We start from the raw sequence: 105103 nt of genomic DNA on the forward strand, positions 1-105103 counted from the left end.
AAATAAGTCCAATTCCTTATTGACAGAATTACTTCTAGCTATTATTTTGAAATAAATTTTGGTATCTATTTCATACTCAATAGTTTCTAATATTTTCCACATATTATCAATAGCTGCATATCCAAGATAATAAAGAGATACTTAATCTACTCGTGGTTCTTACCATCTGCCTAAAGTTGGTTGCCAAGTGTTATATTTGCAAACATGATGCTTTGTGTATGGGTTAAAATATAAAGTCCTTTCCACAAAGGCATATGTTGCAAAAGTGATATCTCAAGGCCATCGAAGTGACATTATATTTTCAGTCAAGCATTAAGAAGTTCATCATCTGAGTGTCCAATAGCATCTGGGTTTGAAAGTGGATCCAAGTCTGCAAATAGATTGAACCAGGCTGACATGTCTTGGTTACCATTTTTGGGAGCTGTAAAAAGAAAAATAACACATTGAGTCTCAGCTTTCTGAAATCACATTACTGTACCACTTTCATGATTCTGAAGTAGATATTTCTTTTGAATCAAAAACTAAAACAACTGACAAGAATAAATGATCAAAGTATAATGCTAATTACTAGGTGCTGGGGGGAGGGTTAAATGGAGGAGGAGGAGTTTAATGAGTATACAGTTTCAGATTTGCAAGATGAAAAAGTTGTGGTCTGTTTCACAACAATGTATATATACTTGAGTATAGCTAAGATGGGAAATTTTGTATTAGGTGTTTTCTACAATAAAAAACAAATGTGGAGGGAGTGTGGGGATTAGAAAGTCTGCACCAGGCAAACAGCAGCAATGGATGCTAATCCAGATGGAAATTCTGATAAAGAGTAGGATGCGTGCATGGTTGCAAAGTGTCTCCCCACACACTACTTGTTAATTGCAAAAGAGAATAAAATAGTAATTATGTAGGAGAAAAGTGGACAACACCCTGAATGGTCAAAGTTAACATCAACAATGAGGGAGCATGAGCATAAGCTTTCAGATGTGAATTCCTGAGAAAGGGTATCACCTATTCTAGACAATAATGAATAACCCTAATTTAATGATGAGGAAACCTCAGCTCAAACTGAAATAAGGTGCATGCTACTGAAAACAAAAAACAGTAGGCCAGAGGGGCTGTATTCTATTCAATATGCCCATGTCCAAAAATCAAAAGTTGTGGAAATGTTTCAGATTAAAGGAAGCTAAAAAGACATGAAAGCTGAGTACAACACATGACCTGTATCAGAGGGGGAAAGTGCTTTAAAGGACATTACTGGGTCAACTCACAAAACTGGGATACAAATACATGATAGATTTATACAAAAGTTTTATTTTATTTTATTTATTTATACAAGCACTGGGTACTGTCAGAAGCACGGGACGGTGAGAGAATTCACCAGAGCCAGAGCAGGGAGCAGAGCAGGCAGAAGGACTGAAGTACACTGCTGAGGGGAGCAGCGGGCGGCAGGAGAGGTCTGCGCGCCATGTGGGACCCTCCTCTGGTGGCCGGGGAGCAGCCGGGGATCGAACCGGAGCTGCAGAGGCTGCGGGCAGCTTCGCAACCCAGCGCTCAACCGCTGCGCCACCGGGGAGGCCCGATTTATACAAAAGTATTATGTTAAAACAGTAGATCTCCCTTATTAGTGGGGGATAAATTCTAAGACCTCCCCCCAGTGAATGCCTGAAATTGCAGATAGTATATATAGTGTTTGGTACTATGTTTTTTCTTATACATGTGTACTTATGGTAAAGTTTAATTTATAAACTGGACATAGTAAGACTAGCAGCAATAATAAAATACAGTTAATAATATACTATATGAAAGTTACATGAATGTGGTGTCTCAAAATGTCTTATTGCATATATTATATTCAGACTCTGGTTGACCTCGGGTAACTGATACCCTAGAATGTGGAGCTGTGGATAAGGGGAGACTATTGTATTAAATTTCCTTATATTTACAATAATACTATAGTTAGGCAAGAGAATATACCTGTTTTTAGGAAACAAACTAAAGCAGGGGTAAACGGTTATAATGTATGTAACTTATTCTCAATGTGTTTCAGAATAACATAACACAGAGGTCTACCTGAAGTACATGAGGTAAAATAACAAACAGGTGAGCCTGGCTAAAGAGTATACAGGTGTTTATGCTATTTCCATTTATGCAAGATTTTTGTATAAATCTATCATGTATGTTTGAAATTCTGTCTAATTAAGTTTTAAAAACCCTCATTAGTGGCTAAGATTAATATGTATCTAAAATTCTATAAGACAGTGTGTTTATTTTCTATGTATTCCCTACATGGTAATTACAACATGGACTAGCTGTGCAGCTAATATAGTAAATATTCAATATATATTAGCAATTGCTATATGCCGGGCCCTCTGAGATCAATGCATTCTTTGTGCATCAAAGAGCATCTTCTATCCATAATGGCAGTATCCATTATCAGCAAATCTTAACACAAAATATAAAAAATTACATTATAGAATTTAGTTTACTACAAGTTCACAATTTCTATTCAATTCATTTTATGGTTAGAGATAACCAGGTATAGCTTCCATTTTATCTAATTAATAACAATATTTTTCTGGACAATATGTAGTAAAGACTATACAGTGATCCTTTTCTAAATGTATCTGAAATCAACTGTTAACATAAAGGTAAAATAAATAACTTACATCTTGTTAATTTCTTTGGACTTTGTGAAGGCACTAGCTGGTTGTCAGTGTGTGAAAGAGGAAGTTCTAATCCCCTTTGGGAGGCCCAGCCTAGGAAGAGAGAAGTAATGAATTATCTACCGTCAATCAAGTATGAAGTAGCATCAGAAAAACAAGAAAAGGTAAAAATACCTAATAATTCGTCCTGTATTTGTACGAGGCTAAGATTCTACTGTATAAGAAGTATAAAATATTTAAAATTTATTACATATTTTGTTTAAATTATCTCACTTTAGTCCCACAGTTCCTTATTTTTCAAGGTGCTTTTGAAATGACGTAATTTTTTTTTCTTTTTAAACAGCTGCAAATGGATAAGGTATTTGAGGAGAAGTCCTGACAAGTTAGGAAGAAAAAAAATAAACCTGGCAATTAGAATCTTGAAACATAGGGGGAAGGGTCCCAACAAATGATCTAGGGTAAAGGATGATGGGTGCTTTGATGGTGCGGGTAGTGTGGTAACATACAGATAAAGAGGTGTGAATCTGTTCCCCTAAATGCACAGTGTTATAAATCAATGTGACCTCAACAAAGGGAGGAAAAAAATCTTGATACCCATAAATATGTTTATATACTTAAACTCAGTAATCCCATTCCTAGAAATTTATCTTAAATAATTCAAAAGGAAAAGGTGCATGCATGATTATGTTTACTGCATGATTGTTTACTGTACATTTATAAAATGAAAAACTAGAAACAGGAAGGATTAAGTAGATTGTAGTGCATTAATATGACAAAATATTGTTGTCATTAAAAAGTAACATGAATACTCTGATAATACAGGAAAATGTTTGCTGGAACATAAAATTTTTTTATGCTATAATTAAATTGCAGCACTAGGCAGGAATTTAAATTATCCTGCCTAATACCTACCTTTTTATAGAAGAGATCATTTGAGGCCCAGGTCATTACATGGTATTCTTAGAACACAGATCTTTTAACTCAAAGGGCAGCTCTCTTTTCTAGACTTATAGGGAAGGCCAGATTGTGAATTTAATGCTTAGACTCCATTACTGAACATCATAAGTCAAATGAGAGACACAAGCAAAGATGTCTCAGAGATCTGAAAATACTCAATATAGATGTGGAAAATGGTTAAGAATTTAAAGTAAGAGATAAGAGTAGAAATGAAGGTGCAGGCAGATTTTATTCTGGAGCATACAGTGTTCGTTTTTTAAAATTGTAAAGCAGGGCACTGATATTAGAATCTGCTCTTGGAAACAGAACACTAGAGGAAGTGTGGAAGTAAACTGGGGACTGGGAGGCCCATTAGGAAGACTTTTGCAGCAGCCCAGAAAAATAAATGGGTCTGGTAATGGAGACAGAGAAGAGTGGGGAATTTGAGAACTGTCTCAAACAGAGTTCATAGGACTTAGTAGCCAATATAGAAAGGGGGTTGAACATAGGATGGCAGAGCCAGCAGGTGAGTGGATGCAATCCTTGACATATAAACAAAGCAGGTGAGCCTTTCCTCAGGAAAACACTCTGCCTTTCCCCTCACTCCCACCACCACTTTCACCACAGCCCTCCACTCCTGCTATCTTGCTCAGAAGGCTGGTATGGAAACAGCTTCCAGAGCTGTTGTATTGGCTGTACTTCACCCTGAATCCACAGAAGGCGAAAACACCAAATTTTGCTAGGTAGAAGAAAGAGTATCACCTGCCCTAGGTCGGGGTAACTGAGCAGGTCAAGAGTTTTAAACAGGACACCAATTTTCTTTTCTTTTTTTTTTTTTTTTTTGAAGATTTATTTATTTATTTATATAAGCACTGGGTACAGTTCGAAGCGTGGGAGGGTGAGAGAATTCACCAGAGTCAGAGCGGAGAGCAGAGCAGGCAGACTGACGAAGTACACTGCTGAGGGGAGCAGCGGGCCGCAGAAGAGGTCTGCACACCATGTGGGACCCTCGCCGGTGGCTGGGGATCAAACCGGCATTGCAGAGGCTGCAGGCAGCCTCGCAACCCAGCTCTCAACTGCTGCGCCACCGGGGGGGGGGGGGGGCACACCAATTTTTGATATTTTCCCAGTTGACTGGTGTAACCAGATTTTATCTAGTAGTACTAAAGATAATCTCCTTGATTTTAGCATCAACACACATACAATTTTGCTTCGCAGAGATAAAATAAGGCACAGGTATTCAGTTGTTTCATAGACACTTACTGTTGAAAGCTCCAGCAGCATGAAGGCCAAGGTCAAAGAGTTGTGAAGGAAGAAATCCAGAAGAATGAGGTTCAGATCCCATAGAAGGTTCCTGGGAAGTGAAAGAGGCCTTGGGGCTTCCAAAGGCAGTTTGGCATTCTTGAGTAAATTCATTAGTATTTGAAGATCCAGGACTTAGGAGGTTGTTCAAAAATGAGAATTCTTTCTCAAAATCTTCTTCCAATGAATCTACAGGTAGATGTTTTGCAACTGTCAAGTGAAAATAAAAACAATGGCTGTTTTCTTTTTGAGGAAATGAGAAAGGACAGAGAACAAATCAAGTTTGTTTCATTGTTCTCATAGTTAACAATATTTAATGAACAAAGTATGTGTAAATTATTTCAAATTTAGGCAGGCTATAGATCAAAATGACCATATTTCATAATGAATATATAACCATTATGAATATATGTATGAAATAATTAAGCAATCACACATGTAAGACAGAAACTACAAAAGATGCAAGAAGAAATAGAAACAGTTAATATACCAGTTTCATTAAAAAGCTGTCCCAGAGGACAAAAGTAAAGAAACAAAAATTCCAAACAGAATAATCAATAAGTTATTTTGAATATATATAAGCCCAATAATAGAAAATATAACTTTTCCCAAGCATTGAAAATTCACAAAAATTGATTATACTAAGGCACACAAAATAATCAGTTTTCTGACTTATAAATAAGTCAGAAGGAGAAAGACAAATACCAGATGGTTTCACTTCTATATGAAATATAGAGAAACAAAACAAAGGGTCAGACAGAACCAAACTATAACAAATCCTTTATACCTGACTGCAAAACTGAAGTAACCAGAAGGGGGATGTGGAGGAGGAAAGGGCCCAATGGAGAATGGTGAAGGATTATTAGGGCTTTGGTGATGGACATGGTGTGGAAATAGACATTTGTAAAGGTTTGAACCTATAGCCCATAAAACATATGTAATGCTGTAAACCAACTTTATCTCAGTAAACATAAATGGAGGGGATAAAATGCTCTGCTTATAATATAAAATGAAATAATTTTAAAAATGAGCAAAAAAGGTTCTTCCACTTGTAAATTTTTTTTTTAAGATTTATTTATTTATTTATTTATACAAGCACTGGGTACAGTCAGCGGCGTGGGAGGGTGAGAGAATTCACCAGAGCCAGAGCAGGGAGCAGAGCAGGCAGAAGGACCGAAGTACACTGCTGAGGGGAGCAGCTGGCGGCAGGAGAGGTCTGCGCACCATGTGGGACCCTCCTCTGGTGGCCCGGGAATGAACCGGCGCTGCAGAGGCTGCGGGCAGCTTCGCAACCCAGCGCTCAACCACTGCGCCACTGGGGAGGCCCCCACTTGTAAATTTTTAAATCTTCTATTAAACAAGAATGGAACAAACAAGAATGGTTGAAAGAATGGAAATCCTGAAAAATAGTGATAGAAGCATTTCATGATAATCCATAAGTAACAGGAAAAATTAAATACTTTTTTTCAATAAAAATCAAACAGGGGCCACCTTCATGATAAATGAGGGTTTCCATGGACCCAGATGCCAGTTTTTAAATAACTCATGAAAATTATTTTTAAAACAACAATTTAAAGTCTCCAGAAATGTCTGATAGACACACAGCAAAAGAAGAAACATTTACACAAGAAATTCCATTAAAATTCAGAGAGACTAGTGAGAGACTGGCATTTGAACTGAAAAACTACGCCCACTCTCCTCCCAGTTCAGCAAGATGTATAAGGGAGGAAAATCATTTTTCCTCTACCCTTTTAGATCTTAGCTGAGAGGCCCCCTCCATATTAAAAGGCAGATTAAGAGAAGAAATATTTAAATGCTATGTATGGGGACCTTGAGATATGGGATATAAAGAAGTGATCAAAACATTCACTTTTTTTTTTTTTAAGATTTATTTATTTATGCACACAAGACCTGGGGTGTAGGCCAGAGGTGTGGGGCAGTAGGGGACAGGGGGTGGTGAAAGGATTCACCAAAGACAGAGTGGGGAACAGAACAGGTGGACTGGCTGAAATACACTGCTGAGGGGAGCAGGAGGCAAGACAGGAGAGGTCAGCTGCGGCATGTGGGTCACCTCCCTGGCCTGCTGGGGAGTCCAACTCATGCTGCAGTGGCTGATAGCTTGCTAGTTCTGTCTTGAATCCTGCACAACCACGGAGACCCAAAACATTGTTTTTTAAACCATTTTAACTAGGAAACAAATGTGTGAAGAATTGACAAGACAAAGAATTTTAGGTTTAGGGTAATAAATAAGTAGCAGAGTTTGTTTAAACAGTTGCAATCCTCAGTTCCCATTCTGATAAGGAAGTCTCTCTACCTCCTGGTAGAGGGATGGTACCTTTCACAGCAAGGGATTTATCTCCTGCTTTCAAGGATGAAGGTTAGAGTGTTCTTGTATGGCTGTTTCTTAAGTAACTTTAATTCAAAATAACCAATATGCAAAGTGGAATACTATGGGGCAGCTTGCCCTGAACCCTTTCAATGAAAATTCCACTTCAGCTTGGGTAGCCAAAAACACAGATCTCTTCCTGGAATCCCCAGCATTCAGGCAAGAGCTATCTTCCCAAGAGTAGTAGTATGTCAGTATTTCATATTCTGCCCTTAGCTACTGCTGCTAAGGCTAAGTCCTGGGGAGCACAGCCAAGAGGTGAAGGCTCCTTCTCTAATCAAGACCCAGTCAAGAAAGCAGAGACTGACTTGGCTGGGACATGCTGACAATACAGGGTTCTGATCACTCAACTCTACTCATAAGGTGGTAGCTTCATGCAGGAATAAGTAAACCAAAACCTAAGCTACTGTCTTTTCTTTACTTAACACCCAGTTGCTAGAGCAAGGGTATTACAGAGAAATGTATCATTGTCCCCAACCCCAGGTCAAGCCCTAATTCAAGGATTTTGCCTGCAAAGAAAAACAGATTCTCACACAATGTTGTCTAAAGGAACTGACAACATTTGGAAGTGTGTGTAGAAGTTCAACCATTTTGGAGAGAATGTTCTCAAAAACAATGGAGATTGTGGTGATAGGCCAATTGATTCATTGGACTTATAGGATAAGCTGTACACCAGCTAGTTTGCCTAAAAGAACCAGGGAAGAGCCAGCCTAGAGTAAGAACAAATCTCAAAGGTTGGCCTTGCAAACTGTATTTTCAAAGGAGTCCAAATTCGAATGGCTTTTGTTTGTGGAACAATTTATGGTTCAGGGCATTCTTGAAAACAATAGAACAATCAGCCACAAATGAGTGGAGTTTAACGACTGAGTATCGTTAGGGAAAGAAACTGTCAAAGAGAACCCATCCAAAACCACATAATCCTAGGGTGACCATGGGCATACTCATATATCATAATGAGTTCTTCTGTTAGGGATGGAGTGAAAGGAGAAACAGACTCCACTGAAATAATCTAGCTTATTACTAAGCAAATAAGCAAATATAAATAAGTCCCAGAGGTGTGAACTAGTACCCAAAGTCGCTAAAATGTATTATCTAAAATGTCTAGTTTCCAACAAAAAACAAAGCATGCAAAAAAACAACAACAACAACAACAACAAAAAAACAAAACCCAGGGAATTGTGACCCAAGACTGGCGAGAAGGCAGGCAACAGAAACTGCCTGGAGAGTGTTGCTGTTAGCAGACATAGCCTTCATAGTAGCCCTTATAAAATACTCAGAGAACTAAAGGAACGTATGATTACAGAAGCAAAGGAAATGAGGTCATGGATGTGTTAGATGAGGGGATCCTTTCACAAAGTACAATTGACCCTTGAACAATGTGGGAGTTAGTGGCACCTCCAACCACCAGCAGTCAAAAATCCATGTATAACTTTTGATTCTCCCTGAACTTAAATTATAACAGCCTGTTGTTGACCAGGACCTTACCAATAACATAAACAATCAACTAACACCTATTTTGTATTAATAATTCATTAAGTGGGAGAGGATTATCATAAAGGTCTTCATTCTCATAGTCTTCACGTTGAATAGGCTGAGGAGCAGGATGAAGAGAAGGGATTGGTCTTGTCTCAGGGGTAGCAGAGATGGAAGAGTGGAGGAGGTAAGAGAGGAGGCAGATACTGCCATGAGAGGAGCCATGCAACTTTACAGAAATACAGTGTAATTTCTAAGTTTTTTGCTTTTTTCTTTCTCTAAAATGTTTCTATATGGTACTAATCCTTCTTCTGACATTTGCTTTCATTTTAGCATCCACATATCATAGGAAGATCCATGTCGAAAAGGAGTCAAAAGCAGTCTTGAATAATTGGCACCCTCCTGCCAAATCGTTTTGTCAATTTGTTTTCCAGCCTTGTGTCTACATCTTCCTCCTCACCTGGCACTGGTATGGAAGTACCCATCTCCATTAAGTTGTCTTCTTTTAATTCTTCTGGTGTGGTGTCTAGTAACTCTTGAATTTCTCCAGTCTCTATAAAACCCCTCACCACCCCCCCCCTTTTTTTTTCTGTTTCTTCAATCTCTTATGTGATTCTGACTGGCTCTGTTGCAAACCCTGTGAAGTTATACACAATATCTGGACACAGTTTACTCCAGGGGGAATTTGTTTCAGGCTTGATAGTTTTCATGGCTTTTTCTATAACTGTGATGGCATCTTCAATGGTGTGATCCTTCCAGTCTTCCTTGATGTTCTCTCTACTAGGGTTCCTTTCCATAGAGCACTGTGAATCTTAAAGGTCCTTATGAGCCCCTGATCAAGAGGTTGCATTAGAGATGTGTTTGGGGGCAATTACATCATCTTGGTGCCTTCATTGTTGAAATCCATGGGGTTCTGCATGTTCAGGAGCACGTCCAATTTAAAGAACTTTAAAAGGCAATCTTTTACTGGCAAGGTACCTCCTAATTTCAGGGACAAAGCATTTAGTGGAACCAAACCAGAAAAAGCGTTCTTGTTGTCTAAACCTTCTTGTTGTACAACCAAAAATCTGGCACTGGTGTTTATATTTTCCCTTCAAGGTTCAAGAATTAGCAGATTTATAGATAAGGACAACCCTGGATCACAGACCTGACTTCATTGGCGCAAAAAAGTGTGAGTTAGCTCATCCCTTTCTGCCTTAAATCTTGATGTTTGCTTCTCTTCCTTGCTCTACTAAATGTCCTTTGTGGCATTTTCATCAGCATTAAAAAACCTGTTGAGACAAATATGCTTTCTCTTCAATGACTTTCTGCTCTGCCTCTGAGAACTCATTTGCTTCCTCCTTGTTCACAGAAGCTGCTTCTCATTATCTTGAATTTTTAAGTCAAACCTCTTTCTAAAATTATTTAATCATTCTTTGCTGGCATGAAATTCTCTAGCTTTAGATCCTTCACTTTCCTCTTGTTTAAATTGTCATGTAAAGATTTTGATTTTTCTCAAATCACATTAGTCTATGCTTTTCTTATAGCAATCCTGCACTCACATAAAAGTTTCATTTTCTTATTTTCCCTGGTTCCAAGATTTTTTTCTTTCTTTTTTTAATGCTATTCATTTCATGGAAGTAACAAAAGTTTACAATACTGTATATAATTTGGGGGTATAAGTTTATACCTCTTCAGATATATATTACAATACCATTTCCACCACCAAAGCACCCATAATCCTCAACCATATTTCATTGCCCCACCAACCCATTCCCCTCTCCCACCCTTCCTCTCTGGTAACTTCAGTTATACAGTTAGATTTATGGGTTTGTTTTGGTTTAGTTTTTCTGTTCCTTTGTTTTGTGTCTCTATTTTCCATATATGAGTGAAATCACCTGGTATTTGTCCTTCTCCTTCTGACTTATTTTGTTTAGAATAACCCTTTCCCTTCCATCCATGTTGTCACAAATAGTATGAGTTTATATTTTTTTAACAGCTGAATACTATTCCACTGTGTATATATACCATATCTTCCTAATCTACTCATCTGTCTTTGGGCACTTAGGTTGTTTCCATAGCTTAGCTATTGTAAACAGTGCTGCAGTGAACATAGGCAAGCATATATCCCTTCACATTAGTGTTTCACATAAAAGCTGAATTTTCAATACAAATAAAAAGATATTGTGCAAAAAGTACAAGGTTTCCACACCTGCTGACTTAGCTGCAGCAATGGCTTCATTTCTTCTCTTTCTTTCTTTTTTCTCACAATGTTCCATATTCTGGATTCATTTATCTTGAAATGGCAGGCAACCACAGCTGCAGACCTCAAATCTGTGATGCATTTCCAGTAATTCAACTGTTTTCTTGTTATGACTTTTCTGTTTCTTGGGGGGCACTTCATTTGGGTCCTATGGTGTTACTGAAGGTTTATAGTATTGATGAAAAAACACATGAGAATCACAGAGATCACTTTTTACTGCAAAACACAATTTACTGGAGATGAACTGCTCATGCAGAGATGATTAATGTCAGACAGCATTTCAAGCAGATACTCAACACTTGAGCTTACCCCAATAACAATAGGGGGTGGCTAATGAAATTATCGCAGTAATATAGTATGCACAACAGTCAGTGTGCAATTATGATTTCATACTGCATTTTTACATTTGTTTACACTTCTCTTTACTGCAAATGATGCTGTCAAGTGTTAATGCTTTCATAAATTTTAATCTTTTATAACAGATTTCTAAGTATTTTGTGTAGTAAATGATAAAATTTTGTACATAATCTATGCATTTGTGACATAATTTTTCTTAATTTTTTGCAAAACTCCAGAAACAAATTTCTAGGATTACTTATTTAAAAAAATTGAATGTAAGTGGATTCATGCAGTTCAAACTTGTGTTGTTCAAGGGTCAACTGTATGTATATAGAATCACCTTGAGGTACACTTTAAATGTCTTATGATTTGTTAACTATACCTCTATAAAGCTGGAAAGATTTTAAAGCCACCTTAAAAATAATCAAAGGGAATGGGCCTCCCTAATGGTGCAGGGGTTAAAGACAAGGTGCCATCAAGCTATTACCACTGCAACATGAGTTCAATCCCCAGCCAGGGAGCTGACCCACATGGCGCAGCAGACCTCTCCTGTCTCCCCCGCTGCTCCCCTCAGCAGTGTATTTCAGTTATCCGCTGTTCTGCTCCCTACTCTCTCTGGTGAATCCTCTCATCCCCCACACCTCTGACCAACACCCCAGTTCTTGTATACATAAATAAATCTTTAAAAAAAATCAAAGGGAGGTTTAACAATGATAACTCATATACAGACTATCAATAGTTAGAAATTATATATATCAATATGTAAAAGACCAAAAGGAAAACCTGAAAAGTACAATAACTGAAATAAAATATTTCCTAGAGGAGCAAATCTAAACTAATGTAAGAAAGAATAAGCTAACTTAATGATAGATTGACAGAGATTATGCAACCCAAAGAACAGAAAGGAAAAATAATGAAGAAAAAATAGAGTCTTAAGAGAAATGATCAAAAGTACTACCATGTACATGATAAGAATCTCAAAAGGAGAGAAGGGGGGCCTCTCTGGTGACGCAAGGGGTTAAGCACAGCACTATGAAGCTATCCACAGCTTCTGCAGCACGAGTTTGATCCCCAGCAGGTCAGGGAGCTACCTACGTGGCGCAGCAGACCTCTCCTGTCTCTCCCACTGCTTCCCTCAGCAGTGTATTTCAGTCTGCCTGTTCTGCTCCCCACTCTGGTGAATCCTCTCACCCCTGCACCTCTGTCCTGTACCCCAGTTCTTGTATGCATAAATAAATCTTTTTAAAAAATTTTTTAAAAAGGGCCTCCCTTGGTGGCGCAGTGGTTGAGTGCTGGGCTGCTAAACTGCCCACAGCCTCTACAGTGCCGGTTCAATCCCCGGCCGCTGGGCGAGGGCCCCACATGGCGTGCAGACCTCTCCTGCCGCCCGCTGCTCCCCTCAGCAGTGTACTTCTTCGTCAGTCTGCCTGTTCTGCTCCCCACTCTGGCTCTGGTGAATTCTTTCACCCTCCCGCACTTCTGACTGTACCCAGTGCTTGAATAAATAAATAAATAAATCTTTTAAAAAAAATTTAAAAAAAAGGAGAGAAGGGTTATAGAATATGAAGAAATAATAGACAACCCAACTTTGATGAAAACCATCAAGCTACTCATCCAAACAAGACTAATAAAACCCAAGTAGAATCAATATAAAGAGATCTGTATCTCTTTGAAAGCTGAAGATAAAGAGAAAATCCTCATATTTGTGAATTGGAAGGATATATATTACTCAATGGCCATTCACGCCAAATAGTTGCATAAATTCAACATATACCTACCAAAATCCCAATAGCCTTTTTTGGGGGTAGAAATTGCCAAGTTGCTTATAAAATTTATATGAAAATACAAAGGGATTTAGAATTGCCAAAACAATTTTGAAATAAGAAGACACATGTGGTACTTAACACTACCTAATTTAAAATTCACTATAGTCACAGTAATCATGATAGTATGGTACTGGCCATGGATAGGTATACAAATCAGTGGGACACATTTATAATACAGAAATACACCCTAACATTTTTTATTCCCTTGATGTCAACAAAAAGGCCAAAAACATTCAATGGAGAGTATTTTCAACAAATGGAACTGGAAAAAGTGGATATGCACATATAAAAAATCACAGGCAGTTAACTCCAAATGATCACAGTCCTAAATAGAAGACTAGAAGAAAATACAGGAGAAAAATCTTTGTCACTTTGTGTTAGGCAGAGTTCTTAAATATGTCACCAAAAGAATAATCCTTAGAAGAAAAAAGAAGTAATAAATTGGACTTCAAAAATTTTTTTAAGAGGCAAATTTAAGAAATCTAGGATAAAATATTTACAATTCATGTATTGACAGAGAATTTGCATCAAGAATATATAAGGAAATCCTGCAGCTTAATAAGATAAATAACTCATTTTAAAAATAGGCAATAGATATGAAAAGATTTGTCAACAGAGAAGACATATGAATGGCCAATAAGCTCATGAAGAGATGCTCAGCATCATAGGTCACTGGAGAAATGCAAACTAAGAGCACAAGCCAAAAGCACTACAATGTATATGATTAAAAAGACAGACACCACCTCTCTAACATCTCTCCATGTTAGTGAACATGGAGAGAAACTAGTACCCTCATACTCTGCTAGTAGAAATGAAATGGTACAACCATTTAAAAATCAGTTTTTCCTTAACAAGTTAAACTCAAATTTATCATTATAGCCTAGCAATTCCATTCATTAGCAATCTAAGCAGAAAAAATGAAAACATGTGTTTATAAAAGGAGTACTTGAATGTTCATAGCAGCAGTATTATTATATCCCAAAAGTGTAAACCAAATGTCCATCAACTGGCAGAGAAACATAATATGGTATAGCCAAACAAATTAATACTATTCATCAATAAAGTAATGAACTAGTGAGCAAAATGTGGCATATACATATAATGAAATATTCAGCCTTAAAAAAGAGGGACATTCTGTAATATGCCTTATGTATGAACCTTGAGGACAATATGTTTAGTGAAATAAGTCAGTCACAAAAAAAGACAAATACTGTATGATTTCACTTACATGAGAGAGAAAGTAGAATAGTGGGCATCAGGGGCTAGGGAAAGGGTAGGTAATAGGGATTTATTGTTTAATGGATACAGAATTTTAGTTTTACACAATGAAGAGTTACAGAGATGAATGATGGTGTTAGTTGCACATTTTAACTATTTTTAATAGACCTGTACACTTAAACGGTTAATGACATATTTTATATGTATTTCATCACAATAATAAAATATGAGGGGAAAAAAGTAAGGAACTATTGCTAAATATAGCACATGGGTGAATCTAAAAAACATTATTTTTAATGGAAGACAGCAAAAACCAGACATAAAGAACTGCCGTTTGTTTGACTTCACTTATATGAAATGTTCAGGAAAGGAAATTTGTAGACAGAAAGCTGATTAGTGATTTAGGGCTGGGAGTGGGAACAAGGATTAATTACAAATAAGAATTGGATAATTTGGGGAGTAACGGAAATTTTCTAATACTCAATTGTGGTGATGGTTGCACAACTCCTAAATTTGCTAAAAATCACGGAAACGTATAATGGCAATAAAGCTGTTAAAAGACTGCATAACGCTATGCAATTACTTATTTTGAGTATAATTTGAGAGGAATAGTGAATGATTGAGAAAAATATAATTTACTAAAATAGATCCCAGTAAAGATAGTAAGTTTAGATGAATTTCCATAGAGAAGAAAACACAAAGCACCAGGCCTAGAAGCTTTTACAGGAAAATTAATAGCAATGCAAAAGTAGTAAATAAATTATCAGCAAGTAGACTAGTGTAAAATGACAAAGCTGGACTTAAATTGGTGTAATAGCAGAAAACCAGTTAGTATAGCTAATCATATTAACATTGTTAAGAAGAAAAATCAAATAATTGCTGGTGTAGATGCTGGAAGTTATTGGCAAAATTCAACAACCATTACTAATTAAAATACTTGAGAAAACAGAATGTGTGAATACTTCCTAAACATTGTAAAATATATACCTCAGTCTAAAAGCCAACATCTTAATTAATTCAGAAACATAACAAGTATTTTCATTAAGATCAGGAAATGACCACTACTATCTAACATTGTTCTGGAGGGTTTAACCAATGCAATTAAGTAAGAGGAATCAATTACAGTCACAGGAATTTGTAAAGAAAAAAAACACAGGACTATTATTTGCAAATGACATGATGATACACTTGGATAACTTGAGAAAACCAATGATAAAACTAGTCTGAACTATAAAAGAATTCAGCAAGGTAGCAGTATATAAAATTAACATGCAAAAATCAATAGCATACATATATACCAGTTAAAAGATATAATAGAAAAGAATATTTATAGAAAGATAAAATACTTAGAAATAAACCCAAGGAAATATATATTAAATAAAAAGGAAGGAATTTTAGAAAATAAATTATCTCTATAGACAGTGAAAGTGAAATTATAATTTCATACCATTTTCAGAGTTAGAGAACTGAGGTGCTTCAGTATCCCTTATTTGAAAATGCTTTTCCTTATGATCTTTGATTGCTGCAACAAAAGCACATAAAAGTTCAAACTTACCTTGAAGTTGAAAAAGAATCTGGCATGCTTATCTACTTTAATATTTTATAATTAGGCCAAAGTAGTCAATTGACCAAATGAGATTATAATATATATAGGAAAGAGAGATGTAATAATTTAAAGAACCATATATAAAAATTGCATTTGTGTGTGTGTATATATATAACTATGTAACTATAGTTATATATAACACATATATACATATATATACATACACACACACATATATATATATAAAAAACACAAATAACCTTGTATTCAGGTCTTCTTTGTCCCCTTTTAACTTAAAAGTTTTCACATTCCTAAGCTTATTTCCTTTCTTGGTAGACCTGTTCTCATTCTTAGTTTCTGAAAGGTCATTCTAATTTTGTTCTGCCTAATCTCCCTGTCTCTTGTACAACCGATATTCTTTTATGTTAAATGAATAAATGAGTGAATGATTGGGTATGGTTTACTTTTAATTCAAAAGCTGCCCTATTCGGGCCTCCCCTGGTGGCACAGCGGTTGAGCACTGGGCTGCGAGGCTGCCAGTAGTCTCTGCAGCACTGGTTTGTTCCCGGCTGCCGGCGAGGGTCCCACAAAAAAAAAAAAAAAAAGCTGCCCTATTCTTCTGAGAGTGGTGCATCTTCACAATTTTCACTCTAGAATGAAAGCAGTCTTGTTTTCATATGACTAGAAAAATCAAATAAATGTGCTAAAAGAAAGCACATGAGTGTTAAAATGCTTCTAACATTAAAAAAAAAGAAATACAAACTGAAACAGCCATAAACAAAAATTGCTTTTTAAAGGGCCTCCCTGGTGGCCTAAGGGGTTAAGTCTCAGAGCTATCACCTCTATGGCCTGAGTTCTATCCCTGGCCAGTTCTATCCCTGCACCATAACTTAAAATATGGTGCAGCACCAAGATTGAAATCATATCAACCATCTTTTCTGACCATGAAGGCATCAAACTAGAAATAAACCATAAAAAGAAGGCAAGGAACTTTCCTACCTCAGGGAGATTAAAAACCACACTACTGGAAGACCACTGGACTAATGAGGAGATCAAAGAAGAAATTAAAAAATTCTTTGAATTGAATGACAAGGAGGACACCAATATCCTAAATGTATGGGATGCAGCAAAAGTAGTAATAAGAGGAAAATATATAGCAATAGAAGCTCACATCAAGAAACAAGAAAGAACTCAAAGAAACAACCTAATCTCGAAGCTCAAAGATCTAGAAAAAGAACAACAAAAAAACCCCAAAACCAGTAGAAGAAAAGAAATAATAAGAACCAAAGCAGAAATAAATGAAATTGAAACTAAAAAAACAATCCAAAAGATCAATGAAACTAAGAGCTGGTTCTTTGAAAAAATAAATAAAATAGACAAACCCCTAGCCAGGCTCACAAAGGAAAAAAGGGAGAAAGCACAAATAAACAGGATCACAAATGAAAGAGGAGAAATCACAACAGATACAGCAGAAATCAAAAGAATAATCAGTAACTACTATGAACAGTTATATGGAAACAAGTTCAACAATCTAGAGGAGATGGACAAATTCCTACAACTCTACAATCACCCAAAGCTAGATAAAGAAGAAATAGAACACCTAAACAGACCAATTACAATTAGCGAAATTGAAATGGTAATCAAAAACCTCCCCAAAAACAAAAGCCCAGGACCTGATGGATTTCCAAATGAATTCTACCAAACATTCAGAGATGAATTAGTGCCTATCCTTCACAAACTCTTCCAAAAAATTGAGAAGGAAGGGACAATACCAAACACGTTCTATGAAGCCAACATTACACTAATACCAAAACCGAACAAGGACAACACAAAAAAGGAAAACTACAGGCCAATCTCCCTAATGAACACTGATGCAAAAATCCTCAATAAAATTTTAGCTATCAGAATCCAACAATGTATCCATAAGATAATTCACCACGACCAAGTAGGATTCATTTCAGGGACACAAGGATGGTTCAACATCCGAAAATCAATCAACGTTATCTAACACATCAACAAAAAGAAATATAAAAACCATATGATAATATCAATAGATGCTGAGAAAGCTTTCGACAAAGTGCAACACGCATTCATGATAAAAGCCCTTGAAATTCTTGGGATACAAGGAACATACCTCAACATCATAAAGGCCATCTATGACAAGCCAACAGCCAGTATCATTCTCAATGGTGAAAAGCTGAAAGCAATTCCATTAAGATCTGGAACAAGACAAGGATGTCCACTCTCACCACTGCTCTTCAATATAATACTGGAAGTCCTAGCCAGAGCAATAAGACAAGAGAAAGACATCCAAGGAATCCAAATAGGAAAAGAAGAAGTCAAACTATCACTATTTGCAGATGATATGATAATATACATAGAGAACCCCAAAAACTCCACAGAAAAACTAATTCAACTCATCAATCAGTTCAGTAAAGTGGCAGGATACAAAATCAGCACGCAAAAGTCACTAGCCTTCCTATACACAAACAATAAATCTGAAGAAGAAATAAAAAAAAACATCCCTTTTATTATTGAAACAAAAAAAATCAAATATTTGGGAATAAATCTAACAAAAGAGGTAAAGGACCTATACAAAGAAAACTATAAAACACTGTTAAAAGAAATAGAAGAAGACGCAAAGAAATGGAAAGACATCCCCTGCTCATGGATTGGAAGAATAAACATTATTAAAATGGCCATCCTACCAAAAGCAATATACAGATTCAATGCTATTCCAATCAAAATTTCAATGTCATTCTTCAAAGAAATAGAACAATTATTGATGAAATTCATATGGAATCACAAAAAACCCCGAATAGCCAAAGCTCTCCTGAAAAAAAGAGAAGGGAATGGAGGCATCACACTCCCAGACTTCAAACTCTACTACAAAGCCATAATCATCAAAACTGCATGGTATTGGAACAAGTACAGACATACAGACCAATGGAATCGAATAGAAAATCCAGAAATAAACCCACAGATTTATGGTCAACTAATCTTTGACAAAGGAGCAAAGAATATGCATTGGAGCAAAGAAAGTTTGTTCAATAAATGGTGCTGGGAAAACTGGGTCGCTACATGCAAAAGAATGAAGCTTGACCACTACCTCACACCATACACAAAAATCAACTCAAAATGGATTAAAGAACTAGACATAAGACCTGAAACCATAAAATATATAGAAGGAAATATAGGCGAAACACTACGTGATTTGCACATCAAAGACATCTTTACAGACACATCACCCAAAGCAGTGATAGTGAAGGCAAAGATAAACAGCTGGGACTACATCAAATTAAAGAGCTTCTGCACAGCAAAAGAGACAATAACAAAAACAAAGAGAAACCCCATCAACTGGGAGAACATTTTTGCACACAACACTAATGATAAAGGACTGATCACAAAAATCTGCAAAGAGCTGATGAGACTCAGCAACAACAAAGAAAATAACCCAGTCAAAAAATGGGCAGAAGAGCTAAAAAGAAACTTCTCTGAAGAGGACATGCAAATGGCCAACAGGCATATGAAAAAATGTTCAACATCACTTGTAATCAGGGAAATGCAAATCAAAACTACCATGAGATACCATCTTACACCAGTGAGAATGGCACGTATTAAAAAAACTAGCAACAACAAATGCTGGCGAGGGTGTGGAGAAAAAGGAACTCTTCTGCACTGCTGGTGGGAGTGCAAACTGGTCCAACCACTATGGAGAGCTGTGTGGAGATTTCTGGACCTACTAAACATAGAGCTTCCATATGATCCAGCAATTCCACTCCTAGGTCTTTACCCAAAGGACACAGAAACATCCATTCCAAAGAACACCTGCACCCCTATGTTTATAGCAGCACTATTTACAATAGCTAAGCTTTGGAAACAGCCCAAATGCCCAAAAATAGATGACTGGATCAAGAAGATGTGGTCCATATATACCATGGAATATTACTCAGCATTCAAAAAAGATAAACACATGCAATTTGCAGCAACATGGATGGCGCTGGAAGGGATCATGCTCAGCGAAATAAGCCAAAAAGAAAAAGAAAAATACCGGATGGTCTCACTCATAGCAGGAATCTAGAAAACTTAAATAAGGGACCAGGAAAATGAATAACTATAAGAAAGTGAAAATCAAAATCAACAAAAAACTATGAACCAGAGACACTTTTTGGGGGGTGAAGGGCGGGAGGGGAGGGATTGGGGTCAGAATGGGGGGGCTGCAATTGTATGGGGAATATAAAAATAAAATTTATTATTTTAAAAAAAAATATGGTGCAGCAGACCTCTCCTATCTCGCTTGCTGCTTTCTTCAGCAGTGTATTTCAGTAAATCCACCTGTTCTGTTCATCGCTGTGTCTATGGTGAATCCTCTCACACCTCCGGCCTGTACCCTAGTTCTTGTATGCATAAATAAATATTTTAAAAAATTATTTTCAATAAAATCAAAATAGAATGGCTGAATGGATTAAAAAAAAAAACAAGATCCAATGATAATGTTGTCTACAAGAGACTCATTTTAGTTTTAAGGATCGGCATATGCTAAAAGTAAAGGGATAGAAAAATATTCCAACAAATGGTAACCAACAGAGAAAAGAAATGCTAGACTTAGTGGATATTCACATGCAAAAAAAAAATGACACAGGACCCCTATCTAGCACCACCCATAAAAATTAACTTGAAACGAATTAAATAAATGTAATTTCTGAAACCACAAGCTCCAAGAAAAAAGAAATAGGGAAAAGACTTCTTGACACTGGTCTGGGCAATGATTTCTTTTGATATGACTTCAAAAGTACAATCAACAAGGAAAAATAAGTGGGACTATATGAAACTAAAAATCTGCACCGGAAAAACAAACAAGTAACAAAAATGAAAGGGCAACTGACAGAATGAATAAAATATTTGTAAGCTATATATCAGATAAAGGGTTCATACCCCCAAAATAGAAGGAACTCAACACTCAATAGTATAAAAACAATCTGATTTTAAAATGGGCAAAAAACCTGCATAGATATTTTTCAAAGGAGACATACAGATGACCAACAGGCTTATGGTAAGGTGTTCAACATCATGAATCATCATGGAAATGCAAATCAAAACTACAGTGATATCATCTCGTGATTAAAATGAATGGCTAATATCAAAAAGACAAGAAATAACAAGTGTCAATAAGGATGTGGAGGAAAGAGAAATTTTGTATACTGCTGGTGGGAATATAAATTGGTTCTGCCAGTATGGAAAATATTATGGAGTATCTCAAAAATTTAAAAATAGAATTAGTAGTGGAATTGCTGGATCATATGGAAGCTCCCAAAGGACACAGAAACATTAATTCAGAAGGGTACCTGCACCCCTATGTTTATTGCCGCACTATTTACAATAGGTAAGCTTTGGAAACAGCCCAAATGCCCAAAAATAGATGACTGGATCAAGAAGATGTGGTACATATACACAATGGAATATTACTCAGCAATTGATAACTGATTCAATTTGCAGCAACATAGATGGAACTAGAAGGGATCATGCTCAGTGAAATATGCCAGAAAGAAAAAGAAAAATCCCGGATGGTCTAAACCTAAATAAGGGACCAGGAAAAAGACTAATTATACTAAAGTAAAAATCAAAATCAACAAGCCTTTATAAACCAGGGACACACTATGGGGGCAGAGATGGGAATAGGATCAAAACAAAGGTGGTGGGAATTGTATGGGGACTATAACCAAGATGAAAATGCATATATTGTGCAAAAATGAAAAATGATGTAAGAAATATAAAAAAATTTAAAAAATAAAGTTACCCTGGGGGGAAAAAATAGAATTAGCATATGATCCAGCATCCCACTTCTGGGTAAATAGCCAAAGGAAATGAAATCACTATCTTTAAAAGATATTTGCATGGTGGCACAGGAGTTAAAGACAGCACTATCAAGCTATTGTCAGCCAGTGCAGCACAAGTTCAATCCCCGGCTGGCCAGGGAGCAACCCACATGGTGCAGCAGACCTCTTCTACTCGCCCGCTGCTCCTCTCAGCAGTGTATTTCAGTAGATCTGCCTGTTCTGCTCCCTACTGCCTCTGGTGAATCCTCTCACTTCCTGCACCTCTGGCTTGCACCCCAGTTCTTGTATGCATAATAAATTTTTTTAAATGTATTTGTATGCATTCATTGCATTATTATTTACAATATGCGAGATATGAAAACAATACAAGTGTCTATTACAGATGAATGGAGAAAATGTGATATATCATCTACAGAAATGTAGAATATATAGAAAATATTTCTAGAAAACAAAGCATTCAGTCATAAAAAAGGAAATCCTACCACTTGAGCTAATGTGGATGGGTGAACTTAGGAGGGCATTATGCTGAATGAAATAATCTAGAGAAAGACAAATTTTGTAAGATCTCACTTATATGTGAAATCTCAAAAAACTGAAGTCATAGAAATGGTGAGCATATATAGGCTTTCATTAGTTGCCAGGGTCTGGGGGCAAGGGAGCTGTGTGCGTAGGGGAAATGAAGAGAGAAGATCTGTAAAACACATCCATCTTATAACTGGAAGTTATAATGGAAATCTACTCTCTTGAATGGTAAGTATAGTTAATGATAATGTATTATATGCTTGACACTAGCTAATAGAGTATTAGTAGAGATACAGAGTATCTTTTTATTTTATTTTATTTTATTTTATTTTGTTTGTTTGTTTATACATGCACTGGGTACAGTCAGAATCGAGGGAGGGTGAGAGAATTCACCAGAGCCAGAGCGGGAAGCAGAGCAGGCAGAAGGACCGAAGTACACTGCTGAGGGGAGCAGCGGGCGGCAGGAGAGGTCTGCATGCCATGTGGGACCCTCCTCCGGTGGCCGGGGATCGAATCGGCACTGCAGAGGCTGTGGGCAGCTTCGCAACCCAGCGCTCAACCGCTGCGCCGCCGGGGAGGCCCGAGATACAGAGTATCTTTAATATTCTTACCCCCAAAATAAATATGATAACTATGAGAGGTGATGAATTAGCAAACCTTATTGTATGTGATAGCTTTTTTACAATATATGCAATTATCAAATCATAACATTGTATACCTTAAATTTGCACAGTATTATATATCAATTATAACTCACTAAAGATAGAAAAAATCGAAACTTAAATGCCTATGTAGAAGAAACTTAAAAAGTGACTAACCATGTTTTTTTAAATTGAATGTATATTAACACATCAGTTTTAAAAGCCTGTGATAGGGCCTCCCCTGGTGGCGCAGTGGTTGAGCGCTGGGCTGCGAGGCTGCCTGCAGCCTCTGCAGCACCGGTTTGTTCCCCGGCCGCTGGCGAGGGTCCCACAAAAAAAAAAAAAAAAGCCTGTGATAAACTGCCTGACATTTAAAAATGTGATTGTTTCAAAGTAATAATTTTATCTTCTTACCTGGTTCACTTCCCAAGCTTATTTCATCACCTGATAAAACTAACCTAAAGTAAAAACCAAAAATACAGAGATTTTGGTTAAAATATATTTGGACTCATTCTACAATGTTTAGTATGGTTTCAATTTTTTTTCATAACAAAGAGACAACATTTCAACAATATTTCAAATTCTGTGTAGAACTGTAGAGGTAAATCTTCTACAGTTCTACACAGAATTTGAAATATCCTTTTGCTCCTTATTCTCTCAATGAACATTTACTCATACTGATGAAGTACCAGGCACTTTGTTCAGCACTATGGGCACTATGCTAAGTATTTTATCAGACACGACATCTGTTTCCAGATCCATCAAGTATGAAGTGTAGTTTTCATGCATTGCAGGATTTTTCTCAAAAATATTTGTGGGCTTAATAGAAGGAATGAAGAATACCAGGAAAAAAGGGTACTACTCTATTTGAAAAACAAGGTATGTTTGCAAAAGACAAATATTTCTATCATCCACCTGATGCAATCATCAAAAATGAGACAGATACCTTATAATTCTAATATTGGAGTTTGTTTTTAGTAAGTCTTTACAGATACTTATAAAGCAATGCAATATTTGCAAATACCACAAAAATAAACCCCTGGAGCAAATATGTATTTGCGACTTGGGATGAAATCTTCAATGACAATATACATAGATAGTTTTTTAAGTGATCTGGATGGAAAAGAAAATGAATGCTCTGGAATTTGTTAGTTAACTCAAAAAGTAGCTCTAATAACATTGCAGATATATGAGAAGTTTGTCAATCTAACTTTCAAGAAATGTAATGGAAAATATTTAATGTAACATGATTTAAAATGTCAATGTATAATTAAGTTAGTAAGTTTAATTTATACCTATACATGTGAAATATAATCTAAAATATTTACATATTCAAGTTAGCAAAAAAAAAAAAATTGGTCTGAATTGTTCCATGGAGAAAATAGGGAAATGCTTGTATTTCGGATTACCTTCCAGTTAATAGTATATAGTTTATCACTATTTGGGCCATATTTCCAGGTTTATTATTATACCAAGTACAATTTGTATCAATATATCCAGGATAAACTGGTTAAAATGAGAATTAAGTGGCCGCTCTCAAAGGAAAATAAGGGTAAGAGGTTATACAAAGGAAATGGGCAGCAAGTAGGATGTGCCTTTCAAAAGCCCCTTTCAGATAACCAGCCACAGTCTCACTTGTGTTGTTCAGAGGTAGATGCCTAATAGCTTCTGACTCACTGCTGTGGGCACTTGTCACTTTCTTCTAGCTGCTTCCACTGGTGGTCACTTGTTAGAGGTACAGGGCTGAGTCTCCCAAACTATAATTTGAAATTATCACCCCCAAATGGTCTGTACTACTGTCATCTCATTTGCCTGATATGATAAAAATGAGGGAATAAGACTTCAAAACAAATGTCAACCAGAGAGGAAACAACTCTTCACGCGTATCATACAGTGGCATTCAAGTCTTTCATGACTTTTGTCTGCTTACTTATTGAGGTTTTCAGTAAGAAAACCGTTTTCTTCCTTGTTGTTTTCAGTAAGCTTGCTTGGAGAGTCTTCTTGTTGCTAAGGATAAGAAATTTAACATTAAGTAGATGGAAAGAATCTGTTTCTTTGTACAAACAAAATGAGAATTAAAATTCTAAACAACAATATTAAATAAGAGTAGTTCTGAGGTAGGGAATGAGAGATACGGGAAATGTATGCTGACGTAATTTAAACTGAACTCATGTCTTTGTTTACCTTGGCTGCCTGTGGCAAGTACACACACTAAAGAGGCATAGCCCCTAGGTTTACAATTTGAGATATCTCAGAAGACATACACTGTGTTACTAGCCTGAACTACAATGCTGTCAATACAGCTAAGAATTTCACATCAATTCTGAGCAGAAATTAGACATTAAATTTACCTAAATATGCATTATGCTCTCAAGTAATATAGAAGCAGTAATATAGAAAAAGTAAAAATCAAAACAAAACACATACAACAAAAGAACCAAAACCAAAAAACCCTCATATAAGGGTATTTATTGGTCTGGAAGAACATATCTTGAAAACCCATATCAACTCCAGAAATATACAGTAGAAATGTGTGAACCCATCAAAGATTCCACATCTAGCTTGAACGAACTCACCAATGAATTCAAGGTCTACTGATGATAAGTTCAAAGGTACTGAAAACCTAGCCTACAAGAACTGAAGAAATGACTATCATGGTGCAACTCTACTAGATAAGCCATAAGCAAAGAAAGTTAAGGGCAATACATGGAAATGTTAAAAGTATTCTAACCATAACCCAAGATTACCTTTCACAGTAGCTGTTACAGAAAGAACTGATCTAAAGCAGTACATCACACATGTACATGACCAAAACTGGCATACTTTTTATATCATGATTAGCCTCAATGAAATTGTAAAGGAAAAATGAAAATTTTAACTTCTAATTTTATTGTGCTAATATGGCCACTTTTGAAAACAGATGATTACTTTTCATCATTTCTTTCTCTAAAGTTTTTCCTTGCCATAACCTTTCTTATCTTTTATGTGTTTTAATTTCCTTTTCACTTTCTCCCTGTCACCTTGTCCCCACTAATATCATGAACAGCCTAACATATTCCCAAGTATCTGTTTCATGTTGCATGTAGCATTTGGAATCAGGGAAGTACAGAAAAATGACTGGCTGAAGGAGTGCTGATCCTTGGCTGAAGAAGTGTAAAAAAAATGTTCTATAAGTTAAGCTTAGCAAAAAATAGTTTCAGTGTTATCCAAATCAAGTAAAACATATCTAACAAAAGAACACAGAAATATACCTTGAGAGCTATAAAGCCATAAGGATGAAAGCCAATACTGGTCCCATCGATTTGGGACATTATTTGAGCTGTTTTCTCCCAGAATCCAAGGAGTATTCTCTGCAGAAAAAGAAAAGTTGACACCACAGTTCTGCTTCTTCTTCATGATTTTTTTTAGTGCTGTTTTCCTCACTAGTGTAGTAGGTGAATAATCCCAGAATAAGAAGCAGGAACTAAATTCAATTTTCAAGTTTGGGGAACCAGAAAGCATTGTAAATAGTAATTGTATGTAAGAACTGGCATCTGTTGTCTAGATGTATATATGTGACTGTGTCAGCACTGGAATGTACACTGGAGCCAAGAGTGACTGTAGCTACCAGAATTAAACTGGTAAACTGAAAAACTTTCTAAGGAATCGGAAAGAGAAATGTTAAAAGCACAAATATATCTAGTTTGTATTAGGGGTAAATATTTATTTTGGTGAGCATATATAGGCTTTCATTAATTAGTGAAAAAGAATACCACCAAATTTGGTCTTTCATTTAGTTGTGCCAAAAAAAAATTTGTTTTCAAGGCAAGTCATCTAAGATTTTCCTTGTTGTTTCAATGTTTTTATTCAAAGTGAGAGGGATGACTGAGTAAAGAGAATAAAGGAGAATCGAACAAACTGTTACTGTGTTTCAGGCATTATGCTACATGAATTGTCATGTCCTTCTATTTTCAAGTGCATATTTTTTAACACCTGAAATTAGGTGGATTCCCTAAAAGCAGCAGTGGATGTTCATTCCCTTTAGTTTATTTTTCTTTCCTATGTAAATACAGCTTATTCTTCTATTTTGCCATTGACAAATACATGTTAAAATTAGTAACTGGTACTTATTAATATCTAATTTATTCACTGTATACTATTTATGTGTGATTTGGGTTAATATAAACACAAGTGGCTTTTCTGAAGTTACAATCAGTGTGGCATGATAACTTGCCAGAACAAAAAGAGTATATGAACTAGAATTAGAAAACAGGTCTTTAAGCACTACAATGCCATTTACTTGAATTCACATAGGTTTCACTGTCTTCATTTGTAAAATAACAGAAACCTTTTAATTCCTTTGCACCACAGCATCATTGCTTCAAATGAAATTTTATGTAGAATTTCAAAGTGGAATGACTCTAGGGGAACTGGGACTACTGGGCTTTGCAACCTGCCTCCTCAACAGTCCCCTCAACCTGAGATGGTGCCTGTCTCTTTTCTAGATACCAATGAGAATAATGTGAAGCTAGGGGAGTAGGCAATCCTTAAGGTCTTTTTCAGTCTAGAATTCTATGATTCTATTTGAACCTCAAGTCAATTTTAGCAAAGCCAAAGGCATCTGATCAATTATACAGTTTTTTTTTTTTTGACACTCTTTAGACAGACAACTTTTAAAAAGGAATCTCACCACTCATCTTTACTGCAAGGACATGCTGACCATGGAGGTGGGTACCTGGTAGGTAGTGAGTGTATGAGATAACATATTGCAGCGACTAGCTCCAAGTAAATCCACTTTCTGACAAACATCCATCTTTAACTTGTCAAAAGAAGCTTTGCTATTTCTCACTTGGATCTGTACCTGCAACCACACAAATGTTGACCATTATTACTGGTAATACAGATGTAAATATACTATACAGATTCATGGTACATATTTTCAGATACATGAAATTGTAATAAAGAAGCCTAATTCCCTTTCCTTGTATTATTGGTTCATGTTTAAAGGCAAAGATTTTGGTTATTTTTAGTAATTGTGGGAGATTCTAGCAGGTATTTTTATGCTCATAACATATGAAATGAGAGATGGAAAATGTATAGTTAAGAAGAAAAAACCTCACTGATTCCAAATACAAAGAATTACTCATAACTAGTGATGGATAGTATTTAGCTAAGAATAGAAGAATAAATAGAAAGGTATTGTGAAACAATAATTCTAAATCATGGAAATTTATAAGTTTAAATACAGGCCTATTATATTTCTTATACAAAAGGTGAATCATAATTCTCGAAGTTCAGTAAGTACTGAACTTTTAAATATTCACATTCATTTATCCAACTAATGTTTATAAGATACCTATTATGTGCCAAGCACTGTTCTAGGCACTGGGATATTGTGAATAAAACAATGTTCTTCCCATCATTCCTGAGCAGGGAGGTGCAGGGAAAAAGGAAGTATATAAATACAGTATAAAAGATAATCTCAAATTGCAAAGATTAACGTAAGTGAACAAAAATGGATAACTACTTTTGATAGGATATCTGGGGAAGCCCTTGGTGAGTTCATGCATGATGTGTGAACTGGGAAATAAAGATGATGAATGGGCTATGCTAAGACCCTGAGGAAAGTATTCCAGATTCAGAGAAAAGCAGACAGAAGTCCTAGGCATGGGAGATGAGTGAAGAGCTTCTCATGTTTGCAGAACAGGAAACCACAGGATAGAGCATATTCCTTTCAAATCATCCTTCCAAATCATAGGCTGGGGCATAAAAAGTTCAAGATAAGGGTACCAAGGGACCAGGACACTGCAGGGCTAATTATGTCCAGACATGAGGTTTGCATCATATTTTTTTTTTCAAAAAATATTGAGGTGAAAGTCACATAACATACACATAACCATTTTAAAAATGTATACTTCAGTAGCATTCATCTTATTCAATGTTGTGTGACTACTGCCTCGGGTTGTAATTGTCAAAGATTGTAAAGGGGACAGAATAACAGGTTGCTTTGACTGAGGTCATGTGCCAACCTATTTCTCAGATTTGCTGGGAGTAATAAATCAGGCAAACCACTTAAACAGTCAATACAATAAAGGGTTGATCAATATTAAAACATAATTTTTATTATAGGTACTCGACATATCAAATGGAGTGAATGACTTGTTATTATGGTAAATTCAGGAGATAGAATTTGTAATATGGTGTTGATTTAGCAAAAAAAATTACCTATACGTAGATAATTGCTTTAAAAGTTGTGGACACACTATGTAGTTCAGAGAATGAAAAATTTGATGTTACTTTTCCTTCTAATTAATAGTCTTTTTACATGAATTTTTACTTAAATTACTTATTTTTCCTCTATAATCCCAAAAATTCAGGTAAGCAACATTTAAAGGGTGGTTAGATCTATTACGAGGGAGATTAAAAAAAATAATAGAAAAGGTTGATGGGGGCTTAGGAATGTTACTCAGGGTGAAAAAGGAAGTATGACAACCTTTAGTAGTACAACCAAAGATCTCCAAACAATCAAGAATTTATAATATAATCTGACATTTTATGATTTTAAATGATCCTGTATAAGTTCAATGGATTTATTATCAAGACAAGAAAAAGAATGTATTTTCATACTTTTCTGAACTTTTCCATTTGTTTTAAGGTCTCTGGGTCCAGTTCTTGGGATACATCTTTCATCCACAGCAGAGCGCCTCTGTATTCTGTGCGTGCCTGCTCCATTCGATTAATTGTCATCAAGGTATCAGATACTGCCCTTTGACTGAATGTTGCTACTTCTTGCTTTAGACGAGACAGAGGAGTACATAGAGCCAATCTAATGGCAGAGAAGTAACAATCAGAGTGATGGTCATCCCATGAGCAAAACAAAACAAATGTTTAAAACAAGCATAAAGCGTTATCTCTTATTGGGATGAACCTATAAATAGGAAATTATTAAAATGCCTAAGGAACTTTATAAAGCAGATAAAGATCATACATCCAGGTTTGAATTATTAAAAAAGGTATCTTTCCCTTTTCTTATTTTAGGAATTATATAATTTTATTTATATACTTTACACAACATTTTAAATGTTAATCTATATATAAATAACCTGCCAAGGAAATCTACCATATATAAAGATTTCTATGGATAAAAGAGACCCTGTATTTATTTGTAAAGCATAAATAAAAGACATTAAATCAGCTATATACTGTAATATATTTCTCTTTAAACCCGTTACTGGAATAGTAACTTCATAGATAAGCAAATTTAGGTACATCGTCAAAATGTCCTATTGACTATAGATCTGAGGATAGTGCAAAACCATGGTAAACCTTTGCTTGGCTGAAGAACAGAGTGCCTTGCCAGTGGCATCCATCATTTTGCCAGCTTGTGTTGCATCCCGTTCAGCTTGAAACTTCAAAAAGAGCCCAAGCTCATTTTCTTCTTCTGATATAACTAGAGAAAAAATTTCAGTAGAGTTAATTGCTTCATTTTATCATTGTCTTAAACACAAACACAACTAAAATTCTTACAGCAATAACTATACATAAGAATTATTTGGGGGAAGAATAAGAGAAACTTATTTTAAAGGTGCAAATTCCTGGACTCCATTTCCAGAGACTCTGATTATATAGGTCTGAGGAATCTGCCCTTTTTTTATTTTTATAAGCTCTCCAGATGATTTTGATATAGTAAATCTATAAACCTCACTTTGGGATAGAGTGATTGTTAATAAAAAAAATTTACAAAACTACAAAATGAAACAAAACTACAAATGAATGCATTTTCAAATGTGCAGAAATGCATTTTAGGATCATTGCTTCTTACGAAGAATTTGTTTCCTTGACTCTCATCCTGGGTTCAGTTCCTAAGTTCTGTATTCCAGACCCACAGATGTCTGTAAGGTCAGGGAAGGTCTCACTAAAAAGGAGACATTTGACTGAAATACCTAAAGGAAGTTAGGGAGTCCACTATGCAAACAGGGGAACTAGGAAGGAGATCCATATGACTAAAGAGCAGAGAGTTTTAAAAGGTGAGGTCGGAGAGTTAACCAGGATCAGAAGGGTGGCCATGTTCATTAGGCTACTGTAGCTAAAGCAGGAGAAGAGATACAAAGATTGAGTTCCGACATGAAAAGATCAAGAAAAGAGGGAAATCCAGTAAAGACAGCCTGCTGAGAAGAAATGACCAGACTGTAAAATACATATAACTAAATAAATTATTTAAAAAAAAAAATAGAAATGACCAGGAGTGAATCCAGGAAACTGATGCCTGGAAGCCAAGTGACGAGTTTATCAAGGGGGACAGGATAAACGACTGTATTTTTTTTAAACAGGTGATAAACAAGACAAGTACTGAGAGGAGGTCATTGGATTTAGCTTTTTGTGACTATGACAAGCAATTTGGTGGTGGAATCAGGATGAAAACTTCACTGGAGTGAGTACAAGTGAAGTAGAAGGAAAGGAATAGAGACAGATTGCCCATGCAGACAATTATGTCAAATTTGTTATTGAAATGAGCAGTGACTGGGATGGTAACTGCAAGGAAAGTGGGCATCAAGAGAGTTTTTAAGTGATGGGAGCAAATCTACTTACAATTCTGGGCAGGAAAAGTCAACTCAGCAAAATTAATCTGTGTCAGAGTATTTGTGTATTAAGATTGACACTGGGGGCTTTGAGAACAGATCACTATAAATATTCATAATTGTCATAAGAAACTATTCACAAAATAGTTGAATAAACTGCTATTTGCATATTATCTTTCATTGAAATGCAAATGAATATTTATTTTAAATGGTAATTATCAAATAGATTTCCATGATTTCATACCATTGAGTCTTAGCTGATACTTCTCAACTATCTTCAGAAGTTCAGTGCATGTCTCTTGAATGGAGTGAAAAACCTTTGAAATATAAATATTATTAGGACAATTTAAAGAACCCATAAACAAATATAAAATATCTTTTACAAGTATTTCAAAATCAGAATACTTGCTTTATAAATATGTCTATTTTCCTGAACTTTGATGTACTTCAGTTTGGTTTAGATTTCCCTCCTGAGAGTTGGAAAAAATGGTAACTTCATGGGAGATAATAAAAACTTCTAACTCTGGAGTTTATCACACTCAATTCCAAAACATCTAAAGAGCAAAAGGGTAAATCCAATATAAACTGCATTAAAAATTGCCAACCACAGGGCCTCCCCTGGTGGCGCAGTGGTTGTGCGCTGGGCTGTGAGGCTGCCTGCAGCCTCTGCAGCACCAGTTCGTTCCAAGGCCACCGGCGAGTGTCCCCGCCCCCCCCTCAAAAAAAATTGCCAACCACAGATGAAAATGTTTTTCTTCAGAATGGCCTAAGCAAACAGATCAGTAAACATATTATAATTATAAAACATCAAAAAGAAATTACTTTTAAATTTACTAATTTAAATTTCTTTTAAATTATTTGTGTTCAGAATTTCCATTAAATATTGATTCACTATTACTTTTTGTAATAGTTAATAGAAAAATAAAACATCCAGGGGACTCCCAATTCAAAGTAGCACATGAAAGCTTGAGAGTTGGGCTCATTCTACATGTGTGGTAACTCTTCACATGTATTTATAAATTTGTTTTCCCTAAAAAGAAATGGGCATAGACTTTAGGGTGCAGCCTCCTTCTCACAAAGTCCTAAGCTAAATTGCTATGAGACTTTAAATTCAAAAAGACCATGGCACTGTGGTATATTAGGCTATAATACTTTGATAATCAAATTCATCAATTTTCCATAAAAGTTTACGTATGTTTGAATTAGATTTGGTATTTAGATTTGGCAATTTAAAAAGTGGTTTTAAATCTATATGGAGGAAGACTAGAAGAGAACACGAAAATGATAGTTCTATGAGGAAGTGATTAAAGATAGATTTTTTCAATTTTTGTGAGGTTTAATTTCACAAATGAAAATAAATTAAAAAACAAAATTGTAATGTATTTTTTTAAAAAGATCTATCCATTTATGCACACAAGAGCTGGGGTACAGGCCAGAGATGTGATGTGGTGGGTGAGAGGACAGGATTCACCAGAGACAGAGTGGGGAACAAAACAGGCAGACTGACTGAAGTACACTACTGAGGGGAGCAGCAGGGGAGTCAGGAGAGGTCTGCTGTGCCATGTGGGTATCTCCCTGGCCGGCCGGGGATTGAACTTTTGCTGCAGAGCTGCGGATTGCTTCATAGTGCAGTGCTTAACCCCTTGAGCTACCAGGGAGGCCCGTAATGTATTTAAAGTGTACAATATGATGGTTTGATATATGTATAATGAAAATATTCCTTATCTTTAATAAGCCTTATAAATGTGGGGAAAATTTCTTGGTTGATTCCAAATATTTGTCTAATGTTCATGATGTTAAATATGAAATATATAACTCACAGATTACCTAATGATGTAAAATACAAAAATATCTGCACTGTGGGAACATATGTGGTAATGGTGAAGAGTTTCATTAGTGTTAAAGACATATTACTTATAATAAAGTCTCTTCATTTTTCCACATTTATTAATCCTAATTAAATCCCAAGAGGAATACTTATCAAAACAAAAGTAAAGTTTGTTAATTTATTATTTCTATATTTGTTATGGCATTGACAAAATTTTACTTTTTGTAGAACAAAATACTTAGTACATTAAGACCTATTTAATTAAACTTATATTTTTAAAATATCCCAACACATGATATATATAAGCATAACAGAATCACTGCTTGGAAATATTTGTAAAAGTTAAATTAGGGCCTCCCTCGTGGTGCAAGGGGTTAAGCACCGCAGTATGAAGCAATCCACAGCCTCTGCAATATGTGTTCAATCCCCAGCCAGCCAGGGAGATACCCACATGGCGCAGCAGACCTCTCCTGTCTCGCCCACTGCTCCCCTCAGCAGTGTATTTCAGTCAGTCTGCCTGTTCTGTTCCCTACTCTCTCGTGAGTTACTCTGGTGAGTCCTCTCACCCGCCCCCACACACACCTCTGGCCTGTACCCCAGCTCTTGTATGAATAAATAAATCTTTTAAAAAAAAGTTATCTTACATTAGTGTATGTATGTAGAATTAATATATTTGCATTCAAAGATTCAGACTTTTTCATTAATTTACATGAGACATTCCTTCACTTAGCTTAATTACTTAACAATACAAAGCACATATATTTGAGTTGTTTCATGATATTATTTTATTTAAAATAAAAAAGAGCCAGTAAACACATTACAAAAATACTTCAACAACCCTACCCCTTAATAATGGAAACAAACTCTAACTTACAAAACCTTACTTGATTTCAATTAATTTATTTCAGTAAGCTATAAGACTTCACTTAAAACAGTACAAAATATTATGACATAATATATAATGAATATGTGGTGCCAATTAAGAATATAAATAACCGAATAATGTTTAGTTTATAAACTCTAGTACTTATGCTAGAGGAATGATTTATTCATGACTTACCGAATTTATGAATACCAATTCTGCATTTGTGAGATTGGTGACTGACTACCCAGAAAATCTGATTGACAGGGGGGTACATTTAAATATTCTATTATAAAATTTGCATATATTCCCATAAATTCTTCAGTGTTAAAGCTTGCCCTAGTCCTCCTATTAATCCCAGATAATAATTGGTTATATGCAATAAACAGGATCCTCAAATTTACCTCAAGTTTAGCATCCAGTTCAGCATCAGATGCTACAACATGCTCATCCTCCTTTTTTCCTGTTGCTTTAATAAAGACCTGTTTTGTTTTCCAGTATTTCTTCTGCATTCTGCTGACTACTGACTGGTTATCTTCTGATCTGGGTTGCCCAAAGGAATCCATGGATTGACTCTGAGGAATAGGTTAAAATTAAATTTCTTACAAGATATTTTCAATAATATATTGCCAATATTTTGTCAATAGTCAAAAAACTGAATATTAATGTTAATGATAATCATGCTAATGTTTAGCTTTTATGGTCAAAATTTATGTTATAACCTGCATAAGAAACAGAACAGAAGATTAATGATACTTTTATTAATTTCACTTAGGTGATCAAGGTGATAAAACTGTTGTGATTTTGCAATTATGGCTGCAAATAATTATATTTTATGTCATCAATCTCTATTTGTAGACATTTGTTAGTTTCTAATTTTTGCTTCTGTAATAATACTACAAAATGAACAAATTTTTACACACATCTTGTGTGTAAATATATTTACTAAGTCAGAACAATAAACATTTAAAAATCACAAAGAAATACTTTAATATTCAACATACAAAAATGAAGGTCTTAGATATAGAGGGGAATAAATTACACAAGAAATAAATATGAGAACTATAACATGTAAACTTAAAAATTGATGTCTAAGTAGTTGTTTTTAACATGGCTATATATGGAAATGCAAACATGAAAAGTGTTCCTTAAGGGGATATAAAAAAAAGGGAGAAAGAATAATGAAAGTTAAAAAAAAAAAACCAATTATTCAAATAAATTGTGGGAGGTAGGAACAAAGGAAGGTACTAAAGTACGTGACTCATCATTTCTAGGGAAATCAGTAGATACTAATGTATTCTTAATGTTGGAAAGGAAATAGAAGTTTGCTTTCATTTTATTTTGAAGTAATTACTAATTAAATAAAAATAGGATGTTTAATTTCTAAATTACTAGGAGCAGATGGCAGCAAAGTGAAGCTGGGCTCAACTCCTCTATATACTCACAGCTAGATTGCAACAGAACAAAGTCAGTCACTCCTGAAGGAAAAACAGATGCAGAATGCTAATCAGGAGTAACTTCAAGAGGAGGCAGACTCCAGGGGCAGTGAAATGGCCAAGCCAGTAGCCTGCCTGCGTGGATGAGGTGAGCCACATGGCCCAGCAGGTTTGGCAAGCAGCAGAGTGGAACTGGCAAAGCCCTTACATGATAACCCTCAGTAAACCTCAGCGACCTCTGGAATGAGCCTTAGAAGCAAGATCTATCACAGTAGGCCTCCATAGACATTGGCACAAACCTTGGCAAGCTCCAGGTCAGGTCTTGGAAGCAGCCCCAATGGTAAGGGCCTTCAGCAGAACTGAGTGAGCCCTGGGACAGGACCTGGAAACTTGGTCCAAACCTCAGTGAGCCTCAGAGTTTCCTGGAAGCAGACCCACTGGTAGTATGGCTCTCGCAGAACCTAGCAAGCCCTACAAGGATGCTGGAAGCAGCCTTTAGCATGGGAGATTCTTGCAGACCTCAGTGAACCCCAGGACAGGACCAGCAAGCAGGCCTGCCACAAGAGGACACCACAGATCCCCACAAGTTCCAGGAGAGTCTTGGAAGCAACCCATACTAGGTAGGTCAAGGTAAGCAGTCGAGCAGGCCCTGCCAAGGGAAGCAGATGTGGCAGCCCACAGCAGAGGAAACTGCGGGGCCTGGTCCCTATAGCTGCACTCTTGGAGCAGTGAGCCATGGGGACATTATTCAGACAGACACTGTCTGTTAGGAGTGGAACTGACTGTCACTTGGTCATTAGAGACCAGTACAGACTTCAACAGAGCTGACACTAAAGAGATTCATGCCACATTGAACAAAACTATTAACAGACCAAAAACTAGACACTGACCACAACACAATTGTGGCAGAACCTCAACACCACACATCAATGGACAAATGAACCATACAGAAAAGCAACAAGGAAACAATAGCCTTAAATGAAGAAGTGACCAGATGGGCTTAGTAGACACTTATCAAGGTACCCCCCAAAAGCTAAGTAATCATTCTTCCCAAGTGTACATGGGATTTTCCAAGACAGTCCACATGTTGGGTCACAAAACAAGTGTCAATAAACTCATCAAGACTGAAGTCCTATCCAATATCTTCTCTGACCACAAGGGCACTAAATTAGAAATCAACCACACACACACACACACAGCAGGAAAAAACTCTAATATGTGGAAATTGAACAACACATTACTGAGTGACTACTGTATTAATGAGGAAATCAAAGAAGAAATGAAAAAATACCTGGATAGGGGAATCCCTAGCAGTTCAAGGGGTTAAGTCTCAGCACTCTGAAGCTATAGGCAGCTCCTGAAGCATGAGTTTGTTCCCTGGCCAGGGAGCTACCCACATGGTGCAGCAGACCTCTCCTGTTCTGCCTGCCGCTCCCCACAGCAGTGTATTTCAGCAGATCTGCCTGCTCTGTTCCCCATTCTGTCTCTGGTGAAAACTCTCACCCCCTCCCCCAATACACACATACCTCTGGCCTACACCCCCATTCTTATATGCATAAATAAATCTTTAAAAAAAAAAAAGAAAAAAATCCCTGTATACAAATTAAAATGAAGACACTACCTACCAGAACCTATGACAGCAAAAGCAGTAATTTTTTTTTTTTTTGCTTTGAAAATTTTGGGTTTTTTTTTAACCCCGAATAGCCAAAGCTCTCCTGAAAAAAAAAGAAGGGAATGGCGGCATCACACTCCCAGACTTCAAACTATACTACAAAGCCATAATCATCAAAACTGCATGGTATTGGAACAAGAACAGACACACAGACCAATGGAATCGAATAGAAAATCCAAAAATAAACCCACAGATTTACGGTCAACTAATCTTTGACAAGGAGCAAAGACTATGCATTGGAGCAAAGAAAGTTTGTTCAATAAATGGTGCTGGGAAAACTGGATCGCTACATGCAAAAGAATGAAGCTTGACTACTACCTAACACCATGCACAAAAACCAACTCAAAATGGATTAAAGAACTAGACACAAGACCTGAAACCATAAAATACACAGAAGGAAATATAGGCGAAACACTACATGATATGCACATCATAGACTTCTTTACAGACACATCACCCAAAGCAGTGATAGTGAAGGCAAAGATAAACAGCTGGGACTACATCAAATTAAAGAGCTTCTGCACAGCAAAAGAGACAATAACAAAAACAAAGAGAAACCCCACCAACTGGGAGAACATTTTTGCACACAACACTAATGATAAAGGACTGATCACAAAAATCTACAAAGAGCTGATGAGACTCAACAAAAACAAAGAAAATAATCCAGCCAAAAAATGGGCAGAAGAGCTAAAAAGAAACTTCTCTGAAGAGGAAATGCAAATGGCCAACAGGCATATGAAAAAATGTTCAACATCACTTGTAATCAGGGAAATGCAAATCAAAACTACAATGAAATACCATCTTACACCAGTGAGAATGGCACATATTAAAAAAACTAGCAACAACAAATGTTGGCGAGGTTGTGGAGAAAAAGGAACTCTCCTGCACTGTTGGTGGGAGTGCAAACTGGTCCAACCACTATGGAGAGCTGTGTGGAGATTTCTGGACCTACTAAACATAGAGCTTCCAAATGATCCAGCAATTCCACTCCTAGGAATTTACCCAAAGGACACAGAAACATCAATTCCAAAGAACACCTGCACCCCTATGTTTATAGCAGCACTGTTTACAATAGCTAAGCTTTGGAAACAGCCCAAATGCCCAAAAATAGATGACTGGATCAAGAAGATGTGGTACATATACACCATGGAATATTACTCAGCATTCAAAAAAGATAAACACATGCAATTTGCAGCAACATGGATGGAGCTGGAAGGGATCATGCTCAGTGAAATAAGCCAGAAAGAAAAAGAAAAATACCGGGTGGTCTCACTCATAGCAGGAATCTAGAAAACTTAAATAAGGGACCAGGAAAAAGAATAACTATAAGAAAGAAAATATCCAAATCAACAAAAAACTATGAACCAGAGACACTCTATGGAGGGTGGGGGGTGGGGAAAGGAGAGGTTGGGGTCAAAATAAGGGGGTTGTAATTGTATGGGGAATATAAAAATAAAATTTAAATAAAAAAATTTTGGGTTTTTTTTTAATGTATTTTTTTTAATAGATTTATTTATACAAGCACTGGGGTACAGGCCAGAGGCACGGAGGGTGAGAGGATTCACCAGAGACAGAGCAGGGAACAGAACAGGCAGATAGACTGAAATACACTGCTGAGGGGAGCAGCGGGCGCAACAGGAGAGGTCTGCTGCGCCATGTGGGACTCTTCCTGGCCGGCTGGGAATGGAACCAGCGCTGCAAAGGCTGCAGACAGCTTCACAGCGCTGCGCTTAACCCGCTGTGCCACTGGGGAGGCCCCCAAAAGCATATATTTTTCTTAAAGTCCATCAGAGCACTGAAGATGCAAAACAAAAAGCTAAGGAACTAAAATCTGGAACTGAAGAGACTCAAAGCTGTTTTTATCCCTGGCAGAACATTAAGAGGAGGAGGAAACTGTTCATCAAAACAGTGGAGGTCATAAGACAGGGAACTTATCTTTAAGTCCTGGGGGAAAGTCAGCAGACAATTCTATATCCAACAAATATGCCCTTTAAAAATAAAAGCTAAATAGAATCTCAAACTGATAAAAACTGAATATTTCAAAAAGACTTGCACTACAAAAATTTCTAAACATTGTTTAGAGTAAAGGGAAATGATAGAAATTCTAAGAATTAAGAGATATCAAAAGGATAAATATATTGTTAAGTACAGAGGAGTTTTTTAAAATTACATATACACATACATCTTCAAATTTGACTAGATTACTGATTCTTTTAATTAAAATAATAGAGCATATATAGAAGTAAAATGTGACACTACAAAAGGTAAAAGATAACTAGAAATGCAAATTGTAAGATTCTTACATTGCTTATGAAAAATATATTTGAAAATAGGTTATGATAAGTTCAAGACGCATATTGCAATCTCTAGCAGTCAGTAAAAAAAAAAAACACACACACACAAAAAGGCAAAAATTAAAAAATCAAGAGAGTAGAAAAATTAGAATAGGTGGAAAAAAAACACAAACAACAAAACCTCACTTCACCCAAAAAAGGTCAGGAAAGAAGAACAAAGAGTAAAAGTGGGAAAACAGAAAAACAAACAAAAAACCCCCACACCATTGTGACTAAAATTACAATGTGAAAGAAAATTACAGACATATAATTACAAAAACATAACATTAAAATAACAAAAATATAAATTAACTGCAAAACTATAACATTAAAAGGCAGAAATTACAATCCAAATATGTGTCATTTTTAAAGAACACACTTTAAACATAAATACACAGATGGGCTATAAGGGAAAGTATAAAAAGGATACACAAGGCAAACATTAAGCACATATTAATATTTAAAAATAGTCTTTAAAGAAAAGAGTATTTTTTGGAGATTAGTACCTATTGTCAGACAAAATAGGATTCCACATTAAAAAATATTTTTGGGGCCTCCCCGGTGGCGCAGCGGTTGAGCGCTGGGTTGCGAAGCTGCCCGCGGCCTCTGCGGTGCCGGTTCGATCCCCGGCTGCTCCCCGGCCACCGGAGGAGGGTCCCACATGGCGCGCAGACCTCTCCTGCCGCCCGCTGCTCCCCTCAGCAGTGTACCTCGGTCCTTCTGCTCTGCTCCCCGCTCTGGCTCTGGTGAATTCTCTCACCCTCCCGCGCTTCTGACTGTACCCAGTGCATGTATAAACCAACCAACCAACTAAATAAATAAGACATGCCTCTAGAAAATTAAAAAAAAAAAATATATTTTTGACAAGATGGCTGTTTCCAATAAGAAGTCACTTTATCAGAGAGACATTGAAATCTTAAAAATGTATGTGACTATCAACATAGCCAACAATTACAAGAAAAGATGAACAGAAAATTGATCCACGATCAATGATTTAATGCTTCCCCAGAGTGACAGTATTCTCTCTGTACTTTCAGTACAGCATAGGGAGACATAAAAAATGTGAAAATGTAAAAAGTCTGAACAACATTCTTAACCAACTTGACCTAATTGATATTTATATCCATTCCACCCACAATCAGCAGAATACACATTTTTGTCCCAGGGTAATTTGTACACACACCAAGAAAGACCATATGCTAAGGATGATAAATTGATTAAAAACTTGGAGAAATTTTACAACAGTTTAAGTGATAATGAAAACAACCAAATTTATGGGTGCAACTAGAGAAAATTTTATAGCTTTAAATGCCTAAATGAAAGGAAAAGAGGTATAAAAATCAATTATTTTCCACCTTAACAAGTCAGGAAAAGCAACAAACTTAATCCAAAGTAGCAAAAAAAAAATAACAAAAATAAGAGTACAAATCTGAAACAGAAAACAGGTACATAATAAAGAATCTCAATAGTCAAAAGCTGGTTCATTTGAAAAAATTGGTAAAATGGAAAAGCATCCAGCAAGGCTGATGAAGAAAGAAAGAAAAATATGAATGAGTAATATTAGGTAGACAGTAGAGAGTTTGTAGGGTAAAAAAAACTTTAGCTTTGTTGGAAATTTATTTATTTAAAAAATACTTGAAAGAAGGGCCTCCCTGATGGCGCAAGGGGTTAAGCACCACACTATGAAGAAATCCACAGCCTCTGCAGCACAAGTTCGATCCCAGGCCGGCCAGGGAGCAACCCACATGGCGAGGCAGACCTCTACTATCTCGCCCACTGCTCCCCTGAGCAGTGACCTAGGTCAGTCTGCCTGTTCTGTTCCCCACTCTGTCTCTGGTGAATCCTCTCACCCTCCCCACCCCGCATCTCTGGCCTGTACTCCACTTCTTGTATGCATAAATAAATAAATCTTAAAAAAATTTCTTGAAAGAAATATGATATAATGTTGGCTCATGACACTGTTTGTATGACAGTAGTTTGTCTTTTATTTTTTAAATCTAAACTATTCATGCAAATAGTTTTAAAAGCTTATAGTGTTATTAGCAAATAAATCAACAATGCCAAAATAATAATGTGTTATTAACAATAATGAGTTATAAAGAAAGTGACAATGTTTTGATAGTAAATATTGGGTCCAAGCAGAAGTTTGACTTCAGAAAGAAAAACTTTAAGGATGACTGAAAAACAGACAACATGGATAAATGGACTAAGGATATTATTATATAACAAAAGCCAGTTCACATGAGGAAATCTTTCCCTTACAGAGACAGTTAAGTCTTACACACACCTCATATAATTCCTGTTAAATATAAAACTAAAATTTTAAAGGAGGCACAGTGGGTACTGGAAAAGGTAAGCAATGAAAGTAAAGAAAAAAATTTTAAGTATAAATGAATCACAGTGAAATCTCAACGTTGGCATTATCTAAAAATAATCTGCTATTTAATATTTTGATTATTTGCTCCTAGTTCAGTCACTGGTATAAAATTTATTTTGTTTTTAATATTTATAATAAAAATGTTTTTCCACCAGCCTCACATTTTCAGATTTTGCACTCAGGAGTGGCTGACCTCTGAGCTCCCATTTAACTCTAAAATTATGATGATTTGTCTGGCAGGTATAGTTACTGGAAATTAGAACAAGTCTTGCAACAATGTTTCAGTGATTCGTTATAAAATTATTTTGCACTATTAAATAAATACAAAAACTTCAAAGAATACTGGTTATGTTAGGCACAGGTAATGAATACAAAACGATTTTAAAAAACGTCGGTCATATAAAATACATACGTACCATTAGATGTTTATTTGGCCAATAAATGTACAATTAACTCCAATTCATGATGAGGCACCTGCGGCTACTTCATAAATATTGATGTGAAGATGATTAAAGAAATATCGCCTTACAGGACGCTGCCTGAGTCGGAACCAAATAAATCAATACAAAACAGAGAAAACCCAAAACCAAGCAGATACGTTATCTTCCCAATTTGGCTATTGCACGGAGCTCTATAATTTAAAACAGCTTTTAAGCTCTGTGCATCCAGATCATCTATTACATGAAAAATAATCCCACCCCCTCTGCTGGCAAACCCAGGGCATGGCGGGTGAGCGATGAGGAGGGTGTTTTTCCCCCTCTTCATCTCTCCGCGCATCAGGTATCCCACCCATGACATCATCTGGGCACCTGACCAAGGGAGCGAGTTTCCCGGAGCAGCATCCGTGCTGTGGGGCCGGCTCCACAGCCTCAGGCCGCAGCAGCATTGTGGTCTCTGGTGGGGGGGGTGGGGGGTGCTCGTGCACTCCGCTATTCGCCTGAACCCCCACATTTATTTCCTAACAAGCGCACGCCCATTACAAAATAATGACACAAAAACAAGCACAACCTAAGAAGAAGGTCAGCAGGGAAGCACCTTAAGTCTGCGAGCACCTGCCTCTAATGGGAGCGGTCCCGACCCTCGAGAGAAATCACCCAAACAAGCCTCAGGCCGCAGCGCACACCGGCGCCCCGGGAGAGCGTGGGCGGAAGCTCCGTCAGGCCCAGGGGGACCCCGCCGCGCCCGCCCCCCTCCCCGCCCGTCCTCTGCCCCGAGTGAGCGAGAGGGAGTCGGGCCAGGACCTCCGCCGCGAGGGACGCCGCCGGGGCCGGGGTCCCCGAGAAAGCCGGCGAGGCCCCGAGAGACCGCGTGCGCGCTGGGCGGGCGCCTCACCGCCGGCGTCGTCATGGGAACCGAGGGTTTGGCGGCGGAGCCCCCGGGCCGCCGGGGAGGGCGCGGCGCGATCGCCGCCGGGAGGGGAGAGGAGGGGAGGGGAGGGGGCCGGCGGGAGGCCGCGGACGCTCACCGCGACGCCGCGCCGCGATGTGCCGCTCCGCCGCGCCTCGGGCCGCGCTCGCCCGCGGAGGTCCTCTCGGCACCCGTTCCCGCCGCCACAGCCGCCCGCGAGCCCCGCGACGCCGCCGGGCGGCTCCCGCAGCCCGCGCCCCTCCGCACCCGCGCGTGGAGGTGTCGGGCTCGGGCTGCGGGAGGCGCGAGATTCAAACCCGGCGGCCGGGCGCGCGCACCTCGGCCCTGGCGCCTCAGCGCGGAGACCCCGGCGCCGCGCCTGGTTCTGAAGGCGCCCCCGAGCCCTCGCCGTGCCTCCTTCCCGCTGCCTCTCAGGTAAGTGAGCCGACGGTCACCAAGCGGTGGGAACATCAGAATGGGGGCCGAGTGGGACACCTCTGAGGCGCCCCTGACTGAGCCGGGTCTTCCCTCAGTCACCCGGGCGTCTCCGCGCCGGGGCCGGCGCGCGGGCGGTGTGCACGCGCCATGCTGAGCGCTGGTTTTAATGGTTTGAAGTGGGTTAAGTTAGTACCTGTTGGCGACTGACCTCGGATGGATGTACACATAATAATAATGTGTTGTCATAAATGTCTTCACGAATAAAAGGTAAAATGTGAACCTAAAAACCTCAAAAAAAATAGGAAATTAGGCAAAAGTAAAACTACCTTACTGGTGGAAGATAATTTAAAGTGCTGTTCTTTTAAAGATTGATTTATTTATGCATTAAGAGCTGGGGTACAGGCCAGTGGTGCGGGGTGGGGGTCGGGGTGAGAGGATTCACCAGAGACAGAGTGGGGAGCAGAACAGGTGGATCTACTGAAATACACTGCTGAGGGGAGCAGTGGGCGAGATGGGAGAGGTCTGCTGGGCCATGTGGGGAAGATTATTTAAATTTAAAGTGCTGTTCTTTTAAAGGGTGACTCAAAAAATCACCAGCTTTCCTTAAACTGTAGAAAATATAAATTACAACTGTGACTAGCAAGGAAAAAGCTCACATGAGGTGAGGACTAAAGTATGTAAGATTAGGAAAGACAAAGATGAGGGGAGTTTCTGGACTGTTTAAAGTACTCACCTTAAAAACCTGAAAAAAAAGTTTTAGAATAGGAAAATATTTTGGGTAGTTACCTGAAGAATACAAAAACACAAATTCAAAGAGGTATCTGCCCCCCATGGTCATTACAGCATTAGTTAAAACAACAAAGAGTATATAGAAAAAAGGTATATATAAAAAATGGAATACTACTTAGCTTTTTTTTTTTTAAAGATTTATTTATTTATGATTACAAGAACTGGGGTACAGGCCAGAGATGTGGGAGGTGAGAGGATTTGCCAGAGACAGAGTGGGGAAACAGAACAGGCAGATAGACCCAAGTACACTGCTGAGGGGAGCAGGCGTGGGTAGCTCCCAGGCCAGGGATCAAACTCCCGCTGCAGAGGCTGCGGACAGCTTCACAGCACTGGGCTCAACCCCTTGCAGCACCAGGGAGGCCCTACTTAGCTATCTTTTAAAAAGATGAAATATTGCTATATGAAACAACATGAATGAACCTAGAGAATATTTTGCTTTGTGAAATAAGTCAGAGAGAGGTGTATTTACTCATGTGGAAGATAGAAGCCAAGCAAATGAATGAACGAAATCAAACAAAAATGAACTCTGAGCCTATAAGGCCAAATTTGTGGTTACCAGAAGGGAAGGGGTTAGGGAGGTGTGTAACTTGGGTGTTGAGTGGGTCAATTTCATATTGAACGATGGAAATAGACTTTTAGTGGCAAACTTAATATGGTATATACAGATTTGTTGACTCCTAGTGAAATTTACATGTTATGATGCAATATTACTTCATTAAAAAAATTTAAAAAGAATGGAAAAAAGGTTGGACTATTTATACTACAAGGTCAATCTGAAATTGAAAATGTCTCTAGACCATGAGTTCTCAACATGAGATACATGGGTTTCAAGGAGTAGGTGAATACCTGAAAAAATATGCAAAAAATTTTAAGAGTTCACAGCTTTCCTCAGTTCTCAAAGTCCAGATCCTTAGCAGTGTAAGAATTGGTTCTTGACAAACATGGATGATTGCTCTATGTCCTAGAATATTTTCTGACTCACTCATACTAAGCTTGGTGTTCCTGTACAGGTGGCATACCTCTACACTTAGCAGTTGTAATATATTGTAATAATTTGCCTGGCTGTTTTTGGTTAGATGTTGGACTCTCTAATATGAAAACAATGCATTTCTATAAACTTATATTTTTTGTGCTAGTCTCATACATAGTAGGTTCTGAACGATTGTTTATTCAATCAATAAATAAGCAGAAACAAAGATAGGTACAGCATAAAATATCTAAAGAAGAACACTTTCCTCCTTAAGGAATAAGTAATATGGTAAGCAAAATGACTTTCAAATGTTGCCATGCACCATAGTAATTTTCTTTGGATATTTTTGAAAATGCTTGTTCCAATAGGATGAAGTATAACTTAAGAGGATATTAAGCTTCTTCAAATCAATATGAAGCAGAAAAAGGGCCTCTAAGGAATATACCAGAAAGTCAGAGTAGTGACTGTACACCATGCCTGTTAGTTTTATTCAGTTAATTGGAGAAAATTCCAGGAAAATATGACGTATTTCTAGGCCACTATAAAGTGAAGCACTTACACATCACTTTGCCTTTGCCACTCAGTAAAATTGTGCAAGTGGTCGCACAGTATAGGGATGGTTTCAGCAAACACAGTAGAGCTACTGACACTCCTATCAGGTCTTCTTAACTCATGGTATTCAATAAATATTTGTGGGATGAATTACTAATCTTCCTTTAGCTGTTGGATTAATGAAGAAACATTTAAATGGTAAGTACTAGTCTCTTAAATAAATGAGGTACCCGCAGTAGTTAAAAATTAGTGTCTCATAAATCTGAAGAAGAAGAAATCAAAAAGACCATCCCTTTTGTTATTGAAACAAAAAAAATCAAATATTTGGGAATAAATCTAACAAAAGAGGTAAAGGACCTATACAAAGAAAACTATAAAACACTGTTAAAAGAAATAGAAGAAGACACAAAGAAATGGAGAGACATCCCCTGATCATGGATTGGAAGAATAAACATTATTAAAATGGCCATCCTTCCAAAAGCAATATACAGATTCAATGCTATTCCAATCAAAATTTCAATGTCATTCTTCAAAGAAATAGAACAATTATTGATGAAATTCATATGGAATCACAAAAAACCCCGAATAGCCAAAGCTCTCCTGAAAAAAAAAGAAGGGAATGGAGGCATCAGACTCCCAGACTTCAAACTATACTACAAAGCCATAATCATCAAAACTGCATGGTATTGGAACAAGAACAGACATACAGACCAATGGAATCGAATAGAAAATCCAGAAATAAACCCACAGATTTATGGTCAACTAATCTTTGACAAAGGAGCAAAGAATATGCATTGGAGCAAAGAAAGTTTGTTCAATAAATGGTGCTGGGAAAACTGGGTCGCTACATGCAAAAGAATGAAGCTTGACCACCACCTCACACCATACACAAAAATCAACTCAAAATGGATTAAAGAACTAGACATAAGACCTGAAACCATAAAATATATAGAAGGAAATATAGGCGAAACACTACATGATTTGCACATCAAAGACATCTTTACAGACACATCACCCAAAGCAGTGATAGTGAAGGCAAAGATAAACAGCTGGGACTACATCAAATTAAAGAGCTTTTACACAGCAAAAGAGACAATAACAAAAACAAAGAGAAACCCCACCAACTGGGAGAACATTTTTGCACCCAACACTAATGATAAAGGACTGATCACAAAAATCTGCAAAGAGCTGATGAGACTCAGCAACAACAAAGAAAATAATCCAGTCAAAAAATGGGCAGAAGAGCTTAAAAGAAACTTCTCTGAAGAGGAAATGCAAATGGCCAACAGGCATATGAAAAAATGTTCAACATCACTTGTCATCAGGGAAATGCAAATCAAAACTACCATGAGATACCATCTTACACCAGTGAGAATGGCACATATTAAAAAAACTAGCAACAACAAATGTTGGCGAGGGTGTGGGGAAAAAGGAACTCTTCTGCACTGTTGGTGGGAGTGCAAACTGGTCCAACCACTGTGGAAAGCTGTATGGAGATTTCTGGACCTACTAAACATAGAGCTTCCATATGATCCAGCAATTCCACTCCTAGGTATTTACCCAAAGGACACAGAAACATCAATTCCAAAGAACACCTGCACCCCTATGTTTATAGTAGCACTGTTTATAATAGCTAAGCTTTGGAAACAACCCAAATGCCCAAAAATAGATGACTGGATCAAGAAGATGTGGTACATATATACCATGGAATATTACTCAGCATTCAAAAAAGATAAACACATGCAATTTGCAGCAACATGGATGGCGCTGGAAGGGATCATGCTCAGCGAAATAAGCCAAAAAGAAAAAGAAAAATACCGGATGGTCTCACTCATAGCAGGAATCTAGAAAACTTAAATAAGGGACCAGGAAAATGAATAACTATAAGAAAGTGAAAATCAAAATCAACAAAAAACTATGAACCAGAGACACTTTTAGGGGGGCGGGGGTGGGAGGGGAGGGATTGGGGTCAGAATGGGGGGGCTGCAATTGTATGGGGAATATAACAATAAAATTTATAAAAAAAAAAAAAGAGTTAACAACGTAAAAAAAAAAAACTCTATCAATTAGGGATTATTAGGGGCAGGTTAATTAACCTTATGTGTCATACATTTTTGAATCTGGAAAAAACAATGATATTGGAATAATGTCTTTATTACAAGGCAATTGTAAAGGTTAAATAAGATCATTAAATATTAAGAATTCAAAAAAAAAATAAAAATTAGTGTCTCATAAAAAAACCTGTTTTAGAAAATGGAATAGTATTATATAAATTTAAAATAACTATTATATGGATTTAATTTTACTTACAAGTCCACACATTTATAGATGTATTGTTTTTCTAATAATAGATTTATCCTGGTGTAAAGTGTTTTCTTCTTGCAGGTTTCTATAAATTAAGTAAAAACGAAAATCATTGGATAACTTGGAATGTGGAATCTGGGATCCCAATGAGGAGTACTAATTCCCTTAGAAAGCTATGATCTTTACTTTTATGTTTGTAGAATCAATCAAACGTGGTTAATCTCCCAAATAAAAACTCAGTTGATATTAGAAAACAAACAGGGATCTATTGAACCTGATGTCATGGGAATAATTCTTCATGGTATTCTTCATGGTATTCCACTTTATAATCTGATCAAAGAAGTCAGAAGCAAAACGTCAGTGGCAATCAGGGAGGATATAGATAGCTAGCTATCTTCTCAGATGCCCGCATGGTAATTACTTACATATGCTCTCCCATACTGCATTTTCGTTTATTCAGGTAGGGCTAGAATTAGAATGTGTTATTAAGATGATTTTTAAAATGTGAAATGTTACATAAATGTATATGAAAAAGAAATTCCTCCTGTTGAAACAACCATAGAATTTAATTGGGTAAGTCTCAGGCATATGCAAGAAATATATTACATTTCTATACACAATGAACTGGCTGAAAGAAATGATGAAAACAATACTACTTACGCTTACAGCAAAAAGAATAAAATACCTCAGAATAAATTTAACCAAAGACCTGTATACTGAAAACTGTCAAATACCATTGAAAGGAAGAGAAGATACAAAGAAAGGGAAATATTCTGTGCTTGTGGATCAAAAGAATCAATATGGTCAAAATGGCATTTTATTTAAAGCAGCATGCAGATCCAACATAACCCCTGTATCAATCTTCATAGAAGTAGGCCAAAAAATTATAAAATTTGCATGGAACCACAACATACCTCTAATATCTAAAGCAGTCCTGAGGAACAAAAGAACAAAAATGGAGGTATCATGCTCCCTAATGTTAATCAAAACAGTAAGTGTGATATTGGAAACAAGAGCATGTAATGGATAAGGGAAAGTCTTTTCAATAAATAGTGCTGGGAAAACTGGAAACTGTCCTACACCAAACACTTGAATATAAGACCTGGAACCAGGGTCTCCCCGGTGGCGCAGCAGTTGAGCGCTGGGTTGCGAAGCTGGCTGCAGCCTCTGCAGCACTGGTTCTATCCCCGGCTGCTCCCCGGCCACCAGAGGAGGGTCCGACATGGCGCGTAGACCTCTCCTGCTGCCCGCTGTTCCCCTCAGCAGTGTACTTTGGTCCTTCTGCCTGCTCTGCTCCCCTCTCTGGCTCTGGTGAATTCTCTCACCCTCCCACGCTTCTGACTGTACCCAGTGCTTGTATAAATAAATAAATAAATCTTTAAAAAAAAAAAAAAGGACCTGGAACCATAAAATACATAGAAGAAAACATAAGTAATAATCTAGTGTTATCTATGGATTTGTATCCAATGGCAAGAGAAACAAAAGAAATACAAATGGGACTACATTAAACTAAAAATCTTCATTCAACACTGAAAGAAATCATTAAAACAAAGAGGCAGCCTACTGAACTGGAAAAGGTATTTGCAAACCATCTATCAGGCATAGGGTTAATATCCAAACATATAACTTGTAAAGCTCAACAACAAAAAAAGTACAACCGGATTTAAAAATGAGCAGAGGATCTAAATAGGCCTTCCACCAAAAAAAGATGTATAGATGGCCAACAGATCCATGAAATAATGCTCTGCATCATTTATCATTAGGGAAATACAAATCAAGACCACAATGAGATTTTACCTCACACCACTTATAGTGACTATTATTAAAAAATGCAAAAAATAGTTAGTGTTGTTGAGGATGTAGAGAAAAAAGAGCCCTCGTATACTGTTGGAGGTAATATAAATTGCTGCAGTCACTATGGAAAGTAATATTGAGGTACCTCCAACAAAAATACAAGTACTATATGATGTAGCAATCCCACACTTCTGGGTATTTACCTGAAGAATATGAAGACACTAATTCAAAAAGATACATGCAGGACTATGTTCATTGTAGCACTATTTACAAAAGTGAAATCCAAGTGCCTGACAATGGATGAATGCATAAATATGTATATATACACAATGGAATACTACTCAGCTATTAAAAAAAGAATGAGATCTTGCCTTTTGTGACAACATGGAGGACCTTGAAGGGATTATGCTAACTAAAATATATCAGGAGAGAGAAATATCATAAAATTTCACTGCAGGCTTGTTATGTATATTTTGTATATTTTGTATCAATTTTAACTTTTATTTGTTCTTTTCCCCAATAATCCTGGGAACCATTCTGATACATTATGCATTGCTGCCAATAGCTCCAAAATTGCCCTTCTAAATTAAAGGGATATAACAGAGTACCAGTTACCGCTTTAAAAAACTATTTTTTCCCCTACATTCTACAACACAGAATAAAAATCTTAAGTAACTCAAATTAGTCAAATAACTTTAGGTACTCAATCATCTCAGCAAAGTTTCTTTTCATATAAAAAAATCACATTTAGATAAAACCTGAAAGTTTTATTTAAAACAAAAATTAAACTTCTCAGTATATTTAGAAATATTGTTTTCTACTTCACATTATTTTTATTTCTGATGCTTCTGTGCTGCTCCCTCTGCCAGAAATAACTGGCATCTCTACCTTCACAACCAATTATCTGTCTAAATCTGGCTCAAATGTCACTCTACATTCATCTCTCTTTGTACTCAGGACACAGTTATACTGAACTGTAAATGATTATCTCCCAGGTAAATAGGTGATCTTTTTGAAGGTGGTGCACATGTCTTGTACTCTACTTCATCCCAGGAGACTCTGGAATATGACAGTTCAGCCTTTTCCCTTGAAATGATTTATTGGGCAGCTGGATACTTTGAGCTAAAAATTAAAATTAGAAATGTTGTTGTTAAACAGGACATTATTTAAAACTTCGAGTATCAATAGGTTTATGAGCTGCATTACTCTGGCAAGACAGCATAAATAATTCTGTATTGGTCCTGGAGACATTCTGTTTTCTAACTTCTCCCAGTGCTAGAAAAAGTAGTCCACTCGTTTCCAATCTTAGGTAAGTCCATGTAAAGTCCCTGTGTCTGGTTTAACTAAGAGAATGATGGATCATCAAGAGACTTCTACTTTCGGGGAAAAAGGTGAGAGGGTGGGAGATAGATTAATTTGTTATAAGAGGACTGGGTCTTCTACTGGCCTACATATACTAATTATTCAGGGAATAATATCTAACATTTAGTTACAGAAGGAAAAGCTTAGTAGAAAACAAGCCTCCAAGAGATTTGGTCCCTAATGTCACACCATCATTAGCCAGGAAAGTATCCTGCATTAGAACCAGGGCTGAAAATAGGCAAGGAACCAGTATTTGATGCTACTTCCTTTTCTGCCCATGACATCTAATAAACAGGCATTTTAGACTTTAACAATCTAGTGTATGGACACTACATTTGAGAGTGAGTTAAGAAAGATATTTTAAGTAAATCTGCCTGTAAGACTTATTCAAGGACCATCCAAAACAGGAATATTCATTTTTGTTTTCTGAAAGTTCTAAACACTACTGAAAAGACTTTGTGTGAGTTTTCTGGCTACCTTTATTCACATTTGGGCATTAAAATGAAGTCTTTTTGGGGCCTCCCTGGTGGTGCAGGGGTTAAAGACGCAGCGCTATCAAGCTATCACCAGCCACTGTGGCATGACTTTGAACCCTGGCCAGCCAGGGAGCTGACCTAAGCGGTGCAGCAGACCTCTCCTGTCTTGCCTGTCTTGCCCTCCTTGCCTTGTCAGGAGAGGTCTGCTGAAGTGCATCTCAGTAGATCCTCCTGTTCTGCTCCCCACTGTCTCTGGTGAATCCCCTCACCCCCCACAACTCTGGCCTACTTGTTCACATAAATAAATACATCTTTAAAAAAAATAAAATATACTGTCTTTTAGGAATGATGTAACTGGAGCTCTAGTTTTTGGCCTCTGAGAGAATGAGAACCATATCCAGGGGAGCTTGGGCCCCTAAGGAGTGTAAAACAAAACCACAATATAAGCCCTGGACTATCCCTGCCTAGACATCTACATAAGAGGGAGAACTGAACTCCTACCAGTTTTAATCTACTCTTTCTGTGGCTCTCAAATGCAACCAGGTACAGATGCTTCCTAGAGCTCAATGACAGGAACACCCTGTGAGATCTACTGCATTGAGTCTAGTGATAACACTGAACCGGCTTGCTATATATTATTCAGAAGCTTAAGTGCTCTGTGTGAGGAATACCAATCCAGTAAAGATGGAAGTTGCATTTTAAGAAAACATTTACTTAAAACATTCGGTATACATTTAGATAAATGCTAATGATATAAAGGTTATAAAATGTTTACTATGGGGCCTCTTCGGTGGCGCAGCGGTTGAGCGCTAAAATAAAATAAAATAAAATGTTTACTATGTAATATTGAAAAGGCTTTGTCTAAAGAATCTATTTTTTTAAAGATTTATTTTACCTGTGCATCTAAGAACTGGGGTATAGACCAGAGGTGTTGGGGGGTGAGAGAATTCACCAGAGACAGAGTGGGGAGCAGAATAGGTGGATCAACTGAAATACACTGCTGAGGAGAGCAGTGGGAGAGACAGAAGAGGTCTGCTGCACCATGTGGGTTAGCTCCCTGGCTGGGGATCGAACTCATGGTACAGTCACTGTGGATAGCTTCATTGTGCTGAGACTTAACCCCTTAAGCCACCAAGGAGGCCCAAGAATCTATTTTTTATCTACATTTAAGGATAGATTTAGGAGAGAGATTCTTGTTAACATGAAATCTGTGTGCTATTTATTTATTTATGCATACAAGAACTGAGGTACAGACCAGAGATGTGGGGGGTAAAAGGATTCACCAAAGACAGAGTGGGGAACAGAACTGGCTGACTGACTGAAGTACACTGTTGAGGGGAACGGTGGACAAATCAGGAGAGGTCTGCTGCAGCATGTGGGTCACCTCCCAGGCTGGGGATCGAACTCGTGCTTCAGTGGCTGCAAATAGCTTCAGGATAGCTTTATAGTGCTGCATCTTAACCCCTTGCACCACCACCATTTGCTATTTATTTGTTTGCTGGTTTGTTTGTTTGTTTTGTTTATACATGCACTGGGTACAGTCAGAAGCGCGGGAGGGTGAGAGAATTCACCAGAGCCAGAGTGGGGAGCAGAGCAGGCAGAAGGACCGAAGTACACTGCTGAGGGGAGCAGCGGGCGGCAGGAGAGGTCTGCACGCCATGTGGGACCCTCCTCTGGTGGCTGGGGAGCAGCCGGGGATCGAACCGGCGCCGCAGAGGCCGCGCGCAGTTTCGCAACCCAGCGCTCAACCGCTGCGCCACCGGGGAGGCCCCCTGTGTGCTAATTCTATAAAGGATTCTGATATAACTTTAATGTGAACACTTCACATAAAACACTTCAACAAATTTTTAATAAATTGGCAGCATCTACATATCTTAATACCTAAAGCAAATTATAATTTTTCTCAAAATTTAGTTTTCTATAGATATTTTTTGACAGTTAATAAACAATTTGACAGTTAATAAACAAATAAAACAAGTTTCACCATCAGAAATAAAATTCTGGACCAATCATTACTTTATTTTTAATCTATGCTTTTATAGTATTTCAAAAGCCAACCTTATTCAAACTAGTATCCTTGAAAAGAAATTAAAAACATTTAATTTCAAGAGTTTACATAAGGCAGACAATACACATTTTATATTCTGTAAACACAAACTATTTCATAATAAATACAAAATAAAGGTGACAGTGATAGCTATTATCAAGGGTGAAAACAGAAAGCTGCTTTCCAAAGGAAGATATATCAATTTCATATGTAGAATCTCTGTAGTCAAACTTTTTCATTTTCATGCCCCCACATGGGAAGTGGTAGGTGAATATCTGTAGGAATACAATTTATTGTCTGCTCCTCCACTCAGAAGTAACTGTATAAAGGGAGAGAAAAAAAAAAAAAAAACACAAAACACAAATGTAACTATAACGATTCCACATTAGATAAATCTAATTAAATACCATGCATGAGTAGTAAGCATGCATTCAGTTAGTACTTAAATGGACCAATTACATCAATTTTCATTATTGCAATATATTATATCAAACCTTTAGAGTCACCATTTGAATTTGGTTGATGTACAGTATGTTATTGTACTTTCTATGAAGCATTTGCTAAAAAGCATAATACAACTGAAATTTGAAAGGTGACATAATTTTACCTATTTAAGGGTTTTCATTTTAAACATCCTTACTCTTTTTTCACAGTATAGGACTCCCCTCAGGAGTGATCACTGTAGTTTTTAAAGGATAGTACATTAAACGTATGCAGATAAATGGATTATTACAAATTATTCAAGTAGCTCTAGGATCTTTATTTAGAAATTTTAGGCTAGAGGAGTTTAGGTATAAAAATACTTACATTGTAATTCTTTAAACAGATTTTACAATCTAGATTCTTCCAAATGGGAAATACTTTAATCCAATTAGTGTGAAGTAGCAAGCTCTTTAAAATACTTATGATAAAAAAACTTAGAATTTTCAAATTTTACTACTACTAATGAAAGATAAATTTGTTTTTCTTCGAAAAAGATGAGATTTTGTTGATAATCTTAAGGGGTACTTAGAATATCAGATATACTGAAACTTACACTTCTAAAAAATAAACACACCAGATTTATTCTAGTATTTTCTTCTTCACCAAGTAATAAATTCTTACCCCTGTGTCTGTCCAGTCTACGCTCAGAACTTTGTCTTCATGAGCAGCTAGATCATAGAGAGGAGCCTTACAACTAAAAGACGAAAATATGAACATTATATCCATTTCATAATACTAAAATAACATCTATGAACAATCACTTACATTTTTCTAAAAATTTTAGTGTATCACCCTTGCCCCAATAATCACTTACTATGAAAATTCTAAGTATTAAATCTCTATAAACTGCTCATCTCTATAATCTGCTAATGATATAGGAAAAACAGCAGAGATGTTTTTCCTATATCATTAACAGATTTCTCCTATATCATTAGCAGATTATAGAGATTTATTACAAGTACATTTAGGAAAAATTGTATCAATTTTTACTTGTAAAAATTTCTTTTAATTAGGTCCATTTTCATACTTTCTTGACTACTTTCCTTTAGGCACCCTACCCCTCAGTCATGGCTTTATATACCCTTTATCTTTCCATTACATGATGGTAATTCCCAAATTTCAATCTCTTAGCCCAAATGTCTCCCCTGATTTTGATATATAGCTAATACATATCCTAACAGCTGCTTGTCTTATGGGCACTACAAATTTAAAACAACCGAAACAAAACACTTGATTTCCTCTCACTAGCCTAAGTTTCTACTCTTTTTTGTCATAGTAAATGGCAGCACTAATCACCCAATTGCTCACGCAGAAAATATGAGCATTATCCTTGATTCCTACTTCCATATTCAATCCACAGGCCATATTCAAAATATACCCAGAATTCAACCATTTATCACCCACATCACCATTCTCTATCTCTTGAATTACAGTAATAGCCTCTCTGCTTCCATTCCTCCCCATTTGTTTAAAATCCTCCAAAGCCTTTCCTGTCATAAAACCCAAATTCCTTACTATGGCCTGTAAGATTCTATTGGCTATAACCATTATCTACCTCATCCGCCTCCTCTCCATCAACACCTGTTCTCTTGCTATTTTTGTCAACATGCTAAGATTTTCCCCATCTTACCTACGATTCCCTCTGTCATGATCTATGCAAGGCTCATACCTTAATATGGTACAATTTACTATTACAATCACTGTCAAAGAATGGCCTTTAGATCCTGAGTTTTCTTTTTGATACCAACAACAGGTCTTATGACCAATGACTTTCTTTACCCATCTGCTCTTGGATAACCATTTCAGTATTCATTTCATTTTCTTCGTATATAACAAGTAATCAATGCATTTCTTTTGTAGATCAGAAATAGTAGTTACCTTCTTATATCCCAAAGCTTGACAATATTATCTAAAGAACCTGAAATCAGCTGCTGTTCATGGGTAGGAGACCATTTTACTGCCGTGACCCAGCCTGTATGTGAGGTTAGGGACAGCGACACCAAAGATCCATCTGAACAAAGTAACAAAGATTACAATAATTGAATTTTAGAAAACAGAAACAAACAAAAAACTTGTAAAAAATTACTTTTTATATACATCTCTAGTGAGAAGAGAAAATGATGTTTATTTACACAGACTTTTTCAAACCCTAGTGGTTTACATTACTCACCTTTAGTTCGAGGATCCCACAATCTGATATGCCTATCTGTGCTTCCAGATGCTAAACGTTTACAAAGCGGAGAATAGGAGATGCAATTAAATACTTTATTTCCTGTCTAAAGAGAGAAAAAAGAAGAAAGAACATTTAACCATAGTGGTTAAAAGTAATCATCTCTAGAAGTTTGTCACTTACGAGCCCAAAGTTAATAGAAGAACCACTGATTTATATGTCTTACCAAAGTTGACTTAAGGCTGCCAGACTCAACATCCCATACTCTAATTGTGTGGTCCCAAGAGGCACTACAGATTTCTTCAGCATCTGACCATAGGACGGAGGAAATTGCTTCCTTGTGGCCAGAGAGAGTCACTATGGGAGTCTAGAAATGAAAGATACCCAAAAGGAAAAGCTTTTTCAGTTTAGAGTAATTAAAAAAATAAATTATTATTTCTGAAGCCCATATGGCAAATATTTTGCCAGGTGGTTTAGTTTTCATATCCTAACATTTCTTCTTTACAACCATAATACAAGAAAGACAATGGTTTTACTTCATAAATGAAGAACAAAGCTGAGAAAGATAACCTGCCCTAACATCATATACCTTATAAGTGGCAGATTTAAGTTTGAGCCCAAACATTACTCCAAAGGTATGCTCTTTCTATTATATTCTGCTGCTTCCTCCATTTGTTTTAATTTTCATTTTGAGAAGTATTAATGTTAAAACTAAATTCTTGTACATATATGTGTTATGTAAGTCAGCAGAAAAAGCTCTGGTGTCATACAAATCTAGGTTTTAGTAAAGTGCTACCATTCTGTATATGACTTTTCCACTAGAGGAAATGATGAATGAATAACAATATCTTCCAGGTAAATTAATCTCAATCTGTTCTTATCACCACCCCATTTCCTAAGCATCTTTTAGTTCTATTATCAAATCTTTCAATAATGTCAATGTCTCACTTATGAATACTCCAAAATCTCTAGTGTCTTTCTCAAACTAAAATACCAAAAATAGTTATAGTGCCAGTCTTAAATATAAGGAATATGTTAAAGAGACTGGAAAGAATTTTGGAAAGAATTTTGAAATGGGAGACAATCTAATGGGTAACGCTATCACATCTAACCTCTTTAAATAGTTTTTAAAATTATTTGTTTGTTTATGTGTAGAAGAGCTGGGGTATAGGCCAGAGGTACGGGGGAGGTGAGAGGATTCACCAGAGACTGGGGAGCAGAACAGGCAGATCTACTAAAATACTCTGCTAAGGGCAGCAGTGGGTGAGAAAGGACAGGTTCTCTGCAGGCCTCAGCAGTGATAGCAGTGATAACGCTGAAACTTAACCCCTGTGCCACCAGGAGGCCTCCTAACCTCTTTAGATATTACTTCATATATAATATGAGGTTAGACTAGATCAGAGTTTGGTAAACTTTTTCAATAAAGGTTCACAAAGTAAATATTTTAGCTCTTATAGACCGTATGTAGTTGCTGTTACATATTCTTTGTTGTAAAGCACCCCTAAAAATGTGAAAACCACTCTTGGCTCTCTACAGTATAAAACAGACCACAATCAAAGTGGCTGCTGGGCTACAGTTTGCCAATTTTGGGATCGAATGTTCCCTAAAAGGATACATCAAAAGAATACATATATTCTGGTATAGTCATGCAATAGAGTGGTTATCTATTGAGTGAAAAAAGAACAAGCAGCAATTAAGACTAAAATCTCACAAATATTATATCAAGTTTAAAAATTGGTGGAGCTAATCTATAAAAGTTACAATAGTGATTATCTTTAGGAGATTACTGATTACAAGAGGGAATCTTATAGGGTGCTGGTAATTGTTTTGATTTGGATAGTGATTATTTGGGTACACAAATTTATAAAAATTCGTTGACATTCAATTGAAAAGAAAAAATTATCTTCTGAGTGATTTTTTTTTTTAAATCAGGAAATCGTTTTATACTCACATATATTCTTTAGAAGTTTATCAGTAGTATACATCAATAAATTACCACCATTAGAGTATCTGATTGATGAAGTACTTTTACCTTTAATTTGTCCTTCCAGAGCTAGTTGACAAGAAAATGAAGTAGCTGCTAGATAGATCATTCTTCTTGCAACTCAAAGGTTCATGTTTAAATGTATTAAGAAATAATAAATAGCTACTTTAAGTTGGAACCAGTAAGCATAATTGTTGCGTTTTACAAGTTTGATAAAATCATTAATGATCATAATTTATGACCCCCCATTTCAACAATTGTTATTATTGTAATTATGAGAAATAATATGCAAATTTCTACTTGATTTACTGTATACTCATTATAGCTGTTAGAAAATAAGTGAAAAATATGTTTTCCTAAACTGCATTTAATATTGTCCTTCTCATTAAGCATATTCATACATATAAGGACATATTATGACAAATACCTGATGCAGTTACAAATGACATACCTTCCTAACAAAACAGACCAAATAAAAATCTAGATGAACTTTCTGTATTTGTATTATCTGGTTCTAATAGTTTAATGACAGAATCAAAACCTAAATTAAAATCTTGATTTCTAGTGACTTAAGAAATAAAATTACCACCCTAGTAAGAATTACATTCCTGGTGTATGAAATAAATATTATTATTAAACAGTCAGATAAGAAGACACTTTAGTGCAAGCTTTAACAATTGAAAGATCCTAGTTCAAAATGCAGACAAAATCAAATATAATAGCTAAATCATTAAGCTACCATATCTGTAAGCCTGGCTTAATGCTATCACATTTAATGACAGATAAATGTAACACAGTAAAGTATTTATAATAAAAATTTACAAATCTGCTGAAAGAAACCCTAATTATAGTTGAAGTAAAGAAATATATATAAAAGCAATTTGAAATGAGAAAGATACTCAATTACCACAGTACAGTCAGTTCTCACAAATACTTACCCTTGTTAGTCCCAATTGCTCTGTTTTCTGTTTCTTTCTTGGTCGATTTGCAGATTCCTCCATTTCATCCTCTTCATCTGTAGGGACTGTATCATAGAAAATTACAACTGATATTTAAAATTTATGGGAAATATTAATTGCAAACAATCCCACATAGTTCTTAGACTTCTCTATTTTGGTTAATAGAAAATATATACACCTGGATGACTAATTTCTCAGAAGGAGAAAGCAAAAAAAAAGTATATTAAGTCCTAAAATTTAACCAGTTTTACATCTTGCTTCAGTAAGATCCCCTTACAAATATTGATCACACTACCATATCTATGAAAAATTGCTTACTATTAGTTTTAAGAGAGTTCTGACCAGTTGGCATTTATTTTATGAAGGCAATGACAATGTAAACACATTAAAAGAAGATATACTTCCAGTCATGTTTATTTTCTATTTTACTTTTTTTTAACAATTAACTAAAAGTTTCAGAGATAGCTATAAAATCTTCAACACACCATTTGTTTTGTACTATTCTATAAATATTACTCTGCTTCTCCCAAACTAGACTACAAGCATCTTTAGTAACAAGTAATCATATACAAAATCTCATTTGCCTTGCACTATCCAAAGGAAAACTTTCTAAACTTCTTACTGCCTCAAAATGGTTTTAAGTATTTTGGGGGCATCTACTATATAGGTTATCTATTTACAGGTAACTATTTAAAACAGTTTTAGTTTTTCTTGATTCCACCCAATTTACTTTGTGGTATGTATTTAGTATTATACTGTTATACAACAATACCCTCTGACATAACAAAGGTATTCTGATCTGTTTACCTGTGCAATAAATAATTTTAGGTTACTACTAATTTTTTTTTAATTTAAATATCTGTGGGTTTCCCCCTCTCTCATTTCTTCTCTCTTTATCTTCTTACTATTATCAAGGCACCATCCCCTTAAAAGTCCTTCCTGATCTATTTGTTCCCTTTGATCTGTTTTCAGAGAAAGAAAATTAAGTTTGGTAAAACTGTATTAAGAGCTTTTTTTTTTTTTTTAAAGTAAACCAGCTTAATTAAGAAGTCCCTCTAACAGTAAAGTGAATCAAAATAACTCAGTATATTTCCAAGTTCGTGAATAAGGCACTCTAATAGCTAAGGCAATTATGTTCTACTGCACCAAACATGTTGTTGATATTTGCAGCAATTCAGTGTAAGTGACACTAATAAAAAACGGGGTCCTGGGGTAGAAAATCATTTTGAAAGAGAAATAAATATGCTGATTTCTCTCTATGCTTCTTTACTTGTCCTCAAAAGTGCTGGCCCATTTTTATGTCAAAATATGGGTTAAAAAGTCCTCTTGTTAAAATTCATGTAACATCATTATTAAGTCAAAGTAAAGGAAATACTTAACTTACCTGTAGACCAGATCTTTAGCATTTTGTCCCAGGAACCACTGCAAAACTAAACAGATAAAGGGGAAAAGAATTCACATTATTTATTTATTTATTTACTTATTTTCCTGCTATTTAACTTAAAATCTTTACTTTGTTCTGAAATCCTTACTACTAGGGTGTCATCTGGCTGGCTTCCTAGTTTCCTGGAACTACTCTTAGTCTGCCTGGCAACTAAAGGAACTGCCACATTTACTATTCTTACCCCAAGCCCTTGTCATGGTTGCTAAAGATGGGTAATTGACCTTATACTGTGCCAAAAAGTCTCTTCCTCCTTTAGGATTTTTTTTTTTTTTAATTTGTGTTCCAAAGAGTTGAAGTTAGTCTTTTTTCCCAAGGACAAAAGATACAGACAGAATGTAAAACCTGGGAAATACTGATGGCCAGGTTGTATTGTCATATGGAGAAAGTCAGTCTAAAGTGAGAAGAAATAAAGTCAAGTTGGAGAGACAAATGGAGATGTGCTGGCCACATACAAGGTTCCACTCCACTGGTGCATGAGATCCAATGTGTCATCAGCCTTTTAGTGATGTGGCTGTTCACTCCTTCCTCAGAAAGAATAGTCTTTTAAGCTGAAAAAACTTCAAGATAAATCTATCTCTTATAGTCAAAAAAGACACAATTAATTCGCGAACATTTTGACTTGATAACATGTAAACCTTTAAGGCTTAATATGAAAAATCATAAATCTTTACCTTTGAATATATCAAATGTCTTTTGCCATTTCAAATTGCAAAGAAACACTCTAAAATCCAGAATACTTTAATGTGGCTTAGGGAACTTTCACGTTATAAGAGCGTTTATAACCCTTCATAAGTCAACAGAGTGTTGCCCTAAGGCTTGTTTCCTTTTAACTAACTTATATCATTTTGTCATGATAAAGAGTAGATCAGCAATGATGATGAAGCAACCTGCTAAAGCTCAGATGAGTAGCCATTTGTAATTGATGACAGCACTGTGATTAGCTAAAAGACTGAAAATATCCATCACTATGCTTTAAGATTACATAAGGAAATTTTATTCTTCTGATCTCTTAAAATTTCTGGATTTTATATAAGGTTCTAAAATAGAAATACTCAGGCTGAGGAAGTGAATCTTTGTATCTCTTATTGTGTGAGTGCCATATTCTTTAGTCACTAACTGTTATGAAGATAGGTCAATCACAACAAATACATGTAGAAAAAAAAATTTTTTTCGTAAGCTCAAATTTTAATTCAACACAGTATGAATGAATTAGCTACTTACTTTAGTTCCTGTGCTGTCAACAGCTATAGAATCCACACTTCCAGCGTGACCTCTACAGCAGTGGAGGGCTTTCACTTTGTTTCTCTCTACACTCCACTCCCATAACAGAATAGTTTGATCCATAGATGCACTCAGTATTAGGCAAGACAAACTATCTGAAGAAAAGAAAAAACAAGAATAAGAAAAATAGTTCAAAAATTTAAAACACATAATGTTCCAAAACCAGAGAATTGAATTTTTGCTTAAAGATGTTAAAAAGCTAAAAGAACTCATAGGGCCTGCCTTGAAAAAGAAGTTAATTTATGAAATAAAAGGAAAATTCTTCAAAAGATAATACAAAGTAAGCTTAACACATTCAATATTAAATTGAAAATGTACATTATATAATTTTAGTAAGGACTGACTGCTACCAACATACAGTTTGTGTGTGTGTGTAGAAGAACTGGGGTATAGGCCAAAGGTGTGGGGGGTGAGAGGATTCATTCAGGAGAGACAGAATGGGGAGCAACGCAGGCAGATTTACTGAAATACATTGCTAAGGGGAACAGTAGGTGAAGACAGGAGAGGTCTTCTGTGTCATATGTGGGTTAGATTCCTGGCCAGGGATTGGACTCAAGCCTCAGAGGTGATAGATCTGAGACTTACCCCCTAGGCCAGCAGGGAGGCCCATACAGTTTTTCAATATAATCCTTCTTTTTGAACATTATATATATTTTTTTAAGATCTCACAAATACTGACAGGACATTTCCTACCTCATCCCCATTCTGCTCTAGTACTGACAAGGGTATATTTCTAATTCCCTCTCTTGGATTCCTATCAGTTTAGGGAAAGTGTCCTAACCTTTTTTCACCCAGGCTACATCCTTGACAACGTCTGTATGTCCCACAATTGTCATTATTGACTTTCCTTCCAAGGACCAGATCCGAGAAGTTTTATCATAAGAGCCAGTCAAGATCCTGTGAGGAGAAGAAAAATCCTATAAAATATAAAAGGCAGCTTTTTCAAACCCTGGAATTCGTTATATTTCTAAGGCAATGACAAAGTAAACCCCAAGGATTATGCTTCTAAACTCTTCTTTAATATGAAGATTAAGATTTCAAAACTCAATAGAATTGATCATTTACTTTTCCTTACTTCTGAAAAATAAAAATGTGTGACAAACCATAGATTTCATTTTGACTATTATGACTACTCTCACAGAACCTAAGAAACTGTCAAGCCTAATAGCCCTTTGTATTTAACTAATCAATTAAACCATTACACATAACCAGTGAAAACCATTAAGTAGAAAAACAGTCAAATCATTAAAGTATAGTTAAGACCAGTGAGAAGATAACTTTGTGTAATAACTCCAGGGAGACAATCTTTGAAGGAAATTCCTACTTGTATTTTTCTACAAGTAAGGACAGTGGAGGTTTGCTGAGCCATATATTCCTCCTGATTTGATTGTTTCCCCAAAAGCCCTAAAATAACATGATCTGCATTTCATGGCCAGATCTGTGGCTATAAAAGGTTATTTCCCCCTCTCTGAAATTAATAATATTCGTGGTCTTAAAAGCAACATACTCAAACCAAATAACATCAACTACCCTGAGACACCTGACCTATTCATAAGACAAATGTTACTACATCTTGCTATGTTTCTTCTTGAACACACTGAATATAATGATCTTTCTTTGGCATGGTTACAGATAAATATATCACAGTTTTACAGAGAACAGAGAAAAATATTCACACAGTGCACTTAAAAAGAAAATAGAACAACATTCATCTTGTAATACCATTCTTCTGCCCCTTTGATTGAACTGATCCAGTCATCATGGAACAAGCACTGCTCTGGTTGAGGTGCAGTGTACTTCTCCACATATTCTATTTCCACAACCTCTTCCTAGTCACAGAGAAAAGTCAGAAATCAATCAGGTGGTGCAGTTTTTTTTTTTTTAAGATTTATTTATTTTTATTTATTTATTTATACAAGCACTGGGTACAGTCAGAAGAACGAGAGGGTGAGAGAATTCACCAGAGCCAGAGCGGGGAGCAGAGCAGGCAGAAGGACCGAAGTACACTGCTGAGGGGAGCAGCGGGCAGCAGGAGAGGTCTGCGCGCCACGTGGGACCCTCCTCTGGTGGCCGGGGAGCAGCCGGGGATCGAACCGGCGCTGCAGAGGCTGTGGGCAGCTTCGCAACCCAGCGCTCAACCGCTGCGCCACCGGGGAGGCCCAGGTGGTGCAGTTTTAAGAGAGTACATTATGAAGATAAAGTTTAACTTATTCTCCTTCATATCAGTCCCCTTCATAACCCAAAAAATTTAGAGCCATACAAAAGTTGAAAAATTTTATTTGACCTAAAGTATGCTGAGGAATAGTAACACCTTAGAAAACTTATGCTAAAGTGGGGGAGTGGGGCTATAAGAAACTTTAAACCATAAAATCTTAAAAGCATGTTGTTTAATGGGTACAAGACTTCTATTTGGGATGAAAACGTTCTGGAAATGGATAGTGGTGATGGTTGCATAATATTGTGAATGTACTTAATGCCAATGAATTGTACACTTAAAAATTACTAAAATGGCAAATGTTATGTATATTTTTCCACAGTTGCAAATAACTGTCCTCCAAAATATAAAAGCAATTATAAAGTATATTTTATATTATAAAAAACAATATTAAAAAATCTGAAAATAAAAGTAGGGGGGATTATTATGCATCATAACAACCTAAACTGATGAGTTTTTATATGTGCATAATTCATTTTGTATACCTATATTAGAAGTACACGTATATTTGTTATTCCCTTTCTCACCAATTCTCCTATAAATATGAAGCTATCTTTCCATATTCATTCATCTATTTTTTTAAGTAATGCATATTTACAAAAAAAGGCATTTAAAATTTAATATACAGAAACTAAATTTCAAAATTTCTAGGAAAAAACAATAGTGAAAAGGATCTTCGTTGCTACAGACTGATTCAGACTAATTCTAAAAGGAGTTACCAACATTATCTGATAATAACTTAAGCAAAATAGAGAAAGTTAAGTATTTGAACTTACTGATGAGATGTTTTCCAATTCCATATGTTTAAACAAGGGCATTCGTAGAAACTGACCCTTGATAAGGAAATCAAACTCCACATGTTTGTGTAACTCTAAAGAAAATACATAATGAAATCATCACTCTTAGAACATAAAGTTGTATTAACAATAGTATATGAAAAACTACAAAATAAAGGTATCTACTAGCCCAGTGTGAACTTTGAGTTTCTCCAGAATTTCTTCATGCTACAATCAATCAGACCATGTAGCCTAGTAAATTATGTAATTTTTAAAAAACAGAAATACTTTGTTTTGTTGTTAAATTTTATTATTGTTGGTATAATAATTTTGATTTTTAAAAAACTTTTTCATAGATGGAAAATTTCAGACATATACAAAAGTACAACAATGTAAGAAACTCCCATTGCAATTTGACAACTATAAAATCACAATTATCAATACTCTTGCCACTCTCCTACTGGTTTTTTTAAAGCCAACCTTAGGAATTGCATTATTTTTTCTGTAAATGCTTTTGTTTGTATCTCTACAATGACTTAAAAAAATGACAATGTTAAAAAAATACTTCTTTTAATATCAGATTTTTACATTTCCTGGTTTTATGTTCTATAAAAATCAGTATCTACAATCTATGTTAAATCTACTTAGTATGTTTTATTTAATCTTTAACAGTTCCCTGCTTTTTTTCCCTTGCCGTTTATTTGTTGAAGAAACTAAGTCATCTGTCTTGTTTTATTTTCTACATTTTGGGTTTGGTTGATTGCATTTCCAAGGTGCCTTCATTATATTACTCTACCACCTAACATATCCTGTATACTAGGCAAACCTAAATGCTTGATTTTAGGTTGGGTTTTTTTTTTTTTTTTTTTTGTGGGGATGCAAAAATATTTACACACAGAATTGTGTAGTTTTTATTGTATCTCATCAGAAAATGTATTATGCCATGTCTTCTTTTATTGTGCGTAGAAGTGGGGTATAGGCCAGAGGTGCAGGGGGGGCTAGAGGATTCCCCAGAGACAGAGTGGGGAGCAGAACAGGCAGATTTATTGAAACACTGCTAAAGAGAGCAGCAGCTGGCAAGAGAGGAGAGATCTGCTGTGCCATGGGTTAGCTCCCTGTCTAGGGCTTGAACTCAGGTTGTATTGGTGACAGTGCTGAGACTTAACCCCTAGGCCACCGGAGAGGTCCATGTCTCCTTTTATGTTGTTATGATCCACCTCAGGGCTAATATGATGTCAGTTTGATCCCATCAGATATAATGTTCTGTCCATCTTCTATCTAATTAATGGTTTGACAGCTGTTGATAATCACTAGTTAAATCCATTATTGGAGTTCCAAAATGCTAAAAATTCTTCATTCTTTCTGAATGTATTAGCTATAATACTCATTCCCCATTGACTATTAGATTATTACTTAAAAAAAATCTGAATCTGAATTATTTGCATTTTCAACACAAGAACAGTGTCTTATTTATTTGCTTTATATAAAAAGACATATCAATGTTCAGTCTACAAGTGCAGAAAAATATACAATTGTGGGTAACATACTGGTATTATAAAATCTCTATTTCAATAATTCTTATTCAAGTTCAAAGGTTACCAGCAAGTAGAATATATGACATTTTTGAAATTTACATAAGTAACCATACATCAGAATCTGATTACATGAAGATGTAGACAAGGACCAATATGAAATACTTTGTGAACATATCTGAATCAAGAACCACAGTTTGCAAAGAATGAAAAGATTGTGGATTCTATTCCCCTCCCCAAAAAAGTTGCTCAAAAATATCCCCTCACTCTTAACAAGTTATAGGACTATTTGAAGATGAAGAAGGAAACATTAGGTATTAATATAAACTCCCACTTTCTTATTTCTCCAAGTAGAATGAGAATTCCTTTATATCTATGAAAAGAATTATAAGAATTTTGAATTATTAGAAACATCTGCAAGGTAAAAATGTGCTTGCCTCTAAATGACTCCATTAGCAAATTATTTTTAAAGGTCATACTTTGTTATTTTCAGTTCTTCATGTTTAAATTTTCTATTTTATATACTGTTCCATTACTGTTTGAAAACCACCTTATATAATAAATACTTAAATAATGATGTCATTTTGTTTTGAAAAGTGCAGCAGATAGGGCCTGTGCACCAGGGAGCTTATTCTATGCTATCCAACCCAGCCCTTCTTAGCACAATCAGATTATCTGGATTACTTCTACATCATGACTATATACTAAAACCTTTATTCCTAAATCTCAAGCACCTGATCTCCATAGTGCCTAAATGTAGACTAAACTGAAATTTTTTTTCTGAAAATTTTTATTTCAAAGCACTTTTCAAAGTATCTTGCAGTATGGAAACTCATGTAATTTATAAAGTTTACTACTGTAAAATGGTCACAATATTATAAAATAAAGCCAAAAAAAGTAAATAAAATGAGTTGTAGTTTAGTGGAATTGTGTCCTCTTCTAAACTGAGAATATATATATACTCACCATTTTTGGCCTCCAACAATTTATTGATGATGTTACTAAGGTCAGCAATTTCAGAGGCTGCAGGGATTGAGAAGGGAACATCATCTACTGCATATCTATAAAAAGGAAATGATATGTCAAGTTCAAATCTACAAATATGTACAAATCTACAAATGTGCATTTATTCAACAAACATTTACTGGGTATCTAAGAAATGTCAGACATTTTGCATTAAAGATGTGGTCTGTTTCTCAGAAAGGATTAAAATCTGGTCATCAAATACAACAAACCAATGTAAGAATAATGTTATAATGACAAACAGAGAGAACAAAGAAGTGATAGGTTATTTCAACAGGAGAAAAGGAGGATGGGAGGGCAGGATCTGATAGGATACACCAAAAGGACTATTCGTATTACTCCCAGAAAAGTGAATTTTCGCCCTATGAGAGAGTACATAGAAATGCGGGATAGGGGAAAGCAGCAAAACAGTAACTAAGAGATTCAACTACCTAAACAGTCTATTCCAGAAAGCGTGATTTTGCTCCAAGCAGTGACTAAAGACAAAGCTAAAGAGATGTGGTTTAAAGATGGAGTGGTTTATAACCTGTGTGAAGTAGGTTTTACTTCTTTCCTTAGACAATGAGGAACCACTATAATAGTCCAAGTTATAGATAACATCAGAGTATTCTTGATTAGGTATTTTTTGGCAGACGTGTGGAGAGTGGATTAGATGAACATAAGACAAGAAGCAGACTAGGAAACTCTTGTAAGAAAAAATGGGAGAAAAATACTTGTAAATCATGTATCTGATAAGGAACTTGTAACTAAAATACATAACTTACATAATACATAATTTAAAACTCTGTAATAAAAAACCCGATTTTAAAAATGGGTCAAGGATCAAAACACATTTCTCCAGAGAAGGCATACAAAAGGACAACAGGCATATGAAAACAACATTAGTAATCAAGGAAATGCAAATCACATCACTTCATACTCACTAGAATGGATAAAATAAAAACGACTTAAGTACTCTTACTCGAAAAGATGTGAGGAAATTAAAACCCATAGTCATTGCTAATAGGAATGTAAAATTCTGTAAATGCTCTGTAAAAATCTGGCAATTCCTCAAAAAGGAAATACCATTTGACTCAGCAACTCCACTCCTAAGTATATACTCAAGAGAAATGAAAATATTTGTACATATTTTCATTTGTAGATAAATGTTCACACCACCATTATTCATAACAGCCCAAAGGTGGGAACAATCCCAATGCTTCCCTGATGAATGGAAATGAAATGTGGTATAGCCATACAATGGAATATTATTTAGCCATAAAAAGGACTCATACATATTACAGCATGGACAGCAAGAAGGAACCTTAAAATATCATGCTAATAAACTAGTAACAGAAGATTACATATTATATAATTCTATTTTTAAGAAATTTCCAGACAGAAAGTAGATTAGTGGTTGTCTAGGGCTGGAGGGATTAGAAAGCTTGGGCCAGGGTAGGGAGGGTATGGGGTAATAATTGAAGGATGACAAAAATGTTTTAAACTGACTGGGGATGGTTGCACAATTCTGCAAATGTATTTTAAATCACTAAATTGGATACTTTAGTTCACTCACAATACAATATGTATGTGAACTACACCTGAATAAAGTTGCTACCAACAAAGGGGAAAGTCTCCATTAGGCCTTAATCAAGGCTGCAGTTGTGGGGAATGGAAAGTTTCAAAAAATGTTAAGACAATCTATAGGACTCATCAAGACAAGCTACAATAAATTCCATTTTACCACAACTGGTGTGTATTTAGAGGGGGAAACGTCAGAGCTTGTTAAAAATGTAGATTCTAAATTAGCATGTCTGAGGTGGAGTTGAGATTCTATTTATTTCTAATAAGCTTCTAAGTATTGCTGATGTTGCTGGTCCTCAAACTACACCCTGACTTATAATATTATGTTATATATTTATCATGCCAAAAAGCAGCAAGCATTTATTTAAGGTCTCCAAAATGTAACAAAACCTAGACATCAAAATTTTCCATTTCTCCTTTCACTTACTCTCTTGATCTAATAACATGAGAGTTGATTTACATACATCTGTGTGTAAATTATATTATGTGAATAAAACTATTGCCCATTCATTTTACTAGGCAGAACAAACTAAATGAAAGGAATAAGTGTAGTCTTTAATTTTTAGGTTTTGCTGCCTTCTTGGTGAATCTTAAACACACACATACACATCATTTATCTCAGTGTTGAAGACACATGGCTTACTACTTCTGAAGCTTCATGTGAATCAAAAATTGTCTCAATATAAATTCCAATGTTGAAAAAACAGTGGCTATGCTATTGTATCACCACAATTTTGTGGATGTATTTAGACTATACTCATGTGAATTGATGATACAAGGTATGTATACAATAAGCAACACAAGAGGAGTGAATATTATTTACCAGATCAATGCATAACTCATACAAAGAATAAAAGATATAATCGTAATTGAGGTGGGAATTTTCTAGCTTATGGCTCATACTAGCTTGTTAATACAACAAATATTATCATCAAAAAAAGAAAAAAGGGAACAAGTATTTATTACCATCAGTCCCAGAAGTTGGCATTTATTGACTCAGTCAATGCAAGAAGGTTAATACATAGCCCTTGCCATCAATGCAGGACTTAACAATGTAGTTAGAGAGACCAGGAAAACACAAAAAATTTAATAGTTTATATATACACCACAGGGCAGAATATGACACGGTTTCAAATGAATGCTACAGACCTGGGGACCAGTTGTAAAAATGTTTACGTATACATGTATACATACACATATACAAATATAATGTATACACAAAATTTTAACTGAATTCACTTCGCACCCTTACCAAAAACCAGTCCCACCATCCCATATTCAGAACTCTACTTTTTACTTTTCTGATTCAGAAAAGTATCGTCTGTCACCTAATTTAAAAAGAATGTAGTTGTGTTTTCAGGAACTATTATACACTACTATTTTGTTCTTTCAAATTACCCTGTAGGCAAAAAAAAAAAATTTTTTTTTAAATAAACTTAAATGGAATAAAGCAAATTTCAGAAATATATGAAAGGGAAAGAAAACCACTACTAGCATGTAAGTAGTCGATCCATTGTTCATTATTAAATTACATAATGCGCTTCGTTCAGGAAGCCTATCTGGAGCCCTTCAGGTCCCCCTACACTCACACTTCAAATTATAGAGAGTGAAAAAGCTAGGCAAAAAGGAGGTGAGATCGGAGAACAGTCAGCAGGTCGCAGACATGGGGGGGGGGGCAGCTTCGGTTTGAAGGGAAAAGGCTCTCAAGCCAGGAGTCCAGAGTAAAACAAGGAGCGGGGGGAGAGGCGAAACGACGGCAATCAGGGATCCACAAGATCACAGCGAAGGTCTTTAGAAAGCACACTAGGAAGGGGTAAGGGGAGAAGGGGAAGACGCTCACTCACTTCTTGTTGTCAGTGAAGAAGCGTGTCTGCAGCTGGGCCATCGCGGGGATACACGCAGACTCGCCTAGAGAAATCTGCGGAGTAACAGACAGCAAGCGCTCTGATGGCCTAGAGCTCCAAAAAGAGGTTGTACAAAATGAGGTTTAACAGGAAAATAAAAGTTTCAATTAGGAAAAAAATACACTGATCACGCTATCGCTAGCATAGGGCTTCCGCTTTCATTCCACTGGCCTCCGGGGCGAGACGGCACCACGAGGCTGCCTTTTCCCAGGGCGCAGCCCAAAGACATCAACTACCTATTCCTAGATGCAGAAATCATCGATTAGCAAAGCGGCCTTAAAGGTAACCTGTCCCTTTAATTTTTTTTTTTTTATTTTTTTGAAGGTAGGCCTGTGAGCAACTGTAAAGATACTGAAAGGTTATGGTCGCACTCTACTACTTTCCCATTTTTTTTTTTAGTTTTAAAAGGCCCAATATTAGACCCGATATTTCAAACACAGCTCCTAGATACTACAACCCCCAGAATTCTCTTTTCTCACGCAGCACCTACTGGGAGTTGTAGTCTTTTTTACGGTTAGTCTCGGGATCGCTTATTTGCTTTTATCCTTTCCTTCAGCCAGATATTATATTTCCTCTGTCTCTTTAATTTATTAAAAGCTTTCGGCGCTTATTTCACGCATACTCCCCGTCGGAACCTCACTCCCCCGAGAGGTTTCGTGAGCTCGGTCTCCGGCCTCAGGCGTTAGGATCCAGGCGCGAGAGCGGGTCAGAGGGCAAACGCGCGACGGTGGCTGACAGTGGTCTAATCTCGTGGTACTTCGCGGCGCGCGCTCAGAAAGCTGCGCCTGCGCATTGTGCTGGTCTCCATGGCGGGGCCTCGGAGCCAAGACGAGGTTGAGTAGACTCGTTTTGAATTTTCTCCCCTCTGCTCCAGCACTTTGTGGACTTCCCTCCTCGCCCTGTAGGGCGCTCGGCGGCAGCGGTTTGGGGGTGTCGGAGGTTTGGCAGCGCTGCCTGCGCCGGCCGACCGGATGCTCCCTCCCAACCCCCCCTTCTCCCTCCTGCCTCTCCTCCGACACCTCCTGACCCGCCGGGTCCCCGAGCAACCGCCGGCCCCGCCGCTCGCAGCCGCTCTCCGCGGAGACCCGCCCGGGCCGCGCTGCCTGTCCCCCGACTCGGGGCCTCTTCGGTGCCCCACATGGCGAGGCCTAAAACCCTGGGTTCGGACCGGACTCACGGGCCCGGGGGAGGCAGGCTTGAGAAGGCGTCTTGAGGGGTGTCGAGCCCGAGAGCGCGCCCCTGCCGCGCAGGACCCGACTCGCCCGCGGGAGCCCCCCGTGTGTGGGGGGTCCTTGGCGCTGCCTCTCACCCCCCCAATTTCAGGGTCACCGCCCCCTTTATAAGTCCTTTTTATATATTAGTCCTCCTACGTACTCCGCTTTTTTACTTTACTTTTTTTGTAAACTTTAAGTCACCTAGAGGCCTGTGTCTTCTTATCAATGATCCCTAGAATTGTTCTAATTAAATTTAAGTTGTTTTTTTTCTGAGAGAGCATGAATGGAGAAATATTCAGACCTCAAAGTCACTTTTTAACGCGTTCTCCAGAAAAGCTCCAAGAGGGGGAATTTCAAGAGACAGCAGGTTAGAATCAGGCATACTGGATGGCAAAATTTGTGGGCAGAGCGGGTATGTGTGCAGGTGAAGGCAGCTGACGCTTTCCCTTTTTGTATTGCTTCAGGATGTACTTCACTAGACACCTGGTAGTTAAATCCACCATAGAATGTAAGAAGCGATGTAAACAATTGTAAGCGAGAAAGAATCTCTTGGCAATGACAGTGAAACGAGGATGGTTTTCTGTTTACTCACGTTTTTAGAATGTGAGCTCAGGAATCCGAATGCGTTGGGATGGGTTCGAATTCTGCCTCAGCTACTTATTTATCAATGTTTTTGGGCGGCACTTTAGTCAACTGTAAGAGTCAAATGGCCGCAGAGTCAAAGTTAACTATTATTACCATCATAATCATTTAGATGTCCGTTTAATTGGAAGCTTTGCAAGTATGAAGTAAGGGAGAATAGCCTATTGTTAGAACGATAAAATAAGAAAAACTTTGTACTGAAGTCCTAGGAAAGAACTGGACATACAAATTGAGACCATATTCATTTTACCATGTAATTAGATGTAGTGAGGAGAATTACATGCCTTAAAGAATTTAGACCACCTGAAGTTGGAAACACTCTTAATTGAAGTCTTGCTCTTTCTGTTTTCAGAGTTTGGTAGAAGTGGAAAAAATTTTTACAGTTTTAAACACCGTTCTCCTTTAATCATAAGTGGTTTTTGAGTTACAACAGAATTGCCTGAATTAAAATTCATAGAACCTGAAATTAGCTTTCAAATAAGTTTTTTTTTTCAGATTTTTTTTTTATTGTTGATAATTACCGTTGTTAAAATATCTTTAAAAAATGTATAGTCATTGATTTCCTACTTGATTAATTTAGTACGGTCCTCATGTAAGACATGTAGTTGTCTGGAGAACCACAGCTTGGAAAATACCTATCTTTTTATTGTAGGTTTCTTCTCTAAGTTATGGCGTGTTGAGCAAGTTTCTTGACGTAACTTTAGGGTTTTTTTTTTAAATCTATAAACAGAGATAATACGATCTTTATAGAATCGTTGTGAGAATTAAATAATTTGTAAAGGGCCTCCCTTGGTGGCTCAGAGGTTGAGCGCTGGACTGCGAGGCTACCCGCCAGTCTTGTTCCCGGGCCGCCAGGGAGGGTCCCACCAAAAAAAAAAAAAAAAAGTTTGTAAAGCTCTCAAAGAGCAAGAGGTGAAAAGATGTGTGTATGTACAGGGTAAGAGGTACATAGATGCCAAGACTATGGGAAAGTTTATAGGGAGGGCAAATCTTAAATAAGAGACATTGTGAACATTAACTAAAATTTTTTTCACTGAAAAATGAAAGTTAAAATAGGTTCTATATTTGCATACACTTAAACTTTTTAAATATGTGATAACTTTCAAAACCCATCCTTATAAAAACTCTGTAAGGTATTTGTGAACTAGGAATTTTTTTTTTAAAGATTTATTAATTTATGTGTACAAGAACTGGGGTGTAAGACAGAGGTGGGGGGTGGTGAGAGGATTCACCAGAGAGAGTTGAGGGGGCAGAATAGGCAGATTTACTGGAATTCACTGCTGAGGGGAGCAGCAGGCAAGGCAGGAGGAGTCTACTGCCCCATGAGGGGTGCTGCCTGGCTAGCTGGGGAACAAACTGGTGCTGCAGTGGTTGGTGATAGCTTGATTTGCTGTCTTTAACCCCTACACCACCAGGAAGGCCCCTAAACAAGGAATCTTGATACAATTTTTGTCACCACTGATTCATAGTATTTTTTTGGTATACATCATTGAAGGAATATTATGTTTTTGTTATTTACCTATCCTGAAAAATGAGAGAAATATTATTTTCTGAAGTACTTTTGAGCACTATTCATGCAGTCAATAAGATTGATATTGAATAGATTTCACTGATAATGAACAGATTTCAAGAACACTGATATTAAATAGATTTCAAGAACACTAATATTGAATAGATTTCAAGAATCTTTAAATAGTAATTAAAGTACCTAAAATTGATATAAACATTTAAGACAACTTCAAGTGGCTTCATCATTCAGTTATCCTATTTGGGTGTTTTATTCCCTTCAGATTAATGGTTTTAATGGATACATTTTACTACACAAAAGTCTAGCGAAAACTTAACAGGAAATCAAGTGTTAGGAAAAGTTTTTAAAAATTGCAGCAGAGAATTACCTCTAGAGTTTTAAACAAATACGAATGCTATTGAGCATACTCAAGACAGCAGTAGCCAAGAATGGTACACAGAGAAATGAGTGACAACTGACTAGTCTCTGCCTTTCTGCTGTGTATTCAATAGGTATAAACAATTTCCCTATAAATAAAAATATTGAATTTCTAGTGTGACATTTTATCCTAATCTTTGTTTTTGATATAAGATTAATTCACTTTTTTAAATGTGATATGAAACATTCTAGAAAGCAATTTGCCAGCCAAATTTAATGTGTGTTTTCAGTAATTGCCTAGGTTACATATGTAATACATTCTTCTTTCTATTCTATTTGTCAAAAGTCAGTAACTACTTGCTTAAGAAATAAATTTGTCAAATCAACCCCAGGATATTATAGGGGAGCCTTTAATCTCAAACTTCTATGGTTCCAAAAGATGGCCTGCTAGTAAATACTTCCATTGTGGAGAGAAATGTAATTTTCTGTAAAGGTATTTGTTTTGGTAGCAGTTATAGAATGTGAGAGTTGAAACAAAACCTTAGTCCAAATCCCTAATTTTAGATAAAGAAACAGACACAGAAAGTTTGTCACCTACCCTAAAGCACACAGTTATCTGTAAAGTCATTCCTAGTTTTTCTTTTCAACAGAGTCAATTAGTAGAGTAGTTCTACTCTACTAATCTGATAGTGGCTATTTTATAACAAAGCCTGTAAAACAAAACTTAGCCATTTTCTTTAGATGTAGGAAAAGAAAATATACATTGAATGCCTTTTCATTACAGAAAAGATGCTGCTATGAAGATAAAGCTTTCACACAAATGATGCTGCAACTATCTTGATCTAGTGCCCCTAAAAAAAAGGAAGAACCTCAGTGGACAAGATAGGGCACCAGTGGTAGGAGAATGCTTGAGACCTGGAATTTAAACTTGAGCTACGGCCTGAAGGGTAATAACTATTTTTAACTAATTAAAAGTAACAGCTTGTAAAAGTTAACTGTTGTCTATTACATATTAATGGAAAAGTCAAAATATGCTTTTTTTTCTGTCTATAATTACCAGTTGGAAAAGAACATTTTATATCTAGCTTTTTAATATTAATATCTTCATTCTTAAAATTTAACAGATTAATTGACAGGGATAATTTATAATATACTACTGTTGCACATTGATTGGAAAAAGTGGTTTTTTTTTAAGATTTATTTATTTATGCATACAAGAGTTGGGGTACAGGACAGAGATATGGGGGGGGTGAGAGGATCCACCAGAGACAGAGTGGGGAGCTGAACAGACAGATTGACTGAAATACACTGCTGCGGGGAGCAGCGAGCGAGACAGGAGAGGTCTGCTGTGCCATGTGGGTTGCTCCCTGGCCGGCCGGGGCTCGAACTCATGCTGCAGAGGCTGTGGATTGCTTCATAGTGCGATGATTAACCTCTTGCACCACCAGGGAGGCCCTAAAATGTACTTTTAATGTCCAGTTCAACAATGGGTTAGGTCAATAGAATACTGAAATCCTGTTTTCCATGTAAAAAGAACTTTAAATACTATTGCCTCAGTGTCACCACAAAAGCTTGTTACCTGTAGTATAAATATACTGTAATATATACTGAAAGGAAAATTTTGAGTTTTCAGTTCCACTGAAAGGTAGTTATCTTTCTTCCATTGAAAAAAATTCCAGTCTGGGTAAAATTCTGAAGCAGGTAGTTTGTGTTTGGCAATCTTCCGTCGGTCACATCATCCCGGTCCTTTACTAGTGCACTTTTCTGGGACACCTATCCTGCTCTCAGTCTTCACTGCAGCATCTAACTCAAGCCTGCTGACTGCCTCTGAAGTGCTCTGAGCTTTGAATGTATTTGCTTTCTAAGCTGCAAATTTAACTTTTCTGGGTAATCTGTTTTTAACTCATCTGAAAGGAAAAAAGCTATTCTTATATAAATTTATACAAGTTTGTTAATGACTGATACTCTTTCTACAGTTTTTTTCTTGAGAAAATGCTTATTAACGCAAGTGAAAATCCCATTGATGAAATTTTAGGTACATAAGATAATTTTTTTTTTAAAGGAGTAGGTCTGTAGGGATAATTTACAGTGGGATCTGGGCACCTATTAGGAAAGTGGGAGTAAGTTTTTGAAATTCTTTGTCTCTCCTTCTGAGGCTCTACTTTTGAGTCTTTATATAGTGAGTTTTTTTGTTTTTTGTTTTTTTTTCAGTGACTACAAAGCCTTCATTGTTGGAGCTGTAATTTGGGGAGGGGGGCCAGGGATCAGTAGCTTGACACACTTTTTGTGTGTCAGACTGTATTAAGTTTAATTTCAAGCAGAAGTTGAGAGCTTCTTTTAACATCTTTAATTTGTTAACCTATCCAAAAAGAGAAAGACAGAGAGAATAAGAAATTTGAGGCTATGACAAATGAAGGAAAGAGGGAGCCTTGTTATCCTGAAAGAGTTCATATTGTAATCATGAAGAGTGGACTTTGGGATCTATGCATGTAGGCTAGAGTTCTTGGTCAGCCACTATTTGTAATCTTGGTAAAATTACTTGATTACCTGAGCCTTATTTCCACATGTAAATTAAGAGTAAGTAACTGAATCACAAGGTTGTTGAAGGGATTAAATAAAATGACATGTGTAAAACACTACTGGTATAGTGCTTTACTATGGTAAATGCTAAGTAAATGATAGTCATGTAACATTGAGCAGTCAGCCTCAGTTTTCTTTTCTGTAAAGAAAAGTTTCTATATTATAAAATAGTAGAATGATTGTTAATAATTCTAGCTAATAATTATTAGGTATAATAAGCATTCGATAAATATGTATTTATAGCTAGGCCAAATTTATAATCTTCATTTATTGTGTCATACTAGTGCTTACATTAAAAAATCAAAATGGGGTCTCCCTGGTGGCGCAAGGGGTTAAGATGCAACCTGTGAAGCTGTCTGCAGCTACTGCAGCATGAGTTTGATCCTCGGCCAGGGAGCTACCCACATGGGGCAGCAGACCTCTTCTGACTCGCCCGCTGCTCCCCTCAGCAGTGTATTTCAGTCAATCTGCCTGTTCTGTTCCCTGCTCTGTCTCTGGTGGATTCTCTCTCACACACACACACACACCCCCCCCCACCTCTGGCCTGTACCCAGTTCTTGCATTCATAAATAAATAAATCTTTTTAAAAAAATCAAAGTGAAACTGATTTCATAGCCTATTATAATTTATATTTGAATAGATTATTTTGGAAATATGAAATGGCAAACCCTGTAGATTTTCTATAATGTTAACTTTACAAATTATGTTTTGATCCTATCCAGAAAAATAATTTCTCAATGTATTCAATATATATATTGCATAAATCTTAAGTACAGATATAAATGTAGAGCTTGGGGGTGGAATTATTCTCTATTCTGATTTGGTGGTGGTTACTTGTGTTAAAATCCATAAAATTATATCCCAGAAAAAAGTTCAATTTTTATTCGTATTAATTAAAAAAATTCTAAAGATTTAGAAAAATGAATTCATGCTATGTTTTGAAAAATAGAAGTCTCTTAAAATGATTTTATGAAGTTTATTTTATATTTTTGATATTCTTTATGAATTTTATTTTGACCTTATTCCAATTTTGAGGGATAAATGTCATTCCTTTTAGCAAATAGAGACCTATAATTACTTTCATATGTTATGCCACGGTATCTGAACCTCAGCACCCTTGACATTTTTGTTGTGGGAGCTGTCTGTGCACTTAGTACACTGTAACTGTTTAACAATGCCTCTAGCTCCTCCACATTAGATACTAGTAACACTCTTCCCTGCAGCTATCACAACCAAAAATACTCCTGATGTTGCACAGTATCCAGGTGTGTGTGTGTCTGTAGACAAAATCACCACCTGCTGAGAACCCCTTAGGGGGTCTCACATGGCTCAGGCTTTTTTGCAATATGTATTTATTCATTTTCAAAGTTTGTCAAGCCAATATGAAGTGGTACGATTGCATAATAAGGTGAGAGTTGTGTATAATCCCTATCTATACCAAGAAATTCTTTCTAAAATTATCTAATTCTATAAAAGTCCGCACCTAACTTAAAACATTTAAAGCCTTTATTTGCATTAAATCTTTGTAAAATGAGAATTTTTATATTTGACGTAATCACAAAACAGCATTTCTTAATAAGTCCACACAGAAGTATAATAAAGGCTGGCATGAAGGGAATACATAACATTAACCTTTGCTTTGAATGTATTCTCGTGCCTTGCTATGTAATTTAATAAAAATGTTTATTTTCTTATCTATAGAATGGATATGATTAAATTGAAAATACAATAGGGGAGATGACAAATTTGTTTAAAATAGGCATTCTATAAATGTTAAATGCTTTAGTTGATCAGATACTTGAACTTTTTCAGCTATTAAATAATAGAAGAATATGGAACTGAATATGACTTCAGCATGGAACAGTCTGATTTATTAAGAGTCAACCATAATGATTCCAAAGAGTCAAAAACAGATTCTCAGGTATTTGAGGTTGGGATTCAGCTGGGAAAACAGCATGCCATTTAGCAACATTTTATGCTTGAGAATAAGTATCGTGTTTTATGTACTCAAGAATTTTAACATTCAATTATCCATATATTTTATGTAGAAAGCTTAAAGTAATATAGTCATAAAAATTTGTGCATAAGAATAATTTTTACATTGAATTAAAATGCATTATTTCAGGATGCATTCACATGGAAAATTTTATTTTAAAAATTGTAAATATAATTAAAATCAACAATCTCACTTAATTGCTTTCGGTCTTTATCAGTCTGAATTGATGACTCTTGGAAGCAGTAAAGTGAATAAGTTACTGAAAAATAAATGTCTATTTTCATTATAAACATTCTATTAAGACAAGTAGTAACTTATTTTATAAGCAACCCAGTGATTTTTTTTTTTTTCCTCTGTGAAAGCATCTGACTTGTATGGATTCCAGGGATCCATCCTTTGGACAAAATGGTTCTTCTAGAATTTTACCAAGCACTACTCATGAAACAGAAAATTCACTCACATCACAGGATATCCCTGGGACCCTGACTCAGACACAGGCTCTTTCTGCAGAACAATTCCATCTGGTAGACCAAAATGGGCAACCTGTTCAGTATGAACTTCAGTCATTGGGGGATTCTAATGCACAAATGGTAAGTATAGTTTATAAGTAACTGTATAGCAATAACATATTTAGCAAAATGTAGTAGTTAGTCTTAGCAGTTGACTTTATTATTAGTTGACTTAAATAGTTCAAACATGTATGGATAATATAAACTAGAAAAAGTAAATATATTCAGCTTAGTCAGAGCCTTGTCAGATTATTGAGTAAATAGTGATTAAGACCGTAAATAGTTAAGATCATAGAACGCAGAGTCAAACTTCCTGTTTTGATCTCTGGATTTATCACTGCTCAGTTGTGAGGCCTTGGAAAAATGTTTTATGTACTTCAGTGTTTTCATCTATAAAATGAGGGAAATAATAGTAACCAACATAAGGGATAAGCATGTCTTTAACAATTTATAACCACCATCGAGATAAGCATGTCCACCATTTATTTAATAATTCTATTAAAACAATATTGGCTTATTTATTTGATTTTTTTTTTTTAATGTTACCAAGATGATTGTTGCCAGCCCTTCAGAAAATGGACAGGTTCTTCATGTAATTCCATCCACCCAGACAGGAATGGCACAAGTGATTATTCCTCAGGGGCAACTTGTGGATGTGAATGGTCTTCAGGGTGAGTAATAATGAATTTGAGAATTTACAGAATTTGAGAATATTTTAAAAAACAATGTATATTTCAGAAAATCATCTCATGGAAGTCAATGCTAAAATTGATCTCTTTAGGTGAAATTGTGAACTGAATAAGTAGAAAAAAGTTTCTTAGCCCAAATAAACTTCAAGTTCATTTTTCAACTCCTGTCTAGGTTAGCTGTCTATTTCATTTTGGAATTCTGTGAAGCTGGTTGACTCTTACTTCCTCCCAAATGACCAGTGAGCATAAAATAAATTCTTCTTAATTATAGCAATCGTTATAATACAGCAACAATAACAAAAATATAGTGCTAATAGCTTCTGGCAAAGTTTTTACTTTTTTTTAATCAACACTGTTGTTAGCCATTTGACTTCCTTTAACTATTCGTTTCATCCTCTTTGCTCTTTCCCTCTTCATTTCGTCAGATTCAGAAAGGAGAATCATGCTCCCCTTTTTATTTTATTCTTTCTTTACTTGTTTTATAATATCCCTGTTAGTTCACTTTCTTTGCTTTCCTCCTTTTTCTACCTGTGACTCTCTTTCCTAACATCATAGCAACAATGTCCTGTTGCTCTTTCATACTTAATGATTTAGGGTAAATATTTTTACCTTTGTGTTGTGATTCTTTGTGTTTATTAACAGTCATTGAAACTTAATAAAAAATTCACAGAAGACACTATAAACATAGTATAGAAACAAAAAAGGTTAATTTCATATTTTTCTATTATATTGTACAACTTTAATATAACAATTATTTCTATCACTTTAATATCCTAGATATTCAGTATAAGTTCCAAAACTTACTGCAGAATTTTAGTAGTCAGTGTTATAATTTGAAAGTGAACAAATTTATCAGAGAAATTCTCAATAAAATATTATAAATTTTGTTATCTTGGCTTCAGAGCATATTTTATCTTACAAATATATGAGTTCTATCTACATTCTCATGTTCTTATTCAAGATAGTAATTTTTTTTTTATTGTTATTGTCAAGATGTTTCTGAAGAGAAACCCAACGACAGAAACTTACCAACTGTAAGAGTGGATGCTTTAGCAGACAATACCAGCAATTATATTCTTCATCCACAAGCATCCGTCACATTGCCCAAAAAGACAGTAACCAGGTAAGTCAGTGGAAAAGGGAGGTCATTCTCCTTTTCTTGACATCATCATGGAAATATTATTTATGTTTTCTCATCTAAAGCTGACTGACTATAGAAAAGTTCAGAAATTCAAGAAATAAACTATCATCAAATTTATCTTCACTTACTTTTACTACCTAACAAAGAGGCTACTCTAGAAGCTGTAAGTGTCCAAAGCATTACTTTTCCTTAGTTATACTTGCCTGTTACCTTTTGAGACAATCTGAAAGCATCTGATACTAACAGTTTTTAGATTTCAGAAATACCCATTCTATTTCCTAAAATTTTTAATGGTTTCATCATATTTTTATGCATTTAATTCCTCTGTGGTAAAGTTTTGTGGTAAAGTTTTGTTAACATCTATTTCAGCTTTTACTTTTGCCTAAGATAACACTGTTTATAATTTAGGGAAATATAGACATGGGTTTTGTATATTTATGTTAATTTTTCTGAGAATATTTTTGAACTAGTATTTTCTGACAGTCTTAGAACTTAATGTAATATATTAGTCTTATGTCATGTAATATCAGGTTACCTTTAACAAGTCACCTGAAGATGTTTTGTTAGCCTATATTTTTGATTAAAAGATGTATAAAGAGAAGAGTACAAAAATAAGCCTTGAGAGAGAGAGAGAGAGAGAGAAAATATTTGAATTTGTTGGGACTTAATTACATGGAAAAGGTCTTTGCTTTAGCAGTTCGTAATATATGGCTGAATGATTACAGTAAATGATAATATACCCACCCGGTTAGTCTGTATTTACTATTATAGTTCCTTGTTGATAACCCAAATATATTCTAATTGATAACCATAATGTATTGTCATTGACACCAGACAAAGTGGTTGAGTAATGAATGTGTGTTTATATATGTATATTTAGATTGTAGTAAATATTTACATATATATTCCTCCCCGTCTCAGAATGCTTGAAGAACCTTTTCTGGCTCCTCTACAACCACTTTCTTCTAACACACCCATCTGGGCCTGCCGTCTAAGGAGCTGTGAGGTGAGTTTAATAGTCCTCGCCTAGATTCACTTAATTGATTGTGACTACATTTTATCCCCAAGTGTCCTTTTGAATACAGTTAATTAAGGTGCAGTATATATAATTTTTTGTTCATGTGTATGCTTTCTCTATTCTTTTATTCCTTAGAGAGTATAAATGTTACTAAGGCAGAGAGCATAGAAATCCATTCACACTTTGCTATTTTTTCAATAATAATTTTTTTGTGTGTGTAGAAGAACTGGGGTGTAGGCTGGAGGTACGGGGGTCGGGGCGGATGGTGAGAGGATTCACCATAGAAGGAGCGGGGAGTGGAATAGGTGGATCTACTAAAATACACTGCTAAGGGGAGCAGTGAGCAAGATAGGATAAGTATGTTTTGCCATGTGTGGGTTAGCTCCCTGGCTGTGGATTGAATTCAGGCCATGATAGCACTAAGATTTAACCCTTAGACCACCTGGGAGGCCCCCTGCTACTTTTTCTGTCTTGCAATTCTATTCCCTTTTCTTCCACAAAACTTCACTATCATGGGCCTCCCCGGTGGCGCAGCGGTTGAGTGCTGGGTTGCGAAGCTGCCCGTAGCCTCTGCAGCGCCGGTTCCATCCCCGGCTGCTCCCCGGGGTCCCACATGGCGTGTAAACCTCTCCTGCTGCCCGCTGCTCCCGTCAGCAGGGTGCTTCGGTCGCTCTGCCTGCTCTGCTCCCCGCTCTGGCTCTGGTGAATTCTCTCACCCTCCCGCGCTTCTTTCTGTACCCAGTGCTTGTATAAACAAACAAACAAACAAACAAATAAAAATAAATCTTTAAAAAAAACAGGGCCTCCCCGGTGGCGCAGTGGTTGAGCGCTGGGTTGCGAAGCTGCCCGTAGCCTCTGCAGCGCCGGTTCCATCCCCAGCTGCTCCCCAGTCACCGGAGGAGGGTCCCACATGGTGCGCAGACCTCTCCTGCCGCCCGCTGCTCCCCTCAGCAGTGTACTTCGGCCCTTTTGCCTGCTCTGCTCCCCACTCTGGCTCTGGTGAATTCTCTCACCCTCCCGCGCGCTCCTGACTGTACCCAGTGCATGTATAAACAAAACAAACAAACAAATAAAAAAAAAATGCCTCTATTAAAAAAAAAACAAAAAACTTCACTATCGTGTTTTTCTACGTTTGTCTATTTCTTCTCTTTCTTTGCTTGCACTTCTTTCATATAGTCAGTGGAACTTCTTTAGGGATCATTGTTTGATCTTGTCCTGTTTCTCTACATTTTATCCTTGGGGAGCTTATCAATTTTGTTGACCCATAATTCTTTATAAAAATTATTCTCAAATCTGTTTTTAATTCTGTTCTTTAGTTCTCCCTTGTTTTTGTACCAGGTCATGATATATATGATTATTTAACCATTAAAATGCTTAATTTTTTAAATCAGATTTTAAAATATGGGATGGAAAATAATAACTTAAGTTTTAATATTTCAGAAAGTTTCTAATAATGTCTGGTAATGAGATGTCTTATATTTATTAGGACAATATAACTGTTGTTACTTTCCTAAGTTATATGTATAAACACACATAGTCTTACACTGTTTAATAGTGTTACTTTTAATCAGTGATGAACATGTGTACAACTGTGTTCCCAATAGGCTATACCATCTAGGTTTATGTATCTGCACATGCTGTTTTTAGCATGTATAGATCCTCATACTAGGACTTTTGCTCTGAGATGTTCCTTATCAACTTTCCCTGTTTCTGCACACTGAGAGACACAGAATAGTCAAAGCAAAGAATAATTAAGACGAAGACACAGAATAGTTTAGACACGTTGATAATCCAAGCTCCCACAGAGTATCAGATGTTGGAAGACTGTGCAAACTTCACACAGACAGTGCTTGGGGTTTGATTGTTTTTTTCCTTATCAGTATTCTAACAAAACAATCTTGAACAAAAAGATGTTATTTACGGACTTGTAGTATGGCAATGATGTTGGCATTATATTCTCTTAACAAATACCTGGAGATTATCTACTTGATGAAACTGGTTGAATTTCAGTCAGACCCACTGGTTGTAATAGACCATTGATCTGAGGGGAGAAATGACATTCTCTTTTGAAAACTGATGAGTTTTTCATCTTATATAACCGTCTTAATAAATTTTTTGTGCAGTGAAACATTTGCTAATAATTTTGTCTTTTAATTTATACTACATACAGAAAATTGGAGATTCATACCGGGGCTACTGCGTAAGTGAGACTGAATTAGAAAGTATTCTAACATTTCACAAGCAGCAGACACAGAGTGTTTGGGGGACTCGCCAATCTCCAAGTCCAGCCAAGCCAGCTACACGCTTGATGTGGAAGTCCCAGTATGTCCCATATGATGGAATTCCATTTGTCAATGCAGGTACTTTTTGAAAGTGTTATTTTAAAAGGATCAGTAATAGCCATGATCCATTGTGAAAATATGGCTTTTCTAAAGTGATACATTTTCACTTTGCTTACTGAATATTAGTAGATGAAACTGCATCTACTAGAAGGAAAACTTACAGTAAATATAATCAGTTATTTTATGTTATAAAATAGCATTTTAATCTATTAGTGTGAGATAAGTAATACTTCCCATAAACATTTTAAATAGAAAATATAAATATTGAAATTCTAGGTAAACCTATTTAATAAAAATTAAACAATAGAGCAATTTTATTTAAATACCCTTGCCTGGTGGAGTCTTTTATATCCAATCTGGATAATCTCTCCTTCTGAGGCAAGTTTCTGTTCATTGTAGGTGACTAAGAACTCTGGAGTTACTGTATAGAATTTATAAGCTACCTGGCGATATTATATATTTTAATATTAACGTTCTTGTCAGATGTGTTACATACAGTATTCTCAAACACTAAGCTAGTATTTATTAAAGTAGTAGAGTTTTAAGAAACTCCTACTGAGTCACCCTAGAAATAGACCCCAAGGAACCTAAAAATAAGTGATTTATTTCAGAATGGTAGTGGTACTGATTCAAAAGGAAGAGCCTCTTCCTATTCCTCTGAGGGTAAAGAGAAATGTAAGGGAGATGAGATAAATGCAGCTTTTTCTGTCCAGGTGTCATCAGTGTTGTATAAAAAATTCAGTTTCTTCCCATTCCCTAGTTCTAATCCACTTCTTAACTCACACATGAATTTGGTTTCTGTCTTTTCAGTTTATATTTTTTCTACTTTACCATACGTATTTTTATTTATAATAATGCATTGCTTTAAATATTTTAAAATATATATAATCCAGCTGTTGACATTGCTGTATAAACTTTTCACTCACCCTTGTTTTTTAAAATCCATCCAATGCTGATACTTCCAGATTCTGCTTAATTCAATTTAACTATTATGTAATATTCCAGCACATGATCAAAACACAATTATCTTTCTACCAATCTTTTAAGTTTTTTCAACTTTTCAATATTACATAGTATGCTATAGTCTAACCTCCACAATATGTTTTATGTTGAAAAGATGTACATTTTTCAAGAGTGTATGCATTGAAGTGGAATAGCTGAGTTGTAAAATATGCCCATTTCATCTTCACGAGATTATTTCAAATTATTCTCATTAGTATCTTTATAAGTCTAAAATTCCTTCTCTAAAATTGATTTGATTAGATGTAATTCAAAATTCTGTATTTTTAGAATATAATATGGTAATATTATAGAGTACTACCAAATATTCTATAAACATTATCACTTAATCAGCCAAAGTAATACTTTATGGATAGACTAAGAGGATTAAATAACAATACAAAGGTCAGGGTTTGCAGCCAAATGACTTCAAAAACTGTTTTCTGAGCTTTTTAGATTTCAGGGATTGACAATCTATTCCAATTTTTATTCATTTCAGCAATTCCCTTTTCCTCATTCACTTCATTGTTAGACTTTTAAAAATCTTTATATTGGGCCTCCCTGGTGGCACAGGCTGTTGAGCACTGCACTGTGAAGTGCAGCGGGCCAGGGAGAAACCCACATGGCACAGCAGACCTCTCCTGTCTTGCCCGCTGCTCCCTTCAGCAGTATATTTCATCAATCTGCCTATTCTGTTCCCTGCTCTGTCTCTGGTGAATCCTCTCACCCTCCCGCACATCTGGCCTATACCCCGGTTCTTGTATAGATAAATAAATCTTAAAAAAAAAAAAAAACTTTAAAAAAATAAATAAAAATATTTATATTATAGAAAATTTCATATGTGTATCAAAGTGGAGGTAGTGATACATGGAATCCCATGACTTCAAGTATCTTCCATCTTCTAGCTTCAACAACTACAGTGTAAGCATATGATCAATCTGTTATGGGACAGGGAGAGGGGCACCCCAAGACCCCCCAACCTGTCCGCTCTAAATCATTTGTCATCTGCTGCATCAAGACAAAACATACTCCATTGTGTAAGACCTTTAGTGGAAAGGAACTTTAATACAATTAGTGTGCAACACAGAAAAGGGGGAGAATGGAGAAGAATATAGTTTCCAAAACAAACACCTTAAGTCACCCATCCCTCTCATGGGTAAATGCCCAGCCAAACAGGTTTTGCCCAAAGCAGGGCCTCTGAGGCCTGAAAGCCTGCCACAAGTCTAAAGCACATTCTGGTGGGTACCCATAGAAAAGAGTCAGAAACAGCCAGATAAGTCTGGAGGGAAAAGAGCAAAATGAAGATTAACGCTGCCATTGTTAACTTCCCCCTGGGTCTCTCACCCACATCTGTTTTAACCAATCCAGGACCAGAAAGCAAGTGTAGCTTCTTTACTTGTCTCTTACTACATGTGCCTCCTCCAGATCTTCTTGCTCTCCATCCTTCTTGCTTCCTTCCCTAGTCTCAGTCCAGCTTTTTCTACTCCCCACTCAGCTCCACCCTCCCTTGGGTGGGGCAGGGAAACTGGAACTTTCCCTTTTTCTGGTGACCACTCTGTTAGAAATCCTCTCTCATCTCTACCCCTACCTGCTTCTGCATTTCCCACTCCCAAGGTGATTTTACAACAATATCCAGATACCATATTATTTTATCTATAATTACTAAAGCATGTATCGATAAAAGATAAAAATTTTAGAGGCAATCCCATTATCACCCTCTGAAAGAATGAATAGTAATTTCTTAATGTCGTAAAGTAGTTCACTTTTCTCCACCTCTAATTCTTTTTCTATAGTTTTGTTCAAATTCACATCCAAACATAGTCCATGTATTACTTTGGTTAATATATATCTTAAATTTCTTTTCATCTGAAAATTTCTCTTTCCCCCAGGTAGTTTGTCCTGTAGAGTTTACTACATTCTAGATTTTGCTGATTCATCTCTGTGTGTAGTTTAACATGTTCTCTTATCTTTTCTATTTCCTGTAAACTGTTGGTTCTAGAGGCTTAATTAAGTGAGGGTTTGATTTTTGTGATACTACTTTACAGGTGTGCTTTGTACTTTTTATTGCTACCTGTGTGTCACACTCTTTTGCGGTGGTAAGGTAGATCAGTGGATTCAGCTGTTGTAGACTTCTTTTGGTTTTTGGTTTTACTTTTGGCCACAGTGAAGAGTGTAAGATAATATTTTTGTATTGTTTTAATTTGCATTTCCCTAGTTACTTATAAAGTTAAACATCTTTTTCATTTGTTCATTTAATATCCTTTTAATTCTTGGGCCTCCCTGGTAGCCGAGGGGTTAAAGTCTCAGTGCTGTGAAGTTATCACCAGCCACTGAGGCATGAGTTCAATCCCTGGCCAGGGAGCTGGCCCACATGGTGCAGCAGATTTCTTCTATCTCACCTGCTATTCCACTCACAGCAGTAGATCTGCCTGTTCTGCTCCCCCGTCTGTCTCTGGTGAATCTTACCACCACCCCCCACACCTCTGGCTTGCGCCCCAGTTCTTGTATGCATAAATAAAAAAAAAAATCTTAAAAAAAAAATCCTTTTTGTTCTTTCTGAATTGCCTATTTATAGCTTGCATCCATTTTTATGTTTAGTTTTTTATTTTTATTTTTGAAAATTATTTATGGTTCTTTAGTCTGCAATTTAATTCTTTGTTATATATTTATAATGTTTCTCAAAATATTATTTTCCTTTTACCATTATTTATAGTGTCTTTTAAATGGAGGCTTAAAGTTTTAATACCAGCTTTATCAAAATTTTGATTTATAACTAGTGGGTATGGTTTTTATATTTTAAAAGTTTGCTATACCCTATGGGGAGAAGAATATTCAACTTAAAAGATTGAGCTACGTAGTTTTCACTTCTATTTATTTGTATTAACTATTGCTATATAACAAATTATCTCAAAATTGGTAGCTGAAAACAACAAACATTTGTTATCTCAGTTTCTATGAGTCAGGAATCCAAGAACGGCATAGCAAGGTGGTTCTGCCTTAGGTTCTCTCACAAGGCTTCATTTAAGGTGTTGGCTGGAGCGGCTCACTGCCTGACTGGGGGAGGATCTGCTTCCAAACTCACTCAGGTGGCTGTTGGCAGGCCTTATTCTTTGCAACGTGGGCCTCTCTACAGAGCTGCCCCACCACATGACACCTGATTTCACCCAGAGAGAGCAATCCAAGCAAGAGCAAGCTGTACCCAAGATGAAAGTCACAGTCTTTTTATAACCTAATATCTAAAATAACATCCTATCACTTCTGCCCTATACATTAGAAATATGTTAATAAGTCTAACATATGCTCAAGGGGAGGAATCATACATGGACCTGAGTACTAGAATGCAGGGCTCATTGGGGGCCATTTTAGAGGGCTGATTATCAAATTATTTTAACAGCCCATCTAGAAATAAGGAAATAAATAACTATAAAAGGAAATAAAAATTTAAATAACAATACACACTAACATATAACATTTGCTAATTTCTATGTATAAAGTAGTAAATTTTATTACTAAAAATCATTTATGTGTAAATATCAGTAGACATTCAGTAAATGTGATATTTGCTAATTTCCTTACCATAACTTGGTAAATGTTACAATAAACTTTTAAATGTTTGTGTTAGTACATCTTTAGTGAGACTTACTGATGTTGTCTTTCCTTTAAATTGAATAACTAAAAGCATAAATTTTGACAGTACCACCAAATTATTTTTAATCTAGTATCCAGAACAGATGGATACTTGAATTAATATCATTAGTTGATTTTGGCCCACAGGGAGTAGAGCTGTGGTAATGGAGTGTCAGTATGGGCCAAGAAGAAAAGGTTTCCAGTTAAAAAAAATCAGTGAACAGGAAAGCAGGTCTTGTCAACTCTACAAAGCCACTTGTCCAGCTCGGTAAGCTTTCTTTTCTTTTTCTTTATTGAATTATATATTTTTGAATAGCTAATATGCACATTTTTATTAACTTTAAAACAGTGCCAAAAAGTAAAATGTTTTCTCTTTCCCCTGCTCCTTATATCCCTCTTTAAGAGGCAAAAACTTACCAGTTTCTTGAGTAACCTTCCAAAGGTACTCCGTATATGCATATATGTACATGTATATAAATGTGTGTGTGTCCTCCTGGACCCTCATAAATGCTGAAGATACTAGTAAAACTTACTAGCATTTTCCTTCTTCAAAGTTGTAGTATTATACTGTCTTTCCTACTATGAATTTACATTAACATATACTATACTACACTTCACTTTTTTTAAATTTACCTATTTTTTGTTCATTCCCAATATATGTTGAAGTTGTCTCCATATCTGTACATAAAAGCACTAGTTCTTTCTTTATTTTTTTAATTGATATATACTATTAATTTTGTGATTCCTTGTTAGTAATCATATATTCCATTGATGGATGAGTTATCATTTATGTAAGTCCTTTAATAATGGACCTGTAGGCTCTGAAAAGTCTTCTTTATTGTATACAAAATTGCAGTTAATAATATCGTACCTATTTGTAAACTTGTACAAGTGTATTAGTAAGATGAATTCCTTTAAGTTGCTAGGATGAAAGTTGTAATTTTTTTAAATGTTTAAGGGTATTGCAAAGTGTTTTCTAGAGAGGTTTTACCAATTATATTCATTACTAGTATGGCTATTACTGCTTTAGACAGGACTACGGAGTAGTCTTTGCTCTTGTAAGAATGAAAAATATGAGCCAACTAAAGATTTTTATAATGTCCTTTATTAATTTTCTTTTTAGATATTATCAGACAAAATAAATTTTTAAGAGATAACATGTATAGTAATATAAACTAAACATGTTATAACATGTATAGTTGAATTTAGTTTATCTTTGAAACATTTTATTTTAAAATTACATCTTTGTCCTCAAACCTCAGCATTCTTGAGTTTTTAACAGCAGTTTTTAAGGTTTCTCATGTATTAAAATGTTAACTTTAGCTAATATTTAAACATGTCAATGAAACAAATTTCAGCTGCATTTTAAACATAAGCAATATAACTTTTTAGGTATAACTTAGGAGAAAACTTCTGTGTGTGAGAAAATAAGTTTATTCTTAATCATTTTGCCTTCTTTCTTTGAGTATGCTGTGCCCACCAACTGTGTTGGGTGCCATGGGAATAAGGGAGACTAAAAGAGAAAGATAAGATTTTACTTAATCACTTAAAATATTTTTTGGGGAACCTCCCTGGTGGCGTAGGAGTTAAGGCTCAGCACTACCACTGCAGGGCCCACCACAACAGCCTGAATGCAATCCCCAGCCAGGGAGCTAACTTAACCTTAGCAGTGTATTTCAGTAGATCCACCTGTTCTGCTCCCCACTCTTTCTCTAGTGAGTCCTCTCACCCTCCCGCACCTCTGGCCTATAGCCTAGCTTTTCTATGCAACATAAATAAAAATCTTACAATAAAGGAATAATTCTTTAAAAAAATTGTTTGGGTGGATTAGGAAACTGAAAACTATTGGAGAACATAAGAGCATAGTACATAGTATCAAATGTTTGGTTGAACTGTCTTTAGAGGAGGAATATATTCATGGAAACTAATGAACAAGAAAGTATAGCTTAACTTGGATACTGAAGTTTAATTGAATTTGAGTAAAGAATTAGAGGAGGAAGGTATTATAGACCAGGAGAACTATAAAGATATGGGTGACTGCATATTTGGTATTAGACCGGAAAGAAACATTGAGATTATAAACCCTCCCAGAAAAAACAATTTTATATTTGAAGCAATTGAAAGTAAGTCTAGATAAATAAGCTAGAATAATGTAGAATGCTTCCAATATTGTCATAAAATTCATACTTAGTACTAGATAGATCCTTGATCAGAGAAGCACCAATGTGTAGCTTTATTATGACATTGCTATATTAAGTAGATGTGATTAATGAAAGTATGTAGACACAAAGTCCTAGAAGTAGCTGCCCTCCATTAAAAGAAATCCAGGTATAAGATGCTTATAGCTTCCAGAGAATGGAGAGGAGGCAAATCCTGAAAACAAAACCAAAAACAAATACCTTAATATCATAAACATTTAGATAATTTTTCCTGAAATAATAATTATTAATTTGCTAAATATTATGCACTGAGGATAGTACATATCTTTTATATAATCCTTTGAATTCCCTCTAGATTATTTGAATTTTCTCTCAACTTAATGCTTAAACCCAGGTTGATAAGTTTGATTTTTTTTTAGATTATAATGAAACAAATTTACTTTTTCTTAAAAAAAAGGATTTACATTAAAAAGGTACAGAAATTTCCTGAATATAGAGTTCCTACGGACCCCAAAATTGACAAGAAGATAATTCGAATGGAGCAAGAGAAAGCCTTTAACATGCTAAAGAAGAACTTGGTGGATGCTGGTGGTGTTCTTAGGTATGACATTTTTATAGTTCTTTTATTCTATAATTTTCTTACATTTTCTGGAACTCTTTAAGAGAAATTTTAATTATGTTTTCCAATTATTTCATTCAGAAATAGTTTTAAAAAGTAGATGCCTCACTAGTAGTTTCTTGGGTATTAAAATTATTTCCCACTGTTTAAGCCAGTAAGTTGATAAGCCACATGATATGGATAATTCTGACCAAAGCATTTTGTATATTACATGGAAGTTTTTTCCCAAAATAACAATATGTATTTAGCAATATGTTTCATTGTATATCTAGTATTTTGTTTCAGATAGTTATTAGGAGCCAAACTTGGTGTCATCTATATAGTTTTAAAACACATCTTTCATTTCTCATGGCAGCCAGAAATGAATTATAAGTCTTTCATAAAGTTCCATTTTTTATCTTTTATGCTTCAGGTTTTAAATACCAGGAAATACTGGCTTTCTTTTATGTGTCAGTACAGGTGTAATGAGATTATGTTTGTGGGATAGTTTTTGTGCGATTTTAAAATACTTTCACATATGTGAAAAATGAATAGCTAATTACATCCTTCAGCTTGGAGAACATTGTGTATGATTTTTAAGTAGCCTCCATTTCATGTAGCATCAGTCTTTACAAATATTTTATACAAAATATCCATTAGAACAGTATCCTATTAGATCAGCTCATTTTTCTAGTGTTAATACTGCAGTATGAAAGACCTTTATTCACCTTTCAGCTAGTCTCTTATTTATTGGATAAAATTAACTTAATCTGAAATTTAAGTAAATACATATATCCTGCTCCCTCCTTAAGTTTTGGGCTATAAGGAAACTTTGTAAAGGTTTATCAAGATTTTAATTTAATTGGGTATAAAGCTAATCTTACAAGAGTTAAGAGAAGACATTTAATATTTTACTTCTATTTATTTTAAAATTCATTTAGTCTGATGCACTCAATTTTTTTTCTTAAAAGAGTATTCTTTTTCTTGATGAGTATTAACATAAGAAGCTATGATTTCTGTCTTTGTTGACTAATGAAATTTTAAATATTTTCTGTTGTCAGATGGTATGTACAGTTACCTACACAGCAAGCTCATCAGTATCATGAATTAGAGACTCCTTGCCGTCCTTTGTCACCTTCCCCCTTCCCTGTGTCCTCTCTTGAAGAAGAGGAAACTGCAATTAGAGATGAGAACTGTGCATTACCCTCACGTCTACATCCTCAAGTCGCACATAAAATTCAAGAATTAGTTTCACAGGGAATAGAACAAGTATATGCAGTAAGGAAACAGCTAAGGTACAATAAAAACAACTTGTCCTTCCACTTTTTTCATTTTTGTTGATTTAAGTAATATATTTAGCATTATGTGTATTTTGTAGTATATATATCTTATTACAGTGGATAAAGAGTATAGTTCATTAATTTATTAAAATAATCTTATTTCTGAACTGATCTTTTCCAGCAGATGCTTGGCTATCCATGAGTATTAATTCGAATTATTCATTTGAGATTCCCTATATTCAGATTTGGTAAATTGGACTATTTCTAAGTGATATATGAGTTAATTGTATAATAAATACTTTTACAGAAAAAATCCTTTGTTGAACCAAAGATTTTAAAATCTAGGACAAGGTATTTGTATCTATTTGAAATGCAATTAAATTTTATTGCAACAAAAGAAGATGGGTAGTTCTTTGACTAATGAAATTTTGTATGTAGCACTCTGGTCTAATTTTATTGATAGTCAGGATATAATAATTACTAATATTTGATACTATGTGTGTGTCAGGCATTGTGCTATCTTTATGTGCACAATCTCATTGTTATAACTCTATAAAGTTGGTATATTTATCCCCATTCTGCAGCTGAGAATATGGAGACTCAGAGTGTTTAACTGGTTTAAGAGGCAAAGACAGAACTGAATAATAGGTCTAAACAGCCTGTTTGCTTCACCATGATTTCTGCTATTTAACTGACCTTTTTCCTACTGATTATTATGTAGTCTGATCTGAATAACACAATGAGTATCTTCAAGAATTATTTCTTAATATGTGACTTTTCTTATTAGCATCTTTCTTAGACATTTTATATTAATTTCCATTGAGGCATTGTTAGAACAGCTGGAATTTTGTAAAGCCATACACTATAAAACCTGTTTACTATTTATTGGTCTTAAGAACAGAGTGTAATGCAGTTCTGATATGGTCTTATAACTTGGGTATAGGCCCAAAGGTCACTTGCTTGTTAGGTATGTATATAATTTGGGGCAAATTATTTAACTTCTGCAGCCCTCAGCTCCCTTGTCTGTAAAGTGGGGATGATAATTGTACCTACTGCACAGTAAAAGTAGATAATTGATGTGAAGGGTTCAGTATAGTGTCTGACTCATGAGTAAGTATTTAAAAACATGTTATATTTAAACTGGAAATAGTGATTCCTTTAAATTCATAAAGATGTCAAAGTTTATTCTAAGATACACAGATGTTAAACCAAAGAAAGTAGGCTATTTCCTTAATCTGCATAAATTCTCTGATTTGGTCTAATGGAAAATGAAAAATTGAAAGACAGATTACTTAGGGCCTCCCCGGTGGCGCAGTGGTGGAGCGCTGGGCTGCCAAACTGCCCGCAGCCTCTGCAGTGCTGGTTCGATTCCCAGCCGCCGGGTGAGGGTCCCACATGGTGCGCAGACCTGTCCTGCCGCCCGCTGCTCCCCTCAGCAGTGTACTTCATCAATCTGCCTGCTCTGCTCTCTGCTCTGTGTCTGGTGAATTCTCTCACCCTTCCACACTTCTGACTGTACCCAGTGCTTGTATAAATTAATTAATTAAAAAAAAAAAGTACAAGGAGACAGATTACTTATAAAACTGTACACCATTCTTCACAGAAGTTTGTCCTAAAAGAAAGTCTTTATCTTATTTAATTCATAGTATGTTGCTAGATTCTTTATGTTTTTATTCTACCTTTTATTTTCCACAGAAAATTTGTGGAAAGGGAACTGTTCAAACCTGATGAGGTGCCTGAAAGACATAATTTATCCTTTTTTCCAACTGTAAATGATATAAAAAATCACATCCATGAAGTACAGAAATCCTTGAAAAATGGAGATAATGTGTATAACACAGAGATTATTCCAGCAACGGTATGATCACAACAGTAATTTCTTATTTTATTTAAAATCTTTCTCAGTTTTTAGTACTATTCAGGCAAATAACAGTGGTTGAAATTAGACCATATAAATAACTGATATTAAACAAAAATAGTATCTTTTTCTTAAGAGATGTAAACACTGTGAACTCTCAGGTGATGATTTGACTAAAATTTTGTTTTCTCTTGAGTAGAAATGTGAGTGAATTTCCAACTCAGTCTAGAAAATAATGGTAGTAACCTTCTTATGAAAAATCAACATTTTATCTCCATGAAAGGTATATCTTATTCATTTAACAGACATTTATTAAGTACATACTGCTTACATCTCCCTTTTTTAAATATATGGGCAACTTTAAATAGGACAATTCAGTCTCGATTATACAATTTTAGTATATGTGCTGCCGAAGCGAGCACACAGTCTCGATTATACAAAGTGATAATGTTAGTTCCATATATCATCTATAAATAAAAATTTTACCTCATTCCATGATACTGTATGTTCTTCCTGAATACAGTATTTTTCTAAGAATGTTTTACCTGTTCTGAAGAAATTACTATAATTACCCATAAACTGCTAATTATGAAGCACAGTGATTACAGCATTAAAATCTCAGATGCAGTATCTGTCGCTCTTCAGAATTTTACTATCCAAATTCAATAACTAGATCAGACTTTGTTTAAGCTAGAGCTACTAGCATCCAAAACTCTTTGGCATCCAAAACTCTTAATTATTTACTACCCAAAATTCAGGTACTTGGACAGCTTTGGTTAGCAGTAGTCCGTGTCATCTGCATTTGCTGTCAACATTCTTGTTATCTGAACTTGAGAGAGTAATATATTTAGATAATTAAGTGTAACTGTGTTTTAAGAATGTGAACACATGAAGAGAGTAATTGCAGGATAAAGCATAGTTGTACTATGACTGAATAGAATATAACAATTGTATTGATGATGGGAAGTTTTTTTTAATAAAAATGCTTTGTTAATTCTACTGAAATAAATGTTCCCATTTCAGCTTCAGTGGACTACAGATAATGGGAATATTCTGAGAGAGACTGTGACAGTTACATTTGCAGAAGGTAAGTTACCTTTAAATTATGAAATAATGTTAAAACTGAAGACTTCTAAGATACTATTTAATCAAATTATGTAGATAAGGAACCATGACCTAGAGAGGCAAGACCAATTATATTAGAATTTGTCAAAATAATTCTAGCTATTTAAATTTCCTCTTATAATCATCAGCTTTTATGCTTCCTAATGATTAAAATTTTGGGATTGATTGCTAGAATAGTTAATTGTAAAACTAGGCTAATTCCACTAGTAATTATACTAAGATGCCTAATCAGAAAACTATTGTTCACTTTTTATGGTTTTCTTTTTTTACATATTCTTACTCCTCTGTTCTCTCAATAGTTAAAGCTGTTTCCACCCTTTGGTTTATCTACTAAAAGTATTTTTTCTCCTCTTTTGCATGGCAAACTCCTCTCAACCTAAAATGGCAATCTCAATGAGTGCTCTCTTAACTTTACCCTCATGTAAGCTAGGTATTTACTCTTCTGTATTTACCTCTCATTTAACATGTTATCTTTTAAATTAATTTTTAACATGGTATCCCTTTGTTTTGTCATCTGTATCTTTCATTGTGACTTGAGCTGCTTAGGGACATGGATTGTATTTTATTCAAGTTGACATACCTAGTTTCTTGCATTATACCTGCTGAAAAGATAACTCCTAAATAAATGCTTTAGAATCAATAAGTAAATAGCATATATAGTGCAATTATTTCTTCATTCTTCAGCTTATTAACCTTTAAAAGAGTTACTTTAGAGACAGAATAACTTTTAAATTCTTTAACATTATTCAGTTTTTCTGCCCATATTTCACTCAGTGTGATAAATTCTGTGCATAAAAGAGAAGTAAGTTTCCTGCATTATTGAATTTAAAGTTTAATGAGAAAAAGATACTAAACAGGGCCTCCCTGGTAGCACGGGGGTTAAAGACACAGCGATATCGTGGCCAGGGAGCTACCCACATGGTGCAGCAGACCTCTCTCCTATCTCACCCGCTGTTCCCCTCAGCAGTGTGTTTCAGTCAGTCTGCCTGTTCTGTTCCCCACTCTGTCTCTGGTGGATCCTCTCCTCTACCCCATCCCACACCTCTGGCCTACACCCCAGTTCTTGTATGCATAAATAAATAAATCTTTAAAAAAGAAGATACTAGGGCCTCCCTGATGGTGCAGCGGGTTGAGCGCAGCACTGTGAAGCTGTCTGTAGCCTCTGCAGTGTGGATTCAATTCCCAGCCAGCGGGGGAGATTCCGACATAGCGTGTCAGACCTTTCCTGTCGCACCCGCTGCTCCCCTCAGCAGTGTATTTCGGTCATCCACCTGTTCTGCTCCCCACTCTGTCTCTGCTGAATCCTCTCACCCTCCTACACCTCTGGTCTGTACCCCAGCTCTTGTGTAAAAATAAATAAATCTTTAATAAAAAGATACTAAACCATTATATTCTAATTAATTACTATTGTGAAAAATGCCATGAGAGAATTGTGCAAAATTTTGTAGAAATAGTAAAAGAGACCTATAACCTAGTCCTAGGCATAGGGAAGTATCACTTCACAAAGTGATTTTTTAAACTAAGAACTAAAGAATGAATAGGAATTTGCCAGTCAATGTATATGTTTGAAGGCTAATAAATAAGAAAGATCATATACTTTCAAGGAACTTAAAACTTTTCAGCATAGACAATGCTTGGAGATAATACTGGATAAACAAAACACGTGTTAAGAGTCTCTTTCAGCTGTCCAGATGACACATGATAGTAGTTTAGACTGCAGTTGGTTGCATTTAAATTAGAATCAGACATATTTAAGAGTTATTTTAAAAGTAGAATTTTAAAATCTTAAAGTGGACAGACCTTGATTATTGATTGACTAGGTATGTGAGGTGAAAGAGTAGGAATGATCTGGAGTGGCTTCTGTGTTTCTTTCATGAGTAACTGACTAATAGTGGCATTTACTGAGTTTGGCAACACTGGCATAAGAATAGGGTATTGTGGTGGTGGGAGAGAGTAAAAAATTAGATCATGAGATTAGTTTTCAAATGCTTGAGATTCAGCCATTTCAATGGAGTAGGATTGAAAGGAAACCATATTAGGTGGTTGAAAAGTGAATAGGAGATGAATGGAGACAATGTAGACCACTTTTTCCAGAAGTTAACAATGAAGGAATTATGGAGTTGAGGAAAGGTATTTTAAGACATGAAAGACCTGGAGAGATAGATGAAGATGAAAAAGGTAGTCATTAGTTTGGGTAACGGAAAGTTGTGGAAATTTCTACTCAAGGCGTCTCTTTTCTCTTTAAGACAATTATGAATTAGAAAAGATTTCAGGAAGAATGGCCAAGATTTGAGGAAAATAGAGATTTTCTGTCATCCCTAATAAATAGTAAAAGAAACATTGTAAGATTGTTAGGTATAAGTGAAGGTCCGACAGAGATAGGTGATCTTGAATTAGTAGTAGAAATAGCAAGTTTCTTTTCCAGTAGTATTCAGTTTCTCAGATATGGGTACTGAAGTCATTTTCATCTGGAGTTAGCATTTTACTATGGGGATAAGACCAAAGACAACAGAGTTTAGAGAATTTACAATAGAATGACTACAATTATAAATCTAAGACTTTAAGTTAGATGGAGAGAGAATTTTATTAAAGAAGAGGTTGATGGAGCTAAAGAAAACTAAGGAATCCTTTGACTGGAGGTACATGAAGCTGAAGAACTATTGCAGTGCAGTACCTGAGCAAAATCCTGGAGGAATAAGAGGTTATATTCAGACAATGGGATGTTTGAAAGAGATCTTATGACCCAGTGCATGCCCACAGTAGCGAGTGGGTGACTGTAGCAGAGTAAAGTAAGTAATTAGAAATGAAAAACCTAGAAATAAGCCCATTCATATAAGGTCAATTTATTTTTATCTTTTTTTTTTAGATTTAATTTTATTTATTTATGCATATAAGAACTGGGTTGTAGGCCAGAGGTTCGGGGAGTGAGAGTATTCACAAGAGACAGTGGGGAGCAGAACAGGCAGATTGACTGAAATACACTGCTAAGGGGAAGCAGTGGGAAAAACAGGAGAGGTCTGCTGTGCCATGTGAGTTAGCTCCCAGGCCAGGGATGAAACTCATACTCATGCCACAGGGGCTGTTGGCTGGCAATAGTTTGATAGGACTGACACTTTAACCCTTGTGCCACCAGGAAGGCCCAACTTCTTAGTCTTTTGCAATACTTTCACCTTATTTCCTATTGCCATTCTTAAAGCAAGGGTTCCCCCCCCCATCCATTCATTTGTTTATTTATTGTTTATTTTAAAGATTTATTTATTTATACAAGCACTGGGTACAGTCAGAAGCGTGGGAGGGTGAGCGAATTCACCAGAGCCAGAGCCCGGAGCAGAGCAGGCCGAAGAACCGAAGTACACTGCTGAGGGGAACAGCGGGCGGCAGGAGAGGTCTGCACGCCATGCAGGACCCTCCTCCAGTGGCTGGGGAGCGGCCAGGGATCGAACCGGCACTGCAGAGGCTGCGGGCAGCTTTGCAACCCAGCGCTCAACCGCTGCGCCACTGGGGAGGCCCCTTAAATCAAGGGTTTTAATAATGTGCAGTGCTCTAGAAACCATGAAAATTAGTATAATAGTATGTTTCTTTTTTGTAATTTAGGAAATTCACCAGGAGAATCAATTACCACCAAAGGAGAAACACATCAGACAAGAGGTTCTTTGTCTCCAGAGCCAGCCCACTTGCTGTCCTCACTTTCCTCATTTCAGCCAAAAATATTTACACAACTACAGGTAGTTATCCAGCAAAACAGCCAAAATTGAGGACTTTCTTCTTTGGTCTTTCTTCTTCTCCTGAGGACTTTAACAGACTTACAATAATGATCAAAGATATTTTCATTATTAATTTTCTGATTTTTTTGTGTCTTGATTTAAGATGATAATTTAACAATATGTTTTGAAAAAGTTTGAGTTGATAAAATTTCATTGTACTATTTTTCCTCTGGTTTTTGTTTCTCTCCTTTTATATTTGTAGTAACTATACTCATTTTATTCTAATTTTATGTCATAAGAATAATATATATAGAAAAATCATAATAAATTCAAACATTTTGATGTAACTCTTTTTCGGTTTAAAAGGGTTTGCAGTTGCAACCAAGATTCACTTCTGATGGATCACCAACTCTGGTATCAGTAAATAACCACTCTTCCTCCAGTCCTTCAAGACTTCTGGATTCAATAGGAAGTGATGTAATGAATAGTAATTCTCTACTGCTTGGTCAGAGTCATAGCCTTCAAACAGATACATGTCTAACCCAAAACAATAGTGTTGCCTCTACAATTGAGAACCTTCCAGGATCAGATCAAAATCTGGTTGCAGTGGATCAGTTGGTGGAAGATGGAGATATTGAGCCTACAGAGAATCTGGAAAGAAGTGTTCAACAGATTCTGCTGGGAGATGTGCAGACCATTCCAATACAGATTATAGACCATCATCCAGCTCTTAGTAAGTTAAAATTAGCATATATTATTTTTTTAAAAACCTTTATGGGCTATCATTATTGCACTACAGAAAAAAACTATCATTTTTACTCAGTGGGTTTTTATATATAAATAAGTAAAACTATGAGAAAGATGCAAAACATTTCATTAGTATGAGTTTAATAACTTTTAAACTTAAAAGTTGTTCTACGTTGAAATTACTTACTCCCTAATTACTTAGTTTTACATAGAAAATCTGTGGTGATATGAAATTACTACGGTCTTTTTAGAATGCGTGAAAATAAAACAAAAAGGAAAGCTTTTAGTGTAGAAGTATTGTGGAAAATTTGATGTGCACACAGGCATAAAGAAAAAAGGAATGAGGGCCTCCCTGGTGGCACAGGGGTTAAAGACAGGGCTATCATGCTATCACCAGCCACTGTAGCATGAGTTTGATCTTTGGCTAGCCTGGGAGCAACCCACATGGCGCAGCATGCCTCTCCTCAGCAGTGTATTTCAGTAGATCTGCCTGTTCTACTCCCCACTCTGCCTCTGGTGAATCCTCTCATGCCCCACATCCGGGGTGTACAGGATGGCCTCTACCCCAGTTCTTGTATGCATAAATAAATAAATCTTTAAAAAAATTTTAAAAAAAGAAAAAAGGAATGAAATTGGCAGATAAGAAGGTTGAAAGGAAGATTTTCAGTATAGACTTAAATGTTTAGTTCTGTGGAAAGTGAAAGGGAACTAGTAAGGTTTAGGGACTGGGCTTTCATCTAAGAGCTTTTTGCCTTCTCTTTGTAATGAGCCAGGTAAACATAGTAATAATAATCTTTTTTTTTTTTTTTTAATTTTCTAGAGGCATGTCTTATTTATTTATTTATTTATTATTTGTTTGTTTGTTTGGTTTATACATGCACTGGGTACAGTCAGAAGCGCGGGAGGGTGAGAGAATTCACCAGAGCCAGAGCGGGGAGCAGAGCAGGCAGAAGGACCGAAGTACACTGCTGAGGGGAGCAGCGGGCGGCAGGAGAGGTCTGCTCGCCATGTGGGACCCTCCTCTGGTGGCCGGGGAGCAGCCGGGGATCGAACCGGCTGCAGAGGCTGCAGGCAGCTTCGCAACCCAGCGCTCAACCGCTGCGCCACCGGGGAGGCCCAATAATCTTTTTTTTTTTAAAGATTTATTTATTTATACAAGAACCGGGGTACAGGCCAGATTTGCGGGGGATGAGAGGATTCACCAGAGACAGAGCAGGGAACAGAACAGGCAGACTGACTGAAACACCCTGCTGAGGGGAGCAGCAGGCGAGGCAGGAGAGGTCTGCTATGCCATGTGGTCATCTCCCTGGCGTGCTGGGATGGAACCCGTGCTGCAGAGGCAGTGGACAGCCCCATAGCGCTGCGCTCAACCACCTGTGCCACCTGGGAGGCCCAGTAATAATAATCTCTTAACTTCTCCTTGACCTCTATCAATTCCTTTCACACAAATTTGTTCTGGTTGGGACATTTTGTGGGAAAGGGTTTGCAATTTGCTTTGAAGAACAAAACATAATCTTAAAAATTATCCTTAGAATATATAAAGTATTTCCCCTCCATTCTTAGTCATCATTCTTCTGGGTAAGGAAAACTGAGTTAGTTACTTCCAGAAAAGAATCATTATCTTTTAAATTTATTGAAAGCATTACTTTTAGGAAATTTTATCCGTAATTCTGCTATACTTTCAACTACTGAGAAACTTTAGGATAGAGGGAAAAGCAATATACATGAATAAATTGTCACACCAACTTCATGAAATAGTTGGTGGTGTCCCCATTTTATAGATGGGGAAACCAAGGCTTAGTGGGGTTAAGTAATTGTGCGAAGATCACATCTAATAAGTGGACAAGGATTTGAACTCAGATCTGTTGGCCTCCAAAGCATTTTTCTCTTTTGACATATTGCCTCTGTGTTTTCCCATGGTATTTCTGGAAACTCAGAGACTGCTTTATAGAAAACTGTATTTGGGTTTGAACTTGCATGATTTATCAAAGTATTATTTCACTCAAATCCAACCTCTACTGGCTTTCTCTGTGCCTTGGCTAACCTCCAACATATTCATATATAGTGATTATTCGGTGTGTTCACACACTTTACTAAGCAAATATAATCCCCTTTATCTTGGTTCTCTATCACAACTGAGAAATCAGTATTCCTGAGAAAAAGAGTAAGATTTGATCCGAGGCATCCAGTTAGCCATTTTACACTAGTGCTGCTGGTCTGCTACATTAAGATTAATTTGGTCATAAGCACTTTAAATTTAAAATGGTAAATGCATTTTGAATGTTATAAGTAAGCAAATATAGTTAAGGCAGCTAAGTCAGAGCTATCATTTAAGACATTGTATGTTTTTTCTAAAATACTTAATGTGTGCACTTTCTTTAGGGAGGGAATGTTTTTCTTGATATGTGATCATATATGCAAACCAAATAGTAATACATCTATGAAGTACACATGCCTGCTATTTGCCTTACAAATAATTTTCAAATAGTGGAAGGCTTCTTGAATTTTACTCACATATTTTTAAAGACAGTTAAGTTTAAACACAATAAAATTCCTTATAATTTTATGAATGTATGGATTGCTTTTTTAACAGAACAGTAGAAGAGAATAAATTTATAGAGTTCTTTATAGATTGTTTTGTTTCATTGCTAGAAGCATACTAAAAGAGTTTAATCCATATGACTGTTAAGTGTCAGGACTGAGTTCTCAAATATACCAGCTGCTTTTCTTTTTTCAAAGTGCTAGTTTTTGCCAGGCTTCTAAATTTGTATGATTCTAAAATCCACTGTTATAAATTATATTAACCTTTTGGATTTTCCTTTTATGTTTGGTTTTAAAGTTGAAGAAAACTCAGAAGGTACAATTTCTATGAGCCAAGTTAAGCAAGAACCCAAAGAACCAACATTGTCTATGGAAGCAAAAAATAATTTGGACTGTAAAAAATTATCTGCTACATAAATTATTGAAGCTCTTCATAGTTTGCAAGTCTGGTGACTTCTGATGTCATAAAAAAGAAGGTGAATATTGTAAAAGCACAGCATTGTAATAAGTGAACTGAAGACTGATTTGATGAGCAGCTTGGATTTAAAACTGATAATGTTTGTTGCCAATTCCGTATTTTTACCTTAAGAGATGTTTTATTCCTATTTTGTATAATTCTTATGCTTTTTGATTATATGATAAGGCCAGTATTTCAAAAGAAAATTTGAATTTATCCATGTCTATACACAAATAGTTATCTAAGTAACCCTCTGGAAATACAGACTTTTGGATGTTAAAAGACTAAAAGGACCATAACAGAAAAGTGTATGAGTGTGTGTATGTGTGAGTGAGTGTGTGTGTACCTTTTTTAAGTTCTAAAAGAACTTATTCTCTTTAAAGTTGTGTAGATTTTTTTTTTTTCCAATTTGCAGGCAGATGAGAGTCTATCTCATTTGGAAAGATAAAATAATAGATTTTACATGGTGACACAAAGCCCAGTAGTCACATCTGGAAACTGTATAGCTGCATTTAGTTTCTTCCCTTATAATTTTTATACTTATATACGTACAAATTAATACCTTACTAATAGTCATCTAGTAGAAAC

At 36.1% G+C, this 105103-nt stretch overlaps 3 protein-coding genes across 9 annotated transcripts; 1 reads left to right on the forward strand and 2 right to left on the reverse strand.

The window, feature by feature from the left end:
* Positions 1-305: 305 nt before the first annotated feature.
* On the reverse strand, positions 306-34739 carry ICA1L (islet cell autoantigen 1 like; the record flags this gene model as incomplete). The annotated part of the gene is made up of 12 exons (XM_084231803.1): positions 306-421; positions 2661-2750; positions 4857-5105; positions 15827-15901; positions 23340-23383; positions 24856-24932; positions 26177-26275; positions 27640-27765; positions 29532-29730; positions 30231-30354; positions 31728-31800; positions 34578-34739. 12 exons carry the CDS (start codon positions 34737-34739, stop codon positions 306-308), a joined length of 1434 nt encoding a protein of 477 aa, XP_084087929.1.
* A 19572-nt stretch (positions 34740-54311) lies between these two features.
* Positions 54312-71385, reverse strand: WDR12 (WD repeat domain 12; the record flags this gene model as incomplete). 2 transcript variants are annotated; one of them, XM_084238303.1, is made up of 13 exons in its annotated part: positions 54312-54389; positions 55175-55247; positions 56432-56564; positions 56724-56829; positions 56950-57090; positions 59646-59731; positions 61051-61096; positions 62332-62486; positions 63173-63288; positions 64114-64220; positions 65383-65477; positions 67881-67975; positions 71345-71385. In XM_084238303.1, 13 exons carry the CDS (start codon positions 71383-71385, stop codon positions 54312-54314), a joined length of 1272 nt encoding a protein of 423 aa, XP_084094429.1. The 2 variants fall into 2 exon arrangements, with proteins under 2 accessions (XP_084094429.1, XP_084094430.1); XM_084238304.1 differs by lacking the exons at positions 63173-63288; positions 65383-65477; positions 67881-67975; positions 71345-71385 and having other exon boundaries at positions 64114-64153.
* Positions 71386-76049: 4664 nt separating this feature from the next.
* CARF (calcium responsive transcription factor) lies at positions 76050-104475 on the forward strand (the record flags this gene model as incomplete). 6 transcript variants are annotated; one of them, XM_084255272.1, is made up of 14 exons in its annotated part: positions 76050-76091; positions 80084-80311; positions 80781-80901; positions 81913-82042; positions 82982-83066; positions 85249-85438; positions 90194-90314; positions 92663-92806; positions 93865-94098; positions 95779-95941; positions 96965-97028; positions 100661-100791; positions 101137-101503; positions 104357-104475. In XM_084255272.1, 14 exons carry the CDS (start codon positions 76050-76052, stop codon positions 104473-104475), a joined length of 2139 nt encoding a protein of 712 aa, XP_084111398.1. The 6 variants fall into 6 exon arrangements, with proteins under 6 accessions (XP_084111398.1, XP_084111400.1, XP_084111401.1 ...); XM_084255275.1 differs by lacking the exon at positions 76050-76091 and adding an exon at positions 79572-79646; XM_084255271.1 differs by lacking the exon at positions 76050-76091 and adding an exon at positions 79581-79655.
* Positions 104476-105103: the final 628 nt, after the last annotated feature.

This window comes from Talpa europaea (genome assembly GCF_964194135.1).
Source record: "Talpa europaea genome assembly, chromosome: 1".
Lineage (NCBI taxonomy): Eukaryota > Metazoa > Chordata > Mammalia > Eulipotyphla > Talpidae > Talpa > Talpa europaea.